At 54.7% G+C, this 125,389-nt stretch overlaps 5 protein-coding genes and 1 long non-coding RNA gene across 6 annotated transcripts; 1 reads left to right on the plus strand and 5 right to left on the minus strand.

Moving 5' to 3' along the window:
• The first annotated feature begins 10,405 nt into the window (after positions 1-10,405).
• LOC145530004 (uncharacterized) lies at positions 10,406-112,074 on the plus strand. Its single transcript, XR_014071401.1, has 14 exons — positions 10,406-10,628; positions 18,162-18,273; positions 25,800-25,911; positions 33,437-33,548; positions 41,075-41,186; positions 48,723-48,834; positions 56,377-56,488; positions 64,030-64,141; positions 71,679-71,790; positions 79,328-79,439; positions 86,979-87,090; positions 94,616-94,727; positions 102,246-102,357; positions 109,878-112,074. It is a non-coding gene; the product is annotated as an uncharacterized LOC145530004 (long non-coding RNA).
• LOC145530073 (uncharacterized) lies at positions 12,669-15,014 on the minus strand. Its single transcript, XM_081550884.1, has 5 exons — positions 14,970-15,014; positions 14,283-14,496; positions 14,041-14,168; positions 13,572-13,884; positions 12,669-13,321 (listed from the first exon to the last, which is right to left on the minus strand). The coding sequence occupies exons 1-5, from the start codon at positions 15,012-15,014 to the stop codon at positions 12,717-12,719; spliced, it is 1,305 nt and encodes a 434-aa protein (XP_081407010.1). The 3' UTR covers positions 12,669-12,716.
• Positions 20,314-22,659, minus strand: LOC145530074 (uncharacterized). Its single transcript, XM_081550885.1, has 3 exons — positions 22,615-22,659; positions 21,217-21,529; positions 20,314-20,966 (listed from the first exon to the last, which is right to left on the minus strand). Exons 1-3 carry the CDS (start codon positions 22,657-22,659, stop codon positions 20,362-20,364), a joined length of 963 nt encoding a protein of 320 aa, XP_081407011.1. The 3' UTR covers positions 20,314-20,361.
• LOC145530075 (uncharacterized) lies at positions 26,735-30,296 on the minus strand. Its single transcript, XM_081550886.1, has 3 exons — positions 30,252-30,296; positions 28,854-29,166; positions 26,735-28,603 (listed from the first exon to the last, which is right to left on the minus strand). Exons 1-3 carry the CDS (start codon positions 30,294-30,296, stop codon positions 27,999-28,001), a joined length of 963 nt encoding a protein of 320 aa, XP_081407012.1. The 3' UTR covers positions 26,735-27,998.
• LOC145530076 (uncharacterized) lies at positions 33,443-37,074 on the minus strand. The gene is made up of 3 exons (XM_081550887.1): positions 37,069-37,074; positions 36,491-36,803; positions 33,443-36,240 (listed from the first exon to the last, which is right to left on the minus strand). Exons 1-3 carry the CDS (start codon positions 37,072-37,074, stop codon positions 35,636-35,638), a joined length of 924 nt encoding a protein of 307 aa, XP_081407013.1. The 3' UTR covers positions 33,443-35,635.
• LOC145529957 (uncharacterized) lies at positions 96,764-98,548 on the minus strand. The gene is made up of 3 exons (XM_081550731.1): positions 98,379-98,548; positions 97,667-97,979; positions 96,764-97,416 (listed from the first exon to the last, which is right to left on the minus strand). The coding sequence occupies exons 1-3, from the start codon at positions 98,511-98,513 to the stop codon at positions 96,785-96,787; spliced, it is 1,080 nt and encodes a 359-aa protein (XP_081406857.1). The 5' UTR covers positions 98,514-98,548; the 3' UTR covers positions 96,764-96,784.
• Positions 112,075-125,389: the final 13,315 nt, after the last annotated feature.

The raw sequence follows: 125,389 nt of genomic DNA on the forward strand, positions 1-125,389 counted from the left end.
TCCTTTCCTCTCTTTGGTTCCGTGTCTCTCTCTGGCCCTGTCCATCTCTTTTCCTTTCTCAATTCAGTCTGTGTCTTCCTCTTTCTCTCTCGTGTGTGGATGGATGGATGCTAGGAATGCACATGTATGTGATTAGATGAGGGTTATGTTTTAGGGATAGGTTAGAGGGAGAGAAAGGCTTTAGGTCGGAGTTGGTCATGTGGGAAGGGTCAACGGTGGTGGGGGTGTTTCTTGGAATCTGAGTGCTGTGCATTCTTCGTCTCTTTCCATATGAACCCCTTCTCAGACACATCACTTACAAGGAGTCTCTCATGTTCCGTTTCCTATCTTTTGCATTTGTGAATGCTTAGCTTCTCTGTTGTGAAGAGGTTCCATTGGATGGAAACCCATTGGTGTACTTCGTTTTCCTCTTTCCCTTACTTGAAGAGACCCATTTCTACCTCCGCCCAGCAAATGGTAAGGAGACTCTGATGTTAAGGAGCCTTTGACCCACGCTTCTTTCTAGCTATCTCATGACATCAGTCTTTAGGGTGAGGTTTTTCCCCGATATTCAGGTGGTCTGAGATAAAAAAAAAAAATAGCGTTCTTCAGATGTAGCTGTCTGGTTTTTCCCATGGATATTTATTGAAGAGGCTTTCTTGTTGCCATTTGGATATTCTCCCCTAATGTGTCAGAGATGAGTTGACCATGGATGCTGCGGTTTTTTCTGGACTCTCAACATTGTTCCATCAATCTGGATCTGTGTGTGTTGTTGTATTCCCAATAGCATACTGTCCTGCTGCTGCTGCTCCTGCTGCTAAGTCGCTACAGTCGTGTCTGACTCTGTGCGACCCCATGGCCTGCAGCCTACCAGGCTCCTCCCTCCAGGGCATATTCCAGGCAAGAGTACTCGAGTGGGTCGCCATTGCCTTCTCCGATACTCTCCTGAGGATCCTAGTTTGGTAGTCAAATTTCCTTTCACACAACCTTGGATGTCCGTGTCGGGGCTTTCTCGTCGGATTGTATTGATGATTTAGGCTCTTTTTTAGTTTCCGTGCACCTTTTGGAATTCTTTGTTCGGCGTGAAAATACATTGGCATTTGGGGAGGAATAGCATCGAAGTTATGGATTGCCTTGTGGGGCTGTGACATCATTTTTCCAATAGGAATTCTTTCACGCCATGAGCACAGCCTCTCTTTCAGGTGATTTGTGTGGGCTTGACATTCTTTCTTGCATCTCTTGCCGATTTGTGAGAACGGGTCCTTCCTTCCCTTCTGGGTTAGATGGACTCGTGGGTATCACTTCAGTGAATGGCATTGTCAGTGGGGGTGATAATTCCCTTCTCATTGGAAGACTTTGTTGTGAGTTTTAGAAATGGAACTGATTTCTCTTCCCCTTCCTCCATGTACATCTCTCAGTGCCGCCGGGAAACAGAGGCCTCATCCAGGGTCACACATGACTGAGGGAGTGCAACTAGACTGTTGTGTCTTAAGGCCCTCAGTGCTGGACATCATCCGGGATACTCTGTGTGTGTCTTCCTCAGTCTGGTGTTCCTTCAGAACTTTCCCTAGTTTTCACAGGCTTGTTGTATTGGTGTTCTTTGTCTGTTTGGAGACAAATCCTTGATAAGCTTTGTGTTTGCACTTATTTGTCTCGTGATGTATGACCTGTCTTTTGCTTTTGTAATAAGGTCGTGCCCACAGTAGATATGTTTGATTTTGCAAAGTCCTCTGTATTCTCTGGGTTTTTTTGTGGACTGCCTTTTAGTTTTGTGTGTGAAGACTCAAAGCACGTGTCCAGTTTCTGCTCATTCTTCTTCTAGACTGGTGACAAGTTTTCACGGATAGTTTGTCTAGGGATAGCTGGAAGTGGACTCGGTTTAAGGTGTCAAGTCTCCATCTCCATTCATGTCATCCCCTGCAGTTTCCAATTCCCTGTTCCTGAGTGGTTTTGGAGACCTTGTGGGAAGTTTGGTTGCATTGGAGTTTGCATTTCCACCTTGATTCGATTCACACTGTTCTGCCCTCAGGGACACTGTCAAGGGGGAGTGAGGAGCAGCCTGCACTTCCAGCAGGGACCACACGGTGGGGCGAGTGCTGCTCTCCCCTCTCGGAGAACCAGGCCACAGGCATCCCAGTGAGGAGCCAGCTCTGTGCTCAGCTGAAAGGAGTTAGTCTCTCAGGAGCCTCTGAGCCTTTACCCTTGGGTCACCCAGGGTGGGCATTTACTGTGACAGAAAAAATTGCTCTGAATTCCATGGACGGAAGAGCCTGGCTGTGTAGAGTTCGTGAGTTGCCATGACACAACTCAGCACACAAAAATTCAATAGATTAAAACACTTTTTGGCGGGGGGAGGTGGAAGGGGGTGATGTGGGTTTTTTTGTCTTATATAATAGCCATGGGAAATCTAGTTTAAACCTAAATTCACATTGATGGGAAAGGTATAGATCTCCGTCACCCTATTAAAAAAAAATACAAAAACTACTAAACTTTTATGAAAGTTTATTTAGTAGCTTCCTTGAGCAGTTCATTGTGAAGCATTTATTTTTTTTTCTGTAATATTGGCCTCATTAAAAAGTACGGGTTGCCTTTACTAGGTAATTTTGTTCAAAGGATTCTGAGGGAATCTTGGTAATATTTGAGTTTCCTACGGAGTATGGTCACATGACTTGAGCCTGGCCAGTCGGTGTGTTACACCTCCCTGGCCACTGTGATTGGCTCCGGACTGGGTCAGTGCCCAATCGGGGCCCAGGGCCGGGCCTCAAGTTGGAAACCAGGGGAAGACAAGCTCTCGTCCTGCTGGGGTAGGGGAAGCGGTGGGGCCGGGGGAGGTCAGGCTCCAGCAGTGGGAGGGGCGTGAGGTCCGCCTGGGGCTATTGGTGACCTTCCTGCTCCCCTCAGGGCAGAGCCGCAGGCCTGAGAATGAGGGCCCTGCTGAGCCCAGGGGCTGGGATGGCCCGTTGTTGCTGTGGTCCCAGAGCTCCACCCAAGACCTGAGGGAAGCCGTCTGCCCGTGAGTCCTCTCCCGCTTGTCTGTCAGCTTGTTTGAACCTTGCTGGGTTTTCTGCCCAGCTGGCTAAGGGGAGTCCCTGGAAATGCAAGGGTGTGGGTTTTGGCAGACTTCAGGGAAGACATGCCAGATGAGCCTGGGAGACTCCAGCTTAATCTGGATTCAGGAGATATCTCTTTGGGCCAGCTAGTAATTGTAGAATAAGCCTAATGAGTCTTCACAGGATGAAGAGAGTAACGTGCCAAGGTAGCAATCGATGTCCTCATTCGAGAGGATGAAGCTGGTGCTCAGAGAAGGGGGGAACTTGGCCACAGCAAGGAGGTGTGCACCCAGACAGAACCCCAAGATCCGGCCATTGGAGCTCAGGGAAGCCACTGGTGTGGCTTGTCCCTGTGGCAGGGGCCGAGGCATGCAGCCCACCCTGGTTCCTGCAGAGGACTGACTTGGGAATTGCCATCTGGTAGCTTTGAGACTCACCAAACCAAATTGCACTGGAGAGAGGAAGGACACCTTCCTTCATCCACCACCCACCCCCGCCGGATTCCCACATACCCTGACCCCTTTCTCTTGATTTCGGAGCCATTTCCAGAGTCCCACTCATATGACCTCATTCGAAGTGCACTGTGGACGAGCTGCCATCTGCAGCTGCTACCACAGCAGCCAAGGGCTTTAGCTCCCGAGTACCTACCTTCCTTTGGAACTTGGGGGCCCTCTACTCCCCACTTGCACACCACAGACATTTGCTGAGGATTGTGGGGACCCTCACTCAGTTTGCAGCACGTTGTAGCCATCCCTGTCCTCTCAGTACCTCCCCTGAAACTCAGCTTGTGAGCTCCTTTGGAGCAGCGTGCCCCACCTGGCTGCAATGGAAGAGACACAGCTGACAGTGAAACAACAGCTTAGATCTGACAGCCAGAAAGCTCTGTCAAAAGGGACCTCCCTCTTCACACCGTAGAGGCTGTAGGAACCGCCAGGGTTTCGGAACCACTGCTGGGGCAAACATGCCTCCACAGCTGTTTTCCTTTCTGGGGAGGGTTCTGGCTCCAGTGGGAATGGCTCAAGTCTCCTAAGATTCTGAAAGCCCACTGTGTGCAGATTCACGGTACAGAGAGCAGAGAAAGTGGAGTCCTGCCCTGGAGGTGGTCACAGCTCACGGATGAAGCAGGCAGGCAGGCAGGCAGGGCATGAGAACACCTGAGCTGCCTTCATGAGTGAATGGTGTGGGGGCAGAGGAAGATAAGCCAGTCTGCTCCCTCAGGTGGTGTGCAGGTTAGGTTGTCCCCAGAGGAATCCCTTACGACGGTGAGGACTCTCACTGCTGTTTCCCAAGGGGTTCCGTCGGTGCGTGTCTTCCCTGGAGCGGTCAGGCCGTCTCTAAAGTACACTGGCCATGGGCATTCCCTCTCCTTGGAACTTCCCACGTGTTTCTCTTTTTTATGGAACAGTGATTTTCTAGAGGGATTCTGGGCCACAAGGATGTTGGGTCATTTTCTAGCCTTCTGTCATGAAGAACGCTTCCCTGGGTGTTGGGGTGGTTTGTTGTTCCAGGTCCCTTTCTTGGCTTCTTTTGTGAGCTGGTGCAACAAGAGGAGCTCAGCCTCTGTCTTCTGGCTGAGATGTCACCCTTCAAACAGAAATGCCTGCCTGAAGATAATGATGGCATTTGCAAAAAGGGCTTCGTTTGGCACATGATAACTTGAAAGGACGTACACCGTCCTTTCAGATATCAAAGGCTAGGTCAAAGGACATAAAAAGGAGAACTCTCCAATGGCGTCTTACAGTAGGTGGAGAATCCGAAAAAAACTCCTTCAGTCATTTCACTGAGAGTCATTGATTGGGGACACCAAGAATATAGGAAGGAATGCAGAAAGAAAAGATGAAATTGTGTTCAGGATCGGGGGGAGGGATGAACAGGGCGTGCTTGCCTTGAATCCAGGCTTTGTTGGGGGGTGGGGCATAAAGATCGAACGGGTCTGAAACTACAAAGTGGTGATGGTAACACAGTATCACCAGAGTTACACAACAGTGTTCCCAAATTGCAACAATGATGAAAAAGTTTACTAATCCCAACTTAACCAACAAAACTACAGGAAACCATACAAAAAATAAAACATCACCAGAAAGGTGGAAACAAACCAAATGCAAAGCAGTTCAGGGGAAAGGAACTCCATGTCCCCTGGGGGCAGACCGAGTTGACGGCGTCCACGGTGAGCAGACAGGGATGGAGGCTGCAGAGCCGACCGCTCCCCTGGACGTGGTGTTTCAGGCAAGGGAACTGGGTCTCTGTCCAGAGCGGGGGCTCGCTCTCCCTGCAGGGGTGGGTGAGTCATCGTGGGCATCTGGGTGTTGTGCGGGAGCCAGGGCACGCTCTCCCTGCCGAGACGGTGACTCCTCCTCTGCCTCATGTTCTCCTGCCAAAGCCCGAGCACGTACAAGGGCAGGTGGAGGTGGAGGTTCTGGCTGAGGGGGTGGGACATCAGTGCCTGGGGCTGGGGGTCCTGCAGGCACGGAGATGCAATCTGCCCGGTGTGCTGGCCAGAACCCAGCTGGCCTGGTGTCTCTGCGAGGGCAAGTCTCGGTTCTCCATCTGCCCTCGGTGGATCCCTGGGTCCTGCACCTGGAGCCACCACCTCTGTAGAGACAGGTCTGGGAAGTGGAGCCTGGTTCCAGTTGGAGGCCAGTGCTAGAGCTGGGGGAGAAGCAAAGTTTGCCCACAGGCCAGCCTTGGCATGTGCGTATCCCGGGACAGAAAGCTTCCAAGAGATTCCCAAAGAATACCCAGGGTCGGATGTCTTTTGGGACTGAAGTGTGCAAGATGGGGGTGGGGGTGTGAGGCCAGCGCTTGCTGCAGGCCCAGAAGCATCTTTCGGGGACTCGTCCCTGTGTAGCTCAGCACCCCCTCCCCACACACTCCCGTGCACCAGCCCCAGCGTCCTCACCTCTGTGCTCTGGCGTGCTGGGCTCCAGGTCCTCCTGCTGCCTCAGAGGCCGGGGTTCTCGGGACTCTGGGTCGGAGCCAGGTGTGCTGAGCTCCGTGGCAGCCTCAGACTGGGCCGCCGGGTGTATCCTGTGTGGTGTCTCGGCAGCAGGCCTTCCCCGCCTCCGCTTCACCCCCGGTGGGGCTGATGGCTCCGTGGGCACGCTCACCTGGAGCCTGCACTGGGCCTCAGGGGCGGGGGGGTGGTGCTCCGACCACTCCCTCCGGGAGGTGGACGGGGTGTCCCCATCCTCGGCCTCATCACGTGGGAAGCTCTGCAACGACAGTGACCATCAGCCAGCCATGCTAGGAGTTTTCCTAGCTGGGCCTGGCCAGTGGAGCCGCTGCTTCTGCCTGCTCGAACTTCTCTTCCCAGAAGGGTCAGAGACGTGTGTCTGCTCAGATCCCCACCTGGGAGGAAAGAGACCCACCTGAGGGTGTGAGGTCAGCCTGGGCGGCCGGCGCTGCCCGCACTCTCCCCATCCCGCCCAGCCTGCTCTCCCGTGGGTTGTGGACACAACTCGTCCGCAGGCTTCCGACGCACATCCGCCTGGGCTTCCTTGAGGGAGACACACCCCGAGAAACCCACATCCACACACACAGGCAAAGGACCCGGTGTTTCCGGGTGGCATGGGAGAGGAGGGCTGGCCCGGCCTGGGGCTCCCCGTGTTACCTTTCTGTTTCTCCGGGCAAAGGGCCACAGGCCTCTCGGGGGGGCCCTTAGCCAACGTCGATAGGGTGTCCACGGACACTGCCTGTGAGCTCTCCTGAGGCCCAGGCCTCTGGGCAGGGGCAAACAGCAGAACATCTTGGCAGCCTGCGATCTTGCTGGGGTCTCCTCTCCGCTCTGGAGGCCTGGATACCCGGGTTGCAGGTTCTGTTGGGTTCTGTTGCCGGCAAGTGACATCACTCCCTGTGGTTCGTGCTGAGGTCCCTTTCCCCAAAACTTCCCGAGGGAAACTCTGGGTTTCTGACTGCTCGACCACCCCCCCTTAGGCCATGTGCAGGCACAGTGACAGCCACACAGCCCAGCCCACAGCCCTGGGGAGGCCTGGGTGCAGCCAGGGCCTGAGCTCCGAGGACCCCGCTGCTCTCAGACCAGGCTCCTTCTTCTCATAAGTGGTGTGGCCCTGGGCAAGAATATGTCCCCTCAGGGTTTCCCCAGTCTCTCCATCTGCAGAGTGGGGGTCATTCTCCCATCTGCTTCCTAGGTCTGTCGGCCTACGAGCAGCTCCATGCCTTTCCACCTGGGGCCGATATCACGTGGAGCTTGTGCGTTGAGACTTCAGAAAGAAAGACTCCATCCAGGGCTGACACAGCACAGAATGGGGCAGAACGAGGCCTGGATGCGCCGTGGTACCCAGGAAAAGGCACTCACCCTCCTGACTGTTTTGAGACCCCGCATCCAAGTTGGAGGACCGAAAGGAAGACTCGAAGGTCTCCCTCTCTTATAGAAAAGAGTAGCCAACTTTCTGGTCCTCTGTTTCCATTGAGATTCTGTTCAAGTGTCCCAGCTCGGCTTCTGCGGGTGGCTGAGCTTCTAACGGCTCCCTGCGTTCTTGTCTTTTCCTCTCCAAACCTTCTGTCCTTCTCCCCCTTCTGGGGTGGATGGGCACTGTCATTGCTTCTACCTTCGAGACAGATTGATGAAAAGTCTGGACCATTCACTCCTTTCCTCACTTTGGTTCCGTGTCTCTCTCTGGCTGTGTCCCTCTCTTTTCCCTTCTCGATTCAGTCTGTGTCTTCCTCTTTCTCTCTCGTGTGTGGATGGATGGATGCTAGGAATGCACATGTATATGATTAGATGAGGGTTATATTTTAGGGATAGGTTAGAGGGAGAGAAAGGCTTTAGGTCGGAGTTGGTCATGAGGGAAGGGTCAAGGGTGGTGGTGGTGTTTCTTGGAATCTGAGTGCTGTGCATTCTTCGTCTCTTTCCATATGAACCCCTTCTCAGATACACCACTTGCAAGGAGTCTCTCATGTTCCGTTTCCTATCTTTTGCATTTGTGACTGCTTAGCTTCTCTGTTGTGAAGAGGTTCCATTGGATGGGAACTCATTGGCGTACTTCGTTTTCCTCTTTCCCTTACTTGAAGAGACCCATTTCTACCTCTGCCCAGCAAATGGCAAGGAGACTCTGATGTTAAGGAGCCTTTGACCTACGCTTCTTTCTAGCTATCTCATGACATCAGTCTTTAGGGTGAGGTTTTCCCCCGATATTGAGGTGGTGTGAGATCAAAACCAATAGCGTTCTTCAGATGTAGCTGTCTGGTTTTCCCATGGACATTTATTGAAGAGGCTTTCTTGTTCCCATTTGGATATTCTCCCCTTCTGCGTCAGAGATGAGTTGACCATGGATGCCGGGGTTTGTTTCTGGACCCTCAACTTTATTCCATCGATCTGGATCTGTGTGTGTTGTTGTATTCCCAATAGCAGACTGTCCTGCTGCTGCCGCTGCGGCTAAGTCACTTCAGTCGTGTCTGACTCTGCGCGACCCCATGGCCTGCAGCCTACCAGGCTCCTCCGTCCAGGGCATTTTCCAGGCAAGAGTACTGGAGTGGGTCGCCATCGCCTTCTCCGATACTCTCCTGAGAATCCTAGTTTGGTCGCCTAATTTCCTTTCACACTACCTTGGATGTCCGTATCGGGGCTTTTTCGTCGGATCGTATTGACAATTTAGGCTCTTTTCTGTTTCCGTACCCCTTTTGCAATTCTTTGTTCGGTGCGAAAATGCATTGGCATTTTGGGAGGAATAGCATCGAAGCTGTGGATTGCCTTGTGGGGCTGTGACATCATTTTCCCAATAGGAATTCTTTCAAGCCCTGAGCACTGCTTCTCTTTCCAGTGGTTGGTGTGGGCTTGATCTTCCTTCTTCCATCTCTCGCCGTTTTGTGAGAACAGGTCCTTCCTTCCCTTCTGGGTTAGATGGACTCGTGGGTATCACTTCAGTGAATGGCATTGTCAGTGGGGGTGATAATTCCCTTCTCATTGGAAGACTTTGCTGTGAGTATTAGAAATGCAAGTGATTTCTCTTCCCCTTCCTCCCTGTCCATCTCTCTGAGCCACCGGGAAACAGAGGCCTCATCCAGGGTCACACAGGCCTGAGGGAGTGCAACTAGACTGTTGTTTCTTCAGGCCCTCAGTGCTGGACATCATCCGGGATACTCTGTGTGTGTCTTCCTCAGTCTGGTGTCCCTTCAGACCTTTCCCTAGTTTTCACAGGCTTGTCGTGTTGGTGTTCTTTGTCTGTTTGGAGACACATCCTTGAGAAGCTTTGTGTTTCCACTCATTCGTCTCGCGATGTATGACCTGTCTTTTGCTTTTGTAATGAGGTCTTTCCCACAGTAGATATCTTTGATTTTGCAAAGTCCACTGTATTCTCTGGGTTGTTTTGTGGACTGCCTTTTAGTTTTGTGTGGGAAGACTCAAAGCACGTGTCCGGTTTCTGCTCATTGTTCTTCTAGATTTGTGACAAGTTTTCACGGAAACTTTGTCTAGGGATAACTGGAAGTGAACTCGGTGTAAGGTGTCAAGTCTCCATCTCCATTCATGTCATGCCCTGCAGTTTCCAATTCCCTGTTCCTGAGTGGTTTTGGAGACCTTGTGGGAAGTTTGGTTGCATCGGAGTTTGCGTTTCCACCTTGAGTAGATTCCCACTGTTCTGCCCTCAGGGACACTGTCAAGGGGGAGTGAGGAGCAGCCTGCACTTCCAGCAGTGACCACACGGTGGGGCGAGTGCTGCTCTCCCCTCTGGGAGCCCCAGGCCACAGGCATCCCAGTGAGGAGCCAGCTCTGTGCTCAGCTGAAAGGAGTTAGTCTCTCAGGAGCCTCTGAGCCCTTGCCTTTGGATCACCCAGGGTGGGCGTTTACTGTGACAGAAAAAATTGCCCTGAATTCCATGGACGGAAGAGCCTGGCTGTGTAGAGTTCGTGAGTTGCCGTGAATCAGACACAACTGAGGACACAAAAATTCAATAGACTAAAACACTTTTTGGGGGTGGGGGGAGTGAAAGGGGGTGATGTGGGGTTTTTTGTCTTATATAATAGCCAAGGGAAATCTAGTTTAAACCTAAATTCACATAGATGGGAAAGGTATAGCTCTCCGTCACCCTATTAAAAAAAAAAAAAAAACCTACTTAACTTTTCTGAAAGCTTATTTAGTAGCTTCCTTGAGCAATTCATTGTGAAGGATTTTTTTTTTTTTTCTGTGACATTGGCCTCATTAAAAAATACGGTTTGCCTTTACTGGTTAATTTTGTTCATTGGTTTGTTAGGGAATCTTGGTAATATTTGAGTTTCCTGGGGAGTATGGTCACATGACCTGGCCCTGGCCAATCGGTGCGTTCCACCTCCCTGGCCACTGTGATTGGCTCCGGACTGGGGCAGTGCCCAATCGGGGCCCAGGGCCGGGCCTCACGTTGGAAGCCATGGGAAGACGAGCTCTCGTCCTGCTGGGGTAGGGGAAGGGGTGGGGCCGGGGGAGGTCAGGCTCCAGCAGTGGGAGGGGCTTGAGGTCCGCCTGCGGCAGTTGGTGACCTTCCTGCTCCCCTCAGGACAGAGCCGCCGGCCTGAGAATGAGGGCGCTGCTGAGCCCAGGGGCTGGGATGGCCCGCTGCTGCTGTGGTCCCAGAGCTCCACCCGAGACCTGAGGGAGGCCGTCTGCCCGTGAGTCCTCTCCCGCTTGTCTGTCAGCTTGTTTGAACCTTGCTGGGTTTTCTGCCCAGCTGGCTAAGGGGAGTCCCTGGAAATGCAAGGGTGTGGGTTTTGGCAGACTTCAGGGAAGACATGCCAGATGAGCCCGGGAGACTCCAGCTTAATCTGGATTCAGGAGATATCTCTTCGGGCCAGCTAGTAATTGTAGGATAAGCCTAATGAGTCTTCACAGGATGAAGAGAGTAACGTGCCAAGGTAGCAATCGATGTCCTCATTCGAGAGGATGAAGCTGGTGCTCAGAGAAGGGGGGAACCTGGCCAGAGCAAGGAGGTGTGCACCCAGACAGAACCCCCAGATCCGGCCATTGGAGCTCAGGGAGGCCACTGGTGTGGCTTGTCCCTGTGGCAGGGTCCGAGGCACGCAGCCCACCCCGATTCCTGCGGGGGCCTGACTTGGGAAGTGCCATCTGGTAGCTTTGAGACTCACCAAACCAAATTGCACTGGAGAGAGGAAGGACACCTTCCTTCATCCACCACCCAGCCCCGCCGGATTCCCACATACCCTGACCCCTTTCTCTTGATTTCGGAGCCATTTCCAGAGTCCCGCTCATATGACCTCATTCGAAGTGCACTGTGGACGAGCTGCCATCTGCAGCTGCTACCACAGCAGCCAAGGGCTTTAGCTCCCGAGTACCTCCCTTCCTTTGGAACTTGGGGGCCCTCTACTCCCCACTTGCACACCACAGACCTTTGCTGAGGATTGTGGGGACCCTCACTCAGTTTGCAGCACGTTGTAGCCATCCCTGTCCTCTCAATACCTCCCTTGCCACTCAGCTTGTGAGCCCCTTTGGAGCAGCGTGGCCCACCTGGCTGCAACGGAAGAGACACAGCTGACAGTGAAACAACAGCTTAGATCGGACAGCCGGAAAACTCTGTCAAAAGGGACCTCCCTCTTCACACCGTAGAGGCTGTAGGAGCCGCCAGGCTTTCGGAACCAGTGCTGGGGCCAAAATGACCCCACAGCCGTTTTCCTTCCTGGGGAGGGTTCTGGCTCGAGTGGGAATGGCTCAAGTCTCCTAAGGTTCTGAAAGCCCACTGTGTGCAGATTCACAGTACACAGAGAGGAGAAGGTGGAGTCCTGCCCTGGAGGTGGTCACAGCTCACGGATGAGCCAGGCAGGCAGGCAGGCAGGCAGGGCATGAGAACACCTGAGCTGCCTTCATGAGTGAATGGTGTGGGGGCAGAGGAAGAGAAGCCGGTCTGCTCCCTCATGTGGTGCCCAGGGCAGGTTGTCCCCAGAGGAAACCCTTACGACGGTGAGGACTCTCACTGCTGTTTCCCAAGGGGTTCCGTCGGTACGTGTCTTCCCCGGAGCGGTCAGGCCGTCTCTAAAGTACACTGGCCATGGGCATTGCCTCTCCTTGGAACTTCCCATGTTTCTCTTTTTTATGGAACAGTGATTTTTCTAGAGGGGTTCTGGGCCACAAGGTTGTTGGGTCATTTTCTAGCCTTCTGTCGTGAAGAACGCTTTCCTGGGCGTTGGGGTGGTTTGTTGTTCCAGCTCCCTTTCTTGGCTTCTTTTGGGAGCCGGTTCAACAAGAGGAGCTCAGCCTCTGCCTTCTGGCTGAGATGTCACCCTTCAAACAGCAATGCCTGCCTGGAGATAATGATGGCATTTGCCAAAAGGGCTTCGTTTGGCACATGATATCTTGAAAGGACGTACACCGTCCTGTCAGCTATCGAAGGCTAGTTCAAATGACATAAAAATGAGAACTCTCCAATGGAGTCTTACAGTAGGTGGAGAGTCCGAAAGAAACTCCTTCAGTCATTTCACTGAGAGTCATTGATTGGGGACACCAAGAATATAGGAAGGAATGCAGAAAGAAAAGATGAAATTGTGTTCAGGATCCGGGGGGGGGAGGGATGAACAGGGCGTGCTTGCCTTGAATCCAGGCTTTGTTGGGGGGTGGGGCATAAAGATCAAACGGGTCTGAAACCACAAAGTGGTGATGGTAACACAGTATCACCAGAGTTACACAACAGTGTTCCCAAATTGCAACAATGATGAAAAAGTTTACTAATCCCAACTTAACCAACAAAACTACAGGAAACCATACAAAAAATAAAACATCACCAGAAAGGTGGAAACAAACCAAATGCAAAGCAGTTCAGGGGAAAGGAACTCCATGTCCCCTGGGGGCAGACCGAGTTGACGGCGTCCACGGTGAGCAGACAGGGATGGAGGCTGCAGAGCCGACCGCTCCCCTGGACGTGGTGTTTCAGGCAAGGGAACTGGGTCTCTGTCCAGAGCGGGGGCTCGCTCTCCCTGCAGGGGTGGGTGAGTCATCGTGGGCATCTGGGTGTTGTGCGGGAGCCAGGGCACGCTCTCCCTGCCGAGACGGTGACTCCTCCTCTGCCTCATGTTCTCCTGCCAAAGCCCGAGCACGTACAAGGGCAGGTGGAGGTGGAGGTTCTGGCTGAGGGGGTGGGACATCAGTGCCTGGGGCTGGGGGTCCTGCAGGCACGGAGATGCAATCTGCCCGGTGTGCTGGCCAGAACCCAGCTGGCCTGGTGTCTCTGCGAGGGCAAGTCTCGGTTCTCCATCTGCCCTCGGTGGATCCCTGGGTCCTGCACCTGGAGCCACCACCTCTGTAGAGACAGGTCTGGGAAGTGGAGCCTGGTTCCAGTTGGAGGCCAGTGCTAGAGCTGGGGGAGAAGCAAAGTTTGCCCACAGGCCAGCCTTGGCATGTGCGTATCCCGGGACAGAAAGCTTCCAAGAGATTCCCAAAGAATACCCAGGGTCGGATGTCTTTTGGGACTGAAGTGTGCAAGATGGGGGTGGGGGTGTGAGGCCAGCGCTTGCTGCAGGCCCAGAAGCATCTTTCGGGGACTCGTCCCTGTGTAGCTCAGCACCCCCTCCCCACACACTCCCGTGCACCAGCCCCAGCGTCCTCACCTCTGTGCTCTGGCGTGCTGGGCTCCAGGTCCTCCTGCTGCCTCAGAGGCCGGGGTTCTCGGGACTCTGGGTCGGAGCCAGGTGTGCTGAGCTCCGTGGCAGCCTCAGACTGGGCCGCCGGGTGTATCCTGTGTGGTGTCTCAGCAGCAGGCCTTCCCCGCCTCCGCTTCGCCCCCGGTGGGGCTGATGCCTCCGTGGGCACGCTCACCTGGAGCCTGCACTGGGCCTCAGGGGCGGGGGGGTGGTGCTCCGACCCCTCCCTCCGGGAGGTGGACGGGGTGTCCCCATCCTCGGCCTCATCACGTGGGAAGCTCTGCAACGACAGTGACCGTCAGCCAGCCATGCTGGGAGTTTTCCGAGCTGGGCCTGGCCAGTGGAGCCGCTGCTTCTGCCTGCTCGAACTTCTCTTCCCAGAAGGGTCAGAGACGTGTGTCTGCTCAGATCCCCACCCGGGAGGAAAGAGACCCACCTGAGGGTGTGAGGTCAGCCTGGGCGGCCGGCGCTGCCTGCACTCTCCCCATCCCGCCCAGCCTGCTCTCCCGTGGGTTGTGGACACAACTCGTCCGCAGGCTTCCGACGCACATCCGCCTGGGCTTCCTTGAGGGAGACACACCCCGAGAAACCCACATCCACACACACAGGCAAAGGACCCGGTGTTTCCGGGTGGCATGGGAGAGGTGGGCTGGCCCGGCCTGGGGCTCCCCGTTTTACCTTTCTGTTTCTCCGGGCAAAGGGCCACAGGCCTCTCGGGGGGGCCCTTAGCCAACGTCGATAGGGTGCCCACGCACACTGCCTGTGAGCTCTCCTGAGGCCCCGGCCTCTGGGCAGGGGCAAACAGCAGAACATCTTGGCAGCCTGCGATCTTGCTGTGGTCTCCTCTCCGCTCTGGAGGCCTGGATACCCGGGTTGCAGGTTCTGTTGGGTTCTGTTGCCAGCAAGTGACATCACTCCCTGTGGTTCGTGCTGAGGTCCCTTCCCCCAAAACTTCCCGAGGAAAACTCTGGGTTTCTGACTGCTCGACCACCCCCCCTTAGGCCATGTGCAGGCACAGTGACAGCCACACAGCCCAGCCCACAGCCCTGGGGAGGCCTGGGTGCAGCCAGGGCCTGAGCTCCGAGGACCCTGCTGCTCTCAGACCAGGCTCCTTCTTCTCATAAGTGGTGTGGCCCTGGGCAAGAATATGTCCCCTCAGGGTTTCCCCAGTCTCTCCATCTGCAGAGTGGGGGTCATTCTCCCATCTGCTTCCTAGGTCTGTCGGCCTACGAGCAGCTCCATGCCTTTCCACCTGGGGCCGATATCACGTGGAGCTTGTGCGCTGAGACTTCAGAAAGAAAGACTCCATCCAGGGCTGACACAGCACAGAATGGGGCAGAACGAGGCCTGGATGCGCCGTGGTACCCAGGAAAAGGCACTCCCGCTCCTGACTGGTTTGAGACCCCGCATCCAAGTTGGAGGACCGAAAGGAAGACTCGAAGGTCTCCCTCTCTTATAGAAAAGAGTAGCCAACTTTCTGGTCCTCTGTTTCCATTGAGATTCTGTTCAAGTGTCCCAGCTCGGCTTCTGCGGGTGGCTGAGCTTCTAACGGCTCCCTGCGTTCTTGTCTTTTCCTCTCCAAACCTTCTGTCCTTCTCCCCCTTCTGGGGTGGATGGGCACTGTCATTGCCTCTACCTTCGAGACAGATTGATGAAAAGTCTGGACCATTCACTCCTTTCCTCTCTTTGGTTCCGTGTCTCACTCTGGCTGTGTCCCTCTCTTTTCCCTTCTCGATTCAGTCTGTGTCTTCCTCTTTCTCTCTCGTGTGTGGATGGATGGATGCTAGGAATGCACATGTATATGATTAGATGAGGGTTATGTTTTAGGGATAGGTTAGAGGGAGAGAAAGGCTTTAGGTTGGCGTTGGTCATGAGGGAAGGGTCAAGGGTGGTGGTGGTGTTTCTTGGAATCTGAGTGCTGTGCATTCTTCGTCTCTTTCCATATGAACCCCTTCTCAGATACACCACTTGCAAGGAGTCTCTCATGTTCCGTTTCCTATCTTTTGCATTTGTGACTGCTTAGCTTCTCTGTTGTGAAGAGGTTCCATTGGATGGGAACTCATTGGCGTACTTCGTTTTCCTCTTTCCCTTACTTGAAGAGACCCATTTCTACCTCCGCCCAGCAAATGGCAAGGAGACTCTGATGTTATGGAGCCTTTGACCTACGCTTCTTTCTAGCTATCTCATGACATCAGTCTTTAGGGTGAGGTTTTCCCCCGATATTGAGGTGGTGTGAGATCAAAACCAATAGCGTTCTTCAGATGTAGCTGTCTGGTTTTCCCATGGACATTTATTGAAGAGGCTTTCTTGTTCCCATTTGGATATTCTCCCCTTCTGCGTCAGAGATGAGTTGACCATGGATGCCGGGGTTTGTTTCTGGACCCTCAACTTTATTCCATCGATCTGGATCTGTGTGTGTTGTTGTATTCCCAATAGCAGACTGTCCTGCTGCTGCCGCTGCGGCTAAGTCACTTCAGTCGTGTCTGACTCTGCGCGACCCCATGGCCTGCAGCCTACCAGGCTCCTCCGTCCAGGGCATTTTCCAGGCAAGAGTACTGGAGTGGGTCGCCATCGCCTTCTCCGATACTCTCCTGAGAATCCTAGTTTGGTCGCCTAATTTCCTTTCACACTACCTTGGATGTCCGTATCGGGGCTTTTTCGTCACATCGTATTGACAATTTAGGCTCTTTTCTGTTTCCGTACCCCTTTTGCAATTCTTTGTTCGGTGCGAAAATGCATTGGCATTTTGGGAGGAATAGCATCGAAGCTGTGGATTGCCTTGTGGGGCTGTGACATCATTTTCCCAATAGGAATTCTTTCAAGCCCTGAGCACTGCTTCTCTTTCCAGTGGTTGGTGTGGGCTTGATCTTCCTTCTTCCATCTCTCGCCGTTTTGTGAGAACAGGTCCTTCCTTCCCTTCTGGGTTAGATGGACTCGTGGGTATCACTTCAGTGAATGGCATTGTCAGTGGGGGTGATAATTCCCTTCTCATTGGAAGACTTTGCTGTGAGTATTAGAAATGCAAGTGATTTCTCTTCCCCTTCCTCCCTGTCCATCTCTCTGAGCCACCGGGAAACAGAGGCCTCATCCAGGGTCACACAGGCCTGAGGGAGTGCAACTAGACTGTTGTTTCTTCAGGCCCTCAGTGCTGGACATCATCCGGGATACTCTGTGTGTGTCTTCCTCAGTCTGGTGTCCCTTCAGACCTTTCCCTAGTTTTCACAGGCTTGTCGTGTTGGTGTTCTTTGTCTGTTTGGAGACACATCCTTGAGAAGCTTTGTGTTTCCACTCATTCGTCTCGCGATGTATGACCTGTCTTTTGCTTTTGTAATGAGGTCTTTCCCACAGTAGATATCTTTGATTTTGCAAAGTCCACTGTATTCTCTGGGTTGTTTTGTGGACTGCCTTTTAGTTTTGTGTGGGAAGACTCAAAGCACGTGTCCGGTTTCTGCTCATTGTTCTTCTAGATTTGTGACAAGTTTTCACGGAAACTTTGTCTAGGGATAACTGGAAGAGAACTCGGTGTAAGGTGTCAAGTCTCCATCTCCATTCATGTCATGCCCTGCAGTTTCCAATTCCCTGTTCCTGAGTGGTTTTGGAGACCTTGTGGGAAGTTTGGTTGCATCGGAGTTTGCGTTTCCACCTTGAGTAGATTCCCACTGTTCTGCCCTCAGGGACACTGTCAAGGGGGAGTGAGGAGCAGCCTGCACTTCCAGCAGTGACCACACGGTGGGGCGAGTGCTGCTCTCCCCTCTGGGAGCCCCAGGCCACAGGCATCCCAGTGAGGAGCCAGCTCTGTGCTCAGCTGAAAGGAGTTAGTCTCTCAGGAGCCTCTGAGCCCTTGCCTTTGGATCACCCAGGGTGGGCGTTTACTGTGACAGAAAAAATTGCCCTGAATTCCATGGACGGAAGAGCCTGGCTGTGTAGAGTTCGTGAGTTGCCGTGAATCAGACACAACTGAGGACACAAAAATTCAATAGACTAAAACACTTTTTGGGGGTGGGGGGAGTGAAAGGGGGTGATGTGGGGTTTTTTGTCTTATATAATAGCCAAGGGAAATCTAGTTTAAACCTAAATTCACATAGATGGGAAAGGTATAGCTCTCCGTCACCCTATTAAAAAAAAAAAAAAAAACTACTTAACTTTTCTGAAAGCTTATTTAGTAGCTTCCTTGAGCAATTCATTGTGAAGGATTTTTTTTTTTTTTTTCTGTGACATTGGCCTCATTAAAAAATACGGTTTGCCTTTACTGGTTAATTTTGTTCATTGGTTTGTTAGGGAATCTTGGTAATATTTGAGTTTCCTGGGGAGTATGGTCACATGACCTGGCCCTGGCCAATCGGTGCGTTCCACCTCCCTGGCCACTGTGATTGGCTCCGGACTGGGGCAGTGCCCAATCGGGGCCCAGGGCCGGGCCTCACGTTGGAAGCCATGGGAAGACGAGCTCTCGTCCTGCTGGGGTAGGGGAAGGGGTGGGGCCGGGGGAGGTCAGGCTCCAGCAGTGGGAGGGGCTTGAGGTCCGCCTGCGGCAGTTGGTGACCTTCCTGCTCCCCTCAGGACAGAGCCGCCGGCCTGAGAATGAGGGCGCTGCTGAGCCCAGGGGCTGGGATGGCCCGCTGCTGCTGTGGTCCCAGAGCTCCACCCGAGACCTGAGGGAGGCCGTCTGCCCGTGAGTCCTCTCCCGCTTGTCTGTCAGCTTGTTTGAACCTTGCTGGGTTTTCTGCCCAGCTGGCTAAGGGGAGTCCCTGGAAATGCAAGGGTGTGGGTTTTGGCAGACTTCAGGGAAGACATGCCAGATGAGCCCGGGAGACTCCAGCTTAATCTGGATTCAGGAGATATCTCTTCGGGCCAGCTAGTAATTGTAGGATAAGCCTAATGAGTCTTCACAGGATGAAGAGAGTAACGTGCCAAGGTAGCAATCGATGTCCTCATTCGAGAGGATGAAGCTGGTGCTCAGAGAAGGGGGGAACCTGGCCAGAGCAAGGAGGTGTGCACCCAGACAGAACCCCCAGATCCGGCCATTGGAGCTCAGGGAGGCCACTGGTGTGGCTTGTCCCTGTGGCAGGGTCCGAGGCACGCAGCCCACCCCGATTCCTGCGGGGGCCTGACTTGGGAAGTGCCATCTGGTAGCTTTGAGACTCACCAAACCAAATTGCACTGGAGAGAGGAAGGACACCTTCCTTCATCCACCCCCCACCCCCGCCGGATTCCCACATACCCTGACCCCTTTCTCTTGATTTCGGAGCCATTTCCAGAGTCCCGCTCATATGACCTCATTCGAAGTGCACTGTGGACGAGCTGCCATCTGCAGCTGCTACCACAGCAGCCAAGGGCTTTAGCTCCCGAGTACCTCCCTTCCTTTGGAACTTGGGGGCCCTCTACTCCCCACTTGCACACCACAGACCTTTGCTGAGGATTGTGGGGACCCTCACTCAGTTTGCAGCACGTTGTAGCCATCCCTGTCCTCTCAATACCTCCCTTGCCACTCAGCTTGTGAGCCCCTTTGGAGCAGCGTGGCCCACCTGGCTGCAACGGAAGAGACACAGCTGACAGTGAAACAACAGCTTAGATCTGACAGCCGGAAAGCTCTGTCAAAAGGGACCTCCCTCTTCACACCGTAGAGGCTGTAGGAGCCGCCAGGCTTTCGGAACCAGTGCTGGGGCCAAAATGACCCCACAGCCGTTTTCCTTCCTGGGGAGGGTTCTGGCTCGAGTGGGAATGGCTCAAGTCTCCTAAGGTTCTGAAAGCCCACTGTGTGCAGATTCACGGTACACAGAGAGGAGAAGGTGGAGTCCTGCCCTGGAGGTGGTCACAGCTCACGGATGACCCAGGCAGGCAGGCAGGCAGGCAGGGCATGAGAACACCTGAGCTGCCTTCATGAGTGAATGGTGTGGGGGCAGAGGAAGAGAAGCCGGTCTGCTCCCTCATGTGGTGCCCAGGGCAGGTTGTCCCCAGAGGAAACCCTTACGACGGTGAGGACTCTCACTGCTGTTTCCCAAGGGGTTCCGTCGGTGCGTGTCTTCCCCGGAGCGGTCAGGCCGTCTCTAAAGTACACTGGCCATGGGCATTGCCTCTCCTTGGAACTTCCCATGTTTCTCTTTTTTATGGAACAGTGATTTTTCTAGAGGGGTTCTGGGCCACAAGGTTGTTGGGTCATTTTCTAGCCTTCTGTCGTGAAGAACGCTTTCCTGGGCGTTGGGGTGGTTTGTTGTTCCAGCTCCCTTTCTTGGCTTCTTTTGGGAGCCGGTTCAACAAGAGGAGCTCAGCCTCTGCCTTCTGGCTGAGATGTCACCCTTCAAACAGCAATGCCTGCCTGGAGATAATGATGGCATTTGCCAAAATGGCTTCGTTTGGCACATGATATCTTGAAAGGACGTACACCGTCCTGTCAGCTATCGAAGGCTAGTTCAAATGACATAAAAATGAGAACTCTCCAATGGAGTCTTACAGTAGGTGGAGAGTCCGAAAGAAACTCCTTCAGTCATTTCACTGAGAGTCATTGATTGGGGACACCAAGAATATAGGAAGGAATGCAGAAAGAAAAGATGAAATTGTGTTCAGGATCCGGGGGGGGGAGGGATGAACAGGGCGTGCTTGCCTTGAATCCAGGCTTTGTTGGGGGGTGGGGCATAAAGATCAAACGGGTCTGAAACCACAAAGTGGTGATGGTAACACAGTATCACCAGAGTTACACAACAGTGTTCCCAAATTGCAACAATGATGAAAAAGTTTACTAATCCCTACTTAACCAACAAAACTACAGGAAACCATACAAAAAATAAAACATCACCAGAAAGGTGGAAACAAACCAAATGCAAAGCAGTTCAGGGGAAAGGAACTCCATGTCCCCTGGGGGCAGACCGAGTTGACGGCGTCCACGGTGAGCAGACAGGGATGGAGGCTGCAGAGCCGACCGCTCCCCTGGACGTGGTGTTTCAGGCAAGGGCTCTGGGTCTCTGTCCAGAGCGGGGGCTCGTTCTTCCCGCAGGGGTGGGTGAGTCATCGTCAGCGTCTGGGTGTTGTGCGGGAGCCAGGGCAGGCTCTCCCTGCCGAGGCGGTGACTCCTCCTCTGCCTCGGGTTCTCCTGCCAAAGCCCGAGCAGGTACAGGTGCAGGTGGAGGTGGAGGTTCTGGCTGAGGGGGTGGGACATCAGTGCCTGGGGCTGGGGGTCCTGCAGGCACGGAGATCCGATCTGCCCGGTGTGCTGGCCAGAACCCAGCTGGCCTGGTGTCTCTGCGAGGGCAAGTCTCGGTTCTCCATCTGCCCTCGGTGGATCCCTGGGTCCTGCACCTGGAGCCACCACCTCTGTAGGGACGGGTCTGGGAAGTGGAGCCTGGTTCCAGTTGGAGGCCAGTGCTAGAGCTGGGGGAGAAGCAAAGTTTGCCCACAGGCCAGCCTTGGCATGTGCGTATCCCGGGACAGAAAGCTTCCAAGAGATTCCCAAAGAATACCCAGGGTCGGATGTCTTTTGGGACTGAAGTGTGCAAGATGGGGGTAGGGGTGTGAGGCCAGCGCTTGCTGCAGGCCCAGAAGCATCTTTCGGGGACTCGTCCCTGTGTAGCTCAGCACCCCCTCCCCACACACTCCCGTGCACCAGCCCCAGCGTCCTCACCACTGTGCTCTGGCGTGCTGGGCTCCAGGTCCTCCTGCTGCCTCAGAGGCCGGGGTTCTCGGGACTCTGGGTCGGAGCCAGGTGTGCTGAGCTCCGTGGCAGCCTTAGACTGGGCCGCCGGGTGTATCCTGTGTGGTGTCTCGGCAGCAGGCCTTCCCCGCCTCCGCTTCGCCCCCGGTGGGGCTGATGCCTCCGTGGGCACGCTCACCTGGAGCCTGCACTGGGCCTCAGGGGCGGGGGGGTGGTGCTCCGACCCCTCCCTCCGGGAGGTGGACGGGGTGTCCCCATCCTCGGCCTCATCACGTGGGAAGCTCTGCAACGACAGTGACCGTCAGCCAGCCATGCTGGGAGTTTTCCGAGCTGGGCCTGGCCAGTGGAGCCGCTGCTTCTGCCTGCTCGAACTTCTCTTCCCAGAAGGGTCAGAGACGTGTGTCTGCTCAGATCCCCACCCGGGAGGAAAGAGACCCACCTGAGGGTGTGAGGTCAGCCTGCGCGGCCGGCGCTGCCCGCACTCTCCCCATCCCGCCCAGCCTGCTCTCCCGTGGGTTGTGGACACAACTCGTCCGCAGGCTTCCGACGCACATCCGCCTGGGCTTCCTTGAGGGAGACACACCCCGAGAAACCCACATCCACACACACAGGCAAAGGACCCGGTGTTTCCGGGTGGCATGGGAGAGGTGGGCTGGCCCGGCCTGGGGCTCCCCGTTTTACCTTTCTGTTTCTCCGGGCAAAGGGCCACAGGCCTCTCGGGGGGGCCCTTAGCCAACGTCGATAGGGTGCCCACGCACACTGCCTGTGAGCTCTCCTGAGGCCCCGGCCTCTGGGCAGGGGCAAACAGCAGAACATCTTGGCAGCCTGCGATCTTGCTGTGGTCTCCTCTCCGCTCTGGAGGCCTGGATACCCGGGTTGCAGGTTCTGTTGGGTTCTGTTGCCAGCAAGTGACATCACTCCCTGTGGTTCGTGCTGAGGTCCCTTCCCCCAAAACTTCCCGAGGAAAACTCTGGGTTTCTGACTGCTCGACCACCCCCCCTTAGGCCATGTGCAGGCACAGTGACAGCCACACAGCCCAGCCCACAGCCCTGGGGAGGCCTGGGTGCAGCCAGGGCCTGAGCTCGTTGGACCCTGCTGCTCTCAGACCAGGCTCCTTCTTCTCATAAGTGGTGTGGCCCTGGGCAAGAATATGTCCCCTCAGGGTTTCCCCAGTCTCTCCATCTGCAGAGTGGGGGTCATTCTCCCATCTGCTTCCTAGGTCTGTCGGCCTACGAGCAGCTCCATGCCTTTCCACCTGGGGCCGATATCACGTGGAGCTTGTGCACTGAGACTTCAGAAAGAAAGACTCCATCCAGGGCTGACACAGCACAGAATGGGGCAGAACGAGGCCTGGATGCGCCGTGGTACCCAGGAAAAGGCACTCCCGCTCCTGACTGGTTTGAGACCCCGCATCCAAGTTGGAGGACCGAAAGGAAGACTCGAAGGTCTCCCTCTCTTATAGAAAAGAGTAGCCAACTTTCTGGTCCTCTGTTTCCATTGAGATTCTGTTCAAGTGTCCCAGCTCGGCTTCTGCGGGTGGCTGAGCTTCTAACGGCTCCCTGCGTTCTTGTCTTTTCCTCTCCAAACCTTCTGTCCTTCTCCCCCTTCTGGGGTGGATGGGCACTGTCATTGCTTCTACCTTCGAGACAGATTGATGAAAAGTCTGGACCATTCACTCCTTTCCTCTCTTTGGTTCCGTGTCTCACTCTGGCTGTGTCCCTCTCTTTTCCCTTCTCGATTCAGTCTGTGTCTTCCTCTTTCTCTCTCGTGTGTGGATGGATGGATGCTAGGAATGCACATGTATATGATTAGATGAGGGTTATGTTTTCGGGATAGGTTAGAGGGAGAGAAAGGCTTTAGGTCGGAGTTGGTCATGAGGGAAGGGTCAAGGGTGGTGGTGGTGTTTCTTGGAATCTGAGTGCTGTGCATTCTTCGTCTCTTTCCATATGAACCCCTTCTCAGATACACCACTTGCAAGGAGTCTCTCATGTTCCGTTTCCTATCTTTTGCATTTGTGACTGCTTAGCTTCTCTGTTGTGAAGAGGTTCCATTGGATGGGAACTCATTGGCGTACTTCGTTTTCCTCTTTCCCTTACTTGAAGAGACCCATTTCTACCTCCGCCCAGCAAATGGCAAGGAGACTCTGATGTTATGGAGCCTTTGACCTACGCTTCTTTCTAGCTATCTCATGACATCAGTCTTTAGGGTGAGGTTTTCCCCCGATATTGAGGTGGTGTGAGATCAAAACCAATAGCGTTCTTCAGATGTAGCTGTCTGGTTTTCCCATGGACATTTATTGAAGAGGCTTTCTTGTTCCCATTTGGATATTCTCCCCTTCTGCGTCAGAGATGAGTTGACCATGGATGCCGGGGTTTGTTTCTGGACCCTCAACTTTATTCCATCGATCTGGATCTGTGTGTGTTGTTGTATTCCCAATAGCAGACTGTCCTGCTGCTGCCGCTGCGGCTAAGTCACTTCAGTCGTGTCTGACTCTGCGCGACCCCATGGCCTGCAGCCTACCAGGCTCCTCCGTCCAGGGCATTTTCCAGGCAAGAGTACTGGAGTGGGTCGCCATCGCCTTCTCCGATACTCTCCTGAGAATCCTAGTTTGGTCGCCTAATTTCCTTTCACACTACCTTGGATGTCCGTATCGGGGCTTTTTCGTCGGATCGTATTGACAATTTAGGCTCTTTTCTGTTTCCGTACCCCTTTTGCAATTCTTTGTTCGGTGCGAAAATGCATTGGCATTTTGGGAGGAATAGCATCGAAGCTGTGGATTGCCTTGTGGGGCTGTGACATCATTTTCCCAATAGGAATTCTTTCAAGCCCTGAGCACTGCTTCTCTTTCCAGTGGTTGGTGTGGGCTTGATCTTCCTTCTTCCATCTCTCGCCGTTTTGTGAGAACAGGTCCTTCCTTCCCTTCTGGGTTAGATGGACTCGTGGGTATCACTTCAGTGAATGGCATTGTCAGTGGGGGTGATAATTCCCTTCTCATTGGAAGACTTTGCTGTGAGTATTAGAAATGCAAGTGATTTCTCTTCCCCTTCCTCCCTGTCCATCTCTCTGAGCCACCGGGAAACAGAGGCCTCATCCAGGGTCACACAGGCCTGAGGGAGTGCAACTAGACTGTTGTTTCTTCAGGCCCTCAGTGCTGGACATCATCCGGGATACTCTGTGTGTGTCTTCCTCAGTCTGGTGTCCCTTCAGACCTTTCCCTAGTTTTCACAGGCTTGTCGTGTTGGTGTTCTTTGTCTGTTTGGAGACACATCCTTGAGAAGCTTTGTGTTTCCACTCATTCGTCTCGCGATGTATGACCTGTCTTTTGCTTTTGTAATGAGGTCTTTCCCACAGTAGATATCTTTGATTTTGCAAAGTCCACTGTATTCTCTGGGTTGTTTTGTGGACTGCCTTTTAGTTTTGTGTGGGAAGACTCAAAGCACGTGTCCGGTTTCTGCTCATTGTTCTTCTAGATTTGTGACAAGTTTTCACGGAAACTTTGTCTAGGGATAACTGGAAGTGAACTCGGTGTAAGGTGTCAAGTCTCCATCTCCATTCATGTCATGCCCTGCAGTTTCCAATTCCCTGTTCCTGAGTGGTTTTGGAGACCTTGTGGGAAGTTTGGTTGCATCGGAGTTTGCGTTTCCACCTTGAGTAGATTCCCACTGTTCTGCCCTCAGGGACACTGTCAAGGGGGAGTGAGGAGCAGCCTGCACTTCCAGCAGTGACCACACGGTGGGGCGAGTGCTGCTCTCCCCTCTGGGAGCCCCAGGCCACAGGCATCCCAGTGAGGAGCCAGCTCTGTGCTCAGCTGAAAGGAGTTAGTCTCTCAGGAGCCTCTGAGCCCTTGCCTTTGGATCACCCAGGGTGGGCGTTTACTGTGACAGAAAAAATTGCCCTGAATTCCATGGACGGAAGAGCCTGGCTGTGTAGAGTTCGTGAGCTGCCGTGAATCAGACACAACTGAGGACACAAAAATTCAATAGACTAAAACACTTTTTGGGGGTGGGGGGAGTGAAAGGGGGTGATGTGGGGTTTTTTGTCTTATATAATAACCAAGGGAAATCTAGTTTAAACCTAAATTCACATAGATGGGAAAGGTATAGCTCTCCGTCACCCTATTAAAAAAAAAAAAAAAGTCTTAACTTTTCTGAAAGCTTATTTAGTAGCTTCCTTGAGCACTTCATTGTGAAGGATTTTTTTTTTTTCTGTGACATTGGCCTCATTAAAAAGTACGGTTTGCCTTTACTGGATAATTTTGTTCATTGGTTTGTTAGGGAATCTTGGTAATATTTGAGTTTCCTGGGGAGTATGGTCACATGACCTGGCCCTGGCCAATCGGTGCGTTCCACCTCCCTGGCCACTGTGATTGGCTCCGGACTGGGGCAGTGCCCAATCGGGGCCCGGGGCCGGGCCTCACGTTGGAAGCCAGGGGAAGACGAGCTCTCGTCCTGCTGGGGTAGGGGAAGGGGTGGGGCCGGGGGAGGTCAGGCTCCAGCAGTGGGAGGGGCTTGAGGTCCGCCTGCCGCAGTTGGTGACCTTCCTTCTCCCCTCAGGGCAGAGCCGCCGGCCTGAGAATGAGGGCGCTGCTGAGCCCAGGGGCTGGGATGGCCCGCTGCTGCTGTGGTCCCAGAGCTCCACCCGAGACCTGAGGGAGGCCGTCTGCCCGTGAGTCCTCTCCCGCTTGTCTGTCAGCTTGTTTGAACCATGCTGGGTTTTCTGCCCAGCTGGCTAAGGGGAGTCCCTGGAAATGCAAGGGTGTGGGTTTTGGCAGACTTCAGGGAAGACATGCCAGATGAGCCTGGGAGACTCCAGCTTAATCTCGATTCAGGAGATATCTCTTCGGGCCAGCTAGTAATTGTAGGATAAGCCTAATGAGTCTTCACAGGATGAAGAGAGTAACGTGCCAAGGTAGCAATCGATGTCCTCATTCGAGAGGATGAAGCTGGTGCTCAGAGAAGGGGGGAACTTGGCCAGAGCAAGGAGGTGTGCACCCAGACAGAACCCCCAGATCCGGCCATTGGAGCTCAGGGAGGCCACTGGTGTGGCTTGTCCCTGTGGCAGGGTCCGAGGCACGCAGCCCACCCCGATTCCTGCGGGGGCCTGACTTGGGAAGTGCCATCTGGTAGCTTTGAGACTCACCAAACCAAATTGCACTGGAGAGAGGAAGGACACCTTCCTTCATCCACCCCCCACCCCCGCCGGATTCCCACATACCCTGACCCCTTTCTCTTGATTTCGGAGCCATTTCCAGAGTCCCGCTCATATGACCTCATTCGAAGTGCACTGTGGACGAGCTGCCATCTGCAGCTGCTACCACAGCAGCCAAGGGCTTTAGCTCCCGAGTACCTCCCTTCCTTTGGAACTTCGGGGCCCTCTACTCCCCACTTGCACACCACAGACCTTTGCTGAGGATTGTGGGGACCCTCACTCAGTTTGCAGCACGTTGTAGCCATCCCTGTCCTCTCAATACCTCCCTTGCCACTCAGCTTGTGAGCCCCTTTGGAGCAGCGTGGCCCACCTGGCTGCAACGGAAGAGACACAGCTGACAGTGAAACAACAGCTTAGATCTGACAGCCGGAAAACTCTGTCAAAAGGGACCTCCCTCTTCACACCGTAGAGGCTGTAGGAGCCGCCAGGCTTTCGGAACCAGTGCTGGGGCCAAAATGACCCCACAGCCGTTTTCCTTCCTGGGGAGGGTTCTGGCTCGAGTGGGAATGGCTCAAGTCTCCTAAGGTTCTGAAAGCCCACTGTGTGCAGATTCACGGTACACAGAGAGGAGAAGGTGGAGTCCTGCCCTGGAGGTGGTCACAGCTCACGGATGAGCCAGGCAGGCAGGCAGGCAGGCAGGGCATGAGAACACCTGAGCTGCCTTCATGAGTGAATGGTGTGGGGGCAGAGGAAGAGAAGCCGGTCTGCTCCCTCATGTGGTGCCCAGGGCAGGTTGTCCCCAGAGGAAACCCTTACGACGGTGAGGACTCTCACTGCTGTTTCCCAAGGGGTTCCGTCGGTGCGTGTCTTCCCCGGAGCGGTCAGGCCGTCTCTAAAGTACACTGGCCATGGGCATTGCCTCTCCTTGGAACTTCCCATGTTTCTCTTTTTTATGGAACAGTGGTTTTTCTTGAGGGGTTATGGGCCACAAGGTTGTTGGGTCATTTTCTAGCCTTCTGTCTTGAAGAACGCTTTCCTGGGCGTTGGGGTGGTTTGTTGTTCCAGCTCCCTTTCTTGGCTTCTTTTGGGAGCCGGTTCAACAAGAGGAGCTCAGCCTCTGCCTTCTGGCTGAGATGTCACCCTTCAAACAGCAATGCCTGCCTGGAGATAATGATGGCATTTGCCAAAATGGCTTCGTTTGGCACATGATATCTTGAAAGGACGTACACCGTCCTGTCAGCTATCGAAGGCTAGTTCAAATGACATAAAAATGAGAACTCTCCAATGGAGTCTTACAGTAGGTGGAGAGTCCGAAAGAAACTCCTTCAGTCATTTCACTGAGAGTCATTGATTGGGGACACCAAGAATATAGGAAGGAATGCAGAAAGAAAAGATGAAATTGTGTTCAGGATCCGGGGGGGGAGGGATGAACAGGGCGTGCTTGCCTTGAATCCAGGCTTTGTTGGGGGGTGGGGCATAAAGATCAAACGGGTCTGAAACCACAAAGTGGTGATGGTAACACAGTATCACCAGAGTTACACAACAGTGTTCCCAAATTGCAACAATGATGAAAAAGTTTACTAATCCCAACTTAACCAACAAAACTACAGGAAACCATACAAAAAATAAAACATCACCAGAAAGGTGGAAACAAACCAAATGCAAAGCAGTTCAGGGGAAAGGAACTCCATGTCCCCTGGGGGCAGACCGAGTTGACGGCGTCCACGGTGAGCAGACAGGGATGGAGGCTGCAGAGCCGACCGCTCCCCTGGACGTGGTGTTTCAGGCAAGGGCTCTGGGTCTCTGTCCAGAGCGGGGGCTCGTTCTTCCCGCAGGGGTGGGTGAGTCATCGTCAGCGTCTGGGTGTTGTGCGGGAGCCAGGGCAGGCTCTCCCTGCCGAGGCGGTGACTCCTCCTCTGCCTCGGGTTCTCCTGCCAAAGCCCGAGCAGGTACAGGTGCACGTGGAGGTGGAGGTTCTGGCTGAGGGCTTGGGACATCAGTGCCTGGGGCTGGGGGTCCTGCAGGCACGGAGATCCGATCTGCCCGGTGTGCTGGCCAGAACCCAGCTGGCCTGGTGTCTCTGCGAGGGCAAGTCTCGGTTCTCCATCTGCCCTCGGTGGATCCCTGGGTCCTGCACCTGGAGCCACCACCTCTGTAGGGACAGGTCTGGGAAGTGGAGCCTGGTTCCAGTTGGAGGCCAGTGCTAGAGCTGGGGGAGAAGCAAAGTTTGCCCACAGGCCAGCCTTGGCATGTGCGTATCCCGGGACAGAAAGCTTCCAAGAGATTCCCAAAGAATACCCAGGGTCGGATGTCTTTTGGGACTGAAGTGTGCAAGATGGGGGTAGGGGTGTGAGGCCAGCGCTTGCTGCAGGCCCAGAAGCATCTTTCGGGGACTCGTCCCTGTGTAGCTCAGCACCCCCTCCCCACACACTCCCGTGCACCAGCCCCAGGGTCCTCACCTCTGTGCTCTGGCGTGCTGGGCTCCAGGTCCTCCTGCTGCCTCAGAGGCCGGGGTTCTCGGGACTCTGGGTCGGAGCCAGGTGTGCTGAGCTCCGTGGCAGCCTCAGACTGGGCCGCCGGGTGTATCCTGTGTGGTGTCTCGGCAGCAGGCCTTCCCCGCCTCCGCTTCGCCCCCGGTGGGGCTGATGCCTCCGTGGGCACGCTCACCTGGAGCCTGCACTGGGCCTCAGGGGCGGGGGGGTGGTGCTCCGACCCCTCCCTCCGGGAGGTGGACGGGGTGTCCCCATCCTCGGCCTCATCACGTGGGAAGCTCTGCAACGACAGTGACCGTCAGCCAGCCATGCTGGGAGTTTTCCGAGCTGGGCCTGGCCAGTGGAGCCGCTGCTTCTGCCTGCTCGAACTTCTCTTCCCAGAAGGGTCAGAGACGTGTGTCTGCTCAGATCCCCACCCGGGAGGAAAGAGACCCACCTGAGGGTGTGAGGTCAGCCTGGGCGGCCGGCGCTGCCCGCACTCTCCCCATCCCGCCCAGCCTGCTCTCCCGTGGGTTGTGGACACAACTCGTCCGCAGGCTTCCGACGCACATCCGCCTGGGCTTCCTTGAGGGAGACACACCCCGAGAAACCCACATCCACACACACAGGCAAAGGACCCGGTGTTTCCGGGTGGCATGGGAGAGGTGGGCTGGCCCGGCCTGGGGCTCCCCGTTTTACCTTTCTGTTTCTCCGGGCAAAGGGCCACAGGCCTCTCGGGGGGGCCCTTAGCCAACGTCGATAGGGTGCCCACGCACACTGCCTGTGAGCTCTCCTGAGGCCCCGGCCTCTGGGCAGGGGCAAACAGCAGAACATCTTGGCAGCCTGCGATCTTGCTGTGGTCTCCTCTCCGCTCTGGAGGCCTGGATACCCGGGTTGCAGGTTCTGTTGGGTTCTGTTGCCAGCAAGTGACATCACTCCCTGTGGTTCGTGCTGAGGTCCCTTCCCCCAAAACTTCCCGAGGAAAACTCTGGGTTTCTGACTGCTCGACCACCCCCCCTTAGGCCATGTGCAGGCACAGTGACAGCCACACAGCCCAGCCCACAGCCCTGGGGAGGCCTGGGTGCAGCCAGGGCCTGAGCTCGTTGGACCCTGCTGCTCTCAGACCAGGCTCCTTCTTCTCATAAGTGGTGTGGCCCTGGGCAAGAATATGTCCCCTCAGGGTTTCCCCAGTCTCTCCATCTGCAGAGTGGGGGTCATTCTCCCATCTGCTTCCTAGGTCTGTCGGCCTACGAGCAGCTCCATGCCTTTCCACCTGGGGCCGATATCACGTGGAGCTTGTGCGCTGAGACTTCAGAAAGAAAGACTCCATCCAGGGCTGACACAGCACAGAATGGGGCAGAACGAGGCCTGGATGCGCCGTGGTACCCAGGAAAAGGCACTCCCGCTCCTGACTGGTTTGAGACCCCGCATCCAAGTTGGAGGACCGAAAGGAAGACTCGAAGGTCTCCCTCTCTTATAGAAAAGAGTAGCCAACTTTCTGGTCCTCTGTTTCCATTGAGATTCTGTTCAAGTGTCCCAGCTCGGCTTCTGCGGGTGGCTGAGCTTCTAACGGCTCCCTGCGTTCTTGTCTTTTCCTCTCCAAACCTTCTGTCCTTCTCCCCCTTCTGGGGTGGATGGGCACTGTCATTGCTTCTACCTTCGAGACAGATTGATGAAAAGTCTGGACCATTCACTCCTTTCCTCTCTTTGGTTCCGTGTCTCACTCTGGCTGTGTCCCTCTCTTTTCCCTTCTCGATTCAGTCTGTGTCTTCCTCTTTCTCTCTCGTGTGTGGATGGATGGATGCTAGGAATGCACATGTATATGATTAGATGAGGGTTATGTTTTAGGGATAGGTTAGAGGGAGAGAAAGGCTTTAGGTCGGAGTTGGTCATGAGGGAAGGGTCAAGGGTGGTGGTGGTGTTTCTTGGAATCTGAGTGCTGTGCATTCTTCGTCTCTTTCCATATGAACCCCTTCTCAGATACACCACTTGCAAGGAGTCTCTCAGGTTCCGTTTCCTATCTTTTGCATTTGTGACTCCTTAGCTTCTCTGTTGTGAAGAGGTTCCATTGGATGGGAACTCATTGGCGTACTTCGTTTTCCTCTTTCCCTTACTTGAAGAGACCCATTTCTACCTCCGCCCAGCAAATGGCAAGGAGACTCTGATGTTATGGAGCCTTTGACCTACGCTTCTTTCTAGCTATCTCATGACATCAGTCTTTAGGGTGAGGTTTTCCCCCGATATTGAGGTGGTGTGAGATCAAAACCAATAGCGTTCTTCAGATGTAGCTGTCTGGTTTTCCCATGGACATTTATTGAAGAGGCTTTCTTGTTCCCATTTGGATATTCTCCCCTTCTGCGTCAGAGATGAGTTGACCATGGATGCCGGGGTTTGTTTCTGGACCCTCAACTTTATTCCATCGATCTGGATCTGTGTGTGTTGTTGTATTCCCAATAGCAGACTGTCCTGCTGCTGCCGCTGCGGCTAAGTCACTTCAGTCGTGTCTGACTCTGCGCGACCCCATGGCCTGCAGCCTACCAGGCTCCTCCGTCCAGGGCATTTTCCAGGCAAGAGTACTGGAGTGGGTCGCCATCGCCTTCTCCGATACTCTCCTGAGAATCCTAGTTTGGTCGCCTAATTTCCTTTCACACTACCTTGGATGTCCGTATCGGGGCTTTTTCGTCGGATCGTATTGACAATTTAGGCTCTTTTCTGTTTCCGTACCCCTTTTGCAATTCTTTGTTCGGTGCGAAAATGCATTGGCATTTTGGGAGGAATAGCATCGAAGCTGTGGATTGCCTTGTGGGGCTGTGACATCATTTTCCCAATAGGAATTCTTTCAAGCCCTGAGCACTGCTTCTCTTTCCAGTGGTTGGTGTGGGCTTGATCTTCCTTCTTCCATCTCTCGCCGTTTTGTGAGAACAGGTCCTTCCTTCCCTTCTGGGTTAGATGGACTCGTGGGTATCACTTCAGTGAATGGCATTGTCAGTGGGGGTGATAATTCCCTTCTCATTGGAAGACTTTGCTGTGAGTATTAGAAATGCAAGTGATTTCTCTTCCCCTTCCTCCCTGTCCATCTCTCTGAGCCACCGGGAAACAGAGGCCTCATCCAGGGTCACACAGGCCTGAGGGAGTGCAACTAGACTGTTGTTTCTTCAGGCCCTCAGTGCTGGACATCATCCGGGATACTCTGTGTGTGTCTTCCTCAGTCTGGTGTCCCTTCAGACCTTTCCCTAGTTTTCACAGGCTTGTCGTGTTGGTGTTCTTTGTCTGTTTGGAGACACATCCTTGAGAAGCTTTGTGTTTCCACTCATTCGTCTCGCGATGTATGACCTGTCTTTTGCTTTTGTAATGAGGTCTTTCCCACAGTAGATATCTTTGATTTTGCAAAGTCCACTGTATTCTCTGGGTTGTTTTGTGGACTGCCTTTTAGTTTTGTGTGGGAAGACTCAAAGCACGTGTCCGGTTTCTGCTCATTGTTCTTCTAGATTTGTGACAAGTTTTCACGGAAACTTTGTCTAGGGATAACTGGAAGTGAACTCGGTGTAAGGTGTCAAGTCTCCATCTCCATTCATGTCATGCCCTGCAGTTTCCAATTCCCTGTTCCTGAGTGGTTTTGGAGACCTTGTGGGAAGTTTGGTTGCATCGGAGTTTGCGTTTCCACCTTGAGTAGATTCCCACTGTTCTGCCCTCAGGGACACTGTCAAGGGGGAGTGAGGAGCAGCCTGCACTTCCAGCAGTGACCACACGGTGGGGCGAGTGCTGCTCTCCCCTCTGGGAGCCCCAGGCCACAGGCATCCCAGTGAGGAGCCAGCTCTGTGCTCAGCTGAAAGGAGTTAGTCTCTCAGGAGCCTCTGAGCCCTTGCCTTTGGATCACCCAGGGTGGGCGTTTACTGTGACAGAAAAAATTGCCCTGAATTCCATGGACGGAAGAGCCTGGCTGTGTAGAGTTCGTGAGCTGCCGTGAATCAGACACAACTGAGGACACAAAAATTCAATAGACTAAAACACTTTTTGGGGGTGGGGGGAGTGAAAGGGGGTGATGTGGGGTTTTTTGTCTTATATAATAACCAAGGGAAATCTAGTTTAAACCTAAATTCACATAGATGGGAAAGGTATAGCTCTCCGTCACCCTATTAAAAAAAAAAAAAAAGTCTTAACTTTTCTGAAAGCTTATTTAGTAGCTTCCTTGAGCACTTCATTGTGAAGGATTTTTTTTTTTTCTGTGACATTGGCCTCATTAAAAAGTACGGTTTGCCTTTACTGGATAATTTTGTTCATTGGTTTGTTAGGGAATCTTGGTAATATTTGAGTTTCCTGGGGAGTATGGTCACATGACCTGGCCCTGGCCAATCGGTGCGTTCCACCTCCCTGGCCACTGTGATTGGCTCCGGACTGGGGCAGTGCCCAATCGGGGCCCGGGGCCGGGCCTCACGTTGGAAGCCAGGGGAAGACGAGCTCTCGTCCTGCTGGGGTAGGGGAAGGGGTGGGGCCGGGGGAGGTCAGGCTCCAGCAGTGGGAGGGGCTTGAGGTCCGCCTGCCGCAGTTGGTGACCTTCCTGCTCCCCTCAGGGCAGAGCCGCCGGCCTGAGAATGAGGGCGCTGCTGAGCCCAGGGGCTGGGATGGCCCGCTGCTGCTGTGGTCCCAGAGCTCCACCCGAGACCTGAGGGAGGCCGTCTGCCCGTGAGTCCTCTCCCGCTTGTCTGTCAGCTTGTTTGAACCATGCTGGGTTTTCTGCCCAGCTGGCTAAGGGGAGTCCCTGGAAATGCAAGGGTGTGGGTTTTGGCAGACTTCAGGGAAGACATGCCAGATGAGCCTGGGAGACTCCAGCTTAATCTCGATTCAGGAGATATCTCTTCGGGCCAGCTAGTAATTGTAGGATAAGCCTAATGAGTCTTCACAGGATGAAGAGAGTAACGTGCCAAGGTAGCAATCGATGTCCTCATTCGAGAGGATGAAGCTGGTGCTCAGAGAAGGGGGGAACTTGGCCAGAGCAAGGAGGTGTGCACCCAGACAGAACCCCCAGATCCGGCCATTGGAGCTCAGGGAGGCCACTGGTGTGGCTTGTCCCTGTGGCAGGGTCCGAGGCACGCAGCCCACCCCGATTCCTGCGGGGGCCTGACTTGGGAAGTGCCATCTGGTAGCTTTGAGACTCACCAAACCAAATTGCACTGGAGAGAGGAAGGACACCTTCCTTCATCCACCCCCCACCCCCGCCGGATTCCCACATACCCTGACCCCTTTCTCTTGATTTCGGAGCCATTTCCAGAGTCCCGCTCATATGACCTCATTCGAAGTGCACTGTGGACGAGCTGCCATCTGCAGCTGCTACCACAGCAGCCAAGGGCTTTAGCTCCCGAGTACCTCCCTTCCTTTGGAACTTCGGGGCCCTCTACTCCCCACTTGCACACCACAGACCTTTGCTGAGGATTGTGGGGACCCTCACTCAGTTTGCAGCACGTTGTATTCATCCCTGTCCACTCAATACCTCCCTTGCCACTCAGCTTGTGAGCCCCTTTGGAGCAGCGTGGCCCACCTGGCTGCAACGGAAGAGACACAGCTGACAGTGAAACAACAGCTTAGATCTGACAGCCGGAAAACTCTGTCAAAAGGGACCTCCCTCTTCACACCGTAGAGGCTGTAGGAGCCGCCAGGCTTTCGGAACCAGTGCTGGGGCCAAAATGACCCCACAGCCGTTTTCCTTCCTGGGGAGGGTTCTGGCTCGAGTGGGAATGGCTCAAGTCTCCTAAGGTTCTGAAAGCCCACTGTGTGCAGATTCACGGTACACAGAGAGGAGAAGGTGGAGTCCTGCCCTGGAGGTGGTCACAGCTCACGGATGAGCCAGGCAGGCAGGCAGGCAGGCAGGGCATGAGAACACCTGAGCTGCCTTCATGAGTGAATGGTGTGGGGGCAGAGGAAGAGAAGCCGGTCTGCTCCCTCATGTGGTGCCCAGGGCAGGTTGTCCCCAGAGGAAACCCTTACGACGGTGAGGACTCTCACTGCTGTTTCCCAAGGGGTTCCGTCGGTGCGTGTCTTCCCCGGAGCGGTCAGGCCGTCTCTAAAGTACACTGGCCATGGGCATTGCCTCTCCTTGGAACTTCCCATGTTTCTCTTTTTTATGGAACAGTGGTTTTTCTTGAGGGGTTATGGGCCACAAGGTTGTTGGGTCATTTTCTAGCCTTCTGTCTTGAAGAACGCTTTCCTGGGCGTTGGGGTGGTTTGTTGTTCCAGCTCCCTTTCTTGGCTTCTTTTGGGAGCCGGTTCAACAAGAGGAGCTCAGCCTCTGCCTTCTGGCTGAGATGTCACCCTTCAAACAGCAATGCCTGCCTGGAGATAATGATGGCATTTGCCAAAATGGCTTCGTTTGGCACATGATATCTTGAAAGGACGTACACCGTCCTGTCAGCTATCGAAGGCTAGTTCAAATGACATAAAAATGAGAACTCTCCAATGGAGTCTTACAGTAGGTGGAGAGTCCGAAAGAAACTCCTTCAGTCATTTCACTGAGAGTCATTGATTGGGGACACCAAGAATATAGGAAGGAATGCAGAAAGAAAAGATGAAATTGTGTTCAGGATCCGGGGGGGGAGGGATGAACAGGGCGTGCTTGCCTTGAATCCAGGCTTTGTTGGGGGGTGGGGCATAAAGATCAAACGGGTCTGAAACCACAAAGTGGTGATGGTAACACAGTATCACGAGAGTTACACAACAGTGTTCCCAAATTGCAACAATGATGAAAAAGTTTACTAATCCCAACTTAACCAACAAAACTACAGGAAACCATACAAAAAATAAAACATCACCAGAAAGGTGGAAACAAACCAAATGCAAAGCAGTTCAGGGGAAAGGAACTCCATGTCCCCTGGGGGCAGACCGAGTTGACGGCGTCCACGGTGAGCAGACAGGGATGGAGGCTGCAGAGCCGACCGCTCCCCTGGACGTGGTGTTTCAGGCAAGGGCTCTGGGTCTCTGTCCAGAGCGGGGGCTCGTTCTTCCCGCAGGGGTGGGTGAGTCATCGTCAGCGTCTGGGTGTTGTGCGGGAGCCAGGGCAGGCTCTCCCTGCCGAGGCGGTGACTCCTCCTCTGCCTCGGGTTCTCCTGCCAAAGCCCGAGCAGGTACAGGTGCACGTGGAGGTGGAGGTTCTGGCTGAGGGCTTGGGACATCAGTGCCTGGGGCTGGGGGTCCTGCAGGCACGGAGATCCGATCTGCCCGGTGTGCTGGCCAGAACCCAGCTGGCCTGGTGTCTCTGCGAGGGCAAGTCTCGGTTCTCCATCTGCCCTCGGTGGATCCCTGGGTCCTGCACCTGGAGCCACCACCTCTGTAGGGACAGGTCTGGGAAGTGGAGCCTGGTTCCAGTTGGAGGCCAGTGCTAGAGCTGGGGGAGAAGCAAAGTTTGCCCACAGGCCAGCCTTGGCATGTGCGTATCCCGGGACAGAAAGCTTCCAAGAGATTCCCAAAGAATACCCAGGGTCGGATGTCTTTTGGGACTGAAGTGTGCAAGATGGGGGTAGGGGTGTGAGGCCAGCGCTTGCTGCAGGCCCAGAAGCATCTTTCGGGGACTCGTCCCTGTGTAGCTCAGCACCCCCTCCCCACACACTCCCGTGCACCAGCCCCAGGGTCCTCACCTCTGTGCTCTGGCGTGCTGGGCTCCAGGTCCTCCTGCTGCCTCAGAGGCCGGGGTTCTCGGGACTCTGGGTCGGAGCCAGGTGTGCTGAGCTCCGTGGCAGCCTCAGACTGGGCCGCCGGGTGTATCCTGTGTGGTGTCTCGGCAGCAGGCCTTCCCCGCCTCCGCTTCGCCCCCGGTGGGGCTGATGCCTCCGTGGGCACGCTCACCTGGAGCCTGCACTGGGCCTCAGGGGCGGGGGGGTGGTGCTCCGACCCCTCCCTCCGGGAGGTGGACGGGGTGTCCCCATCCTCGGCCTCATCACGTGGGAAGCTCTGCAACGACAGTGACCGTCAGCCAGCCATGCTGGGAGTTTTCCGAGCTGGGCCTGGCCAGTGGAGCCGCTGCTTCTGCCTGCTCGAACTTCTCTTCCCAGAAGGGTCAGAGACGTGTGTCTGCTCAGATCCCCACCCGGGAGGAAAGAGACCCACCTGAGGGTGTGAGGTCAGCCTGGGCGGCCGGCGCTGCCCGCACTCTCCCCATCCCGCCCAGCCTGCTCTCCCGTGGGTTGTGGACACAACTCGTCCGCAGGCTTCCGACGCACATCCGCCTGGGCTTCCTTGAGGGAGACACACCCCGAGAAACCCACATCCACACACACAGGCAAAGGACCCGGTGTTTCCGGGTGGCATGGGAGAGGTGGGCTGGCCCGGCCTGGGGCTCCCCGTTTTACCTTTCTGTTTCTCCGGGCAAAGGGCCACAGGCCTCTCGGGGGGGCCCTTAGCCAACGTCGATAGGGTGCCCACGCACACTGCCTGTGAGCTCTCCTGAGGCCCCGGCCTCTGGGCAGGGGCAAACAGCAGAACATCTTGGCAGCCTGCGATCTTGCTGTGGTCTCCTCTCCGCTCTGGAGGCCTGGATACCCGGGTTGCAGGTTCTGTTGGGTTCTGTTGCCAGCAAGTGACATCACTCCCTGTGGTTCGTGCTGAGGTCCCTTCCCCCAAAACTTCCCGAGGAAAACTCTGGGTTTCTGACTGCTCGACCACCCCCCCCTTAGGCCATGTGCAGGCACAGTGACAGCCACACAGCCCAGCCCACAGCCCTGGGGAGGCCTGGGTGCAGCCAGGGCCTGAGCTCGTTGGACCCTGCTGCTCTCAGACCAGGCTCCTTCTTCTCATAAGTGGTGTGGCCCTGGGCAAGAATATGTCCCCTCAGGGTTTCCCCAGTCTCTCCATCTGCAGAGTGGGGGTCATTCTCCCATCTGCTTCCTAGGTCTGTCGGCCTACGAGCAGCTCCATGCCTTTCCACCTGGGGCCGATATCACGTGGAGCTTGTGCGCTGAGACTTCAGAAAGAAAGACTCCATCCAGGGCTGACACAGCACAGAATGGGGCAGAACGAGGCCTGGATGCGCCGTGGTACCCAGGAAAAGGCACTCCCGCTCCTGACTGTTTTGAGACCCCGCATCCAAGTTGGAGGACCGAAAGGAAGACTCGAAGGTCTCCCTCTCTTATAGAAAAGAGTAGCCAACTTTCTGGTCCTCTGTTTCCATTGAGATTCTGTTCAAGTGTCCCAGCTCGGCTTCTGCGGGTGGCTGAGCTTCTAACGGCTCCCTGCGTTCTTGTCTTTTCCTCTCCAAACCTTCTGTCCTTCTCCCCCTTCTGGGGTGGATGGGCACTGTCATTGCTTCTACCTTCGAGACAGATTGATGAAAAGTCTGGACCATTCACTCCTTTCCTCTCTTTGGTTCCGTGTCTCACTCTGGCTGTGTCCCTCTCTTTTCCCTTCTCGATTCAGTCTGTGTCTTCCTCTTTCTCTCTCGTGTGTGGATGGATGGATGCTAGGAATGCACATGTATATGATTAGATGAGGGTTATGTTTTAGGGATAGGTTAGAGGGAGAGAAAGGCTTTAGGTCGGAGTTGGTCATGAGGGAAGGGTCAAGGGTGGTGGTGGTGTTTCTTGGAATCTGAGTGCTGTGCATTCTTCGTCTCTTTCCATATGAACCCCTTCTCAGATACACCACTTGCAAGGAGTCTCTCATGTTCCGTTTCCTATCTTTTGCATTTGTGACTGCTTAGCTTCTCTGTTGTGAAGAGGTTCCATTGGATGGGAACTCATTGGCGTACTTCGTTTTCCTCTTTCCCTTACTTGAAGAGACCCATTTCTACCTCCGCCCAGCAAATGGCAAGGAGACTCTGATGTTATGGAGCCTTTGACCTACGCTTCTTTCTAGCTATCTCATGACATCAGTCTTTAGGGTGAGGTTTTCCCCCGATATTGAGGTGGTGTGAGATCAAAACCAATAGCGTTCTTCAGATGTAGCTGTCTGGTTTTCCCATGGACATTTATTGAAGAGGCTTTCTTGTTCCCATTTGGATATTCTCCCCTTCTGCGTCAGAGATGAGTTGACCATGGATGCCGGGGTTTGTTTCTGGACCCTCAACTTTATTCCATCGATCTGGATCTGTGTGTGTTGTTGTATTCCCAATAGCAGACTGTCCTGCTGCTGCCGCTGCGGCTAAGTCACTTCAGTCGTGTCTGACTCTGCGCGACCCCATGGCCTGCAGCCTACCAGGCTCCTCCGTCCAGGGCATTTTCCAGGCAAGAGTACTGGAGTGGGTCGCCATCGCCTTCTCCGATACTCTCCTGAGAATCCTAGTTTGGTCGCCTAATTTCCTTTCACACTACCTTGGATGTCCGTATCGGGGCTTTTTCGTCGGATCGTATTGACAATTTAGGCTCTTTTCTGTTTCCGTACCCCTTTTGCAATTCTTTGTTCGGTGCGAAAATGCATTGGCATTTTGGGAGGAATAGCATCGAAGCTGTGGATTGCCTTGTGGGGCTGTGACATCATTTTCCCAATAGGAATTCTTTCAAGCCCTGAGCACTGCTTCTCTTTCCAGTGGTTGGTGTGGGCTTGATCTTCCTTCTTCCATCTCTCGCCGTTTTGTGAGAACAGGTCCTTCCTTCCCTTCTGGGTTAGATGGACTCGTGGGTATCACTTCAGTGAATGGCATTGTCAGTGGGGGTGATAATTCCCTTCTCATTGGAAGACTTTGCTGTGAGTATTAGAAATGCAAGTGATTTCTCTTCCCCTTCCTCCCTGTCCATCTCTCTGAGCCACCGGGAAACAGAGGCCTCATCCAGGGTCACACAGGCCTGAGGGAGTGCAACTAGACTGTTGTTTCTTCAGGCCCTCAGTGCTGGACATCATCCGGGATACTCTGTGTGTGTCTTCCTCAGTCTGGTGTCCCTTCAGACCTTTCCCTAGTTTTCACAGGCTTGTCGTGTTGGTGTTCTTTGTCTGTTTGGAGACACATCCTTGAGAAGCTTTGTGTTTCCACTCATTCGTCTCACGATGTATGACCTGTCTTTTGCTTTTGTAATGAGGTCTTTCCCACAGTAGATATCTTTGATTTTGCAAAGTCCACTGTATTCTCTGGGTTGTTTTGTGGGCTGCCTTTTTGTTTTGTGTGTGAAGACTCAAAGCACGTGTCCGGTTTCTGCTCATTGTTCTTCTAGATTTGTGACAAGTTTTCATGGAAACTTTGTCTAGGGATAACTGGAAGTGAACTCGGTGTAAGGTGTCAAGTCTCCATCTCCATTCATGTCATGCCCTGCAGTTTCCAATTCCCTGTTCCTGAGTGGTTTTGGAGACCTTGTGGGAAGTTTGGTTGCATCGGAGTTTGCGTTTCCACCTTGAGTAGATTCCCACTGTTCTGCCCTCAGGGACACTGTCAAGGGGGAGTGAGGAGCAGCCTGCACTTCCAGCAGTGACCACACGGTGGGGCGAGTGCTGCTCTCCCCTCTGGGAGCCCCAGGCCACAGGCATCCCAGTGAGGAGCCAGCTCTGTGCTCAGCTGAAAGGAGTTAGTCTCTCAGGAGCCTCTGAGCCCTTGCCTTTGGATCACCCAGGGTGGGCATTTGCTGTGACAGAAAAAAATTGCCATGAATTCCATGGACGGAAGAGCCTGGCTGTGTAGAGTTCGTGAGTTGCCGTGAATCAGACACAACTGAGGACACAAAAATTCAATAGACTAAAACACTTTTTGGGGGTGGGGGGAGTGAAAGGGGGTGATGTGGGGTTTTTTGTCTTATATAATAGCCGAGGGAAATCTAGTTTAAACCTAAATTCACATAGATGGGAAAGGTATAGCTCTCCGTCACCCTATTAAAAAAAAAAAAAAAGTCTTAACTTTTCTGAAAGCTTATTTAGTAGCTTCCTTGAGCACTTCATTGTGAAGGATTTTTTTTTTTCTGTGACATTGGCATCATTAAAAAGTACGGTTTGCCTTTACTGGATAATTTTGTTCATTGGTTTGTTAGGGAATCTTGGTAATATTTGAGTTTCCTGGGGAGTATGGTCACATGACCTGGCCCTGGCCAATCGGTGCGTTCCACCTCCCTGGCCACTGTGATTGGCTCCGGACTGGGGCAGTGCCCAATCGGGGCCCGGGGCCGGGCCTCACGTTGGAAGCCAGGGGAAGACGAGCTCTCGTCCTGCTGGGGTAGGGGAAGGGGTGGGGCCGGGGGAGGTCAGGCTCCAGCAGTGGGAGGGGCTTGAGGTCCGCCTGCCGCAGTTGGTGACCTTCCTGCTCCCCTCAGGGCAGAGCCGCCGGCCTGAGAATGAGGGCGCTGCTGAGCCCAGGGGCTGGGATGGCCCGCTGCTGCTGTGGTCCCAGAGCTCCACCCGAGACCTGAGGGAGGCCGTCTGCCCGTGAGTCCTCTCCCGCTTGTCTGTCAGCTTGTTTGAACCTTGCTGGGTTTTCTGCCCAGCTGGCTAAGGGGAGTCCCTGGAAATGCAAGGGTGTGGGTTTTGGCAGACTTCAGGGAAGACATGCCAGATGAGCCCGGGAGACTCCAGCTTAATCTGGATTCAGGAGATATCTCTTCGGGCCAGCTAGTAATTGTAGGATAAGCCTAATGAGTCTTCACAGGATGAAGAGAGTAACGTGCCAAGGTAGCAATCGATGTCCTCATTCGAGAGGATGAAGCTGGTGCTCAGAGAAGGGGGGAACTTGGCCAGAGCAAGGAGGTGTGCACCCAGACAGAACCCCCAGATCCGGCCATTGGAGCTCAGGGAGGCCACTGGTGTGGCTTGTCCCTGTGGCAGGGTCCGAGGCACGCAGCCCACCCCGATTCCTGCGGGGGCCTGACTTGGGAAGTGCCATCTGGTAGCTTTGAGACTCACCAAACCAAATTGCACTGGAGAGAGGAAGGACACCTTCCTTCATCCACCCCCCACCCCCGCCGGATTCCCACATACCCTGACCCCTTTCTCTTGATTTCGGAGCCATTTCCAGAGTCCCGCTCATATGACCTCATTCGAAGTGCACTGTGGACGAGCTGCCATCTGCAGCTGCTACCACAGCAGCCAAGGGCTTTAGCTCCCGAGTACCTCCCTTCCTTTGGAACTTGGGGGCCCTCTACTCCCCACTTGCACACCACAGACCTTTGCTGAGGATTGTGGGGACCCTCACTCAGTTTGCAGCACGTTGTAGCCATCCCTGTCCTCTCAATACCTCCCTTGCCACTCAGCTTGTGAGCCCCTTTGGAGCAGCGTGGCCCACCTGGCTGCAACGGAAGAGACACAGCTGACAGTGAAACAACAGCTTAGATCTGACAGCCGGAAAACTCTGTCAAAAGGGACCTCCCTCTTCACACCGTAGAGGCTGTAGGAGCCGCCAGGCTTTCGGAACCAGTGCTGGGGCCAAAATGACCCCACAGCCGTTTTCCTTCCTGGGGAGGGTTCTGGCTCGAGTGGGAATGGCTCAAGTCTCCTAAGGTTCTGAAAGCCCACTGTGTGCAGATTCACGGTACACAGAGAGGAGAAGGTGGAGTCCTGCCCTGGAGGTGGTCACAGCTCACGGATGAGCCAGGCAGGCAGGCAGGCAGGCAGGGCATGAGAACACCTGAGCTGCCTTCATGAGTGAATGGTGTGGGGGCAGAGGAAGAGAAGCCGGTCTGCTCCCTCATGTGGTGCCCAGGGCAGGTTGTCCCCAGAGGAAACCCTTACGACGGTGAGGACTCCCACTGCTGTTTCCCAAGGGGTTCCGTCGGTGCGTGTCTTCCCCGGAGCGGTCAGGCCGTCTCTAAAGTACACTGGCCATGGGCATTGCCTCTCCTTGGAACTTCCCATGTTTCTCTTTTTTATGGAACAGTGATTTTTCTAGAGGGGTTCTAGGCCACAAGGTTGTTGGGTCATTTTCTAGCCTTCTGTCGTGAAGAACGCTTTCCTGGGCGTTGGGGTGGTTTGTTGTTCCAGCTCCCTTTCTTGGCTTCTTTTGGGAGCCGGTTCAACAAGAGGAGCTCAGCCTCTGCCTTCTGGCTGAGATGTCACCCTTCAAACAGCAATGCCTGCCTGGAGATAATGATGGCATTTGCCAAAATGGCTTCGTTTGGCACATGATATCTTGAAAGGACGTACACCGTCCTGTCAGCTATCGAAGGCTAGTTCAAATGACATAAAAATGAGAACTCTCCAATGGAGTCTTACAGTAGGTGGAGAGTCCGAAAGAAACTCCTTCAGTCATTTCACTGAGAGTCATTGATTGGGGACACCAAGAATATAGGAAGGAATGCAGAAAGAAAAGATGAAATTGTGTTCAGGATCCGGGGGGGGAGGGATGAACAGGGCGTGCTTGCCTTGAATCCAGGCTTTGTTGGGGGGTGGGGCATAAAGATCAAACGGGTCTGAAACCACAAAGTGGTGATGGTAACACAGTATCACCAGAGTTACACAACAGTGTTCCCAAATTGCAACAATGATGAAAAAGTTTACTAACTTAACCAACAAGTTCCCAACTTAACCAACAAAAATACAGGAAACCATACAAAAAATAAATCATCACCAGAAAGGTGGAAACAAACCAAATGCAAAGCAGTTCAGGGGAAAGGAACTCCATGTCCCCTGGGGGCAGACCGAGTTGACAGCGTCCACGGTGAGCCGACAGGGATGGAGGCGGCAGAGCCGACCGCTCCCCTGGACGTGGTGTTTCCGGCAAGGGCTCTGGGTCTCTGTCCAGAGCGGGGGCTCGTTCTTCCTGCAAGGGTGGGTGAGTCATCGTCGGCGTCTGGGTGTTGCGCGGGAGCCAGGGCAGGCTCTCCCTGCCGAGGCGGTGACTCCTCCTCTGCCTCGGGTTCTCCTGCCAAAGCCCGAGCAGGTACAGGTGCAGGTGGAGGTGGAGGTTCTGGCTGAGGGGGTGGGACATCAGTGCCTGGGGCTGGGGGTCCTGCAGGCACGGAGATCCGATCTGCCCGGTGTGCTGGCCAGAACCCAGCTGGCCTGGTGTCTCTGCGAGGGCAAGTCTCGGTTCTCCATCTGCCCTCGGTGGATCCCTGGGTCCTGCACCTGGAGCCACCACCTCTGTAGGGACAGGTCTGGGAAGTGGAGCCTGGTTCCAGTTGGAGGCCAGTGCTAGAGCTGGGGGAGAAGCAAAGTTTGCCCACAGGCCAGCCTTGGCATGTGCGTATCCCGGGACAGAAAGCTTCCAAGAGATTCCCAAAGAATACCCAGGGTCGGATGTCTTTTGGGACTGAAGTGTGCAAGATGGGGGTGGGGGTGTGAGGCCAGCGCTTGCTGCAGGCCCAGCAGCATCTTTCGGGGACTCGTCCCTGTGTAGCTCAGCACCCCCTCCCCACACACTCCCGTGCACCAGCCCCAGCGTCCTCACCTCTGTGCTCTGGCGTGCTGGGCTCCAGGTCCTCCTGCTGCCTCAGAGGCTGGGGTTCTCGGGACTCTGGGTCGGAGCCGGGTGTGCTGAGCTCCGTGGCAGCCTCAGACTGGGCCGCCGGGTGTATCCTGTGTGGTGTCTCGGCAGCAGGCCTTCCCCGCCTCCGCTTCGCCCCCGGTGGGGCTGATGCCTCCGTGGGCACGCTCACTTGGAGCCTGCACTGGGCCTCAGGGGCGGGGGGGTGGTGCTCCGACCCCTCCCTCCGGGAGGTGGACGGGGTGTCCCCGTCCTCGGCCTCATCACGTGGGAAGCTCTGCAATGACAGTGACAGTCAGCCAGCCATGCTGGGACTTTTCCGAGCTGGGCCTGGCCAGTGGAGCCGCTGCTTCTGCCTGCTCGAACTTCTCTTCCCAGAAGGGTCAGAGACGTGTGTCTGCTCAGATCCCCATCCGGGAGGAAAGAGACCCACCTGAGGGTGTGAGGCCAGCCTGGGCGGCCGGCGCTGCCCGCACTCTCCCCATCCCACCCAGCCTGCTCTCCCCTGGGGTGTGGACACAACTTGCCCGCAGGCTCCTGACCCCACATCCGCCTGGGCTTCCTTGAGGGAGACACACCCCGAGAAACCCGCATCCACACACACAGGCAAAGGACCCGGTGTTTCCGGGTGGCATGGGAGAGGTGGGCTGGCCCGGCCTGGGGCTCCCCGTGTTACCTTTCTGTTTCTCCGGGCAAAGGGCCAGAGGCCTCTCGGGGGTGCCCTGAGCCAACGTTGACAGGGTGCCCACGCACACTGCCTGTGAGCTCTCCTGAGGCCCCGGCCTCTGGGCAGGGGCAAACAGCAGAACATCCTGGCAGCAAGTGATCTGGCTGGGGGCTCCTCTCCGCTCTGGAGGCCTGGATACCCGGGTTGCGGGTTCTGTTGGGTTCTGTTGCCGGCAGGTGACATCATTTCCTGGGGTTCGTGCTGAAGTCCCTTCCCCAAAACCTCCCAAGGGAATCTCTGTGTTTCTGACTGCTCGACCACCCCCCTTAGGCCATGTGCAGGCACAGTGACAGCCACACAACCCAGCCCACAGCCCTGGGGGGGCCTGGGTGCAGCCAGGGCCTGAGCTCCGAGGACCCCGCTGCTCTCAGACCAGGCTCCTTCTTCTCATAAGTGGTGTGGCCCTGGACAAGCGTATGCCCCTCAGGGTTTCCCCAGTCTCTCCATCTGCAGAGTGGGGGTCATTCTCCCATCTGCTTCCTAGGTCTGTCGGCCTACGAGCAGCTCCATGCCTTTCCACCTGGGGCCGATATCACGTGGAGCTTGTGCGCTGAGACTTCAGAAAGAAAGACTCCATCCAGGGCTGACACAGCACAGAATGGGGCAGAACGAGGCCTGGATGCGCCGTGGTACCCAGGAAAAGGCACTCCCCCTCCTGAGTGTTTTGAGACCCCGCATCCAAGTTGGAGGACCGAAAGGAAGACTCGAAGGTCTCCCTCTCTTATAGAAAAGAGTAGCCAACTTTCTGGTCCTCTGTTTCCATTGAGATTCTGTTCAAGTGTCCCAGCTCGGCTTCTGCGGGTGGCTGAGCTTCTAATGGCTCCCTGCGTTCTTGTCTTTTCCTCTCCAAACCTTCCGTCCTTTTCCCCCTTCTGGGGTGGATGGGCGCTGTCATTGCTTCTACCTTCGAGACAGATTGATGAAAAGTCTGGACCGTCAACTCCTTTCCTCTCTTTGGTTCCGTGTCTCTCTCTGTCTGTGTCCCTCTCTTTTCCCTTCTCGATTCAGTCTGTGTCTTCCTCTTTCTCTCTCGTGTGTGGATGGATGGATGCTAGGAATGCACATGTATATGATTAGATGAGGGTTATGTTTTAGGGATAGGTTAGAGGGAGAGAAAGGCTTTAGGTCGGAGTTGGTCATGGGGGAAGGGTCAAGGGTGGTGGTGGTGTTTCTTGGAATCTGAGTGCTGTGCATTCTTCGTCTCTTTCCATATGAACCCCTTCTCAGATACACCACTTGCAAGGAGTCTCTCATGTTCCGTTTCCCATCTTTTGCATTTCTGAATGCTTAGCTTCTCTGTTGTGAAGAGGTTCCATTGGATGGAAACCCATTGGCGTACTTCGTTTTCCTCTTTCCCTTACTTGAAGAGACCCATTTCTACCTCCGCCCAGCAAATGGCAAGGAGACTCTGATGTTATGGAGCCTTTGACCTACGCTTCTTTCTAGCTGTCTCATGACATCAGTCTTTAGGGTGAGGTTTTTCCCCGATATTGAGGTGGTGTGAGATCAAAACCAATAGCGTTCTTCAGATGTAGCTGTCTGGTTTTCCCATGGACATTTATTGAAGAGGCTTTCTTGTTCCCATTTGGATATTCTCCCCTTTTGTGTCAGAGATGAGTTGACCATGGATGCCGGGGTTTGTTTCTGGACCCTCAACTTTATTCCATCGATCTGGATCTGTGTGTGTTGTTGTATTCCCAATAGCATACTGTCCTGCTGCTGCCGCTGCGCCTAAGTCACTTCAGTCGTGTCTGACTCTGCACGACCCCATGGCCTGCAGCCTACCAGGCTCCTCCGTCCAGGGCGTTTTCCAGGCAAGAGTACTGGAGTGGGTCGCCATCGCCTTCTCCGATACTCTCCTGAGGATCCTAGTTTGGTCGTCTAATTTCCTTTCACACAACCTTGGATGTCCGTATCGGGGCTTTTTCGTCGGATTGTATTGACAATTTAGGCTCTTTTCTGTTTCCGTACCCCTTTTGCAATTCTTTGTTCGGTGCGAAAATGCATTGGCATTTTGGGAGGAATAGCATCGAAGCTGTGGATTGCCTTGTGGGGCTGTGACATCATTTTCCCAATAGGAATTCTTTCAAGCCCTGAGCACAGCTTCTCTTTCCAGTGGTTGGTGTGGGCTTGATCTTCCTTCTTCCATCTCTCGCCGTTTTGTGAGAACAGGTCCTTCCTTCCCTTCTGGGTTAGATGGACTCGTGGGTATCACTTCAGTGAATGGCATTGTCAGTGGGGGTGATAATTCCCTTCTCATTGGAAGACTTTGCTGTGAGTATTAGAAATGCAAGTGATTTCTCTTCCCCTTCCTCCCTGTCCGTCTCTCAGAGCCACCGGGAAACAGAGGCCTCATCCAGGGTCACACAGGCCTGAGGGAGTGCAACTAGACTGTTGTTTCTTCAGGCCCTCAGTGCTGGACATCATCCGGGATACTCTGTGTGTGTCTTCCTCAGTCTGGTGTCCCTTCAGACCTTTCCCTAGTTTTCACAGGCTTGTCGTGTTGGTGTTCTTTGTCTGTTTGGAGACACATCCTTGAGAAGCTTTGTGTTTCCACTCATTCGTCTCGCGATGTATGACCTGTCTTTTGCTTTTGTAATGAGGTCTTTCCCACAGTAGATATCTTTGATTTTGCAAAGTCCACTGCATTCTCTGGGTTGTTTTGTGGGCTGCCTTTTTGTTTTGTGTGTGAAGACTCAAAGCACGTGTCCGGTTTCTGCTCATTGTTCTTCTAGATTTGTGACAAGTTTTCATGGAAACTTTGTCTAGGGATAACTGGAAGTGAACTCGGTGTAAGGTGTCAAGTCTCCATCTCCATTCATGTCATGCCCTGCAGTTTCCAATTCCCTGTTCCTGAGTGGTTTTGGAGACCTTGTGGGAAGTTTGGTTGCATCGGAGTTTGCGTTTCCACCTTGAGTAGATTCCCACTGTTCTGCCCTCAGGGACACTGTCAAGGGGGAGTGAGGAGCAGCCTGCACTTCCAGCAGTGACCACACGGTGGGGCGAGTGCTGCTCTCCCCTCTGGGAGCCCCAGGCCACAGGCATCCCAGTGAGGAGCCAGCTCTGTGCTCAGCTGAAAGGAGTTAGTCTCTCAGGAGCCTCTGAGCCCTTGCCTTTGGATCACCCAGGGTGGGCATTTGCTGTGACAGAAAAAAATTGCCCTGAATTCCATGGACGGAAGAGCCTGGCTGTGTAGAGTTCGTGAGTTGCCGTGAATCAGACACAACTGAGGACACAAAAATTCAATAGACTAAAACACTTTTTGGGGGTGGGGGGAGTGAAAGGGGGTGATGTGGGGTTTTTTGTCTTATATAATAGCCGAGGGAAATCTAGTTTAAACCTAAATTCACATAGATGGGAAAGGTATAGCTCTCCGTCACCCTATTAAAAAAAAAAAAAAGTCTTAACTTTTCTGAAAGCTTATTTAGTAGCTTCCTTGAGCACTTCATTGTGAAGGATTTTTTTTTTTCTGTGACATTGGCATCATTAAAAAGTACGGTTTGCCTTTACTGGATAATTTTGTTCATTGGTTTGTTAGGGAATCTTGGTAATATTTGAGTTTCCTGGGGAGTATGGTCACATGACCTGGCCCTGGCCAATCGGTGCGTTCCACCTCCCTGGCCACTGTGATTGGCTCCGGACTGGGGCAGTGCCCAATCGGGGCCCGGGGCCGGGCCTCACGTTGGAAGCCAGGGGAAGACGAGCTCTCGTCCTGCTGGGGTAGGGGAAGGGGTGGGGCCGGGGGAGGTCAGGCTCCAGCAGTGGGAGGGGCTTGAGGTCCGCCTGCCGCAGTTGGTGACCTTCCTGCTCCCCTCAGGGCAGAGCCGCCGGCCTGAGAATGAGGGCGCTGCTGAGCCCAGGGGCTGGGATGGCCCGCTGCTGCTGTGGTCCCAGAGCTCCACCCGAGACCTGAGGGAGGCCGTCTGCCCGTGAGTCCTCTCCCGCTTGTCTGTCAGCTTGTTTGAACCTTGCTGGGTTTTCTGCCCAGCTGGCTAAGGGGAGTCCCTGGAAATGCAAGGGTGTGGGTTTTGGCAGACTTCAGGGAAGACATGCCAGATGAGCCCGGGAGACTCCAGCTTAATCTGGATTCAGGAGATATCTCTTCGGGCCAGCTAGTAATTGTAGGATAAGGCTAATGAGTCTTCACAGGATGAAGGGAGTAACGTGCCAAGGTAGCAATCGATGTCCTCATTCGAGAGGATGAAGCTGGTGCTCAGAGAAGGGGGGAACTTGGCCAGAGCAAGGAGGTGTGCACCCAGACAGAACCCCCAGATCCGGCCATTGGAGCTCAGGGAGGCCACTGGTGTGGCTTGTCCCTGTGGCAGGGTCCGAGGCACGCAGCCCACCCCGATTCCTGCGGGGGCCTGACTTGGGAAGTGCCATCTGGTAGCTTTGAGACTCACCAAACCAAATTGCACTGGAGAGAGGAAGGACACCTTCCTTCATCCACCCCCCACCCCCGCCGGATTCCCACATACCCTGACCCCTTTCTCTTGATTTCGGAGCCATTTCCAGAGTCCCGCTCATATGACCTCATTCGAAGTGCACTGTGGACGAGCTGCCATCTGCAGCTGCTACCACAGCAGCCAAGGGCTTTAGCTCCCGAGTACCTCCCTTCCTTTGGAACTTGGGGGCCCTCTACTCCCCACTTGCACACCACAGACCTTTGCTGAGGATTGTGGGGACCCTCACTCAGTTTGCAGCACGTTGTAGCCATCCCTGTCCTCTCAATACCTCCCTTGCCACTCAGCTTGTGAGCCCCTTTGGAGCAGCGTGGCCCACCTGGCTGCAACGGAAGAGACACAGCTGACAGTGAAACAACAGCTTAGATCGGACAGCCGGAAAACTCTGTCAAAAGGGACCTCCCTCTTCACACCGTAGAGGCTGTAGGAGCCGCCAGGCTTTCGGAACCAGTGCTGGGGCCAAAATGACCCCACAGCCGTTTTCCTTCCTGGGGAGGGTTCTGGCTCGAGTGGGAATGGCTCAAGTCTCCTAAGGTTCTGAAAGCCCACTGTGTGCAGATTCACGGTACACAGAGAGGAGAAGGTGGAGTCCTGCCCTGGAGGTGGTCACAGCTCACGGATGAGCCAGGCAGGCAGGCAGGCAGGCAGGGCATGAGAACACCTGAGCTGCCTTCATGAGTGAATGGTGTGGGGGCAGAGGAAGAGAAGCCGGTCTGCTCCCTCATGTGGTGCCCAGGGCAGGTTGTCCCCAGAGGAAACCCTTACGACGGTGAGGACTCCCACTGCTGTTTCCCAAGGGGTTCCGTCGGTGCGTGTCTTCCCCGGAGCGGTCAGGCCGTCTCTAAAGTACACTGGCCATGGGCATTGCCTCTCCTTGGAACTTCCCATGTTTCTCTTTTTTATGGAACAGTGATTTTTCTAGAGGGGTTCTAGGCCACAAGGTTGTTGGGTCATTTTCTAGCCTTCTGTCGTGAAGAACGCTTTCCTGGGCGTTGGGGTGGTTTGTTGTTCCAGCTCCCTTTCTTGGCTTCTTTTGGGAGCCGGTTCAACAAGAGGAGCTCAGCCTCTGCCTTCTGGCTGAGATGTCACCCTTCAAACAGCAATGCCTGCCTGGAGATAATGATGGCATTTGCCAAAATGGCTTCGTTTGGCACATGATATCTTGAAAGGACGTACACCGTCCTGTCAGCTATCGAAGGCTAGTTCAAATGACATAAAAATGAGAACTCTCCAATGGAGTCTTACAGTAGGTGGAGAGTCCGAAAGAAACTCCTTCAGTCATTTCACTGAGAGTCATTGATTGGGGACACCAAGAATATAGGAAGGAATGCAGAAAGAAAAGATGAAATTGTGTTCAGGATCCGGGGGGGGGGAGGGATGAACAGGGCGTGCTTGCCTTGAATCCAGGCTTTGTTGGGGGGTGGGGCATAAAGATCAAACGGGTCTGAAACCACAAAGTGGTGATGGTAACACAGTATCACCAGAGTTACACAACAGTGTTCCCAAATTGCAACAATGATGAAAAAGTTTACTAACTTAACCAACAAGTTCCCAACTTAACCAACAAAAATACAGGAAACCATACAAAAAATAAAACATCACCAGAAAGGTGGAAACAAACCAAATGCAAAGCAGTTCAGGGGAAAGGAACTCCATGTCCCCTGGGGGCAGACAGAGTTGACAGCGTCCACGGTGAGCCGACAGGGATGGAGGCGGCAGAGCCGACCGCTCCCCTGGACGTGGTGTTTCCGGCAAGGGCTCTGGGTCTCTGTCCAGAGCGGGGGCTCGTTCTTCCTGCAAGGGTGGGTGAGTCATCGTCGGCGTCTGGGTGTTGCGCGGGAGCCAGGGCAGGCTCTCCCTGCCGAGGCGGTGACTCCTCCTCTGCCTCGGGTTCTCCTGCCAAAGCCCGAGCAGGTACAGGTGCAGGTGGAGGTGGAGGTTCTGGCTGAGGGGGTGGGACATCAGTGCCTGGGGCTGGGGGTCCTGCAGGCACGGAGATCCGATCTGCCCGGTGTGCTGGCCAGAACCCAGCTGGCCTGGTGTCTCTGCGAGGGCAAGTCTCGGTTCTCCATCTGCCCTCGGTGGATCCCTGGGTCCTGCACCTGGAGCCACCACCTCTGTAGGGACAGGTCTGGGAAGTGGAGCCTGGTTCCAGTTGGAGGCCAGTGCTTGAGCTGGGGGAGAAGCAAAGTTTGCCCACAGGCCAGCCTTGGCATGTGCGTATCCCGGGACAGAAAGCTTCCAAGAGATTCCCAAAGAATACCCAGGGTCGGATGTCTTTTGGGACTGAAGTGTGCAAGATGGGGGTGGGGGTGTGAGGCCAGCGCTTGCTGCAGGCCCAGCAGCATCTTTCGGGGACTCGTCCCTGTGTAGCTCAGCACCCCCTCCCCACACACTCCCGTGCACCAGCCCCAGCGTCCTCACCTCTGTGCTCTGGCGTGCTGGGCTCCAGGTCCTCCTGCTGCCTCAGAGGCTGGGGTTCTCGGGACTCTGGGTCGGAGCCGGGTGTGCTGAGCTCCGTGGCAGCCTCAGACTGGGCCGCCGGGTGTATCCTGTGTGGTGTCTCGGCAGCAGGCCTTCCCCGCCTCCGCTTCGCCCCCGGTGGGGCTGATGCCTCCGTGGGCACGCTCACTTGGAGCCTGCACTGGGCCTCAGGGGCGGGGGGGTGGTGCTCCGACCCCTCCCTCCGGGAGGTGGACGGGGTGTCCCCGTCCTCGGCCTCATCACGTGGGAAGCTCTGCAACGACAGTGACAGTCAGCCAGCCATGCTGGGACTTTTCCGAGCTGGGCCTGGCCAGTGGAGCCGCTGCTTCTGCCTGCTCGAACTTCTCTTCCCAGAAGGGTCAGAGACGTGTGTCTGCTCAGATCCCCATCCGGGAGGAAAGAGACCCACCTGAGGGTGTGAGGCCAGCCTGGGCGGCCGGCGCTGCCCGCACTCTCCCCATCCCACCCAGCCTGCTCTCCCCTGGGGTGTGGACACAACTTGCCCGCAGGCTCCTGACCCCACATCCGCCTGGGCTTCCTTGAGGGAGACACACCCCGAGAAACCCGCATCCACACACACAGGCAAAGGACCCGGTGTTTCCGGGTGGCATGGGAGAGGTGGGCTGGCCCGGCCTGGGGCTCCCCGTGTTACCTTTCTGTTTCTCCGGGCAAAGGGCCAGAGGCCTCTCGGGGGTGCCCTGAGCCAACGTTGACAGGGTGCCCACGCACACTGCCTGTGAGCTCTCCTGAGGCCCCGGCCTCTGGGCAGGGGCAAACAGCAGAACATCCTGGCAGCAAGTGATCTGGCTGGGGGCTCCTCTCCGCTCTGGAGGCCTGGATACCCGGGTTGCGGGTTCTGTTGGGTTCTGTTGCCGGCAGGTGACATCATTTCCTGGGGTTCGTGCTGAAGTCCCTTCCCCAAAACTTCCCAAGGGAATCTCTGGGTTTCTGACTGCTCGACCACCCCCCTTAGGCCATGTGCAGGCACAGTGACAGCCACACAACCCAGCCCACAGCCCTGGGGGGGCCTGGGTGCAGCCAGGGCCTGAGCTCCGAGGACCCCGCTGCTCTCAGACCAGGCTCCTTCTTCTCATAAGTGGTGTGGCCCTGGACAAGCGTATGCCCCTCAGGGTTTCCCCAGTCTCTCCATCTGCAGAGTGGGGGTCATTCTCCCATCTGCTTCCTAGGTCTGTCGGCCTACGAGCAGCTCCATGCCTTTCCACCTGGGGCCGATATCACGTGGAGCTTGTGCGCTGAGACTTCAGAAAGAAAGACTCCATCCAGGGCTGACACAGCACAGAATGGGGCAGAACGAGGCCTGGATGCGCCGTGGTACCCAGGAAAAGGCACTCCCCCTCCTGAGTGTTTTGAGACCCCGCATCCAAGTTGGAGGACCGAAAGGAAGACTCGAAGGTCTCCCTCTCTTATAGAAAAGAGTAGCCAACTTTCTGGTCCTCTGTTTCCATTGAGATTCTGTTCAAGTGTCCCAGCTCGGCTTCTGCGGGTGGCTGAGCTTCTAATGGCTCCCTGCGTTCTTGTCTTTTCCTCTCCAAACCTTCCGTCCTTTTCCCCCTTCTGGGGTGGATGGGCGCTGTCATTGCTTCTACCTTCGAGACAGATTGATGAAAAGTCTGGACCGTCAACTCCTTTCCTCTCTTTGGTTCCGTGTCTCTCTCTGTCTGTGTCCCTCTCTTTTCCCTTCTCGATTCAGTCTGTGTCTTCCTCTTTCTCTCTCGTGTGTGGATGGATGGATGCTAGGAATGCACATGTATATGATTAGATGAGGGTTATGTTTTAGGGATAGGTTAGAGGGAGAGAAAGGCTTTAGGTCGGAGTTGGTCATGGGGGAAGGGTCAAGGGTGGTGGTGGTGTTTCTTGGAATCTGAGTGCTGTGCATTCTTCGTCTCTTTCCATATGAACCCCTTCTCAGATACACCACTTGCAAGGAGTCTCTCATGTTCCGTTTCCCATCTTTTGCATTTCTGAATGCTTAGCTTCTCTGTTGTGAAGAGGTTCCATTGGATGGAAACCCATTGGCGTACTTCGTTTTCCTCTTTCCCTTACTTGAAGAGACCCATTTCTACCTCCGCCCAGCAAATGGCAAGGAGACTCTGATGTTATGGAGCCTTTGACCTACGCTTCTTTCTAGCTGTCTCATGACATCAGTCTTTAGGGTGAGGTTTTTCCCCGATATTGAGGTGGTGTGAGATCAAAACCAATAGCGTTCTTCAGATGTAGCTGTCTGGTTTTCCCATGGACATTTATTGAAGAGGCTTTCTTGTTCCCATTTGGATATTCTCCCCTTTTGTGTCAGAGATGAGTTGACCATGGATGCCGGGGTTTGTTTCTGGACCCTCAACTTTATTCCATCGATCTGGATCTGTGTGTGTTGTTGTATTCCCAATAGCATACTGTCCTGCTGCTGCCGCTGCGCCTAAGTCACTTCAGTCGTGTCTGACTCTGCACGACCCCATGGCCTGCAGCCTACCAGGCTCCTCCGTCCAGGGCGTTTTCCAGGCAAGAGTACTGGAGTGGGTCGCCATCGCCTTCTCCGATACTCTCCTGAGGATCCTAGTTTGGTCGTCTAATTTCCTTTCACACAACCTTGGATGTCCGTATCGGGGCTTTTTCGTCGGATCGTATTGACAATTTAGGCTCTTTTCTGTTTCCGTACCCCTTTTGCAATTCTTTGTTCGGTGCGAAAATGCATTGGCATTTTGGGAGGAATAGCATCGAAGCTGTGGATTGCCTTGTGGGGCTGTGACATCATTTTCCCAATAGGAATTCTTTCAAGCCCTGAGCACAGCTTCTCTTTCCAGTGGTTGGTGTGGGCTTGATCTTCCTTCTTCCATCTCTCGCCGTTTTGTGAGAACAGGTCCTTCCTTCCCTTCTGGGTTAGATGGACTCGTGGGTATCACTTCAGTGAATGGCATTGTCAGTGGGGGTGATAATTCCCTTCTCATTGGAAGACTTTGCTGTGAGTATTAGAAATGCAAGTGATTTCTCTTCCCCTTCCTCCCTGTCCATCTCTCAGAGCCACCGGGAAACAGAGGCCTCATCCAGGGTCACACAGGCCTGAGGGAGTGCAACTAGACTGTTGTTTCTTCAGGCCCTCAGTGCTGGACATCATCCGGGATACTCTGTGTGTGTCTTCCTCAGTCTGGTGTCCCTTCAGACCTTTCCCTAGTTTTCACAGGCTTGTCGTGTTGGTGTTCTTTGTCTGTTTGGAGACACATCCTTGAGAAGCTTTGTGTTTCCACTCATTCGTCTCGCGATGTATGACCTGTCTTTTGCTTTTGTAATGAGGTCTTTCCCACAGTAGATATCTTTGATTTTGCAAAGTCCACTGCATTCTCTGGGTTGTTTTGTGGGCTGCCTTTTTGTTTTGTGTGTGAAGACTCAAAGCACGTGTCCGGTTTCTGCTCATTGTTCTTCTAGATTTGTGACAAGTTTTCATGGAAACTTTGTCTAGGGATAACTGGAAGTGAACTCGGTGTAAGGTGTCAAGTCTCCATCTCCATTCATGTCATGCCCTGCAGTTTCCAATTCCCTGTTCCTGAGTGGTTTTGGAGACCTTGTGGGAAGTTTGGTTGCATCGGAGTTTGCGTTTCCACCTTGAGTAGATTCCCACTGTTCTGCCCTCAGGGACACTGTCAAGGGGGAGTGAGGAGCAGCCTGCACTTCCAGCAGTGACCACACGGTGGGGCGAGTGCTGCTCTCCCCTCTGGGAGCCCCAGGCCACAGGCATCCCAGTGAGGAGCCAGCTCTGTGCTCAGCTGAAAGGAGTTAGTCTCTCAGGAGCCTCTGAGCCCTTGCCTTTGGATCACCCAGGGTGGGCATTTGCTGTGACAGAAAAAAATTGCCCTGAATTCCATGGACGGAAGAGCCTGGCTGTGTAGAGTTCGTGAGTTGCCGTGAATCAGACACAACTGAGGACACAAAAATTCAATAGACTAAAACACTTTTTGGGGGTGGGGGGAGTGAAAGGGGGTGATGTGGGGTTTTTTGTCTTATATAATAGCCGAGGGAAATCTAGTTTAAACCTAAATTCACATAGATGGGAAAGGTATAGCTCTCCGTCACCCTATTAAAAAAAAAAAAAAACGTTTTAACTTTTCTGAAAGCTTATTTAGTAGCTTCCTTGAGCACTTCATTGTGAAGGATTTTTTTTTATTTCTGTGACATTGGCCTCATTAAAAAGTACGGTTTGCCTTTACTGGATAATTTTGTTCATTGGTTTGTTAGGGAATCTTGGTAATATTTGAGTTTCCTGGGGAGTATGGTCACGTGACCTGGCCCTGGGCAATCGGTGCGTTCCACCTCCCTGGCCACTGTGATTGGCTCCGGACTGGGGCAGTGCCCAATCGGGGCCCGGGGCCGGGCCTCACGTTGGAAGCCAGGGGAAGACGAGCTCTCGTCCTGCTGGGGTAGGGGAAGGGGTGGGGCCGGGGGAGGTCAGGCTCCAGCAGTGGGAGGGGCTTGAGGTCCGCCTGCCGCAGTTGGTGACCTTCCTGCTCCCCTCAGGGCAGAGCCGCCGGCCTGAGAATGAGGGCGCTGCTGAGCCCAGGGGCTGGGATGGCCCGCTGCTGCTGTGGTCCCAGAGCTCCACCCGAGACCTGAGGGAGGCCGTCTGCCCGTGAGTCCTCTCCCGCTTGTCTGTCAGCTTGTTTGAACCATGCTGGGTTTTCTGCCCAGCTGGCTAAGGGGAGTCCCTGGAAATGCAAGGGTGTGGGTTTTGGCAGACTTCAGGGAAGACATGCCAGATGAGCCTGGGAGACTCCAGCTTAATCTGGATTCAGGAGATATCTCTTCGGGACAGCTAGTAATTGTAGCATAAGCCTAATGAGTCTTCACAGGATGAAGAGAGTAACGTGCCAAGGTAGCAATCGATGTCCTCATTCGAGAGGATGAAGCTGGTGCTCAGAGAAGGGGGGAACTTGGCCAGAGCAAGGAGGTGTGCACCCAGACAGAACCCCCAGATCCGGCCATTGGAGCTCAGGGAGGCCACTGGTGTGGCTTGTCCCTGTGGCAGGGTCCGAGGCACGCAGCCCACCCCGATTCCTGCGGGGGCCTGACTTGGGAAGTGCCATCTGGTAGCTTTGAGACTCACCAAACCAAATTGCACTGGAGAGAGGAAGGACACCTTCCTTCATCCACCCCCCACCCCCGCCGGATTCCCACATACCCTGACCCCTTTCTCTTGATTTCGGAGCCATTTCCAGAGTCCCGCTCATATGACCTCATTCGAAGTGCACTGTGGACGAGCTGCCATCTGCAGCTGCTACCACAGCAGCCAAGGGCTTTAGCTCCCGTGTACCTCCCTTCCTTTGGAACTTGGGGGCCCTCTACTCCCCACTTGCACACCACAGACCTTTGCTGAGGATTGTGGGGACCCTCACTCAGTTTGCAGCACGTTGTAGCCATCCCTGTCCTCTCAATACCTCCCTTGCCACTCAGCTTGTGAGCCCCTTTGGAGCAGCGTGGCCCACCTGGCTGCAACGGAAGAGACACAGCTGACAGTGAAACAACAGCTTAGATCTGACAGCCGGAAAGCTCTGTCAAAAGGGACCTCCCTCTTCACACCGTAGAGGCTGTAGGAGCCGCCAGGCTTTCGGAACCAGTGCTGGGGCCAAAATGACCCCACAGCCGTTTTCCTTCCTGGGGAGGGTTCTGGCTCGAGTGGGAATGGCTCAAGTCTCCTAAGGTTCTGAAAGCCCACTGTGTGCAGATTCACGGTACACAGAGAGGAGAAGGTGGAGTCCTGCCCTGGAGGTGGTCACAGCTCACGGATGAGCCAGGCAAGCAGGCAGGCAGGCAGGGCATGAGAACACCTGAGCTGCCTTCATGAGTGAATGGTGTGGGGGCAGAGGAAGAGAAGCCGGTCTGCTCCCTCATGTGGTGCCCAGGGCAGGTTGTCCCCAGAGGAAACCCTTACGACGGTGAGGACTCTCACTGCTGTTTCCCAAGGGGTTCCGTCGGTGCGTGTCTTCCCCGGAGCGGTCAGGCCGTCTCTAAAGTACACTGGCCATGGGCATTGCCTCTCCTTGGAACTTCCCATGTTTCTCTTTTTTATGGAACAGTGGTTTTTCTTGAGGGGTTATGGGCCACAAGGTTGTTGGGTCATTTTCTAGCCTTCTGTCTTGAAGAACGCTTTCCTGGGCGTTGGGGTGGTTTGTTGTTCCAGCTCCCTTTCTTGGCTTCTTTTGGGAGCCGGTTCAACAAGAGGAGCTCAGCCTCTGCCTTCTGGCTGAGATGTCACCCTTCAAACAGCAATGCCTGCCTGGAGATAATGATGGCATTTGCCAAAATGGCTTCGTTTGGCACATGATATCTTGAAAGGACGTACACCGTCCTGTCAGCTATCGAAGGCTAGTTCAAATGACATAAAAATGAGAACTCTCCAATGGAGTCTTACAGTAGGTGGAGAGTCCGAAAGAAACTCCTTCAGTCATTTCACTGAGAGTCATTGATTGGGGACACCAAGAATATAGGAAGGAATGCAGAAAGAAAAGATGAAATTGTGTTCAGGATCCGGGGGGGGAGGGATGAACAGGGCGTGCTTGCCTTGAATCCAGGCTTTGTTGGGGGGTGGGGCATAAAGATCAAACGGGTCTGAAACCACAAAGTGGTGATGGTAACACAGTATCACCAGAGTTACACAACAGTGTTCCCAAATTGCAACAATGATGAAAAAGTTTACTAACTTAACCAACAAGTTCCCAACTTAACCAACAAAAATACAGGAAACCATACAAAAAATAAATCATCACCAGAAAGGTGGAAACAAACCAAATGCAAAGCAGTTCAGGGGAAAGGAACTCCATGTCCCCTGGGGGCAGACCGAGTTGACAGCGTCCACGGTGAGCCGACAGGGATGGAGGCGGCAGAGCCGACCGCTCCCCTGGACGTGGTGTTTCCGGCAAGGGCTCTGGGTCTCTGTCCAGAGCGGGGGCTCGTTCTTCCTGCAAGGGTGGGTGAGTCATCGTCGGCGTCTGGGTGTTGCGCGGGAGCCAGGGCAGGCTCTCCCTGCCGAGGCGGTGACTCCTCCTCTGCCTCGGGTTCTCCTGCCAAAGCCCGAGCAGGTACAGGTGCAGGTGGAGGTGGAGGTTCTGGCTGAGGGGGTGGGACATCAGTGCCTGGGGCTGGGGGTCCTGCAGGCACGGAGATCCGATCTGCCCGGTGTGCTGGCCAGAACCCAGCTGGCCTGGTGTCTCTGCGAGGGCAAGTCTCGGTTCTCCATCTGCCCTCGGTGGATCCCTGGGTCCTGCACCTGGAGCCACCACCTCTGTAGGGACAGGTCTGGGAAGTGGAGCCTGGTTCCAGTTGGAGGCCAGTGCTAGAGCTGGGGGAGAAGCAAAGTTTGCCCACAGGCCAGCCTTGGCATGTGCGTATCCCGGGACAGAAAGCTTCCAAGAGATTCCCAAAGAATACCCAGGGTCGGATGTCTTTTGGGACTGAAGTGTGCAAGATGGGGGTGGGGGTGTGAGGCCAGCGCTTGCTGCAGGCCCAGCAGCATCTTTCGGGGACTCGTCCCTGTGTAGCTCAGCACCCCCTCCCCACACACTCCCGTGCACCAGCCCCAGCGTCCTCACCTCTGTGCTCTGGCGTGCTGGGCTCCAGGTCCTCCTGCTGCCTCAGAGGCTGGGGTTCTCGGGACTCTGGGTCGGAGCCGGGTGTGCTGAGCTCCGTGGCAGCCTCAGACTGGGCCGCCGGGTGTATCCTGTGTGGTGTCTCGGCAGCAGGCCTTCCCCGCCTCCGCTTCGCCCCCGGTGGGGCTGATGCCTCCGTGGGCACGCTCACTTGGAGCCTGCACTGGGCCTCAGGGGCGGGGGGGTGGTGCTCCGACCCCTCCCTCCGGGAGGTGGACGGGGTGTCCCCGTCCTCGGCCTCATCACGTGGGAAGCTCTGCAACGACAGTGACAGTCAGCCAGCCATGCTGGGACTTTTCCGAGCTGGGCCTGGCCAGTGGAGCCGCTGCTTCTGCCTGCTCGAACTTCTCTTCCCAGAAGGGTCAGAGACGTGTGTCTGCTCAGATCCCCATCCGGGAGGAAAGAGACCCACCTGAGGGTGTGAGGCCAGCCTGGGCGGCCGGCGCTGCCCGCACTCTCCCCATCCCACCCAGCCTGCTCTCCCCTGGGGTGTGGACACAACTTGCCCGCAGGCTCCTGACCCCACATCCGCCTGGGCTTCCTTGAGGGAGACACACCCCGAGAAACCCGCATCCACACACACAGGCAAAGGACCCGGTGTTTCCGGGTGGCATGGGAGAGGTGGGCTGGCCCGGCCTGGGGCTCCCCGTGTTACCTTTCTGTTTCTCCGGGCAAAGGGCCAGAGGCCTCTCGGGGGTGCCCTGAGCCAACGTTGACAGGGTGCCCACGCACACTGCCTGTGAGCTCTCCTGAGGCCCCGGCCTCTGGGCAGGGGCAAACAGCAGAACATCCTGGCAGCAAGTGATCTGGCTGGGGGCTCCTCTCCGCTCTGGAGGCCTGGATACCCGGGTTGCGGGTTCTGTTGGGTTCTGTTGCCGGCAGGTGACATCATTTCCTGGGGTTCGTGCTGAAGTCCCTTCCCCAAAACTTCCCAAGGGAATCTCTGGGTTTCTGACTGCTCGACCACCCCCCTTAGGCCATGTGCAGGCACAGTGACAGCCACACAACCCAGCCCACAGCCCTGGGGGGGCCTGGGTGCAGCCAGGGCCTGAGCTCCGAGGACCCCGCTGCTCTCAGACCAGGCTCCTTCTTCTCATAAGTGGTGTGGCCCTGGACAAGCGTATGCCCCTCAGGGTTTCCCCAGTCTCTCCATCTGCAGAGTGGGGGTCATTCTCCCATCTGCTTCCTAGGTCTGTCGGCCTACGAGCAGCTCCATGCCTTTCCACCTGGGGCCGATATCACGTGGAGCTTGTGCGCTGAGACTTCAGAAAGAAAGACTCCATCCAGGGCTGACACAGCACAGAATGGGGCAGAACGAGGCCTGGATGCGCCGTGGTACCCAGGAAAAGGCACTCCCCCTCCTGAGTGTTTTGAGACCCCGCATCCAAGTTGGAGGACCGAAAGGAAGACTCGAAGGTCTCCCTCTCTTATAGAAAAGAGTAGCCAACTTTCTGGTCCTCTGTTTCCATTGAGATTCTGTTCAAGTGTCCCAGCTCGGCTTCTGCGGGTGGCTGAGCTTCTAATGGCTCCCTGCGTTCTTGTCTTTTCCTCTCCAAACCTTCCGTCCTTTTCCCCCTTCTGGGGTGGATGGGCGCTGTCATTGCTTCTACCTTCGAGACAGATTGATGAAAAGTCTGGACCGTCAACTCCTTTCCTCTCTTTGGTTCCGTGTCTCTCTCTGTCTGTGTCCCTCTCTTTTCCCTTCTCGATTCAGTCTGTGTCTTCCTCTTTCTCTCTCGTGTGTGGATGGATGGATGCTAGGAATGCACATGTATATGATTAGATGAGGGTTATGTTTTAGGGATAGGTTAGAGGGAGAGAAAGGCTTTAGGTCGGAGTTGGTCATGGGGGAAGGGTCAAGGGTGGTGGTGGTGTTTCTTGGAATCTGAGTGCTGTGCATTCTTCGTCTCTTTCCATATGAACCCCTTCTCAGATACACCACTTGCAAGGAGTCTCTCATGTTCCGTTTCCCATCTTTTGCATTTCTGAATGCTTAGCTTCTCTGTTGTGAAGAGGTTCCATTGGATGGAAACCCATTGGCGTACTTCGTTTTCCTCTTTCCCTTACTTGAAGAGACCCATTTCTACCTCCGCCCAGCAAATGGCAAGGAGACTCTGATGTTATGGAGCCTTTGACCTACGCTTCTTTCTAGCTGTCTCATGACATCAGTCTTTAGGGTGAGGTTTTTTCCCCGATATTGAGGTGGTGTGAGATCAAAACCAATAGCGTTCTTCAGATGTAGCTGTCTGGTTTTCCCATGGACATTTATTGAAGAGGCTTTCTTGTTCCCATTTGGATATTCTCCCCTTTTGTGTCAGAGATGAGTTGACCATGGATGCCGGGGTTTGTTTCTGGACCCTCAACTTTATTCCATCGATCTGGATCTGTGTGTGTTGTTGTATTCCCAATAGCATACTGTCCTGCTGCTGCCGCTGCGCCTAAGTCACTTCAGTCGTGTCTGACTCTGCACGACCCCATGGCCTGCAGCCTACCAGGCTCCTCCGTCCAGGGCGTTTTCCAGGCAAGAGTACTGGAGTGGGTCGCCATCGCCTTCTCCGATACTCTCCTGAGGATCCTAGTTTGGTCGTCTAATTTCCTTTCACACAACCTTGGATGTCCGTATCGGGGCTTTTTCGTCGGATTGTATTGACAATTTAGGCTCTTTTCTGTTTCCGTACCCCTTTTGCAATTCTTTGTTCGGTGCGAAAATGCATTGGCATTTTGGGAGGAATAGCATCGAAGCTGTGGATTGCCTTGTGGGGCTGTGACATCATTTTCCCAATAGGAATTCTTTCAAGCCCTGAGCACAGCTTCTCTTTCCAGTGGTTGGTGTGGGCTTGATCTTCCTTCTTCCATCTCTCGCCGTTTTGTGAGAACAGGTCCTTCCTTCCCTTCTGGGTTAGATGGACTCGTGGGTATCACTTCAGTGAATGGCATTGTCAGTGGGGGTGATAATTCCCTTCTCATTGGAAGACTTTGCTGTGAGTATTAGAAATGCAAGTGATTTCTCTTCCCCTTCCTCCCTGTCCATCTCTCAGAGCCACCGGGAAACAGAGGCCTCATCCAGGGTCACACAGGCCTGAGGGAGTGCAACTAGACTGTTGTTTCTTCAGGCCCTCAGTGCTGGACATCATCCGGGATACTCTGTGTGTGTCTTCCTCAGTCTGGTGTCCCTTCAGACCTTTCCCTAGTTTTCACAGGCTTGTCGTGTTGGTGTTCTTTGTCTGTTTGGAGACACATCCTTGAGAAGCTTTGTGTTTCCACTCATTCGTCTCGCGATGTATGACCTGTCTTTTGCTTTTGTAATGAGGTCTTTCCCACAGTAGATATCTTTGATTTTGCAAAGTCCACTGCATTCTCTGGGTTGTTTTGTGGGCTGCCTTTTTGTTTTGTGTGTGAAGACTCAAAGCACGTGTCCGGTTTCTGCTCATTGTTCTTCTAGATTTGTGACAAGTTTTCATGGAAACTTTGTCTAGGGATAACTGGAAGTGAACTCGGTGTAAGGTGTCAAGTCTCCATCTCCATTCATGTCATGCCCTGCAGTTTCCAATTCCCTGTTCCTGAGTGGTTTTGGAGACCTTGTGGGAAGTTTGGTTGCATCGGAGTTTGCGTTTCCACCTTGAGTAGATTCCCACTGTTCTGCCCTCAGGGACACTGTCAAGGGGGAGTGAGGAGCAGCCTGCACTTCCAGCAGTGACCACACGGTGGGGCGAGTGCTGCTCTCCCCTCTGGGAGCCCCAGGCCACAGGCATCCCAGTGAGGAGCCAGCTCTGTGCTCAGCTGAAAGGAGTTAGTCTCTCAGGAGCCTCTGAGCCCTTGCCTTTGGATCACCCAGGGTGGGCATTTGCTGTGACAGAAAAAAATTGCCCTGAATTCCATGGACGGAAGAGCCTGGCTGTGTAGAGTTCGTGAGTTGCCGTGAATCAGACACAACTGAGGACACAAAAATTCAATAGACTAAAACACTTTTTGGGGGTGGGGGGAGTGAAAGGGGGTGATGTGGGGTTTTTTGTCTTATATAATAGCCGAGGGAAATCTAGTTTAAACCTAAATTCACATAGATGGGAAAGGTATAGCTCTCCGTCACCCTATTAAAAAAAAAAAAAAACGTTTTAACTTTTCTGAAAGCTTATTTAGTAGCTTCCTTGAGCACTTCATTGTGAAGGATTTTTTTTTATTTCTGTGACATTGGCCTCACTAAAAAGTACGGTTTGCCTTTACTGGATAATTTTGTTCATTGGTTTGTTAGGGAATCTTGGTAATATTTGAGTTTCCTGGGGAGTATGGTCACGTGACCTGGCCCTGGGCAATCGGTGCGTTCCACCTCCCTGGCCACTGTGATTGGCTCCGGACTGGGGCAGTGCCCAATCGGGGCCCGGGGCCGGGCCTCACGTTGGAAGCCAGGGGAAGACGAGCTCTCGTCCTGCTGGGGTAGGGGAAGGGGTGGGGCCGGGGGAGGTCAGGCTCCAGCAGTGGGAGGGGCTTGAGGTCCGCCTGCCGCAGTTGGTGACCTTCCTGCTCCCCTCAGGGCAGAGCCGCCGGCCTGAGAATGAGGGCGCTGCTGAGCCCAGGGGCTGGGATGGCCCGCTGCTGCTGTGGTCCCAGAGCTCCACCCGAGACCTGAGGGAGGCCGTCTGCCCGTGAGTCCTCTCCCGCTTGTCTGTCAGCTTGTTTGAACCATGCTGGGTTTTCTGCCCAGCTGGCTAAGGGGAGTCCCTGGAAATGCAAGGGTGTGGGTTTTGGCAGACTTCAGGGAAGACATGCCAGATGAGCCTGGGAGACTCCAGCTTAATCTGGATTCAGGAGATATCTCTTCGGGCCAGCTAGTAATTGTAGGATAAGCCTAATGAGTCTTCACAGGATGAAGAGAGTAACGTGCCAAGGTAGCAATCGATGTCCTCATTCGAGAGGATGAAGCTGGTGCTCAGAGAAGGGGGGAACTTGGCCAGAGCAAGGAGGTGTGCACCCAGACAGAACCCCCAGATCCGGCCATTTGAGCTCAGGGAGGCCACTGGTGTGGCTTGTCCCTGTGGCAGGGTCCGAGGCACGCAGCCCACCCCGATTCCTGCGGGGGCCTGACTTGGGAAGTGCCATCTGGTAGCTTTGAGACTCACCAAACCAAATTGCACTGGAGAGAGGAAGGACACCTTCCTTCATCCACCCCCCACCCCCGCCGGATTCCCACATACCCTGACCCCTTTCTCTTGATTTCGGAGCCATTTCCAGAGTCCCGCTCATATGACCTCATTCGAAGTGCACTGTGGACGAGCTGCCATCTGCAGCTGCTACCACAGCAGCCAAGGGCTTTAGCTCCCGAGTACCTCCCTTCCTTTGGAACTTGGGGGCCCTCTACTCCCCACTTGCACACCACAGACCTTTGCTGAGGATTGTGGGGACCCTCACTCAGTTTGCAGCACGTTGTAGCCATCCCTGTCCTCTCAATACCTCCCTTGCCACTCAGCTTGTGAGCCCCTTTGGAGCAGCGTGGCCCACCTGGCTGCAACGGAAGAGACACAGCTGACAGTGAAACAACAGCTTAGATCTGACAGCCGGAAAGCTCTGTCAAAAGGGACCTCCCTCTTCACACCGTAGAGGCTGTAGGAGCCGCCAGGCTTTCGGAACCAGTGCTGGGGCCAAAATGACTCCACAGCCGTTTTCCTTCCTGGGGAGGGTTCTGGCTCGAGTGGGAATGGCTCAAGTCTCCTAAGGTTCTGAAAGCCCACTGTGTGCAGATTCACGGTACACAGAGAGGAGAAGGTGGAGTCCTGCCCTGGAGGTGGTCACAGCTCACGGATGAGCCAGCCAGGCAGGCAGGCAGGCAGGGCATGAGAACACCTGAGCTGCCTTCATGAGTGAATGGTGTGGGGGCAGAGGAAGAGAAGCCGGTCTGCTCCCTCATGTGGTGCCCAGGGCAGGTTGTCCCCAGAGGAAACCCTTACGACGGTGAGGACTCTCACTGCTGTTTCCCAAGGGGTTCCGTCGGTGCGTGTCTTCCCCGGAGCGGTCAGGCCGTCTCTAAAGTACACTAGCCATGGGCATTGCCTCTCCTTGGAACTTCCCACGTGTTTCTCTTTTTTATGGAACAGTGATTTTTCTAGAGGGGTTCTGGGCCACAAGGTTGTTGGGTCATTTTCTAGCCTTCTGTCGTGAAGAACGCTTTCCTGGGCGTTGGGGTGGTTTGTTGTTCCAGCTCCCTTTCTTGGCTTCTTTTGGGAGCTGGTGCAACAAGAGGAGCTCAGCCTCTGCCTTCTGGCTGAGATGTCACCCTTCAAACAGCAATGCCTGCCTGGAGATAATGATGGCATTTGCCAAAAGGGCTTCGTTTGGCACATGATATCTTGAAAGGACGTACACCGTCCTGTCAGCTATCAAAGGCTAGTTCAAATGACATAAAAATGAGAACTCTCCAATGGAGTCTTACAGTAGGTGGAGAGTCCGAAAGAAACTCCTTCAGTCATTTCACTGAGAGTCATTGATTGGGGACACCAAGAATATAGGAAGGAATGCAGAAAGAAAAGATGAAATTGTGTTCAGGATCGGGGGGAGGGATGAACAGGGCGTGCTTGCCTTGAATCCAGGCTTTGTTGGGGGGTGGGGCATAAAGATCAAACGGGTCTGAAACCACAAAGTGGTGATGGTAACACAGTATCACCAGAGTTACACAACAGTGTTCCCAAATTGCAACAATGATGAAAAAGTTTACTAACTTAACCAACAAGTTCCCAACTTAACCAACAAAAATACAGGAAACCATACAAAAAATAAAACATCACCAGAAAGGTGGAAACAAACCAAATGCAAAGCAGTTCAGGGGAAAGGAACTCCATGTCCCCTGGGGGCAGACCGAGTTGACAGCGTCCACGGTGAGCCGACAGGGATGGAGGCGGCAGAGCCGACCGCTCCCCTGGACGTGGTGTTTCCGGCAAGGGCTCTGGGTCTCTGTCCAGAGCGGGGGCTCGTTCTTCCTGCAGGGGTGGGTGAGTCATCGTCGGCGTCTGGGTGTTGCGCGGGAGCCAGGGCAGGCTCTCCCTGCCGAGGCGGTGACTCCTCCTCTGCCTCGGGTTCTCCTGCCAAAGCCCGAGCAGGTACAGGTGCACGTGGAGGTGGAGGTTCTGGCTGACGGGGTGGGACATCAGTGCCTGGGGCTGGGGGTCCTGCAGGCACGGAGATCCGATCTGCCCGGTGTGCTGGCCAGAACCCAGCTGGCCTGGTGTCTCTGCGAGGGCAAGTCTCGGTTCTCCATCTGCCCTCGGTGGATCCCTGGGTCCTGCACCTGGAGCCACCACCTCTGTAGGGACAGGTCTGGGAAGTGGAGCCTGGTTCCAGTTGGAGGCCAGTGCTAGAGCTGGGGGAGAAGCAAAGTTTGCCCACAGGCCAGCCTTGGCATGTGCGTATCCCGGGACAGAAAGCTTCCAAGAGATTCCCAAAGAATACCCAGGGTCGGATGTCTTTTGGGACTGAAGTGTGCAAGATGGGGGTGGGGGTGTGAGGCCAGCGCTTGCTGCAGGCCCAGCAGCATCTTTCGGGGACTCGTCCCTGTGTAGCTCAGCACCCCCTCCCCACACACTCCCGTGCACCAGCCCCAGCGTCCTCACCTCTGTGCTCTGGCGTGCTGGGCTCCAGGTCCTCCTGCTGCCTCAGAGGCTGGGGTTCTCGGGACTCTGGGTCGGAGCCGGGTGTGCTGAGCTCCGTGGCAGCCTCAGACTGGGCCGCCGGGTGTATCCTGGGCGGTGTCTCGGCAGCAGGCCTTCCCCGCCTCCGCTTCACCCCCGGTGGGGCTGATGCCTCCGTGGGCACGCTCACCTGGAGCCTGCACTGGGCATCAGGGCCGGGGGTTGGTGCTCCGACCCCTCCCTCCGGGAGGTGGACGGGGTGTCCCGGTCCTCGGCCTCATCGTGGGAAGCTCTGCAACGACAGTGACCGTCAGCCAGCCATGCTGGGACTTTTCCGAGCTGGGCCTGGCCAGTGGAGCCGCTGCTTCTGCCTGCTCGAACTTCTCTTCCCAGAAGGGTCAGAGACGTGTGTCTGCTCAGATCCCCACCCGGGACGAAAGAGACCCACCTGAGGGTGTGAGGCCAGCCTGGGCGGCCGGCGCTGCCCACACTCTCCCCATCCCACCCAGCCTGCTCTCCCCTGGGGTGTGGACACAACTTGCCCGCAGGCTTCTGACCCCACATCCGCCTGGGCTTCCTTGAGGGAGACACACCCCGAGAAACCCGCATCCACACACACAGGCAAAGGACCCGGTGTTTCCGGGTGGCATGGGAGAGGTGGGCTGGCCCGGCCTGGGGCTCCCCGTGTTACCTTTCTGTTTCTCCGGGCAAAGGGCCAGAGGCCTCTCGGGGGTGCCCTGAGCCAACGTTGACAGGGTGCCCACGCACACTGCCTGTGAGCTCTCCTGAGGCCCCGGCCTCTGGGCAGGGGCAAACAGCAGAACATCCTGGCAGCAAGTGATCTGGCTGGGGGCTCCTCTCCGCTCTGGAGGCCTGGATACCCGGGTTGCGGGTTCTGTTGGGTTCTGTTGCCGGCAGGTGACATCATTTCCTGGGGTTCGTGCTGAAGTCCCTTCCCCAAAACTTCCCAAGGGAATCTCTGGGTTTCTGACTGCTCGACCACCCCCCTTAGGCCATGTGCAGGCACAGTGACAGCCACACAACCCAGCCCACAGCCCTGGGGGGGCCTGGGTGCAGCCAGGGCCTGAGCTCCGAGGACCCCGCTGCTCTCAGACCAGGCTCCTTCTTCTCATAAGTGGTGTGGCCCTGGACAAGCGTATGCCCCTCAGGGTTTCCCCAGTCTCTCCATCTGCAGAGTGGGGGTCATTCTCCCATCTGCTTCCTAGGTCTGTCGGCCTACGAGCAGCTCCATGCCTTTCCACCTGGGGCCGATATCACGTGGAGCTTGTGCGCTGAGACTTCAGAAAGAAAGACTCCATCCAGGGCTGACACAGCACAGAATGGGGCAGAACGAGGCCTGGATGCGCCGTGGTACCCAGGAAAAGGCACTCCCCCTCCTGAGTGTTTTGAGACCCCGCATCCAAGTTGGAGGACCGAAAGGAAGACTCGAAGGTCTCCCTCTCTTATAGAAAAGAGTAGCCAACTTTCTGGTCCTCTGTTTCCATTGAGATTCTGTTCAAGTGTCCCAGCTCGGCTTCTGCGGGTGGCTGAGCTTCTAATGGCTCCCTGCGTTCTTGTCTTTTCCTCTCCAAACCTTCCGTCCTTTTCCCCCTTCTGGGGTGGATGGGCGCTGTCATTGCTTCTACCTTCGAGACAGATTGATGAAAAGTCTGGACCGTCGACTCCTTTCCTCTCTTTGGTTCCGTGTCTCTCTCTGTCTGTGTCCCTCTCTTTTCCCTTCTCGATTCAGTCTGTGTCTTCCTCTTTCTCTCTCGTGTGTGGATGGATGGATGCTAGGAATGCACATGTATATGATTAGATGAGGGTTATGTTTTAGGGATAGGTTAGAGGGAGAGAAAGGCTTTAGGTCGGAGTTGGTCATGGGGGAAGGGTCAAGGGTGGTGGTGGTGTTTCTTGGAATCTGAGTGCTGTGCATTCTTCGTCTCTTTCCATATGAACCCCTTCTCAGATACACCACTTGCAAGGAGTCTCTCATGTTCCGTTTCCCATCTTTTGCATTTCTGAATGCTTAGCTTCTCTGTTGTGAAGAGGTTCCATTGGATGGAAACCCATTGGCGTACTTCGTTTTCCTCTTTCCCTTACTTGAAGAGACCCATTTCTACCTCCGCCCAGCAAATGGCAAGGAGACTCTGATGTTATGGAGCCTTTGACCTACGCTTCTTTCTAGCTGTCTCATGACATCAGTCTTTAGGGTGAGGTTTTTCCCCGATATTGAGGTGGTGTGAGATCAAAACCAATAGCGTTCTTCAGATGTAGCTGTCTGGTTTTCCCATGGACATTTATTGAAGAGGCTTTCTTGTTCCCATTTGGATATTCTCCCCTTTTGTGTCAGAGATGAGTTGACCATGGATGCCGGGGTTTGTTTCTGGACCCTCAACTTTATTCCATCGATCTGGATCTGTGTGTGTTGTTGTATTCCCAATAGCATACTGTCCTGCTGCTGCCGCTGCGCCTAAGTCACTTCAGTCGTGTCTGACTCTGCACGACCCCATGGCCTGCAGCCTACCAGGCTCCTCCGTCCAGGGCGTTTTCCAGGCAAGAGTACTGGAGTGGGTCGCCATCGCCTTCTCCGATACTCTCCTGAGGATCCTAGTTTGGTCGTCTAATTTCCTTTCACACAACCTTGGATGTCCGTATCGGGGCTTTTTCGTCGGATTGTATTGACAATTTAGGCTCTTTTCTGTTTCCGTACCCCTTTTGCAATTCTTTGTTCGGTGCGAAAATGCATTGGCATTTTGGGAGGAATAGCATCGAAGCTGTGGATTGCCTTGTGGGGCTGTGACATCATTTTCCCAATAGGAATTCTTTCAAGCCCTGAGCACAGCTTCTCTTTCCAGTGGTTGGTGTGGGCTTGATCTTCCTTCTTCCATCTCTCGCCGTTTTGTGAGAACAGGTCCTTCCTTCCCTTCTGGGTTAGATGGACTCGTGGGTATCACTTCAGTGAATGGCATTGTCAGTGGGGGTGATAATTCCCTTCTCATTGGAAGACTTTGCTGTGAGTATTAGAAATGCAAGTGATTTCTCTTCCCCTTCCTCCCTGTCCATCTCTCAGAGCCACCGGGAAACAGAGGCCTCATCCAGGGTCACACAGGCCTGAGGGAGTGCAACTAGACTGTTGTTTCTTCAGGCCCTCAGTGCTGGACATCATCCGGGATACTCTGTGTGTGTCTTCCTCAGTCTGGTGTCCCTTCAGACCTTTCCCTAGTTTTCACAGGCTTGTCGTGTTGGTGTTCTTTGTCTGTTTGGAGACACATCCTTGAGAAGCTTTGTGTTTCCACTCATTCGTCTCGCGATGTATGACCTGTCTTTTGCTTTTGTAATGAGGTCTTTCCCACAGTAGATATCTTTGATTTTGCAAAGTCCACTGCATTCTCTGGGTTGTTTTGTGGGCTGCCTTTTTGTTTTGTGTGTGAAGACTCAAAGCACGTGTCCGGTTTCTGCTCATTGTTCTTCTAGATTTGTGACAAGTTTTCATGGAAACTTTGTCTAGGGATAACTGGAAGTGAACTCGGTGTAAGGTGTCAAGTCTCCATCTCCATTCATGTCATGCCCTGCAGTTTCCAATTCCCTGTTCCTGAGTGGTTTTGGAGACCTTGTGGGAAGTTTGGTTGCATCGGAGTTTGCGTTTCCACCTTGAGTAGATTCCCACTGTTCTGCCCTCAGGGACACTGTCAAGGGGGAGTGAGGAGCAGCCTGCACTTCCAGCAGTGACCACACGGTGGGGCGAGTGCTGCTCTCCCCTCTGGGAGCCCCAGGCCACAGGCATCCCAGTGAGGAGCCAGCTCTGTGCTCAGCTGAAAGGAGTTAGTCTCTCAGGAGCCTCTGAGCCCTTGCCTTTGGATCACCCAGGGTGGGCATTTGCTGTGACAGAAAAAAATTGCCCTGAATTCCATGGACGGAAGAGCCTGGCTGTGTAGAGTTCGTGAGTTGCCGTGAATCAGACACAACTGAGGACACAAAAATTCAATAGACTAAAACACTTTTTGGGGGTGGGGGGAGTGAAAGGGGGTGATGTGGGGTTTTTTGTCTTATATAATAGCCGAGGGAAATCTAGTTTAAACCTAAATTCACATAGATGGGAAAGGTATAGCTCTCCGTCACCCTATTAAAAAAAAAAAAAAAACGTTTTAACTTTTCTGAAAGCTTATTTAGTAGCTTCCTTGAGCACTTCATTGTGAAGGATTTTTTTTTATTTCTGTGACATTGGCCTCATTAAAAAGTACGGTTTGCCTTTACTGGATAATTTTGTTCATTGGTTTGTTAGGGAATCTTGGTAATATTTGAGTTTCCTGGGGAGTATGGTCACATGACCTGGCCCTGGGCAATCGGTGCGTTCCACCTCCCTGGCCACTGTGATTGGCTCCGGACTGGGGCAGTGCCCAATCGGGGCCCGGGGCCGGGCCTCACGTTGGAAGCCAGGGGAAGACGAGCTCTCGTCCTGCTGGGGTAGGGGAAGGAGTGGGGCCGGGGGAGGTCAGGCTCCAGCAGTGGGAGGGGCTTGAGGTCCGCCTGCCGCAGTTGGTGACCTTCCTGCTCCCCTCAGGGCAGAGCCGCCGGCCTGAGAATGAGGGCGCTGCTGAGCCCAGGGGCTGGGATGGCCCGCTGCTGCTGTGGTCCCAGAGCTCCACCCGAGACCTGAGGGAGGCCGTCTGCCCGTGAGTCCTCTCCCGCTTGTCTGTCAGCTTGTTTGAACCATGCTGGGTTTTCTGCCCAGCTGGCTAAGGGGAGTCCCTGGAAATGCAAGGGTGTGGGTTTTGGCAGACTTCAGGGAAGACATGCCAGATGAGCCTGGGAGACTCCAGCTTAATCTGGATTCAGGAGATATCTCTTCGGGCCAGCTAGTAATTGTAGGATAAGCCTAATGAGTCTTCACAGGATAAAGAGAGTAACGTGCCAAGGTAGCAATCGATGTCCTCATTCGAGAGGATGAAGCTGGTGCTCAGAGAAGGGGGGAACTTGGCCAGAGCAAGGAGGTGTGCACCCAGACAGAACCCCCAGATCCGGCCATTTGAGCTCAGGGAGGCCACTGGTGTGGCTTGTCCCTGTGGCAGGGTCCGAGGCACGCAGCCCACCCCGATTCCTGCGGGGGCCTGACTTGGGAAGTGCCATCTGGTAGCTTTGAGACTCACCAAACCAAATTGCACTGGAGAGAGGAAGGACACCTTCCTTCATCCACCCCCCACCCCCGCCGGATTCCCACATACCCTGACCCCTTTCTCTTGATTTCGGAGCCATTTCCAGAGTCCCGCTCATATGACCTCATTCGAAGTGCACTGTGGACGAGCTGCCATCTGCAGCTGCTACCACAGCAGCCAAGGGCTTTAGCTCCCGAGTACCTCCCTTCCTTTGGAACTTGGGGGCCCTCTACTCCCCACTTGCACACCACAGACCTTTGCTGAGGATTGTGGGGACCCTCACTCAGTTTGCAGCACGTTGTAGCCATCCCTGTCCTCTCAATACCTCCCTTGCCACTCAGCTTGTGAGCCCCTTTGGAGCAGCGTGGCCCACCTGGCTGCAACGGAAGAGACACAGCTGACAGTGAAACAACAGCTTAGATCTGACAGCCGGAAAGCTCTGTCAAAAGGGACCTCCCTCTTCACACCGTAGAGGCTGTAGGAGCCGCCAGGCTTTCGGAACCAGTGCTGGGGCCAAAATGACTCCACAGCCGTTTTCCTTCCTGGGGAGGGTTCTGGCTCGAGTGGGAATGGCTCAAGTCTCCTAAGGTTCTGAAAGCCCACTGTGTGCAGATTCACGGTACACAGAGAGGAGAAGGTGGAGTCCTGCCCTGGAGGTGGTCACAGCTCACGGATGAGCCAGGCAGGCAGGCAGGCAGGCAGGGCATGAGAACACCTGAGCTGCCTTCATGAGTGAATGGTGTGGGGGCAGAGGAAGAGAAGCCGGTCTGCTCCCTCATGTGGTGCCCAGGGCAGGTTGTCCCCAGAGGAAACCCTTACGACGGTGAGGACTCTCACTGCTGTTTCCCAAGGGGTTCCGTCGGTGCGTGTCTTCCCCGGAGCGGTCAGGCCGTCTCTAAAGTACACTAGCCATGGGCATTGCCTCTCCTTGGAACTTCCCACGTGTTTCTCTTTTTTATGGAACAGTGATTTTTCTAGAGGGGTTCTGGGCCACAAGGTTGTTGGGTCATTTTCTAGCCTTCTGTCGTGAAGAACGCTTTCCTGGGGGTTGGGGTGGTTTGTTGTTCCAGCTCCCTTTCTTGGCTTCTTTTGGGAGCTGGTGCAACAAGAGGAGCTCAGCCTCTGCCTTCTGGCTGAGATGTCACCCTTCAAACAGCAATGCCTGCCTGGAGATAATGATGGCATTTGCCAAAAGGGCTTCGTTTGGCACATGATATCTTGAAAGGACGTACACCGTCCTGTCAGCTATCAAAGGCTAGTTCAAATGACATAAAAATGAGAACTCTCCAATGGAGTCTTACAGTAGGTGGAGAGTCCGAAAGAAACTCCTTCAGTCATTTCACTGAGAGTCATTGATTGGGGACACCAAGAATATAGGAAGGAATGCAGAAAGAAAAGATGAAATTGTGTTCAGGATCGGGGGGAGGGATGAACAGGGCGTGCTTGCCTTGAATCCAGGCTTTGTTGGGGGGTGGGGCATAAAGATCAAACGGGTCTGAAACCACAAAGTGGTGATGGTAACACAGTATCACCAGAGTTACACAACAGTGTTCCCAAATTGCAACAATGATGAAAAAGTTTACTAACTTAACCAACAAGTTCCCAACTTAACCAACAAAAATACAGGAAACCATACAAAAAATAAAACATCACCAGAAAGGTGGAAACAAACCAAATGCAAAGCAGTTCAGGGGAAAGGAACTCCATGTCCCCTGGGGGCAGACCGAGTTGACAGCGTCCACGGTGAGCCGACAGGGATGGAGGCGGCAGAGCCGACCGCTCCCCTGGACGTGGTGTTTCCGGCAAGGGCTCTGGGTCTCTGTCCAGAGCGGGGGCTCGTTCTTCCTGCAGGGGTGGGTGAGTCATCGTCGGCGTCTGGGTGTTGCGCGGGAGCCAGGGCAGGCTCTCCCTGCCGAGGCGGTGACTCCTCCTCTGCCTCGGGTTCTCCTGCCAAAGCCCGAGCAGGTACAGGTGCACGTGGAGGTGGAGGTTCTGGCTGAGGGGGTGGGACATCAGTGCCTGGGGCTGGGGGTCCTGCAGGCACGGAGATCCGATCTGCCCGGTGTGCTGGCCAGAACCCAGCTGGCCTGGTGTCTCTGCGAGGGCAAGTCTCGGTTCTCCATCTGCCCTCGGTGGATCCCTGGGTCCTGCACCTGGAGCCACCACCTCTGTAGGGACAGGTCTGGGAAGTGGAGCCTGGTTCCAGTTGGAGGCCAGTGCTAGAGCTGGGGGAGAAGCAAAGTTTGCCCACAGGCCAGCCTTGGCATGTGCGTATCCCGGGACAGAAAGCTTCCAAGAGATTCCCAAAGAATACCCAGGGTCGGATGTCTTTTGGGACTGAAGTGTGCAAGATGGGGGTGGGGGTGTGAGGCCAGCGCTTGCTGCAGGCCCAGCAGCATCTTTCGGGGACTCGTCCCTGTGTAGCTCAGCACGCCCTCCCCACACACTCCCGTGCACCAGCCCCAGCGTCCTCACCTCTGTGCTCTGGCGTGCTGGGCTCCAGGTCCTCCTGCTGCCTCAGAGGCTGGGGTTCTCGGGACTCTGGGTCGGAGCCGGGTGTGCTGAGTTCCGTGGCAGCCTCAGACTGGGCCGCCGGGTGTATCCTGGGCGGTGTCTCGGCAGCAGGCCTTCCCCGCCTCCGCTTCACCCCCGGTGGGGCTGATGCCTCCGTGGGCACGCTCACCTGGAGCCTGCACTGGGCCTCAGGGGCGGGGGGGTGGTGCTACGACCCCTCCCTCCAGGAGGTGGACGGGGTGTCCCGGTCCTCGGCCTCATCGTGGGAAGCTCTGCAACGACAGTGACCGTCAGCCAGCCATGCTGGGAGTTTTCCGAGCTGGGCCTGGCCAGTGGAGCCGCTGCTTCTGCCTGCTCGAACTTCTCTTCCCAGAAGGGTCAGAGACGTGTGTCTGCTCAGATCCCCACCCGGGACGAAAGAGACCCACCTGAGGGTGTGAGGCCAGCCTGGGCGGCCGGCCCTGCCCGCACTCTCCCCATCCCACCCAGCCTGCTCTCCCCTGGGGTGTGGACACAACTTGCCCGCAGGCTCCTGACCCCACATCCGCCTGGGCTTCCTTGAGGGAGACACACCCCGAGAAACCCGCATCCACACACACAGGCAAAGGACCCGGTGTTTCCGGGTGGCATGGGAGAGGTGGGCTGGCCCGGCCTGGGGCTCCCCGTGTTACCTTTCTGTTTCTCCGGGCAAAGGGCCAGAGGCCTCTCGGGGGTGCCCTGAGCCAACGTTGACAGGGTGCCCACGCACACTGCCTGTGAGCTCTCCTGAGGCCCCGGCCTCTGGGCAGGGGCAAACAGCAGAACATCCTGGCAGCAAGTGATCTGGCTGGGGGCTCCTCTCCGCTCTGGAGGCCTGGATACCCGGGTTGCGGGTTCTGTTGGGTTCTGTTGCCGGCAGGTGACATCATTTCCTGGGGTTCGTGCTGAAGTCCCTTCCCCAAAACTTCCCAAGGGAATCTCTGGGTTTCTGACTGCTCGACCACCCCCCTTAGGCCATGTGCAGGCACAGTGACAGCCACACAACCCAGCCCACAGCCCTGGGGGGGCCTGGGTGCAGCCAGGGCCTGAGCTCCGAGGACCCCGCTGCTCTCAGACCAGGCTCCTTCTTCTCATAAGTGGTGTGGCCCTGGACAAGCGTATGCCCCTCAGGGTTTCCCCAGTCTCTCCATCTGCAGAGTGGGGGTCATTCTCCCATCTGCTTCCTAGGTCTGTCGGCCTACGAGCAGCTCCATGCCTTTCCACCTGGGGCCGATATCATGTGGAGCTTGTGCGCTGAGACTTCAGAAAGAAAGACTCCATCCAGGGCTGACACAGCACAGAATGGGGCAGAACGAGGCCTGGATGCGCCGTGGTACCCAGGAAAAGGCACTCCCCCTCCTGAGTGTTTTGAGACCCCGCATCCAAGTTGGAGGACCGAAAGGAAGACTCGAAGGTCTCCCTCTCTTATAGAAAAGAGTAGCCAACTTTCTGGTCCTCTGTTTCCATTGAGATTCTGTTCAAGTGTCCCAGCTCGGCTTCTGCGGGTGGCTGAGCTTCTAATGGCTCCCTGCGTTCTTGTCTTTTCCTCTCCAAACCTTCCGTCCTTTTCCCCCTTCTGGGGTGGATGGGCGCTGTCATTGCTTCTACCTTCGAGACAGATTGATGAAAAGTCTGGACCGTCGACTCCTTTCCTCTCTTTGGTTCCGTGTCTCTCTCTGTCTGTGTCCCTCTCTTTTCCCTTCTCGATTCAGTCTGTGTCTTCCTCTTTCTCTCTCGTGTGTGGATGGATGGATGCTAGGAATGCACATGTATATGATTAGATGAGGGTTATGTTTTAGGGATAGGTTAGAGGGAGAGAAAGGCTTTAGGTCGGAGTTGGTCATGGGGGAAGGGTCAAGGGTGGTGGTGGTGTTTCTTGGAATCTGAGTGCTGTGCATTCTTCGTCTCTTTCCATATGAACCCCTTCTCAGATACACCACTTGCAAGGAGTCTCTCATGTTCCGTTTCCCATCTTTTGCATTTCTGAATGCTTAGCTTCTCTGTTGTGAAGAGGTTCCATTGGATGGAAACCCATTGGCGTACTTCGTTTTCCTCTTTCCCTTACTTGAAGAGACCCATTTCTACCTCCGCCCAGCAAATGGCAAGGAGACTCTGATGTTATGGAGCCTTTGACCTACGCTTCTTTCTAGCTGTCTCATGACATCAGTCTTTAGGGTGAGGTTTTTCCCCGATATTGAGGTGGTGTGAGATCAAAACCAATAGCGTTCTTCAGATGTAGCTGTCTGGTTTTCCCATGGACATTTATTGAAGAGGCTTTCTTGTTCCCATTTGGATATTCTCCCCTTTTGTGTCAGAGATGAGTTGACCATGGATGCCGGGGTTTGTTTCTGGACCCTCAACTTTATTCCATCGATCTGGATCTGTGTGTGTTGTTGTATTCCCAATAGCATACTGTCCTGCTGCTGCCGCTGCGCCTAAGTCACTTCAGTCGTGTCTGACTCTGCACGACCCCATGGCCTGCAGCCTACCAGGCTCCTCCGTCCAGGGCGTTTTCCAGGCAAGAGTACTGGAGTGGGTCGCCATCGCCTTCTCCGATACTCTCCTGAGGATCCTAGTTTGGTCGTCTAATTTCCTTTCACACAACCTTGGATGTCCGTATCGGGGCTTTTTCGTCGGATTGTATTGACAATTTAGGCTCTTTTCTGTTTCCGTACCCCTTTTGCAATTCTTTGTTCGGTGCGAAAATGCATTGGCATTTTGGGAGGAATAGCATCGAAGCTGTGGATTGCCTTGTGGGGCTGTGACATCATTTTCCCAATAGGAATTCTTTCAAGCCCTGAGCACAGCTTCTCTTTCCAGTGGTTGGTGTGGGCTTGATCTTCCTTCTTCCATCTCTCGCCGTTTTGTGAGAACAGGTCCTTCCTTCCCTTCTGGGTTAGATGGACTCGTGGGTATCACTTCAGTGAATGGCATTGTCAGTGGGGGTGATAATTCCCTTCTCATTGGAAGACTTTGCTGTGAGTATTAGAAATGCAAGTGATTTCTCTTCCCCTTCCTCCCTGTCCATCTCTCAGAGCCACCGGGAAACAGAGGCCTCATCCAGGGTCACACAGGCCTGAGGGAGTGCAACTAGACTGTTGTTTCTTCAGGCCCTCAGTGCTGGACATCATCCGGGATACTCTGTGTGTGTCTTCCTCAGTCTGGTGTCCCTTCAGACCTTTCCCTAGTTTTCACAGGCTTGTCGTGTTGGTGTTCTTTGTCTGTTTGGAGACACATCCTTGAGAAGCTTTGTGTTTCCACTCATTCGTCTCGCGATGTATGACCTGTCTTTTGCTTTTGTAATGAGGTCTTTCCCACAGTAGATATCTTTGATTTTGCAAAGTCCACTGCATTCTCTGGGTTGTTTTGTGGGCTGCCTTTTTGTTTTGTGTGTGAAGACTCAAAGCACGTGTCCGGTTTCTGCTCATTGTTCTTCTAGATTTGTGACAAGTTTTCATGGAAACTTTGTCTAGGGATAACTGGAAGTGAACTCGGTGTAAGGTGTCAAGTCTCCATCTCCATTCATGTCATGCCCTGCAGTTTCCAATTCCCTGTTCCTGAGTGGTTTTGGAGACCTTGTGGGAAGTTTGGTTGCATCGGAGTTTGCGTTTCCACCTTGAGTAGATTCCCACTGTTCTGCCCTCAGGGACACTGTCAAGGGGGAGTGAGGAGCAGCCTGCACTTCCAGCAGTGACCACACGGTGGGGCGAGTGCTGCTCTCCCCTCTGGGAGCCCCAGGCCACAGGCATCCCAGTGAGGAGCCAGCTCTGTGCTCAGCTGAAAGGAGTTAGTCTCTCAGGAGCCTCTGAGCCCTTGCCTTTGGATCACCCAGGGTGGGCATTTGCTGTGACAGAAAAAAATTGCCCTGAATTCCATGGACGGAAGAGCCTGGCTGTGTAGAGTTCGTGAGTTGCCGTGAATCAGACACAACTGAGGACACAAAAATTCAATAGACTAAAACACTTTTTGGGGGTGGGGGGAGTGAAAGGGGGTGATGTGGGGTTTTTTGTCTTATATAATAGCCGAGGGAAATCTAGTTTAAACCTAAATTCACATAGATGGGAAAGGTATAGCTCTCCGTCACCCTATTAAAAAAAAAAAAAAACGTTTTAACTTTTCTGAAAGCTTATTTAGTAGCTTCCTTGAGCACTTCATTGTGAAGGATTTTTTTTTATTTCTGTGACATTGGCCTCATTAAAAAGTACGGTTTGCCTTTACTGGATAATTTTGTTCATTGGTTTGTTAGGGAATCTTGGTAATATTTGAGTTTCCTGGGGAGTATGGTCACGTGACCTGGCCCTGGGCAATCGGTGCGTTCCACCTCCCTGGCCACTGTGATTGGCTCCGGACTGGGGCAGTGCCCAATCGGGGCCCGGGGCTGGGCCTCACGTTGGAAGCCAGGGGAAGACGAGCTCTCGTCCTGCTGGGGTAGGGGAAGGGGTGGGGCCGGGGGAGGTCAGGCTCCAGCAGTGGGAGGGGCTTGAGGTCCGCCTGCCGCAGTTGGTGACCTTCCTGCTCCCCTCAGGGCAGAGCCGCCGGCCTGAGAATGAGGGCGCTGCTGAGCCCAGGGGCTGGGATGGCCCGCTGCTGCTGTGGTCCCAGAGCTCCACCCGAGACCTGAGGGAGGCCGTCTGCCCGTGAGTCCTCTCCCGCTTGTCTGTCAGCTTGTTTGAACCATGCTGGGTTTTCTGCCCAGCTGGCTAAGGGGAGTCCCTGGAAATGCAAGGGTGTGGGTTTTGGCAGACTTCAGGGAAGACATGCCAGATGAGCCTGGGAGACTCCAGCTTAATCTGGATTCAGGAGATATCTCTTCGGGCCAGCTAGTAATTGTAGGATAAGCCTAATGAGTCTTCACAGGATGAAGAGAGTAACGTGCCAAGGTAGCAATCGATGTCCTCATTCGAGAGGATGAAGCTGGTGCTCAGAGAAGGGGGGAACTTGGCCAGAGCAAGGAGTTGTGCACCCAGACAGAACCCCCAGATCCGGCCATTTGAGCTCAGGGAGGCCACTGGTGTGGCTTGTCCCTGTGGCAGGGTCCGAGGCACGCAACACACCCCGATTCCTGCGGGGGCCTGACTTGGGAAGTGCCATCTGGTAGCTTTGAGACTCACCAAACCAAATTGCACTGGAGAGAGGAAGGACACCTTCCTTCATCCACCCCCCACCCCCGCCGGATTCCCACATACCCTGACCCCTTTCTCTTGATTTTGGAGCCATTTCCAGAGTCCCGCTCATATGACCTCATTCGAAGTGCACTGTGGACGAGCTGCCATCTGCAGCTGCTACCACAGCAGCCAAGGGCTTTAGCTCCCGAGTACCTCCCTTCCTTTGGAACTTGGGGGCCCTCTACTCCCCACTTGCACACCACAGACCTTTGCTGAGGATTGTGGGGACCCTCACTCAGTTTGCAGCACGTTGTAGCCATCCCTGTCCTCTCAATACCTCCCTTGCCACTCAGCTTGTGAGCCCCTTTGGAGCAGCGTGGCCCACCTGGCTGCAACGGAAGAGACACAGCTGACAGTGAAACAACAGCTTAGATCTGACAGCCGGAAAGCTCTGTCAAAAGGGACCTCCCTCTTCACACCGTAGAGGCTGTAGGAGCCGCCAGGCTTTCGGAACCAGTGCTGGGGCCAAAATGACTCCACAGCCGTTTTCCTTCCTGGGGAGGGTTCTGGCTCGAGTGGGAATGGCTCAAGTCTCCTAAGGTTCTGAAAGCCCACTGTGTGCAGATTCACGGTACACAGAGAGGAGAAGGTGGAGTCCTGCCCTGGAGGTGGTCACAGCTCACGGATGAGCCAGCCAGGCAGGCAGGCAGGCAGGGCATGAGAACACCTGAGCTGCCTTCATGAGTGAATGGTGTGGGGGCAGAGGAAGAGAAGCCGGTCTGCTCCCTCATGTGGTGCCCAGGGCAGGTTGTCCCCAGAGGAAACCCTTACGACGGTGAGGACTCTCACTGCTGTTTCCCAAGGGGTTCCGTCGGTGCGTGTCTTCCCCGGAGCGGTCAGGCCGTCTCTAAAGTACACTAGCCATGGGCATTGCCTCTCCTTGGAACTTCCCACGTGTTTCTCTTTTTTATGGAACAGTGATTTTTCTAGAGGGGTTCTGGGCCACAAGGTTGTTGGGTCATTTTCTAGCCTTCTGTCGTGAAGAACGCTTTCCTGGGCGTTGGGGTGGTTTGTTGTTCCAGCTCCCTTTCTTGGCTTCCTTTGGGAGCTGGTGCAACAAGAGGAGCTCAGCCTCTGCCTTCTGGCTGAGATGTCACCCTTCAAACAGCAATGCCTGTCTGGAGATAATGATGGCATTTGCCAAAAGGGCTTCGTTTGGCACATGATATCTTGAAAGGATGTACACCGTCCTGTCAGCTATCAAAGGCTAGTTCAAATGACAGAAAAATGAGAACTCTCCAATGGAGTCTTACAGTAGGTGGAGAGTCCGAAAGAAACTCCTTCAGTCATTTCACTGAGAGTCATTGATTGGGGACACCAAGAATATAGGAAGGAATGCAGAAAGAAAAGATGAAATTGTGTTCAGGATCGGGGGGAGGGATGAACAGGGCGTGCTTGCCTTGAATCCAGGCTTTGTTGGGGGGTGGGGCATAAAGATCAAAGGGGTCTGAAACCACAAAGTGGTGATGGTAACACAGTATCACCAGAGTTACACAACAGTGTTCCCAAATTGCAACAATGATGAAAAAGTTTACTAACTTAACCAACAAGTTCCCAACTTAACCAACAAAAATACAGGAAACCATACAAAAAATAAAACATCACCAGAAAGGTGGAAACAAACCAAATGCAAAGCAGTTCAGGGGAAAGGAACTCCATGTCCCCTGGGGGCAGACCGAGTTGACAGCGTCCACGGTGAGCCGACAGGGATGGAGGCGGCAGAGCCGACCGCTCCCCTGGACGTGGTGTTTCCGGCAAGGGCTCTGGGTCTCTGTCCAGAGCGGGGGCTCGTTCTTCCTGCAGGGGTGGGTGAGTCATCGTCGGCGTCTGGGTGTTGCGCGGGAGCCAGGGCAGGCTCTCCCTGCCGAGGCGGTGACTCCTCCTCTGCCTCGGGTTCTCCTGCCAAAGCCCGAGCAGGTACAGGTGCACGTGGAGGTGGAGGTTCTGGCTGAGGGGGTGGGACATCAGTGCCTGGGGCTGGGGGTCCTGCAGGCACGGAGATCCGATCTGCCCGGTGTGCTGGCCAGAACCCAGCTGGCCTGGTGTCTCTGCGAGGGCAAGTCTCGGTTCTCCATCTGCCCTCGGTGGATCCCTGGGTCCTGCACCTGGAGCCACCACCTCTGTAGGGACAGGTCTGGGAAGTGGAGCCTGGTTCCAGTTGGAGGCCAGTGCTAGAGCTGGGGGAGAAGCAAAGTTTGCCCACAGGCCAGCCTTGGCATGTGCGTATCCCGGGACAGAAAGCTTCCAAGAGATTCCCAAAGAATACCCAGGGTCGGATGTCTTTTGGGACTGAAGTGTGCAAGATGGGGGTGGGGGTGTGAGGCCAGCGCTTGCTGCAGGCCCAGCAGCATCTTTCGGGGACTCGTCCCTGTGTAGCTCAGCACCCCCTCCCCACACACTCCCGTGCACCAGCCCCAGCGTCCTCACCCCTGTGCTCTGGCGTGCTGGGCTCCAGGTCCTCCTGCTGCCTCAGAGGCTGGGGTTCTCGGGACTCTGGGTCGGAGCCGGGTGTGCTGAGCTCCGTGGCAGCCTCAGACTGGGCCGCCGGGTGTATCCTGGGCGGTGTCTCGGCAGCAGGCCTTCCCCGCCTCCGCTTCACCCCCGGTGGGGCTGATGCCTCCGTGGGCACGCTCACCTGGAGCCTGCACTGGGCCTCAGGGGCGGGGGGGTGGTGCTCCGATCCCTCCCTCCGGGAGGTGGACGGGGTGTCCCGGTCCTCGGCCTCATCGTGGGAAGCTCTGCAACGACAGTGACCGTCAGCCAGCCATGCTGGGACTTTTCCGAGCTGGGCCTGGCCAGTGGAGCCGCTGCTTCTGCCTGCTCGAACTTCTCTTCCCAGAAGGGTCAGAGACGTGTGTCTGCTCAGATCCCCACCCGGGACGAAAGAGACCCACCTGAGGGTGTGAGGCCAGCCTGGGCGGCCTGCCCTGCCCGCACTCTCCCCATCCCACCCAGCCTCCTCTCCCCTGGGGTGTGGACACAACTTGCCCGCAGGCTTCTGACCCCACATCCGCCTGGGCTTCCTTGAGGGAGACACACCCCGAGAAACCCGCATCCACACACACAGGCAAAGGACCCGGTGTTTCCGGGTGGCATGGGAGAGGTGGGCTGGCCCGGCCTGGGGCTCCCCGTGTTACCTTTCTGTTTCTCCGGGCAAAGGGCCAGAGGCCTCTCGGGGGTGCCCTGAGCCAACGTTGACAGGGTGCCCACGCACACTGCCTGTGAGCTCTCCTGAGGCCCCGGCCTCTGGGCAGGGGCAAACAGCAGAACATCCTGGCAGCAAGTGATCTGGCTGGGGGCTCCTCTCCGCTCTGGAGGCCTGGATACCCGGGTTGCGGGTTCTGTTGGGTTCTGTTGCCGGCAGGTGACATCATTTCCTGGGGTTCGTGCTGAAGTCCCTTCCCCAAAACTTCCCAAGGGAATCTCTGGGTTTCTGACTGCTCGACCAGCCCCCTTAGGCCATGTGCAGGCACAGTGACAGCCACACAACCCAGCCCACAGCCCTGGGGGGGCCTGGGTGCAGCCAGGGCCTGAGCTCCGAGGACCCCGCTGCTCTCAGACCAGGCTCCTTCTTCTCATAAGTGGTGTGGCCCTGGACAAGCGTATGCCCCTCAGGGTTTCCCCAGTCTCTCCATCTGCAGAGTGGGGGTCATTCTCCCATCTGCTTCCTAGGTCTGTCGGCCTACGAGCAGCTCCATGCCTTTCCACCTGGGGCCGATATCACGTGGAACTTGTGTGCTGAGACTTCAGAAAGAAAGACTCCATCCAGGGCTGACACAGCACAGAATGGGGCAGAACGAGGCCTGGATGCGCCGTGGTACCCAGGAAAAGGCACTCCCCCTCCTGAGTGTTTTGAGACCCCGCATCCAAGTTGGAGGACCGAAAGGAAGACTCGAAGGTCTCCCTCTCTTATAGAAAAGAGTAGCCAACTTTCTGGTCCTCTGTTTCCATTGAGATTCTGTTCAAGTGTCCCAGCTCGGCTTCTGCGGGTGGCTGAGCTTCTAATGGCTCCCTGCGTTCTTGTCTTTTCCTCTCCAAACCTTCCGTCCTTTTCCCCCTTCTGGGGTGGATGGGCGCTGTCATTGCTTCTACCTTCGAGACAGATTGATGAAAACTCTGGACCGTCGACTCCTTTCCTCTCTTTGGTTCCGTGTCTCTCTCTGTCTGTGTCCCTCTCTTTTCCCTTCTCGATTCAGTCTGTGTCTTCCTCTTTCTCTCTCGTGTGTGGATGGATGGATGCTAGGAATGCACATGTATATGATTAGATGAGGGTTATGTTTTAGGGATAGGTTAGAGGGAGAGAAAGGCTTTAGGTCGGAGTTGGTCATGGGGGAAGGGTCAAGGGTGGTGGTGGTGTTTCTTGGAATCTGAGTGCTGTGCATTCTTCGTCTCTTTCCATATGAACCCCTTCTCAGATACACCACTTGCAAGGAGTCTCTCATGTTCCATTTCCCATCTTTTGCATTTCTGAATGCTTAGCTTCTCTGTTGTGAAGAGGTTCCATTGGATGGAAACCCATTGGCGTACTTCGTTTTCCTCTTTCCCTTACTTGAAGAGACCCATTTCTACCTCCGCCCAGCAAATGGCAAGGAGACTCTGATGTTATGGAGCCTTTGACCTACGCTTCTTTCTAGCTGTCTCATGACATCAGTCTTTAGGGTGAGGTTTTTCCCCGATATTGAGGTGGTGTGAGATCAAAACCAATAGCGTTCTTCAGATGTAGCTGTCTGGTTTTCCCATGGACATTTATTGAAGAGGCTTTCTTGTTCCCATTTGGATATTCTCCCCTTTTGTGTCAGAGATGAGTTGACCATGGATGCCGGGGTTTGTTTCTGGACCCTCAACTTTATTCCATCGATCTGGATCTGTGTGTGTTGTTGTATTCCCAATAGCATACTGTCCTGCTGCTGCCGCTGCGCCTAAGTCACTTCAGTCGTGTCTGACTCTGCACGACCCCATGGCCTGCAGCCTACCAGGCTCCTCCGTCCAGGGCGTTTTCCAGGCAAGAGTACTGGAGTGGGTCGCCATCGCCTTCTCCGATACTCTCCTGAGGATCCTAGTTTGGTCGTCTAATTTCCTTTCACACAACCTTGGATGTCCGTATCGGGGCTTTTTCGTCGGATTGTATTGACAATTTAGGCTCTTTTCTGTTTCCGTGCCCCTTTTGCAATTCTTTGTTCGGTGCGAAAATGCATTGGCATTTTGGGAGGAATAGCATCGAAGCTGTGGATTGCCTTGTGGGGCTGTGACATCATTTTCCCAATAGGAATTCTTTCAAGCCCTGAGCACAGCTTCTCTTTCCAGTGGTTGGTGTGGGCTTGATCTTCCTTCTTCCATCTCTCGCCGTTTTGTGAGAACAGGTCCTTCCTTCCCTTCTGGGTTAGATGGACTCGTGGGTATCACTTCAGTGAATGGCATTGTCAGTGGGGGTGATAATTCCCTTCTCATTGGAAGACTTTGCTGTGAGTATTAGAAATGCAAGTGATTTCTCTTCCCCTTCCTCCCTGTCCATCTCTCAGAGCCACCGGGAAACAGAGGCCTCATCCAGGGTCACACAGGCCTGAGGGAGTGCAACTAGACTGTTGTTTCTTCAGGCCCTCAGTGCTGGACATCATCCGGGATACTCTGTGTGTGTCTTCCTCAGTCTGGTGTCCCTTCAGACCTTTCCCTAGTTTTCACAGGCTTGTCGTGTTGGTGTTCTTTGTCTGTTTGGAGACACATCCTTGAGAAGCTTTGTGTTTCCACTCATTCGTCTCGTGATGTATGACCTGTCTTTTGCTTTTGTAATGAGGTCTTTCCCACAGTAGATATCTTTGATTTTGCAAAGTCCACTGCATTCTCTGGGTTGTTTTGTGGGCTGCCTTTTTGTTTTGTGTGTGAAGACTCAAAGCACGTGTCCGGTTTCTGCTCATTGTTCTTCTAGATTTGTGACAAGTTTTCATGGAAACTTTGTCTAGGGATAACTGGAAGTGAACTCGGTGTAAGGTGTCAAGTCTCCATCTCCATTCATGTCATGCCCTGCAGTTTCCAATTCCCTGTTCCTGAGTGGTTTTGGAGACCTTGTGGGAAGTTTGGTTGCATCGGAGTTTGCGTTTCCACCTTGAGTAGATTCCCACTGTTCTGCCCTCAGGGACACTGTCAAGGGGGAGTGAGGAGCAGCCTGCACTTCCAGCAGTGACCACACGGTGGGGCGAGTGCTGCTCTCCCCTCTGGGAGCCCCAGGCCACAGGCATCCCAGTGAGGAGCCAGCTCTGTGCTCAGCTGAAAGGAGTTAGTCTCTCAGGAGCCTCTGAGCCCTTGCCTTTGGATCACCCAGGGTGGGCATTTGCTGTGACAGAAAAAAATTGCCATGAATTCCATGGATGGAAGAGCCTGGCTGTGTAGAGTTCATGAGTTGCCGTGAATCAGACACAACTGAGGACACAAAAATTCAATAGACTAAAACACTTTTTGGGGGTGGGGGGAGTGAAAGGGGGTGATGTGGGGTTTTTTGTCTTATATAATAGCCGAGGGAAATCTAGTTTAAACCTAAATTCACATAGATGGGAAAGGTATAGCTCTCCGTCACCCTATTAAAAAAAAAAAAAAAAACGTTTTAACTTTTCTGAAAGCTTATTTAGTAGCTTCCTTGAGCACTTCATTGTGAAGGATTTTTTTTTATTTCTGTGACATTGGCCTCATTAAAAAGTACGGTTTGCCTTTACTGGATAATTTTGTTCATTGGTTTGTTAGGGAAACTTGGTAATATTTGAGTTTCCTGGGGAGTATGGTCACATGACCTGGCCCTGGCCAATCGGTGCGTTCCACCTCCCTGGCCAATGTGATTGGCTCCGGACTGGGGCAGTGCCCAATCGGGGCCCGGGGCCGGGCCTCACGTTGGAAGCCAGGGGAAGACGAGCTCTCGTCCTGCTGGGGTAGGGGAAGGGGTGGGGCCGGGGGAGGTCAGGCTCCAGCAGTGGGAGGGGCTTGAGGTCCGCCTGCCGCAGTTGGTGACCTTCCTGCTCCCCTCAGGGCAGAGCCGCCGGCCTGAGAATGAGGGCGCTGCTGAGCCCAGGGGCTGGGATGGCCCGCTGCTGCTGTGGTCCCAGAGCTCCACCCGAGACCTGAGGGAGGCCGTCTGCCCGTGAGTCCTCTCCTGCTTGTCTGTCAGCTTGTTTGAACCATGCTGGGTTTTCTGCCCAGCTGGCTAAGGGGAGTCCCTGGAAATGCAAGGGTGTGGGTTTTGGCAGACTTCAGGGAAGACATGCCAGATGAGCCTGGGAGACTCCAGCTTAATCTGGATTCAGGAGATATCTCTTCGGGCCAGCTAGTAATTGTAGGATAAGCCTAATGAGTCTTCACAGGATGAAGAGAGTAACGTGCCAAGGTAGCAATCGATGTCCTCATTCGAGAGGATGAAGCTGGTGCTCAGAGAAGGGGGGAACTTGGCCAGAGCAAGGAGGTGTGCACCCAGACAGAACCCCCAGATCCGGCCATTTGAGCTCAGGGAGGCCACTGGTGTGGCTTGTCCCTGTGGCAGGGTCCGAGGCACGCAACACACCCCGATTCCTGCGGGGGCCTGACTTGGGAAGTGCCATCTGGTAGCTTTGAGACTCACCAAACCAAATTGCACTGGAGAGAGGAAGGACACCTTCCTTCATCCACCCCCCACCCCCGCCGGATTCCCACATACCCTGACCCCTTTCTCTTGATTTCGGAGCCATTTCCAGAGTCCCGCTCATATGACCTCATTCGAAGTGCACTGTGGACGAGCTGCCATCTGCAGCTGCTACCACAGCAGCCAAGGGCTTTAGCTCCCGAGTACCTCCCTTCCTTTGGAACTTGGGGGCCCTCTACTCCCCACTTGCACACCACAGACCTTTGCTGAGGATTGTGGGGACCCTCACTCAGTTTGCAGCACGTTGTAGCCATCCCTGTCCTCTCAATACCTCCCTTGCCACTCAGCTTGTGAGCCCCTTTGGAGCAGCGTGGCCCACCTGGCTGCAACGGAAGAGACACAGTTGACAGTGAAACAACAGCTTAGATCTGACCGCCGGAAAACTCTGTCAAAAGGGACCTCCCTCTTCACACCGTAGAGGCTGTAGGAGCCGCCAGGCTTTCGGAACCAGTGCTGGGGCCAAAATGACCCCACAGCCGTTTTCCTTCCTGGGGAGGGTTCTGGCTCGAGTGGGAATGGCTCAAGTCTCCTAAGGTTCTGAAAGCCCACTGTGTGCAGATTCACGGTACACAGAGAGGAGAAGGTGGAGTCCTGCCCTGGAGGTGGTCACAGCTCACGGATGAGCCAGCCAGGCAGGCAGGCAGGCAGGCAGGGCATGAGAACACCTGAGCTGCCTTCATGAGTGAATGGTGTGGGAGCAGAGGAAGAGAAGCCGGTCTGCTCCCTCATGTGGAGCCCAGGGCAGGTTGTCCCCAGAGGAAACCCTTACGACGGTGAGGACTCTCACTGCTGTTTCCCAAGGGGTTCCGTCGGTGCGTGTCTTCCCCGGAGCGGTCAGGCCGTCTCTAAAGTACACTGGCCATGGGCATTGCCTCTCCTTGGAACTTCCCACGTGTTTCTCTTTTTTATGGAACAGTGATTTTTCTAGAGGGGTTCTGGGCCACAAGGTTGTTGGGTCATTTTCTAGCCTTCTGTCGTGAAGAACGCTTTCCTGGGCGTTGGGGTGGTTTGTTGTTCCAGCTCCCTTTCTTGGCTTCTTTTGGGAGCCGGTTCAACAAGAGGAGCTCAGCCTCTGCCTTCTGGCTGAGATGTCACCCTTCAAACAGCAATGCCTGCCTGGAGATAATGATGGCATTTGCCAAAAGGGCTTCGTTTGGCACATGATATCTTGAAAGGACGTACACCGTCCTGTCAGCTATCAAAGGCTAGTTCAAATGACATAAAAATGAGAACTCTCCAATGGAGTCTTACAATAGGTGGAGAGTCCGAAAGAAACTCCTTCAGTCATTTCACTGAGAGTCATTGATTGGGGACACCAAGAATATAGGAAGGAATGCAGAAAGAAAAGATGAAATTGTGTTCAGGATCGGGGGGAGGGATGAACAGGGCGTGCTTGCCTTGAATCCAGGCTTTGTTGGGGGGTGGGGCATAAAGATCAAAGGGGTCTGAAACCACAAAGTGGTGATGGTAACACAGTATCACCAGAGTTACACAACAGTGTTCCCAAATTGCAACAATGATGAAAAAGTTTACTAACTTAACCAACAAGTTCCCAACTTAACCAACAAAAATACAGGAAACCATACAAAAAATAAAACATCACCAGAAAGGTGGAAACAAACCAAATGCAAAGCAGTTCAGGGGAAAGGAACTCCATGTCCCCTGGGGGCAGACCGAGTTGACAGCGTCCACGGTGAGCCGACAGGGATGGAGGCGGCAGAGCCGACCGCTCCCCTGGACGTGGTGTTTCCGGCAAGGGCTCTGGGTCTCTGTCCAGAGCGGGGGCTCGTTCTTCCTGCAGGGGTGGGTGAGTCATCGTCGGCGTCTGGGTGTTGCGCGGGAGCCAGGGCAGGCTCTCCCTGCCGAGGCGGTGACTCCTCCTCTGCCTCGGGTTCTCCTGCCAAAGCCCGAGCAGGTACAGGTGCACGTGGAGGTGGAGGTTCTGGCTGAGGGGGTGGGACATCAGTGCCTGGGGCTGGGGGTCCTGCAGGCACGGAGATCCGATCTGCCCGGTGTGCTGGCCAGAACCCAGCTGGCCTGGTGTCTCTGCGAGGGCAAGTCTCGGTTCTCCATCTGCCCTCGGTGGATCCCTGGGTCCTGCACCTGGAGCCACCACCTCTGTAGGGACAGGTCTGGGAAGTGGAGCCTGGTTCCAGTTGGAGGCCAGTGCTAGAGCTGGGGGAGAAGCAAAGTTTGCCCACAGGCCAGCCTTGGCATGTGCGTATCCCGGGACAGAAAGCTTCCAAGAGATTCCCAAAGAATACCCAGGGTCGGATGTCTTTTGGGACTGAAGTGTGCAAGATGGGGGTGGGGGTGTGAGGCCAGCGCTTGCTGCAGGCCCAGCAGCATCTTTCGGGGACTCGTCCCTGTGTAGCTCAGCACCCCCTCCCCACACACTCCCGTGCACCAGCCCCAGCGTCCTCACCTCTGTGCTCTGGCGTGCTGGGCTCCAGGTCCTCCTGCTGCCTCAGAGGCTGGGGTTCTCGGGACTCTGGGTCGGAGCCGGGTGTGCTGAGCTCCGTGGCAGCCTCAGACTGGGCCGCCGGGTGTATCCTGTGTGGTGTCTCGGCAGCAGGCCTTCCCCGCCTCCGCTTCGCCCCCGGTGGGGCTGATGCCTCCGTGGGCACGCTCACTTGGAGCCTGCACTGGGCCTCAGGGGCGGGGGGGTGGTGCTCCGACCCCTCCCTCCGGGAGGTGGACGGGGTGTCCCTGTCCTCGGCCTCATCACGTGGGAAGCTCTGCAACGACAGTGACCGTCAGCCAGCCATGCTGGGAGTTTTCCGAGCTGGGCCTGGCCAGTGGAGCCGCTGCTTCTGCCTGCTCGAACTTCTCTTCCCAGAAGGGTCAGAGACGTGTGTCTGCTCAGATCCCCACCCGGGACGAAAGAGACCCACCTGAGGGTGTGAGGCCAGCCTGGGCGGCCGGCGCTGCCCGCACTCTCCCCATCCCACCCAGCCTGCTCTCCCCTGGGGTGTGGACACAACTTGCCCGCAGGCTTCTGACCCCACATCCGCCTGGGCTTCCTTGAGGGAGACACACCCCGAGAAACCCGCATGCACACACACAGGCAAAGGACCCGGTGTTTCCGGGTGGCATGGGAGAGGTGGCCTGGCCCGGCCTGGGGCTCCCCGTGTTACCTTTCTGTTTCTCCGGGCAAAGGGCCAGAGGCCTCTCGGGGGTGCCCTGAGCCAACGTTGACAGGGTGCCCACGCACACTGCCTGTGAGCTCTCCTGAGGCCCCGGCCTCTGGGCAGGGGCAAACAGCAGAACATCCTGGCAGCAAGTGATCTGGCTGGGGGCTCCTCTCTGCTCTGGAGGCCTGGATACCCGGGTTGCGGGTTCTGTTGGGTTCTGTTGCCGGCAGGTGACATCATTTCCTGGGGTTCGTGCTGAGGTCCCTTCCCCAAAACTTCCCAAGGGAATCTCTGGGTTTCTGACTGCTCGACCACCCCCCTTAGGCCATGTGCAGGCACAGTGACAGCCACACAGCCCAGCCCACAGCCCTGGGGAGGCCTGGGTGCAGCCAGGGCCTGAGCTCTGAGGACCCCGCTGCTCTCAGACCAGGCTCCTTCTTCTCATAAGTGGTGTGGCCCTGGACAAGCGTATGCCCCTCAGGGTTTCCCCAGTCTCTCCATCTGCAGAGTGGGGGTCATTCTCCCATCTGTTTCCTAGGTCTGTCGGCCTACGAGCAGCTCCATGCCTTTCCACCTGGGGCCGATATCACGTGGAGCTTGTGCGCTGAGACTTCAGAAAGAAAGACTCCATCCAGGGCTGACACAGCACAGAATGGGGCAGAACGAGGCCTGGATGCGCCATGGTACCCAGGAAAAGGCACTCCCCCTCCTGAGTGTTTTGAGACCCCGCATCCAAGTTGGAGGACCGAAAGGAAGACTCGAAGGTCTCCCTCTCGTATAGAAAAGAGTAGCCAACTTTCTGGTCCTCTGTTTCCATTGAGATTCTGTTCAAGTGTCCCAGCTAGGCTTCTGCGGGTGGCTGAGCTTCTAATGGCTCCCTGCGTTCTTGTCTTTTCCTCTCCAAACCTTCCGTCCTTTTCCCCCTTCTGGGGTGGATGGGCGCTGTCATTGCTTCTACCTTCGAGACAGATTGATGAAATGTCTGGACCATCGACTCCTTTCCTCTCTTTGGTTCCGTGTCTCTCTCTGTCTGTGTCCCTCTCTTTTCCCTTCTCGATTCAGTCTGTGTCTTCCTCTTTCTCTCTCGTGTGTGGATGGATGGATGCTAGGAATGCACATGTATATGATTAGATGAGGGTTATGTTTTAGGGATAGGTTAGAGGGAGAGAAAGGCTTTAGGTCGGAGTTGGTCATGGGGGAAGGGTCAAGGGTGGTGGTGGTGTTTCTTGGAATCTGAGTGCTGTGCATTCTTCGTCTCTTTCCATATGAACCCCTTCTCAGATACACCACTTGCAAGGAGTCTCTCATGTTCCGTTTCCTATCTTTTGCATTTCTGAATGCTTAGCTTCTCTGTTGTGAAGAGGTTCCATTGGATGGAAACCCATTGGCGTACTTCGTTTTCCTCTTTCCCTTACTTGAAGAGACCCATTTCTACCTCCGCCCAGCAAATGGCAAGGAGACTCTGATGTTACGGAGCCTTTGACCTACGCTTCTTTCTAGCTATCTCATGACATCAGTCTTTAGGTGAGGTTTTTCCCTGATATTGAGGTGGTGTGAGATCAAAACCAATAGCGTTCTTCAGATGTAGCTGTCTGGTTTTCCCATGGACATTTATTGAAGAGGCTTTCTTGTTCCCATTTGGATATTCTCCCCTTTTGTGTCAGAGATGAGTTGACCATGGATGCCGTGGTTTGTTTCTGGACCCTCAACTTTATTCCATCAATCTGGATCTGTGTGTGTTGTTGTATTCCCAATAGCATACTGTCCTGCTGCTGCCGCTGCGCCTAAGTCACTTCAGTCGTGTCTGACTCTGCGCGACCCCATGGCCTGCAGCCTACCAGGCTCCTCCGTCCAGGTCGTTTTCCAGGCAAGAGTACTGGAGTGGGTCGCCATCGCCTTCTCCGATATTCTCCTGAGGATCCTAGTTTGGTCGTCTAATTTCCTTTCACACAACCTTGGATGTCCGTATCGGGGCTTTTTCGTCGGATTGTATTGACAATTTAGGCTCTTTTCTGTTTCCGTACCCCTTTTGCAATTCTTTGTTCGGTGCGAAAATGCATTGGCCTTTTGGGAGGAATAGCATCGAAGCTGTGGATTGCCTTGTGGGGCTGTGACATCATTTTCCCAATAGGAATTCTTTCAAGCCCTGAGCACAGCTTCTCTTTCCAGTGGTTGGTGTGGGCTTGATCTTCCTTCTTCCATCTCTCGCCGTTTTGTGAGAACAGGTCCTTCCTTCCCTTCTGGGTTAGATGGACTCGTGGGTATCACTTCAGTGAATGGCATTGTCAGTGGGGGTGATAATTCCCTTCTCATTGGAAGACTTTGCTGTGAGTATTAGAAATGCAAGTGATTTCTCTTCCCCTTCCTCCCTGTCCATCTCTCAGAGCCACCGGGAAACAGAGGCCTCATCCAGGGAGTGCAACTACGCTGTTGTTTCTTCAGGCCCTCAGTGCTGGACATCATCCGGGATACTCTGTGTGTGTCTTCCTCAGGCTGCTGTCCATTCAGACCTTACCCTAGTTTTCACAGGCTTGTCGTGTTGGTGTTCTTTGTCTGTTTGGAGACACATCCTTGAGAAGCTTTGTGTTTCCACTCATTCGTCTCGCGATGTATGACCTGTCTTTTGCTTTTGTAATGAGGTCTTTCCCACAGTAGATATCTTTGATTTTGCAAAGTCCACTGTATTCTCTGGGTTGTTTTGTGGGCTGCCTTTTTGTTTTGTGTGTGAAGACTCAAAGCACGTGTCCGGTTTCTGCTCATTGTTCTTCTAGATTTGTGACAAGTTTTCATGGAAACTTTGTCTAGGGATAACTGGAAGTGAACTCGGTGTAAGGTGTCAAGTCTCCATCTCCATTCATGTCATGCCCTGCAGTTTCCAATTCCCTGTTCCTGAGTGGTTTTGGAGACCTTGTGGGAAGTTTGGTTGCATCGGAGTTTGCGTTTCCACCTTGAGTAGATTCCCACTGTTCTGCCCTCAGGGACACTGTCAAGGGGGAGTGAGGAGCAGCCTGCACTTCCAGCAGTGACCACACGGTGGGGCGAGTGCTGCTCTCCCCTCTGGGAGCCCCAGGCCACAGGCATCCCAGTGAGGAGCCAGGTCTGTGCTCAGCTGAAAGGAGTTAGTCTCTCAGGAGCCTCTGAGCCCTTGCCTTTGGATCACCCAGGGTGGGCATTTGCTGCGACAGAAAAAATTGCCCTGAATTCCATGGACGGAAGAGCCTGGCTGTGTAGAGTTCGTGAGTTGCCGTGAATCAGACACAACTGAGGACACAAAAATTCAATAGACTAAAACACTTTTTGGGGGTGGGGGGAGTGAAAGGGGGTGATGTGGGGTTTTTTGTCTTATATAATAGCCGAGGGAAATCTAGTTTAAACCTAAATTCACATAGATGGGAAAGGTATAGCTCTCCGTCACCCTATTAAAAAAAAAAAAAAAACGTCTTAACTTTTCTGAAAGCTTATTTAGTAGCTTCCTTGAGCAGTTCATTGTGAAGGATTTTTTTTTTTTTTCTGTGACATTGGCCTCATTAAAAGTACGGTTTGCCTTTACTGGATAATTTTGTTCATTGGTTTGTTAGGGAATCTTGGTAATATTTGAGTTTCCTGGGGAGTATGGTCACATGACCTGGCCCTGGCCAATCGGTGCGTTCCACCTCCCTGGCCACTGTGATTGGCTCCGGACTGGGGCAGTGCCCAATCGGGGCCCAGGGCCGGGCCTCACGTTGGAAGCCAGGGGAAGACGAGCTCTCGTCCTGCTGGGGTAGGGGAAGGGGTGGGGCCGGGGGAGGTCAGGCTCCAGCAGTGGGAGGGGCTTGAGGTCCGCCTGCGGCAGTTGGTGACCTTCCTGCTCCCCTCAGGGCAGAGCCGCGGGCATGAGAATGAGGGCGCTGCTGAGCCCAGGGGCTGAGATGGCCCGCTGCTGCTGTGGTCCCAGAGCTCCACCCGAGACCTGAGGGAGGCCGTCTGCCCGTGAGTCCTCTCCCGCTTGTCTGTCAGCTTGTTTGAACCATGCTGGGTTTTCTGCCCAGCTGGCTAAGGGGAGTCCCTGGAAATGCAAGGGTGTGGGTTTTGGCAGACTTCAGGGAAGACATGCCAGATGAGCCTGGGAGACTCCAGCTTAATCTGGATTCAGGAGATATCTCTTCGGGCCAGCTAGTAATTGTAGGATAAGCCTAATGAGTCTTCACAGGATGAAGAGAGTAACGTGCCAAGGTAGCAATCGATGTCCTCATTCGAGAGGATGAAGCTGGTGCTCAGAGAAGGGGGGAACTTGGCCAGAGCAAGGAGGTGTGCACCCAGACAGAACCCCCAGATCCGGCCATTGGAGCTCAGGGAGGCCACTGGTGTGGCTTGTCCCTGTGGCAGGGGCCGAGGCACGCAGCCCACCCTGATTCCTGCGGGGGCCTGACTTGGGAAGTGCCATCTGGTAGCTTTGAGACTCACCAAACCAAATTGCACTGGAGAGAGGAAGGACACCTTCCTTCATCCACCCCCCACCCCCGCCGGATTCCCACATACCCTGACCCCTTTCTCTTGATTTCGGAGCCATTTCCAGAGTCCCGCTCATATGACCTCATTCGAAGTGCACTGTGGACGAGCTGCCATCTGCAGCTGCTACCACAGCAGCCAAGGGCTTTAGCTCCCGAGTACCTCCCTTCCTTTGGAACTTGGGGGCCCTCTACTCCCCACTTGCACACCACAGACCTTTGCTGAGGATTGTGGGGACCCTCACTCAGTTTGCAGCACGTTGTAGCCATCCCTGTCCTCTCAATACCTCCCTTGCCACTCAGCTTGTGAGCCCCTTTGGAGCAGCGTGGCCCACCTGGCTGCAACGGAAGAGACACAGCTGACAGTGAAACAACAGCTTAGATCTGACAGCCGGAAAGCTCTGTCAAAAGGGACCTCCCTCTTCACACCGTAGAGGCTGTAGGAGCCGCCAGGCTTTCGGAACCAGTGCTGGGGCCAAAATGACTCCACAGCCGTTTTCCTTCCTGGGGAGGGTTCTGGCTCGAGTGGGAATGGCTCAAGTCTCCTAAGGTTCTGAAAGCCCACTGTGTGCAGATTCACGGTACACAGAGAGGAGAAGGTGGAGTCCTGCCCTGGAGGTGGTCACAGCTCACGGATGAGCCAGGCAGGCAGGCAGGCAGGCAGGGCATGAGAACACCTGAGCTGCCTTCATGAGTGAATGGTGTGGGGGCAGAGGAAGAGAAGCCGGTCTGCTCCCTCATGTGGTGCCCAGGGCAGGTTGTCCCCAGAGGAAACCCTTACGACGGTGAGGACTCTCACTGCTGTTTCCCAAGGGGTTCCGTCGGTGCGTGTCTTCCCCGGAGCGGTCAGGCCGTCTCTAAAGTACACTGGCCATGGGCATTGCCTCTCCTTGGAACTTCCCACGTGTTTCTCTTTTTTATGGAACAGTGATTTTTCTAGAGGGGTTCTGGGCCACAAGGTTGTTGGGTCATTTTCTAGCCTTCTGTCGTGAAGAACGCTTTCCTGGGCGTTGGGGTGGTTTGTTGTTCCAGCTCCCTTTCTTGGCTTCTTTTGGGAGCTGGTGCAACAAGAGGAGCTCAGCCTCTGCCTTCTGGCTGAGATGTCACCCTTCAAACAGCAATGCCTGCCTGGAGATAATGATGGCATTTGCCAAAAGGGCTTCGTTTGGCACATGATATCTTGAAAGGACGTACACCGTCCTGTCAGCTATCAAAGGCTAGTTCAAATGACATAAAAATGAGAACTCTCCAATGGAGTCTTACAGTAGGTGGAGAGTCCGAAAGAAACTCCTTCAGTCATTTCACTGAGAGTCATTGATTGGGGACACCAAGAATATAGGAAGGAATGCAGAAAGAAAAGATGAAATTGTGTTGAGGATCGGGGGGAGGGATGAACAGGGCGTGCTTGCCTTGAATCCAGGCTTTGTTGGGGGGTGGGGCATAAAGATCAAACGGGTCTGAAACCACAAAGTGGTGATGGTAACACAGTATCACCAGTTACACAACAGTGTTCCCAAATTGCAACAATGATGAAAAAGTTTACTGATCCCAACTTAACCAACAAAAATACAGGAAACCATACAAAAAATAAAACATCACCAGAAAGGTGGAAACAAACCAAATGCAAAGCAGTTCAGGGGAAAGGAACTCCATGTCCCCTGGGGGCAGACCGAGTTGACAGCGTCCACGGTGAGCCGACAGGGATGGAGGCGGCAGAGCCGACCGCTCCCCTGGACGTGGTGTTTCCGGCAAGGGCTCTGGGTCTCTGTCCAGAGCGGGGGCTCGTTCTTCCTGCAGGGGTGGGTGAGTCATCGTCGGCGTCTGGGTGTTGCGCGGGAGCCAGGGCAGGCTCTCCCTGCCGAGGCGGTGACTCCTCCTCTGCCTCGGGTTCTCCTGCCAAAGCCCGAGCAGGTACAGGTGCACGTGGAGGTGGAGGTTCTGGCTGAGGGGGTGGGACATCAGTGCCTGGGGCTGGGGGTCCTGCAGGCACGGAGATCCGATCTGCCCGGTGTGCTGGCCAGAACCCAGCTGGCCTGGTGTCTCTGCGAGGGCAAGTCTCGGTTCTCCATCTGCCCTCGGTGGATCCCTGGGTCCTGCACCTGGAGCCACCACCTCTGTAGGGACAGGTCTGGGAAGTGGAGCCTGGTTCCAGTTGGAGGCCAGTGCTAGAGCTGGGGGAGAAGCAAAGTTTGCCCACAGGCCAGCCTTGGCATGTGCGTATCCCGGGACAGAAAGCTTCCAAGAGATTCCCAAAGAATACCCAGGGTCGGATGTCTTTTGGGACTGAAGTGTGCAAGATGGGGGTGGGGGTGTGAGGCCAGCGCTTGCTGCAGGCCCAGCAGCATCTTTCGGGGACTCGTCCCTGTGTAGCTCAGCACCCCCTCCCCACACACTCCCGTGCACCAGCCCCAGCGTCCTCACCTCTGTGCTCTGGCGTGCTGGGCTCCAGGTCCTCCTGCTGCCTCAGAGGCTGGGGTTCTCGGGACTCTGGGTCGGAGCCGGGTGTGCTGAGCTCCGTGCCAGCCTCAGACTGGGCCGCCGGGTGTATCCTGTGTGGTGTCTCGGCAGCAGGCCTTCCCCGACTCCGCTTCGCCCCCGGTGGGGCTGATGCCTCCGTGGGCACGCTCACCTGGAGCCTGCACTGGGCCTCAGGGGCGGGGGGGTGGTGCTCCGACCCCTCCCGCCGGGAGGTGGACGGGGTGTCCCCGTCCTCGGCCTCATCACGTGGGAAGCTCTGCAACCACAGTGACCGTCAGCCAGCCATGCTGGGAGTTTTCCGAGCTGGGCCTGGCCAGTGGAGCCGCAGCTTCTGCCTGCTCGAACTTCTCTTCCCAGAAGGGTCAGAGACGTGTGTCTGCTCAGATCCCCACCCGGGAGGAAAGAGACCCACCTGAGGGTGTGAGGCCAGCCTGGGCGGCCGGCGCTGCCCGCACTCTCCCCATCCCACCCAGTCTGCTCTCCCCTGGGGTGTGGACACAACTTGCCCGCAGGCTTCTGACCCCACATCCGCCTGGGCTTCCTTGAGGGAGACACACCCCGAGAAACCCGCATCCACACACACAGGCAAAGGACCCGGTGTTTCCGGGTGGCATGGGAGAGGTGGCCTGGCCCGGCCTGGGGCTCCCCGTGTTACCTTTCTGTTTCTCCAGGCAAAGGGCCAGAGGCCTCTCGGGGGTGCCCTGAGCCAACGTTGACAGGGTGCCCACGCACACAGCCTGTGAGCTCTCCTGAGGCCCCGGCCTCTGGGCAGGGGCAAACAGCAGAACATCCTGGCAGCAAGTGATCTGGCTGGGGGCTCCTCTCCGCTCTGGAGGCCTGGATACCCGGGTTGCGGGTTCTGTTGGGTTCTGTTGCCGGCAGGTGACATCATTTCCTGGGGTTCGTGCTGAGGTCCCTTCCCCAAAACTTCCCAAGGGAATCTCTGGGTTTCTGACTGCTCAACCACCCCCCTTAGGCCATGTGCAGGCACAGTGACAGCCACACAGCCCAGCCCACAGCCCTGGGGAGGCCTGGGTGCAGCCAGGGCCTGAGCTCCGAGGACCCCGCTGCTCTCAGACCAGGCTCCTTCTTCTCATAAGTGGTGTGGCCCTGGACAAGCGTATGCCCCTCAGGGTTTCCCCAGTCTCTCCATCTGGAGAGTGGGGGTCATTCTCCCATCTGCTTCCTAGGTCTGTCGACCTACGAGCAGCTCCATGCCTTTCCACCTGGGGCCGATATCACGTGGAGCTTGTGCGCTGAGACTTCAGAAAGACTCCATCCAGGGCTGACACAGCACAGAATGGGGCAGAACGAGGCCTGGATGCGCCGTGGTACCCAGGAAAAGGCACTCCCCCTCCTGAGTGTTTTGAGACCCCGCATCCAAGTTGGAGGCGCGAAAGGAAGACTCGAAGGTCTCCCTCTCTTATAGAAAAGAGTAGCCAACTTTCTGGTCCTCTGTTTCCATTGAGATTCTGTTCAAGTGTCCCAGCTCGGCTTCTGCGGGTGGCTGAGCTTCTAATGGCTCCCTGCGTTCTTGTCTTTTCCTCTCCAAACCTTCCGTCCTTTTCCCCCTTCTGGGGTGGATGGGCGCTGTCATTGCTTCTACCTTCGAGACAGATTGATGAAAAGTCTGGACCGTCGACTCCTTTCCTCTCTTTGGTTCCGTGTCTCTCTCTGTCTGTGTCCCTCTCTTTTCCCTTCTCGATTCAGTCTGTGTCTTCCTCTTTCTCTCTCGTGTGTGGATGGATGGATGCTAGGAATGCACATGTATATGATTAGATGAGGGTTATGTTTTAGGGATAGGTTAGAGGGAGAGAAAGGCTTTAGGTCGGAGTTGGTCATGGGGGAAGGGTCAAGGGTGGTGGTGGTGTTTCTTGGAATCTGAGTGCTGTGCATTCTTCGTCTCTTTCCATATGAACCCCTTCTCAGATACACCACTTGCAAGGAGTCTCTCATGTTCCGTTTCCTATCTTTTGCATTTCTGAATGCTTAGCTTCTCTGTTGTGAAGAGGTTCCATTGGATGGAAACCCATTGGCGTACTTCGTTTTCCTCTTTCCCTTACTTGAAGAGACCCATTTCTACCTCCGCCCAGCAAATGGCAAGGAGACTCTGATGTTAAGGAGCCTTTGACCTACGCTTCTTTCTAGCTATCTCATGACATCAGTCTTTAGGGTGAGGTTTTTCCCCGATATTGAGGTGGTGTGAGATCAAAACCAATAGCGTTCTTCAGATGTAGCTGTCTGGTTTTCCCATGGACATTTATTGAAGAGGCTTTCTTGTTCCCATTTGGATATTCTCCCCTTTTGTGTCAGAGATGAGTTGACCATGGATGCCGGGGTTTGTTTCTGGACCCTCAACTTTATTCCATCGATCTGGATCTGTGTGTGTTGTTGTATTCCCAATAGCATACTGTCCTGCTGCTGCCGCTGCGCCTAAGTCACTTCAGTCGTGTCTGACTCTGCGCGACCCCATGGCCTGCAGCCTACCAGGCTCCTCCGTCCAGGGCGTTTTCCAGGCAAGAGTACTGGAGTGGGTCGCCATCGCCTTCTCCGATACTCTCCTGAGGATCCTAGTTTGGTCGTCTAATTTCCTTTCACACAACCTTGGATGTCCGTATCGGGGCTTTTTCGTCGGATTGTATTGACAATTTAGGCTCTTTTCTGTTTCCGTACCCCTTTTGCAATTCTTTGTTCGGTGCGAAAATGCATTGGCATTTTGGGAGGAATAGCATCGAAGCTGTGGATTGCCTTGTGGGGCTGTGACATCATTTTCCCAATAGGAATTCTTTCAAGCCCTGAGCACAGCTTCTCTTTCCAGTGGTTGGTGTGGGCTTGATCTTCCTTCTTCCATCTCTCGCCGTTTTGTGAGAACAGGTCCTTCCTTCCCTTCTGGGTTAGATGGACTCGTGGGTATCACTTCAGTGAATGGCATTGTTAGTGGGGGTGATAATTCCCTTCTCATTGGAAGACTTTGCTGTGAGTATTAGAAATGCAAGTGATTTCTCTTCCCCTTCCTCCCTGTCCATCTCTCAGAGCCACCGGGAAACAGAGGCCTCATCCAGGGTCACACAGGCCTGAGGGAGTGCAACTAGACTGTTGTTTCTTAAGGCCCTCAGTGCTGGACATCATCCGGGATACTCTGTGTGTGTCTTCCTCAGTCTGCTGTCCCTTCAGACCTTTCCCTAGTTTTCACAGGCTTGTCGTGTTGGTGTTCTTTGTCTGTTTGGAGACACATCCTTGAGAAGCTTTGTGTTTCCACTCATTCGTCTCGCGATGTATGACCTGTCTTTTGCTTTTGTAATGAGGTCTTTCCCACAGTAGATATCTTTGATTTTGCAAAGTCCACTGTATTCTCTGGGTTGTTTTGTGGGCTGCCTTTTTGTTTTGTGTGTGAAGACTCAAAGCACGTGTCCGGTTTCTGCTCATTGTTCTTCTAGATTTGTGACAAGTTTTCATGGAAACTTTGTCTAGGGATAACTGGAAGTGAACTCGGTGTAAGGTGTCAAGTCTCCATCTCCATTCATGTCATGCCCTGCAGTTTCCAATTCCCTGTTCCTGAGTGGTTTTGGAGACCTTGTGGGAAGTTTGGTTGCATCGGAGTTTGCGTTTCCACCTTGAGTAGATTCCCACTGTTCTGCCCTCAGGGACACTGTCAAGGGGGAGTGAGGAGCAGCCTGCACTTCCAGCAGTGACCACACGGTGGGGCGAGTGCTGCTCTCCCCTCTGGGAGCCCCAGGCCACAGGCATCCCAGTGAGGAGCCAGCTCTGTGCTCAGCTGAAAGGAGTTAGTCTCTCAGGAGCCTCTGAGCCCTTGCCTTTGGATCACCCAGGGTGGGCATTTGCTGCGACAGAAAAAATTGCCCTGAATTCCATGGACGGAAGAGCCTGGCTGTGTAGAGTTCGTGAGTTGCCGTGAATCAGACACAACTGAGGACACAAAAATTCAATAGACTAAAACACTTTTTGGCGGTGGGGGGAGTGAAAGGGGGTGATGTGGGGTTTTTTGTCTTATATAATAGCCGAGGGAAATCTAGTTTAAACCTAAATTCACATAGATGGGAAAGGTATAGCTCTCCGTCACCCTATTAAAAAAAAAAAAAAAGTCTTAACTTTTCTGAAAGCTTATTTAGTAGCTTCCTTGAGCAGTTCATTGTGAAGGATTTTTTTTTTTTTTCTGTGACATTGGCCTCATGAAAAAGTACGGTTTGCCTTTACTGGAAAATTTTGTTCATTGGTTTGTTAGGGAATCTTGGTAATATTTGAGTTTCCTGGGGAGTATGGTCACATGACCTGGCCCTGGCCAATCGGTGCGTTCCACCTCCCTGGCCACTGTGATTGGCTCCGGACTGGGGCAGTGCCCAATCGGGGCCCAGGGCCGGGCCTCACGTTGGAAGCCAGGGGAAGATGAGCTCTCGTCCTGCTGGGGTAGGGGAAGGGGTGGCGCCAGGGGAGGTCAGGCTCCAGCAGTGGGAGGGGCTTGAGGTCCGCCTGCGGCAGTTGGTGACCTTCCTGCTCCCCTCAGGGCAGAGCCGCCGGCCTGAGAATGAGGGCGCTGCTGAGCCCAGGGGCTGAGATGGCCCGCTGCTGCTGTGGTCCCAGAGCTCCACCCGAGACCTGAGGGAGGCCGTCTGCCCGTGAGTCCTCTCCCGCTTGTCTGTCAGCTTGTTTGAACCATGCTGGGTTTTCTGCCCAGCTGGCTAAGGGGAGTCCCTGGAAATGCAAGGGTGTGGGTTTTGGCAGACTTCAGGGAAGACATGCCAGATGAGCCTGGGAGACTCCAGCTTAATCTGGATTCAGGAGATATCTCTTCGGGCCAGCTAGTAATTGTAGGATAAGCCTAATGAGTCTTCACAGGATGAAGAGAGTAACGTGCCAAGGTAGCAATCGATGTCCTCATTCGAGAGGATGAAGCTGGTGCTCAGAGAAGGGGGGAACTTGGCCAGAGCAAGGAGGTGTGCACCCAGACAGAACCCCCAGATCCGGCCATTGGAGCTCAGGGAGGCCACTGGTGTGGCTTGTCCCTGTGGCAGGGGCCGAGGCACGCAGCCCACCCTGATTCCTGCGGGGGCCTGACTTGGGAAGTGCCATCTGGTAGCTTTGAGACTCACCAAACCAAATTGCACTGGAGAGAGGAAGGACACCTTCCTTCATCCACCCCCCACCCCCGCCGGATTCCCACATACCCTGACCCCTTTCTCTGGATTTCGGAGCCATTTCCAGAGTCCCGCTCATATGACCTCATTCGAAGTGCACTGTGGACGAGCTGCCATCTGCAGCTGCTACCACAGCAGCCAAGGGCTTTAGCTCCCGAGTACCTCCCTTCCTTTGGAACTTGGGGGCCCTCTACTCCCCACTTGCACACCACAGACCTTTGCTGAGGATTGTGGGGACCCTCACTCAGTTTGCAGCACGTTGTAGCCATCCCTGTCCTCTCAATACCTCCCTTGCCACTCAGCTTGTGAGCCCCTTTGGAGCAGCGTGGCCCACCTGGCTGCAACGGAAGAGACACAGCTGACAGTGAAACAACAGCTTAGATCTGACAGCCGGAAAGCTCTGTCAAAAGGGACCTCCCTCTTCACACCGTAGAGGCTGTAGGAGACGCCAGGCTTTCGGAACCAGTGCTGGGGCCAAAATGACTCCACAGCCGTTTTCCTTCCTGGGGAGGGTTCTGGCTCGAGTGGGAATGGCTCAAGTCTCCTAAGGTTCTGAAAGCCCACTGTGTGCAGATTCACGGTACACAGAGAGGAGAAGGTGGAGTCCTGCCCTGGAGGTGGTCACAGCTCACGGATGAGCCAGGCAGGCAGGCAGGCAGGCAGGGCATGAGAACACCTGAGCTGCCTTCATGAGTGAATGGTGTGGGGGCAGAGGAAGAGAAGCCGGTCTGCTCCCTCATGTGGTGCCCAGGGCAGGTTGTCCCCAGAGGAAACCCTTACGACGGTGAGGACTCTCACTGCTGTTTCCCAAGGGGTTCCGTCGGTGCGTGTCTTCCCCGGAGCGGTCAGGCCGTCTCTAAAGTACACTGGCCATGGGCATTGCCTCTCCTTGGAACTTCCCACGTGTTTCTCTTTTTTATGGAACAGTGATTTTTCTAGAGGGGTTCTGGGCCACAAGGTTGTTGGGTCATTTTCTAGCCTTCTGTCGTGAAGAACGCTTTCCTGGGCGTTGGGGTGGTTTGTTGTTCCAGCTCCCTTTCTTGGCTTCTTTTGGGAGCTGGTGCAACAAGAGGAGCTCAGCCTCTGCCTTCTGGCTGAGATGTCACCCTTCAAACAGCAATGCCTGCCTGGAGATAATGATGGCATTTGCCAAAAGGGCTTCGTTTGGCACATGATATCTTGAAAGGACGTACACCGTCCTGTCAGCTATCAAAGGCTAGTTCAAATGACATAAAAATGAGAACTCTCCAATGGAGTCTTACAGTAGGTGGAGATTCCGAAAGAAACTCCTTCAGTCATTTCACTGAGAGTCATTGATTGGGGACACCAAGAATATAGGAAGGAATGCAGAAAGAAAAGATAAAATTGTGTTCAGGATCGGGGGGAGGGATGAACAGGGCGTGCTTGCCTTGAATCCAGGCTTTGTTGGGGGGTGGGGCATAAAGATCAAACGGGTCTGAAACCACAAAGTGGTGATGGTAACACAGTATCACCAGTTACACAACAGTGTTCCCAAATTGCAACAATGATGAAAAAGTTTACTGATCCCAACTTAACCAACAAAAATACAGGAAACCATACAAAAAATAAAACATCACCAGAAAGGTGGAAACAAACCAAATGCAAAGCAGTTCAGGGGAAAGGAACTCCATGTCCCCTGGGGGCAGACCGAGTTGACAGCGTCCACGGTGAGCCGACAGGGATGGAGGCGGCAGAGCCGACCGCTCCCCTGGACGTGGTGTTTCCGGCAAGGGCTCTGGGTCTCTGTCCAGAGCGGGGGCTCGTTCTTCCTGCAGGGGTGGGTGAGTCATCGTCGGCGTCTGGGTGTTGCGCGGGAGCCAGGGCAGGCTCTCCCTGCCGAGGCGGTGACTCCTCCTCTGCCTCGGGTTCTCCTGCCAAAGCCCGAGCAGGTACAGGTGCACGTGGAGGTGGAGGTTCTGGCTGAGGGGGTGGGACATCAGTGCCTGGGGCTGGGGGTCCTGCAGGCACGGAGATCCGATCTGCCCGGTGTGCTGGCCAGAACCCAGCTGGCCTGGTGTCTCTGCGAGGGCAAGTCTCGGTTCTCCATCTGCCCTCGGTGGATCCCTGGGTCCTGCACCTGGAGCCACCACCTCTGTAGGGACAGGTCTGGGAAGTGGAGCCTGGTTCCAGTTGGAGGCCAGTGCTAGAGCTGGGGGAGAAGCAAAGTTTGCCCACAGGCCAGCCTTGGCATGTGCATATCCCGGGACAGAAAGCTTCCAAGAGATTCCCAAAGAATACCCAGGGTCGGATGTCTTTTGGGACTGAAGTGTGCAAGATGGGGGTGGGGGTGTGAGGCCAGCGCTTGCTGCAGGCCCAGCAGCATCTTTCGGGGACTCGTCCCTGTGTAGCTCAGCACCCCCTCCCCACACACTCCCGTGCACCAGCCCCAGCGTCCTCACCTCTGTGCTCTGGCGTGCTGGGCTCCAGGTCCTCCTGCTGCCTCAGAGGCTGGGGTTCTCGGGACTCTGGGTCGGAGCCGGGTGTGCTGAGCTCCGTGGCAGCCTCAGACTGGGCCGCCGGGTGTATCCTGTGTGGTGTCTCGGCAGCAGGCCTTCCCCGCCTCCGCTTCCCCCCGGTGGGGCTGATGCCTCCGTGGGCACGCTCACCTGGAGCCTGCACTGGGCCTCAGGGGCGGGGGGGTGGTGCTCCGACCCCTCCCGCCGGGAGGTGGACGGGGTGTCCCCGTCCTCGGCCTCATCACGTGGGAAGCTCTGCAACGACAGTGACCGTCAGCCAGCCATGCTGGGAGTTTTCCGAGCTGGGCCTGGCCAGTGGAGCCGCAGCTTCTGCCTGCTCGAACTTCTCTTCCCAGAAGGGTCAGAGACGTGTGTCTGCTCAGATCCCCACCCGGGAGGAAAGAGACCCACCTGAGGGTGTGAGGCCAGCCTGGGCGGCCGGCGCTGCCCGCACTCTCCCCATCCCACCCAGCCTGCTCTCCCCTGGGGTGTGGACACAACTTGCCCGCAGGCTTCTGACCCCACATCCGCCTGGGCTTCCTTGAGGGAGACACACCCCGAGAAACCCGCATCCACACACACAGGCAAAGGACCCGGTGTTTCCGGGTGGCATGGGAGAGGTGGCCTGGCCCGGCCTGGGGCTCCCCGTGTTACCTTTCTGTTTCTCCGGGCAAAGGGCCAGAGGCCTCTCGGGGGTGCCCTGAGCCAACGTTGACAGGGTGCCCACGCACACTGCCTGTGAGCTCTCCTGAGGCCCCGGCCTCTGGGCAGGGGCAAACAGCAGAACATCCTGGCAGCAAGTGATCTGGCTGGGGGCTCCTCTCCGCTCTGGAGGCCTGGATACCCGGGTTGCGGGTTCTGTTGGGTTCTGTTGCCGGCAGGTGACATCATTTCCTGGGGTTCGTGCTGAAGTCCCTTCCCCAAAACTTCCCAAGGGAATCTCTGGGTTTCTGACTGCTCGACCACCCCCCTTAGGCCATGTGCAGGCACAGTGACAGCCACACTGCCCAGCCCACAGCCCTGGGGAGGCCTGGGTGCAGCCAGGGCCTGAGCTCCGAGGACCCCGCTGCTCTCAGACCAGGCTCCTTCTTCTCATAAGTGGTGTGGCCCTGGACAAGCGTATGCCCCTCAGGGTTTCCCCAGTCTCTCCATCTGGAGAGTGGGGGTCATTCTCCCATCTGCTTCCTAGGTCTGTCGACCTACGAGCAGCTCCATGCCTTTCCACCTGGGGCCGATATCACGTGGAGCTTGTGCGCTGAGACTTCAGAAAGAAAGACTCCATCCAGGGCTGACACAGCACAGAATGGGGCAGAACGAGGCCTGGATGTGCCGTGGTACCCAGGAAAAGGCACTCCCCCTCCTGAGTGTTTTGAGACCCCGCATCCAAGTTGGAGGACCGAAAGGAAGACTCGAAGGTCTCCCTCTCTTATAGAAAAGAGTAGCCAACTTTCTGGTCCTCTGTTTCCATTGAGATTCTGTTCAAGTGTCCCAGCTCGGCTTCTGCGGGTGGCTGAGCTTCTAATGGCTCCCTGCGTTCTTGTCTTTTCCTCTCCAAACCTTCCGTCCTTTTCCCCCTTCTGGGGTGGATGGGCGCTGTCATTGCTTCTACCTTCGAGACAGATTGATGAAAAGTCTGGACCATCGACTCCTTTCCTCTCTTTGGTTCCGTGTCTCTCTCTGTCTGTGTCCCTCTCTTTTCCCTTCTCGATTCAGTCTGTGTCTTCCTCTTTCTCTCTCGTGTGTGGATGGATGGATGCTAGGAATGCACATGTATATGATTAGATGAGGGTTATGTTTTAGGGATAGGTTAGAGGGAGAGAAAGGCTTTAGGTCGGAGTTGGTCATGGGGGAAGGGTCAAGGGTGGTGGTGGTGTTTCTTGGAATCTGAGTGCTGTGCATTCTTCGTCTCTTTCCATATGAACCCCTTCTCAGATACACCACTTGCAAGGAGTCTCTCATGTTCCGTTTCCTATCTTTTGCATTTCTGAATGCTTAGCTTCTCTGTTGTGAAGAGGTTCCATTGGATGGAAACCCATTGGCGAACTTCGTTTTCCTCTTTCCCTTACTTGAAGAGACCCATTTCTACCTCCGCCCAGCAAATGGCAAGGAGACTCTGATGTTAAGGAGCCTTTGACCTACGCTTCTTTCTAGCTATCTCATGACATCAGTCTTTAGGGTGAGGTTTTTCCCCGATATTGAGGTGGTGTGAGATCAAAACCAATAGCGTTCTTCAGATGTAGCTGTCTGGTTTTCCCATGGACATTTATTGAAGAGGCTTTCTTGTTCCCATTTGGATATTCTCCCCTTTTGTGTCAGAGATGAGTTGACCATGGATGCCGGGGTTTGTTTCTGGACCCTCAACTTTATTCCATCGATCTGGATCTGTGTGTGTTGTTGTATTCCCAATAGCATACTGTCCTGCTGCTGCCGCTGCGCCTAAGTCACTTCAGTCGTGTCTGACTCTGCGCGACCCCATGGCCTGCAGCCTACCAGGCTCCTCCGTCCAGGGCGTTTTCCAGGCAAGAGTACTGGAGTGGGTCGCCATCGCCTTCTCCGATACTCTCCTGAGGATCCTAGTTTGGTCGTCTAATTTCCTTTCACACAACCTTGGATGTCCGTATCGGGGCTTTTTCGTCGGAGTGTATTGACAATTTAGGCTCTTTTCTGTTTCCGTACCCCTTTTGCAATTCTTTGTTCGGTGCGAAAATGCATTGGCATTTTGGGAGGAATAGCATCGAAGCTGTGGATTGCCTTGTGGGGCTGTGACATCATTTTCCCAATAGGAATTCTTTCAAGCCCTGAGCACAGCTTCTCTTTCCAGTGGTTGGTGTGGGCTTGATCTTCCTTCTTCCATCTCTCGCCATTTTGTGAGAACAGGTCCTTCCTTCCCTTCTGGGTTAGATGGACTCGTGGGTATCACTTCAGTGAATGGCATTGTTAGTGGGGGTGATAATTCCCTTCTCATTGGAAGACTTTGCTGTGAGTATTAGAAATGCAAGTGATTTCTCTTCCCCTTCCTCCCTGTCCATCTCTCAGAGCCACCGGGAAACAGAGGCCTCATCCAGGGTCACACAGGCCTGAGGGAGTGCAACTAGACTGTTGTTTCTTCAGGCCCTCAGTGCTGGACATCATCCGGGATACTCTGTGTGTGTCTTCCTCAGTCTGGTGTCCCTTCAGACCTTTCCCTAGTTTTCACAGGCTTGTCGTGTTGGTGTTCTTTGTCTGTTTGGAGACACATCCTTGAGAAGCTTTGTGTTTCCACTCATTCGTCTCGCGATGTATGACCTGTCTTTTGCTTTTGTAATGAGGTCTTTCCCACAGTAGATATCTTTGATTTTGCAAAGTCCACTGTATTCTCTGGGTTGTTTTGTGGGCTGCCTTTTTGTTTTGTGTGTGAAGACTCAAAGCACGTGTCCGGTTTCTGCTCATTGTTCTTCTAGATTTGTGACAAGTTTTCATGGAAACTTTGTCTAGGGATAACTGGAAGTGAACTCGGTGTAAGGTGTCAAGTCTCCATCTCCATTCATGTCATGCCCTGCAGTTTCCAATTCCCTGTTCCTGAGTGGTTTTGGAGACCTTGTGGGAAGTTTGGTTGCATCGGAGTTTGCGTTTCCACCTTGAGTAGATTCCCACTGTTCTGCCCTCAGGGACACTGTCAAGGGGGAGTGAGGAGCAGCCTGCACTTCCAGCAGTGACCACACGGTGGGGCGAGTGCTGCTCTCCCCTCTGGGAGCCCCAGGCCACAGGCATCCCAGTGAGGAGCCAGCTCTGTGCTCAGCTGAAAGGAGTTAGTCTCTCAGGAGCCTCTGAGCCCTTGCCTTTGGATCACCCAGGGTGGGCATTTGCTGCGACAGAAAAAATTGCCCTGAATTCCATGGACGGAAGAGCCTGGCTGTGTAGAGTTCGTGAGTTGCCGTGAATCAGACACAACTGAGGACACAAAAATTCAATAGACTAAAACACTTTTTGGGGGTGGGGGGAGTGAAAGGGGGTGATGTGGGGTTTTTTGTCTTATATAATAGCCGAGGGAAATCTAGTTTAAACCTAAATTCACATAGATGGGAAAGGTATAGCTCTCCGTCACCCTATTAAAAAAAAAAAAAAGTCTTAACTTTTCTGAAAGCTTATTTAGTAGCTTCCTTGAGCAGTTCATTGTGAAGGATTTTTTTTTTTTTTTCTGTGACATTGGCCTCATGAAAAAGTACGGTTTGCCTTTACTGGAAAATTTTGTTCATTGGTTTGTTAGGGAATCTTGGTAATATTTGAGTTTCCTGGGGAGTATGGTCACATGACCTGGCCCTGGCCAATCGGTGCGTTCCACCTCCCTGGCCACTGTGATTGGCTCCGGACTGGGGCAGTGCCCAATCGGGGCCCAGGGCCGGCCTCACGTTGGAAGCCAGGGGAAGACGAGCTCTCGTCCTGCTGGGGTAGGGGAAGGGGTGGGGCCGGGGGAGGTCAGGCTCCAGCAGTGGGAGGGGCTTGAGGTCCGCCTGCGGCAGTTGGTGACCTTCCTGCTCCCCTCAGGGCAGAGCCGCCGGCCTGAGAATGAGGGCGCTGCTGAGCCCAGGGGCTGAGATGGCCCGCTGCTGCTGTGGTCCCAGAGCTCCACCCGAGACCTGAGGGAGGCCGTCTGCCCGTGAGTCCTCTCCCGCTTGTCTGTCAGCTTGTTTGAACCATGCTGGGTTTTCTGCCCAGCTGGCTAAGGGGAGTCCCTGGAAATGCAAGGGTGTGGGTTTTGGCAGACTTCAGGGAAGACATGCCAGATGAGCCTGGGAGACTCCAGCTTAATCTGGATTCAGGAGATATCTCTTCGGGCCAGCTAGTAATTGTAGGATAAGCCTAATGAGTCTTCACAGGATGAAGAGAGTAATGTGCCAAGGTAGCAATCGATGTCCTCATTCGAGAGGATGAAGCTGGTGCTCAGAGAAGGGGGGAACTTGGCCAGAGCAAGGAGGTGTGCACCCAGACAGAACCCCCAGATCCGGCCATTGGAGCTCAGGGAGGCCACTGGTGTGGCTTGTCCCTGTGGCAGGGGCCGAGGCACGCAGCCCACCCTGATTCCTGCGGGGGCCTGACTTGGGAAGTGCCATCTGGTAGCTTTGAGACTCACCAAACCAAATTGCACTGGAGAGAGGAAGGACACCTTCCTTCATCCACCCCCCACCCCCGCCGGATTCCCACATACCCTGACCCCTTTCTCTTGATTTCGGAGCCATTTCCAGAGTCCCGCTCATATGACCTCATTCGAAGTGCACTGTGGACGAGCTGCCATCTGCAGCTGCTACCACAGCAGCCAAGGGCTTTAGCTCCCGAGTACCTCCCTTCCTTTGGAACTTGGGGGCCCTCTACTCCCCACTTGCACACCACAGACCTTTGCTGAGGATTGTGGGGACCCTCACTCAGTTTGCAGCACGTTGTAGCCATCCCTGTCCTCTCAATACCTCCCTTGCCACTCAGCTTGTGAGCCCCTTTGGAGCAGCGTGGCCCACCTGGCTGCAACGGAAGAGACACAGCTGACAGTGAAACAACAGCTTAGATCTGACAGCCGGAAAGCTCTGTCAAAAGGGACCTCCCTCTTCACACCGTAGAGGCTGTAGGAGCCGCCAGGCTTTCGGAACCAGTGCTGGGGCCAAAATGACTCCACAGCCGTTTTCCTTCCTGGGGAGGGTTCTGGCTCGAGTGGGAATGGCTCAAGTCTCCTAAGGTTCTGAAAGCCCACTGTGTGCAGATTCACGGTACACAGAGAGGAGAAGGTGGAGTCCTGCCCTGGAGGTGGTCACAGCTCACGGATGAGCCAGGCAGGCAGGCAGGCAGGCAGGGCATGAGAACACCTGAGCTGCCTTCATGAGTGAATGGTGTGGGGGCAGAGGAAGAGAAGCCGGTCTGCTCCCTCATGTGGTGCCCAGGGCAGGTTGTCCCCAGAGGAAACCCTTACGACGGTGAGGACTCTCACTGCTGTTTCCCAAGGGGTTCCGTCGGTGCGTGTCTTCCCCGGAGCGGTCAGGCCGTCTCTAAAGTACACTGGCCATGGGCATTGCCTCTCCTTGGAACTTCCCACGTGTTTCTCTTTTTTATGGAACAGTGATTTTTCTAGAGGGGTTCTGGGCCACAAGGTTGTTGGGTCATTTTCTAGCCTTCTGTCGTGAAGAACGCTTTCCTGGGCGTTGGGGTGGTTTGTTGTTCCAGCTCCCTTTCTTGGCTTCTTTTGGGAGCTGGTGCAACAAGAGGAGCTCAGCCTCTGCCTTCTGGCTGAGATGTCACCCTTCAAACAGCAATGCCTGCCTGGAGATAATGATGGCATTTGCCAAAAGGGCTTCGTTTGGCACATGATATCTTGAAAGGACGTACACCGTCCTGTCAGCTATCAAAGGCTAGTTCAAATGACATAAAAATGAGAACTCTCCAATGGAGTCTTACAGTAGGTGGAGAGTCCGAAAGAAACTCCTTCAGTCATTTCACTGAGAGTCATTGATTGGGGACACCAAGAATATAGGAAGGAATGCAGAAAGAAAAGATGAAATTGTGTTCAGGATCGGGGGGAGGGATGAACAGGGCGTGCTTGCCTTGAATCCAGGCTTTGTTGGGGGGTGGGGCATAAAGATCAAACGGGTCTGAAACCACAAAGTGGTGATGGTAACACAGTATCACCAGTTACACAACAGTGTTCCCAAATTGCAACAATGATGAAAAAGTTTACTGATCCCAACTTAACCAACAAAAATACAGGAAACCATACAAAAAATAAAACATCACCAGAAAGGTGGAAACAAACCAAATGCAAAGCAGTTCAGGGGAAAGGAACTCCATGTCCCCTGGGGGCAGACCGAGTTGACAGCGTCCACGGTGAGCCGACAGGGATGGAGGCGGCAGAGCCGACCGCTCCCCTGGACGTGGTGTTTCCGGCAAGGGCTCTGGGTCTCTGTCCAGAGCGGGGGCTCGTTCTTCCTGCAGGGGTGGGTGAGTCATCGTCGGCGTCTGGGTGTTGCGCGGGAGCCAGGGCAGGCTCTCCCTGCCGAGGCGGTGACTCCTCCTCTGCCTCGGGTTCTCCTGCCAAAGCCCGAGCAGGTACAGGTGCACGTGGAGGTGGAGGTTCTGGCTGAGGGGGTGGGACATCAGTGCCTGGGGCTGGGGGTCCTGCAGGCACGGAGATCCGATCTGCCCGGTGTGCTGGCCAGAACCCAGCTGGCCTGGTGTCTCTGCGAGGGCAAGTCTCGGTTCTCCATCTGCCCTCGGTGGATCCCTGGGTCCTGCACCTGGAGCCACCACCTCTGTAGGGACAGGTCTGGGAAGTGGAGCCTGGTTCCAGTTGGAGGCCAGTGCTAGAGCTGGGGGAGAAGCAAAGTTTGCCCACAGGCCAGCCTTGGCATGTGCGTATCCCGGGACAGAAAGCTTCCAAGAGATTCCCAAAGAATACCCAGGGTCGGATGTCTTTTGGGACTGAAGTGTGCAAGATGGGGGTGGGGGTGTGAGGCCAGCGCTTGCTGCAGGCCCAGCAGCATCTTTCGGGGACTCGTCCCTGTGTAGCTCAGCACCCCCTCCCCACACACTCCCGTGCACCAGCCCCAGCGTCCTCACCTCTGTGCTCTGGCGTGCTGGGCTCCAGGTCCTCCTACTGCCTCAGAGGCTGGGGTTCTCGGGACTCTGGGTCGGAGCCGGGTGTGCTGAGCTCCGTGGCAGCCTCAGACTGGGCCGCCGGGTGTATCCTGTGTGGTGTCTCGGCAGCAGGCCTTCCCCGCCTCCGCTTCGCCCCCGGTGGGGCTGATGCCTCCGTGGGCACGCTCACCTGGAGCCTGCACTGGGCCTCAGGGGCGGGGGGGTGGTGCTCCGACCCCTCCCGCTGGGAGGTGGACGGGGTGTCCCCGTCCTCGGCCTCATCACGTGGGAAGCTCTGCAACGACAGTGACCGTCAGCCAGCCATGCTGGGAGTTTTCCGAGCTGGGCCTGGCCAGTGGAGCCGCAGCTTCTGCCTGCTCGAACTTCTCTTCCCAGAAGGGTCAGAGACGTGTGTCTGCTCAGATCCCCACCCGGGAGGAAAGAGACCCACCTGAGGGTGTGAGGCCAGCCTGGGCGGCCGGCGCTGCCCGCACTCTCCCCATCCCACCCAGCCTGCTCTCCCCTGGGGTGTGGACACAACTTGCCCGCAGGCTTCTGACCCCACATCCGCCTGGGCTTCCTTGAGGGAGACACACCCCGAGAAACCCGCATCCACACACACAGGCAAAGGACCCGGTGTTTCCGGGTGGCATGGGAGAGGTGGCCTGGCCCGGCCTGGGGCTCCCCGTGTTACCTTTCTGTTTCTCCGGGCAAAGGGCCAGAGGCCTCTCGGGGGTGCCCTGAGCCAACGTTGACAGGGTGCCCACGCACACAGCCTGTGAGCTCTCCTGAGGCCCCGGCCTCTGGGCAGGGGCAAACAGCAGAACATCCTGGCAGCAAGTGATCTGGCTGGGGGCTCCTCTCCGCTCTGGAGGCCTGGATACCCGGGTTGCGGGTTCTGTTGGGTTCTGTTGCCGGCAGGTGACATCATTTCCTGGGGTTCGTGCTGAGGTCCCTTCCCCAAAACTTCCCAAGGGAATCTCTGGGTTTCTGACTGCTCGACCACCCCCCTTAGGCCATGTGCAGGCACAGTGACAGCCACACAGCCCAGCCCACAGCCCTGGGGAGGCCTGGGTGCAGCCAGGGCCTGAGCTCCGAGGACCCCGCTGCTCTCAGACCAGGCTCCTTCTTCTCATAAGTGGTGTGGCCCTGGACAAGCGTATGCCCCTCAGGGTTTCCCCAGTCTCTCCATCTGGAGAGTGGGGGTCATTCTCCCATCTGCTTCCTAGGTCTGTCGACCTACGAGCAGCTCCATGCCTTTCCACCTGGGGCCGATATCACGTGGAGCTTGTGCGCTGAGACTTCAGAAAGAAAGACTCCATCCAGGGCTGACACAGCACAGAATGGGGCAGAACGAGCCCTGGATGCGCCGTGGTACCCAGGAAAAGGCACTCCCCCTCCTGAGTGTTTTGAGACCCCGCATCCAAGTTGGAGGACCGAAAGGAAGACTCAAAGGTCTCCCTCTCTTATAGAAAAGAGTAGCCAACTTTCTGGTCCTCTGTTTCCATTGAGATTCTGTTCAAGTGTCCCAGCTCGGCTTCTGCGGGTGGCTGAGCTTCTAATGGCTCCCTGCGTTCTTGTCTTTTCCTCTCCAAACCTTCCGTCCTTTTCCCCCTTCTGGGGTGGATGGGCGCTGTCATTGCTTCTACCTTCGAGACAGATTGATGAAAAGTCTGGACCGTCGACTCCTTTCCTCTCTTTGGTTCCGTGTCTCTCTCTGTCTGTGTCCCTCTCTTTTCCCTTCTCGATTCAGTCTGTGTCTTCCTCTTTCTCTCTCGTGTGTGGATGGATGGATGCTAGGAATGCACATGTATATGATTAGATGAGGGTTATGTTTTAGGGATAGGTTAGAGGGAGAGAAAGGCTTTAGGTCGGAGTTGGTCATGGGGGAAGGGTCAAGGGTGGTGGTGGTGTTTCTTGGAATCTGAGTGCTGTGCATTCTTCGTCTCTTTCCATAGGAACCCCTTCTCAGATACACCACTTGCAAGGAGTCTCTCATGTTCCGTTTCCTATCTTTTGCATTTCTGAATGCTTAGCTTCTCTGTTGTGAAGAGGTTCCATTGGATGGAAACCCATTGGCGTACTTCGTTTTCCTCTTTCCCTTACTTGAAGAGACCCATTTCTACCTCCGCCCAGCAAATGGCAAGGAGACTCTGATGTTAAGGAGCCTTTGACCTACGCTTCTTTCTAGCTATCTCATGACATCAGTCTTTAGGGTGAGGTTTTTCCCCGATATTGAGGTGGTGTGAGATCAAAACCAATAGCGTTCTTCAGATGTAGCTGTCTGGTTTTCCCATGGACATTTATTGAAGAGGCTTTCTTGTTCCCATTTGGATATTCTCCCCTTTTGTGTCAGAGATGAGTTGACCATGGATGCCGGGGTTTGTTTCTGGACCCTCAACTTTATTCCATCGATCTGGATCTGTGTGTGTTGTTGTATTCCCAATAGCATACTGTCCTGCTGCTGCCGCTGCGCCTAAGTCACTTCAGTCGTGTCTGACTCTGCGCGACCCCATGGCCTGCAGCCTACCAGGCTCCTCCGTCCAGGGCGTTTTCCAGGCAAGAGTACTGGAGTGGGTCGCCATCGCCTTCTCCGATACTCTCCTGAGGATCCTAGTTTGGTCGTCTAATTTCCTTTCACACAACCTTGGATGTCCGTATCGGGGCTTTTTCGACGGATTGTATTGACAATTTAGGCTCTTTTCTGTTTCCGTACCCCTTTTGCAATTCTTTGTTCGGTGCGAAAATGCATTGGCATTTCGGGAGGAATAGCATCGAAGCTGTGGATTGCCTTGTGGGGCTGTGACATCATTTTCCCAATAGGAATTCTTTCAAGCCCTGAGCACAGCTTCTCTTTCCAGTGGTTGGTGTGGGCTTGATCTTCCTTCTTCCATCTCTCGCCGTTTTGTGAGAACAGGTCCTTCCTTCCCTTCTGGGTTAGATGGACTCGTGGGTATCACTTCAGTGAATGGCATTGTTAGTGGGGGTGATAATTCCCTTCTCATTGGAAGACTTTGCTATGAGTATTAGAAATGCAAGTGATTTCTCTTCCCCTTCCTCCCTGTCCATCTCTCAGAGCCACCGGGAAACAGAGGCCTCATCCAGGGTCACACAGGCCTGAGGGATTGCAACTAGACTGTTGTTTCTTCAGGCCCTCAGTGCTGGACATCATCCGGGATACTCTGTGTGTGTCTTCCTCAGTCTGCTGTCCCTTCAGACCTTTCCCTAGTTTTCACAGGCTTGTCGTGTTGGTGTTCTTTGTCTGTTTGGAGACACATCCTTGAGAAGCTTTGTGTTTCCACTCATTCGTCTCGCGATGTATGACCTGTCTTTTGCTTTTGTAATGAGGTCTTTCCCACAGTAGATATCTTTGATTTTGCAAAGTCCACTGTATTCTCTGGGTTGTTTTGTGGGCTGCCTTTTTGTTTTGTGTGTGAAGACTCAAAGCACGTGTCCGGTTTCTGCTCATTGTTCTTCTAGATTTGTGACAAGTTTTCATGGAAACTTTGTCTAGGGATAACTGGAAGTGAACTCGGTGTAAGGTGTCAAGTCTCCATCTCCATTCATGTCATGCCCTGCAGTTTCCAATTCCCTGTTCCTGAGTGGTTTTGGAGACCTTGTGGGAAGTTTGGTTGCATCGGAGTTTGCGTTTCCACCTTGAGTAGATTCCCACTGTTCTGCCCTCAGGGACACTGTCAAGGGGGAGTGAGGAGCAGCCTGCACTTCCAGCAGTGACCACACGGTGGGGCGAGTGCTGCTCTCCCCTCTGGGAGCCCCAGGCCACAGGCATCCCAGTGAGGAGCCAGCTCTGTGCTCAGCTGAAAGGAGTTAGTCTCTCAGGAGCCTCTGAGCCCTTGCCTTTGGATCACCCAGGGTGGGCATTTGCTGCGACAGAAAAAATTGCCCTGAATTCCATGGACGGAAGAGCCTGGCTGTGTAGAGTTCGTGAGTTGCCGTGAATCAGACACAACTGAGGACACAAAAATTCAATAGACTAAAACACTTTTTGGCGGTGGGGGGAGTGAAAGGGGGTGATGTGGGGTTTTTTGTCTTATATAATAGCCGAGGGAAATCTAGTTTAAACCTAAATTCACATAGATGGGAAAGGTATAGCTCTCCGTCACCCTATTAAAAAAAAAAAAAAAGTCTTAACTTTTCTGAAAGCTTATTTAGTAGCTTCCTTGAGCAGTTCATTGTGAAGGATTTTTTTTTTTTTTCTGTGACATTGGCCTCATTAAAAAGTACGGTTTGCCTTTACTGGAAAATTTTGTTCATTGGTTTGTTAGGGAATCTTGGTAATATTTGAGTTTCCTGGGGAGTATGGTCACATGACCTGGCCCTGGCCAATCGGTGCGTTCCACCTCCCTGGCCACTGTGATTGGCTCCGGACTGGGGCAGTGCCCAATCGGGGCCCAGGGCCGGGCCTCACGTTGGAAGCCAGGGGAAGACGAGCTCTCGTCCTGCTGGGGTAGGGGAAGGGGTGGGGCCGGGGGAGGTCAGGCTCCAGCAGTGGGAGGGGCTTGAGGTCCGCCTGCGGCAGTTGGTGACCTTCCTGCTCCCCTCAGGGCAGAGCCGCCGGCCTGAGAATGAGGGCGCTGCTGAGCCCAGGGGCTGAGATGGCCCGCTGCTGCTGTGGTCCCAGAGCTCCACCCGAGACCTGAGGGAGGCCGTCTGCCCATGAGTCCTCTCCCGCTTGTCTGTCAGCTTGTTTGAACCATGCTGGGTTTTCTGCCCAGCTGGCTAAGGGGAGTCCCTGGAAATGCAAGGGTGTGGGTTTTGGCAGACTTCAGGGAAGACATGCCAGATGAGCCTGGGAGACTCCAGCTTAATCTGGATTCAGGAGATATCTCTTCGGGCCAGCTAGTAATTGTAGGATAAGCCTAATGAGTCTTCACAGGATGAAGAGAGTAACGTGCCAAGGTAGCAATCGATGTCCTCATTCGAGAGGATGAAGCTGGTGCTCAGAGAAGGGGGGAACTTGGCCAGAGCAAGGAGGTGTGCACCCAGACAGAACCCCCAGATCCGGCCATTGGAGCTCAGGGAGGCCACTGGTGTGGCTTGTCCCTGTGGCAGGGGCCGAGGCACGCAGCCCACCCTGATTCCTGCGGGGGCCTGACTTGGGAAGTGCCATCTGGTAGCTTTGAGACTCACCAAACCAAATTGCACTGGAGAGAGGAAGGACACCTTCCTTCATCCACCCCCCACCCCCGCCGGATTCCCACATACCCTGACCCCTTTCTCTTGATTTCGGAGCCATTTCCAGAGTCCCGCTCATATGACCTCATTCGAAGTGCACTGTGGACGAGCTGCCATCTGCAGCTGCTACCACAGCAGCCAAGGGCTTTAGCTCCCGAGTACCTCCCTTCCTTTGGAACTTGGGGGCCCTCTACTCCCCACTTGCACACCACAGACCTTTGCTGAGGATTGTGGGGACCCTCACTCAGTTTGCAGCACGTTGTAGCCATCCCTGTCCTCTCAATACCTCCCTTGCCACTCAGCTTGTGAGCCCCTTTGGAGCAGCGTGGCCCACCTGGCTGCAACGGAAGAGACACAGCTGACAGTGAAACAACAGCTTAGATCTGACAGCCGGAAAGCTCTGTCAAAAGGGACCTCCCTCTTCACACCGTAGAGGCTGTAGGAGCCGCCAGGCTTTCGGAACCAGTGCTGGGGCCAAAATGACTCCACAGCCGTTTTCCTTCCTGGGGAGGGTTCTGGCTCGGGTGGGAATGGCTCAAGTCTCCTAAGGTTCTGAAAGCCCACTGTGTGCAGATTCACGGTACACAGAGAGGAGAAGGTGGAGTCCTGCCCTGGAGGTGGTCACAGCTCACGGATGAGCCAGGCAGGCAGGCAGGCAGGCAGGGCATGAGAACACCTGAGCTGCCTTCATGAGTGAATGGTGTGGGGGCAGAGGAAGAGAAGCCGGTCTGCTCCCTCATGTGGTGCCCAGGGCAGGTTGTCCCCAGAGGAAACCCTTACGACGGTGAGGACTCTCACTGCTGTTTCCCAAGGGGTTCCGTCGGTGCGTGTCTTCCCCGGAGCGGTCAGGCCGTCTCTAAAGTACACTGGCCATGGGCATTGCCTCTCCTTGGAACTTCCCACGTGTTTCTCTTTTTTATGGAACAGTGATTTTTCTAGAGGGGTTCTGGGCCACAAGGTTGTTGGGTCATTTTCTAGCCTTCTGTCGTGAAGAACGCTTTCCTGGGCGTTGGGGTGGTTTGTTGTTCCAGCTCCCTTTCTTGGCTTCTTTTGGGAGCTGGTGCAACAAGAGGAGCTCAGCCTCTGCCTTCTGGCTGAGATGTCACCCTTCAAACAGCAATGCCTGCCTGGAGATAATGATGGCATTTGCCAAAAGGGCTTCGTTTGGCACATGATATCTTGAAAGGACGTACACCGTCCTGTCAGCTATCAAAGGCTAGTTCAAATGACATAAAAATGAGAACTCTCCAATGGAGTCTTACAGTAGGTGGAGAGTCCGAAAGAAACTCCTTCAGTCATTTCACTGAGAGTCATTGATTGGGGACACCAAGAATATAGGAAGGAATGCAGAAAGAAAAGATGAAATTGTGTTCAGGATCGGGGGGAGGGATGAACAGGGCGTGCTTGCCTTGAATCCAGGCTTTGTTGGGGGGTGGGGCATAAAGATCAAACGGGTCTGAAACCACAAAGTGGTGATGGTAACACAGTATCACCAGTTACACAACAGTGTTCCCAAATTGCAACAATGATGAAAAAGTTTACTGATCCCAACTTAACCAACAAAAATACAGGAAACCATACAAAAAATAAAACATCACCAGAAAGGTGGAAACAAACCAAATGCAAAGCAGTTCAGGGGAAAGGAACTCCATGTCCCCTGGGGGCAGACCGAGTTGACAGCGTCCACGGTGAGCCGACAGGGATGGAGGCGGCAGAGCCGACCGCTCCCCTGGACGTGGTGTTTCCGGCAAGGGCTCTGGGTCTCTGTCCAGAGCGGGGGCTCGTTCTTCCTGCAGGGGTGGGTGAGTCATCGTCGGCGTCTGGGTGTTGCGCGGGAGCCAGGGCAGGCTCTCCCTGCCGAGGCGGTGACTCCTCCTCTGCCTCGGGTTCTCCTGCCAAAGCCCGAGCAGGTACAGGTGCACGTGGAGGTGGAGGTTCTGGCTGAGGGGGTGGGACATCAGTGCCTGGGGCTGGGGGTCCTGCAGGCACGGAGATCCGATCTGCCCGGTGTGCTGGCCAGAACCCAGCTGGCCTGGTGTCTCTGCGAGGGCAAGTCTCGGTTCTCCATCTGCCCTCGGTGGATCCCTGGGTCCTGCACCTGGAGCCACCACCTCTGTAGGGACAGGTCTGGGAAGTGGAGCCTGGTTCCAGTTGGAGGCCAGTGCTAGAGCTGGGGGAGAAGCAAAGTTTGCCCACAGGCCAGCCTTGGCATGTGCGTATCCCGGGACAGAAAGCTTCCAAGAGATTCCCAAAGAATACCCAGGGTCGGATGTCTTTTGGGACTGAAGTGTGCAAGATGGGGGTGGGGGTGTGAGGCCAGCGCTTGCTGCAGGCCCAGCAGCATCTTTCGGGGACTCGTCCCTGTGTAGCTCAGCACCCCCTCCCCACACACTCCCGTGCACCAGCCCCAGCGTCCTCACCTCTGTGCTCTGGCGTGCTGGGCTCCAGGTCCTCCTGCTGCCTAAGAGGCTGGGGTTCTCGGGACTCTGGGTCGGAGCCGGGTGTGCTGAGCTCCGTGGCAGCCTCAGACTGGGCCGCCGGGTGTATCCTGTGTGGTGTCTCGGCAGCAGGCCTTCCCCGCTTCCGCTTCGCCCCCGGTGGGGCTGATGCCTCCATGGGCACGCTCACCTGGAGCCTGCACTGGGCCTCAGGGGCGGGGGGGTGGTGCTCCGATCCCTCCCTCCGGGAGGTGGACAGGGTGTCCCCGTCCTCGGCCTCATCACGTGTGAAGCTCTGCAACGACAGTGACCGTCAGCCAGCCATGCTGGGAGTTTTCCGAGCTGGGCCTGGCCAGTGGAGCCGCAGCTTCTGCCTGCTCGAACTTCTCTTCCCAGAAGGGTCAGAGACGTGTGTCTGCTCAGATCCCCACCCGGGAGGAAAGAGACCCACCTGAGGGTGTGAGGCCAGCCTGGGCGGCCGGCGCTGCCCGCACTCTCCCCATCCCACCCAGCCTGCTCTCCCCTGGGGTGTGGACACAACTTGCCCGCAGGCTTCTGACCCCACATCCGCCTGGGCTTCCTTGAGGGAGACACACCCCGAGAAGCCCGCATCCACACACACAGGCAAAGGACCCGGTGTTTCCGGGTGGCATGGGAGAGGTGGGCTGGCCCGGCCTGGGGCTCCCCGTGTTACCTTTCTGTTTCTCCGGGCAAAGGGCCAGAGGCCTCTCGGGGGTGCCCTGAGCCAACGTCGACAGGGTGCCCACGCACACTGCCTGTGAGCTCTCCTGAGGCCCCGGCCTCTGGGCAGGGGCAAACAGCAGAACATCCTGGCAGCAAGTGATCTGGCTGGGGGCTCCTCTCCGCTCTGGAGGCCTGGATACCCGGGTTGCGGGTTCTGTTGGGTTCTGTTGCCGGCAGGTGACATCATTTCCTGGGGTTCGTGCTGAGGTCCCTTCCCCAAAACTTCCCAAGGGAATCTCTGGGTTTCTGACTGCTCGACCACCCCCCTTAGGCCATGTGCAGGCACAGTGACAGCCACACAGCCCAGCCCACAGCCCTGGGGAGGCCTGGGTGCAGCCAGGGCCTGAGCTCCGAGGACCCCGCTGCTCTCAGACCAGGCTCCTTCTTCTCATAAGTGGTGTGGCCCTGGACAAGCGTATGCCCCTCAGGGTTTCCCCAGTCTCTCCATCTGGAGAGTGGGGGTCATTCTCCCATCTGCTTCCTAGGTCTGTCGACCTACGAGCAGCTCCATGCCTTTCCACCTGGGGCCGATATCACGTGGAGCTTGTGCGCTGAGACTTCAGAAAGAAAGACTCCATCCAGGGCTGACACAGCACAGAATGGGGCAGAACGAGCCCTGGATGCGCCGTGGTACCCAGGAAAAGGCACTCCCCCTCCTGAGTGTTTTGAGACCCCGCATCCAAGTTGGAGGACCGAAAGGAAGACTCGAAGGTCTCCCTCTCTTATAGAAAAGAGTAGCCAACTTTCTGGTCCTCTGTTTCCATTGAGATTCTGTTCAAGTGTCCCAGCTCGGCTTCTGCGGGTGGCTGAGCTTCTAATGGCTCCCTGCGTTCTTGTCTTTTCCTCTCCAAACCTTCCGTCCTTTTCCCCCTTCTGGGGTGGATGGGCGCTGTCATTGCTTCTACCTTCGAGACAGATTGATGAAAAGTCTGGACCGTCGACTCCTTTCCTCTCTTTGGTTCCGTGTCTCTCTCTGTCTGTGTCCCTCTCTTTTCCCTTCTCGATTCAGTCTGTGTCTTCCTCTTTCTCTCTCGTGTGTGGATGGATGGATGCTAGGAATGCACATGTATATGATTAGATGAGGGTTATGTTTTAGGGATAGGTTAGAGGGAGAGAAAGGCTTTAGGTCGGAGTTGGTCATGGGGGAAGGGTCAAGGGTGGTGGTGGTGTTTCTTGGAATCTGAGTGCTGTGCATTCTTCGTCTCTTTCCATAGGAACCCCTTCTCAGATACACCACTTGCAAGGAGTCTCTCATGTTCCGTTTCCTATCTTTTGCATTTCTGAATGCTTAGCTTCTCTGTTGTGAAGAGGTTCCATTGGATGGAAACCCATTGGCGTACTTCGTTTTCCTCTTTCCCTTACTTGAAGAGACCCATTTCTACCTCCGCCCAGCAAATGGCAAGGAGACTCTGATGTTAAGGAGCCTTTGACCTACGCTTCTTTCTAGCTATCTCATGACATCAGTCTTTAGGGTGAGGTTTTTCCCCGATATTGAGGTGGTGTGAGATCAAAACCAATAGCGTTCTTCAGATGTAGCTGTCTGGTTTTCCCATGGACATTTATTGAAGAGGCTTTCTTGTTCCCATTTGGATATTCTCCCCTTTTGTGTCAGAGATGAGTTGACCATGGATGCCGGGGTTTGTTTCTGGACCCTCAACTTTATTCCATCGATCTGGATCTGTGTGTGTTGTTGTATTCCCAATAGCATACTGTCCTGCTGCTGCCGCTGCGCCTAAGTCACTTCAGTCGTGTCTGACTCTGCGCGACCCCATGGCCTGCAGCCTACCAGGCTCCTCCGTCCAGGGCGTTTTCCAGGCAAGAGTACTGGAGTGGGTCGCCATCGCCTTCTCCGATACTCTCCTGAGGATCCTAGTTTGGTCGTCTAATTTCCTTTCACACAACCTTGGATGTCCGTATCGGGGCTTTTTCGTCGGATTGTATTGACAATTTAGGCTCTTTTCTGTTTCCGTACCCCTTTTGCAATTCTTTGTTCGGTGCGAAAATGCATTGGCATTTTGGGAGGAATAGCATCGAAGCTGTGGATTGCCTTGTGGGGCTGTGACATCATTTTCCCAATAGGAATTCTTTCAAGCCCTGAGCACAGCTTCTCTTTCCAGTGGTTGGTGTGGGCTTGATCTTCCTTCTTCCATCTCTCGCCGTTTTGTGAGAACAGGTCCTTCCTTCCCTTCTGGGTTAGATGGACTCGTGGGTATCACTTCAGTGAATGGCATTGTTAGTGGGGGTGATAATTCCCTTCTCATTGGAAGACTTTGCTGTGAGTATTAGAAATGCAAGTGATTTCTCTTCCCCTTCCTCCCTGTCCATCTCTCAGAGCCACCGGGAAACAGAGGCCTCATCCAGGGTCACACAGGCCTGAGGGAGTGCAACTAGACTGTTGTTTCTTCAGGCCCTCAGTGCTGGACATCATCCGGGATACTCTGTGTGTGTCTTCCTCAGTCTGCTGTCCCTTCAGACCTTTCCCTAGTTTTCACAGGCTTGTCGTGTTGGTGTTCTTTGTCTGTTTGGAGACACATCCTTGAGAAGCTTTGTGTTTCCACTCATTCGTCTCGCGATGTATGACCTGTCTTTTGCTTTTGTAATGAGGTCTTTCCCACAGTAGATATCTTTGATTTTGCAAAGTCCACTGTATTCTCTGGGTTGTTTTGTGGGCTGCCTTTTTGTTTTGTGTGTGAAGACTCAAAGCACGTGTCCGGTTTCTGCTCATTGTTCTTCTAGATTTGTGACAAGTTTTCATGGAAACTTTGTCTAGGGATAACTGGAAGTGAACTCGGTGTAAGGTGTCAAGTCTCCATCTCCATTCATGTCATGCCCTGCAGTTTCCAATTCCCTGTTCCTGAGTGGTTTTGGAGACCTTGTGGGAAGTTTGGTTGCATCGGAGTTTGCGTTTCCACCTTGAGTAGATTCCCACTGTTCTGCCCTCAGGGACACTGTCAAGGGGGAGTGAGGAGCAGCCTGCACTTCCAGCAGTGACCACACGGTGGGGCGAGTGCTGCTCTCCCCTCTGGGAGCCCCAGGCCACAGGCATCCCAGTGAGGAGCCAGCTCTGTGCTCAGCTGAAAGGAGTTAGTCTCTCAGGAGCCTCTGAGCCCTTGCCTTTGGATCACCCAGGGTGGGCATTTGCTGCGACAGAAAAAATTGCCCTGAATTCCATGGACGGAAGAGCCTGGCTGTGTAGAGTTCGTGAGTTGCCGTGAATCAGACACAACTGAGGACACAAAAATTCAATAGACTAAAACACTTTTTGGCGGTGGGGGGAGTGAAAGGGGGTGATGTGGGGTTTTTTGTCTTATATAATAGCCGAGGGAAATCTAGTTTAAACCTAAATTCACATAGATGGGAAAGGTATAGCTCTCCGTCACCCTATTAAAAAAAAAAAAAAAGTCTTAACTTTTCTGAAAGCTTATTTAGTAGCTTCCTTGAGCAGTTCATTGTGAAGGATTTTTTTTTTTTTTCTGTGACATTGGCCTCATTAAAAAGTACGGTTTGCCTTTACTGGAAAATTTTGTTCATTGGTTTGTTAGGGAATCTTGGTAATATTTGAGTTTCCTGGGGAGTATGGTCACATGACCTGGCCCTGGCCAATCGGTGCGTTCCACCTCCCTGGCCACTGTGATTGGCTCCGGACTGGGGCAGTGCCCAATCGGGGCCCAGGGCCGGGCCTCACGTTGGAAGCCAGGGGAAGACGAGCTCTCGTCCTGCTGGGGTAGGGGAAGGGGTGGGGCCGGGGGAGGTCAGGCTCCAGCAGTGGGAGGGGCTTGAGGTCCGCCTGCGGCAGTTGGTGACCTTCCTGCTCCCCTCAGGGCAGAGCCGCCGGCCTGAGAATGAGGGCGCTGCTGAGCCCAGGGGCTGAGATGGCCCGCTGCTGCTGTGGTCCCAGAGCTCCACCCGAGACCTGAGGGAGGCCGTCTGCCCATGAGTCCTCTCCCGCTTGTCTGTCAGCTTGTTTGAACCATGCTGGGTTTTCTGCCCAGCTGGCTAAGGGGAGTCCCTGGAAATGCAAGGGTGTGGGTTTTGGCAGACTTCAGGGAAGACATGCCAGATGAG

The sequence above is a fragment of the Giraffa tippelskirchi genome, chromosome 12 (assembly GCF_054371585.1).
Source record: "Giraffa tippelskirchi isolate mGirTip1 chromosome 12, T2T-mGirTip1v1.2.pri, whole genome shotgun sequence".
Classification (NCBI taxonomy): domain Eukaryota; kingdom Metazoa; phylum Chordata; class Mammalia; order Artiodactyla; family Giraffidae; genus Giraffa; species Giraffa tippelskirchi.

What these genes read in the sequence shown, in the direction of transcription:
- LOC145530073 (XM_081550884.1), bottom strand. Translation starts at nt 15,014, where the DNA reads ATGCGGGGTCTCAAACCAGTCAGGAGCGGGAGTGCCTTTTCCTGG. An exon ending in TTGCCCGGAGAAACAGAAAG is followed by an intron (nt 14,169 to 14,282) that starts GTAAAACGGGGA and finishes GTCTCCCTCAAG; the next exon opens with GAAGCCCAGGCGGATGTGCG. An exon ending in CAGCACGCCAGAGCACAGAG is followed by an intron (nt 13,322 to 13,571) that starts GTGAGGACGCTG and finishes CTTCTCCCCCAG; the next exon opens with CTCTAGCACTGGCCTCCAAC.
- LOC145530074 (XM_081550885.1), bottom strand. Translation starts at nt 22,659, where the DNA reads ATGCGGGGTCTCAAACCAGTCAGGAGCGGGAGTGCCTTTTCCTGG. An exon ending in GCGGGAGTGCCTTTTCCTGG is followed by an intron (nt 21,530 to 22,614) that starts GTACCACGGCGC and finishes CTGTCGTTGCAG; the next exon opens with AGCTTCCCACGTGATGAGGC. An exon ending in CAGCACGCCAGAGCACAGTG is followed by an intron (nt 20,967 to 21,216) that starts GTGAGGACGCTG and finishes CTTCTCCCCCAG; the next exon opens with CTCTAGCACTGGCCTCCAAC.
- LOC145530076 (XM_081550887.1), bottom strand. An exon ending in CAGCACGCCAGAGCACAGAG is followed by an intron (nt 36,241 to 36,490) that starts GTGAGGACCCTG and finishes CTTCTCCCCCAG; the next exon opens with CTCTAGCACTGGCCTCCAAC.
- LOC145530075 (XM_081550886.1), bottom strand. Translation starts at nt 30,296, where the DNA reads ATGCGGGGTCTCAAACCAGTCAGGAGCGGGAGTGCCTTTTCCTGG. An exon ending in GCGGGAGTGCCTTTTCCTGG is followed by an intron (nt 29,167 to 30,251) that starts GTACCACGGCGC and finishes CTGTCGTTGCAG; the next exon opens with AGCTTCCCACGTGATGAGGC. An exon ending in CAGCACGCCAGAGCACAGAG is followed by an intron (nt 28,604 to 28,853) that starts GTGAGGACCCTG and finishes CTTCTCCCCCAG; the next exon opens with CTCTAGCACTGGCCTCCAAC.
- LOC145529957 (XM_081550731.1), bottom strand. Translation starts at nt 98,513, where the DNA reads ATGTTCTGCTGTTTGCCCCTGCCCAGAGGCCGGGGCCTCAGGAGAGCT. An exon ending in TTGCCTGGAGAAACAGAAAG is followed by an intron (nt 97,980 to 98,378) that starts GTAACACGGGGA and finishes CTGTGGTTGCAG; the next exon opens with AGCTTCCCACGTGATGAGGC. An exon ending in CAGCACGCCAGAGCACAGAG is followed by an intron (nt 97,417 to 97,666) that starts GTGAGGACGCTG and finishes CTTCTCCCCCAG; the next exon opens with CTCTAGCACTGGCCTCCAAC.